The 142,447-nt window shown below is 45.0% G+C and overlaps 4 protein-coding genes and 1 long non-coding RNA gene across 11 annotated transcripts in view; 3 read left to right on the forward strand and 2 right to left on the reverse strand.

The window, feature by feature from the left end:
- The first annotated feature begins 803 nt into the window (after positions 1-803).
- TCF7 (transcription factor 7) lies at positions 804-75,427 on the forward strand. Of its 5 annotated transcripts, none has more exons than XM_066329021.1 (11): positions 804-1,517; positions 1,623-1,689; positions 2,075-2,181; positions 53,042-53,174; positions 56,241-56,331; positions 62,591-62,701; positions 62,894-63,056; positions 63,265-63,372; positions 65,911-65,959; positions 67,482-67,554; positions 71,396-75,427. In XM_066329021.1, the coding sequence occupies exons 1-11, from the start codon at positions 1,320-1,322 to the stop codon at positions 71,694-71,696; spliced, it is 1,401 nt and encodes a 466-aa protein (XP_066185118.1). In that variant the 5' UTR covers positions 804-1,319; the 3' UTR covers positions 71,697-75,427. The 5 variants fall into 5 exon arrangements, with proteins under 5 accessions (XP_066185118.1, XP_066185114.1, XP_066185115.1 ...); XM_066329017.1 differs by lacking the exon at positions 67,482-67,554 and adding an exon at positions 60,829-60,915 and having other exon boundaries at positions 806-1,517; positions 2,072-2,181; positions 71,396-71,612; XM_066329018.1 differs by lacking the exon at positions 67,482-67,554 and adding an exon at positions 60,829-60,915 and having other exon boundaries at positions 806-1,517; positions 71,396-71,612.
- A 1,337-nt stretch (positions 75,428-76,764) lies between these two features.
- SKP1 (S-phase kinase associated protein 1) lies at positions 76,765-89,170 on the reverse strand. 2 transcript variants are annotated; one of them, XM_066329022.1, is made up of 6 exons: positions 89,034-89,170; positions 83,281-83,377; positions 80,952-81,025; positions 79,600-79,743; positions 78,794-78,934; positions 76,765-78,036 (listed from the first exon to the last, which is right to left on the reverse strand). In XM_066329022.1, exons 2-6 carry the CDS (start codon positions 83,375-83,377, stop codon positions 78,001-78,003), a joined length of 492 nt encoding a protein of 163 aa, XP_066185119.1. In that variant the 5' UTR covers positions 89,034-89,170; the 3' UTR covers positions 76,765-78,000. The 2 variants fall into 2 exon arrangements, with proteins under 2 accessions (XP_066185119.1, XP_066185120.1); XM_066329023.1 differs by lacking the exon at positions 89,034-89,170 and adding an exon at positions 86,008-86,167.
- On the forward strand, positions 86,935-88,642 carry LOC136367429 (uncharacterized). The gene is made up of 2 exons (XR_010744692.1): positions 86,935-87,068; positions 88,352-88,642. It is a non-coding gene; the product is annotated as an uncharacterized lncRNA (long non-coding RNA).
- A 7,307-nt stretch (positions 89,171-96,477) lies between the features above and the next one.
- On the reverse strand, positions 96,478-111,686 carry PPP2CA (protein phosphatase 2 catalytic subunit alpha). The gene is made up of 7 exons (XM_066329024.1): positions 111,371-111,686; positions 100,227-100,436; positions 99,558-99,731; positions 99,294-99,383; positions 98,845-99,006; positions 97,977-98,095; positions 96,478-97,229 (listed from the first exon to the last, which is right to left on the reverse strand). The coding sequence occupies exons 1-7, from the start codon at positions 111,470-111,472 to the stop codon at positions 97,157-97,159; spliced, it is 930 nt and encodes a 309-aa protein (XP_066185121.1). The 5' UTR covers positions 111,473-111,686; the 3' UTR covers positions 96,478-97,156.
- A 23,720-nt stretch (positions 111,687-135,406) lies between these two features.
- The window catches only part of UBE2B (ubiquitin conjugating enzyme E2 B), a 7,815-nt gene continuing 774 nt past the window's right edge, over positions 135,407-142,447 (forward strand). Inside the window, exons 1-5 of one of the 2 annotated variants that reach the window (XM_066329027.1) lie at positions 135,407-135,552; positions 138,610-138,690; positions 139,418-139,443; positions 140,443-140,532; positions 141,725-141,813. In XM_066329027.1, the coding sequence (XP_066185124.1) occupies positions 135,509-135,552; positions 138,610-138,690; positions 139,418-139,443; positions 140,443-140,532; positions 141,725-141,813 (330 nt within the window). In that variant the 5' untranslated portion in view covers positions 135,407-135,508. Of the gene's footprint in view, positions 135,553-136,227; positions 136,313-138,609; positions 138,691-139,417; positions 139,444-140,442; positions 140,533-141,724; positions 141,814-142,447 lie in introns of those variants that run through there. The other variant, XM_066329028.1, reaches the window with a different exon arrangement.

Below are 142,447 nucleotides of genomic sequence, written 5' to 3' on the forward strand. Positions count from 1 at the left end.
CTTTTGTGCTGATGTTATCTGGGGCTGTGTGTGGATCCCACTGCCGTGTGCTCCTGTGTGAGCGCCAGATGTGCAGATGTGCATGCTGTCTGTGTATGCAGGTGTGTGTAGCTGTACACACACACGCCTGTAGAGACGTGTGCGGGGCCGTGCAGACCCTGACACTTGCTGATGTGTGCACACACACGTGTGTGTGGATGCGTGTGAGATGTGCGTGTGGCACATATGAGCAAGCACCGAGGTGTGCAGGTGCGTGCTCGGCTGTGAGCAGTGCGTGCAGGTGAGCTTGTGCCAAGGTGCGTGTGCAGGTGTGCGTGCACAGGAGTGTGGATGGGCACAGATGTGCACGGGGCGTGAGCGTGTGTGCTCAGATGTGTGTGCAGGCACGTCCGTGTGTGCAGGCACGTGTGCACAAAGGCAGGCACAGGTGTGTGTGCGGGTGCGCGGACAGAGATGCGTGTGCACACCGGTGTGTGTCACAGACGCGCACACACACCGGGGACCGCGCCGAGCCCCCGGTGCTGCCCACCGCGGCAGCCGGGCCGGGAGAGGGTCACCCCGCCGTGGCGCGGTGTGGGCACGGCGTCGGCCCGGCTGCGCTGGTAACGCCGGGACGCGGCGTGTCCGCGCGTGTCCGCGCGTGTCTCCGTGCGCCCGTACGCGTGTGCGCGCCCCTGCCCGTGCCCGTGTGTCGCTGTGTGTGTGTCCCCGCGTGTGCCCGCCCCCGGCCCCGCCCCGGCGCTGCCAATCACCCGGCGGCCGCTTTGATGTCGCAGCGCTCGCCCGCCGCGCCGTCGCGCTCGCAGTCGGACCGGGCGCTCCGTGCTCCGCCAGCCGCCGGCGCCCGCTGCTCCAGCCAAACTTCCCGGGGCTCGGAGGGCGGGGGGGCGGCGGCGGCACGGGGGGGCCCCTGGAGCCCGGCATCCCGCGACGCCTGCCCGCCCGCAGCCTGCCGAGCCCCCCGCGAGCCGCGGGAGCGGGGAGGGGAGAAGGAGAAGGGGGGGTAAAGAAAAGAGTGACGAGGGAGAAGCGATTCTGATTCGTTTTTTTTCTCTTAAAGGAAGGATTTAAAGGGAATTTGGAAAGGGGGAACAAAATTAAAGGGGAAAAAAAAAGTTTAAAAGTTAAAAGGAAAGGAGGAAAAAAACTTTAAAAAAAATTGAAGAGGGAGCTATTTTTTATTTTTAATTTTTCTCAAGAGAAGGAGAAAAAAATAATTGAGGGAGAGAAAAAAAAAATAATTACGAAGGGCTTGATCCGGGAGAACAATACTCGCCGGGAAAGTTGCTGCGCGGCGGGGAGGGAGCGGCGGGAGGAAAATGCCGCAGCTGGGCAGCGGCGGCGGGGACGACCTGGGCGCCACGGACGAGATGCTGGCCTTCAAGGACGAGGGCGAGCAGGAGGAGAAGATCCCCGAGAACGCCTTCACCGAGCGCGACCTGGCCGATCTCAAGTCCTCGCTGGTGAACGAGTCGGAAGGCAGCGGCAGCCCGGCCGCCGCCGCCGCCGATTCCGAGGTGAGCCGGGCCGGAGCGGCCCCGCACGGCGGCCCCGCGCCCCCCGCCCCGCCGCCGCCCCCGCCCCACGCCCCCGCGCTGCCCCTCTCTCTCCTCCCCGTGCAGGCCCTCCGGCGAGTGCAGGATCCGCAGAGGGTGTACCAGGAGAAGCTCCCGGACCACATGGATGATGGTTAGTCGCAGCAACCTCCGCGTGTCTCTGTGTGTCCCCCTGTCTCCATTCCCAGTTCACGCTGGGCTTCCCCAGTGCGCCTCGTCTAGTGCGCGAACCCCCGGTTGCCCGGCCCGTGGCCCTGACACCCCTGGGAGTGAGGGATGCCGGCCTGGTCACCGCAGCCCCCAGGGGGAAAGTTACTCCTGACAGCACCGAGGCTTCCCGGTGTCCCCATTGTGGGAGTCCACACCCATGGGGGACCCTGGCGCTCCCAGCGCCTTCTCTGAGGAGTGTGGGACAAAAAGACTCCCACAACATGCTGTAACCTCTTTGAGGACCCCCAAGAGGCAGAGGAGTCACCTGTAATAAGATGGATTTTGACAGGAAACATTGATTTCAGCAGGTATGAAACATCAGGACTCAGGGATGTATAAAGGATCTGCCTATTCTGGTTACCCTTTCCTGATGCTCTCAGATCCGTATCTGCCCAATGGATCTATGTCACCTCTGGTAAGTTTCTCATCTCCTTATGGAGAAGTTTTGCGGCCTCTCTCACTGCTGAAGTATGTGGCAGGTATTGTGCAGGCACCTACACATGCTTTTTTCCTAACAAATTGGAGCCCAGTTTCTGAAATACCTGGACGCTGTTCTGTCGAAGCCAAAAGGAAAAGCAGTGGGAAGGGGAAGAGATGCTCGGCAAGAAGTGCCTGCTTCACTCTGAATTTGCTGGAGGAGCTGCTTTTCCAGGCTCCTCATCCTCTAGGTTTGGCTTTATTCTTCCAGCAGTCATATCCTGATATCTCATGGAAGAATGTCCCTTCCTTTTTCAGGGTCATGGGCTTTGGAAGGAGCAGCTCCTGGTTTTTGTGTTTGTGTTTAGGGATATGTTCCGCAGCCGAGCTTGAACCTGCCTGTAAAACAGCCAGGTGCTGGCGTGCTGTGTGTTGGGGCTGTGTTGTGGATAATGGCCCAGGAAATGGATCTTGTGCTTCTGAAATGGCAATAGAGGATTTTAGGAAAAGGCTTCGTGCTGCTGGAGTGCTATTCCCGTCTTCTTCCTGTAAACTTTTTCCCTCTCAGTTTAAAGCAGCTTTAGTAATTCTGTATGTTCTGGTGTTTCTAGGCTTTGTTATCTGAATGATTAAACTGAACTCTTCTTTACAAAAGCTGTCTTTTCCCGTCACCATCTCGATCAGAACTTCAGAAAATAATGTCCTGACATTGCTGCAGACAGTCGATGCTGGTGTCGCTCCTGGGAGCCAGCGCTGCTGCATTTGTTGCAGACATTATTCTGCATTGGCTGTCAGCAAGTGAGGACAGAATGTAATTTGGTTATTTCAGATTCAGGTTTTAACCTTTAGAGTGATAAAGTTTGAAAGAATATATAAACCCATCCTTAATTCCAGTCACTTGTTCACAAGAGCAGTAGGATGTAAAATCAGTGTTACGAAAAATTGATGGATTGTGGAGTATGAAACTCAGAATTATTTGTGGAAATCAGTGCCGTACCCTCACACCTGACCCAGCTGGCCTGGGTAGTAGGAGACAGGTCCCTGCAAGAGCCTGCCTGTATCCCACACAGCTTCTCCTAGGGAATTCAGTTTTTCTGGCTGTAGACTGATGGCATTTTGCTAAGTTTACAGATATAGAGGATTTATCCCTAAGTTTTTAAGTCATCCTTCAGTTTACAGCAAGAAAAGATGTGTTTGCAGGACAGGGCCAACTTACATTGTTGCAACCCAAATGAGCATTTCTTCTGGTGCTTCCCACCTTATTCTGGTACCAGGTATCCCCCTCACTGCACAAAATATTAAGCTGTTCTCTTCCTGATAAACTTGAAATGCTTTTAAATTTGTCTTATGTAAACACACTTAATTTGCTCCCTGAGACAGAATCCGAGTAAGTTTGGAGTTACATTAGTCCAGGCTCTTTTTGCTATGGTGAAATATTTATTTTAATCTGAAACTTCTCCTAAATGGGCAGCAAAGTGCAATAGCCTATTTATTAGCAGCTAAGCTATAAAGTAGACTGTGGTTTAGGAATCACCTTTTCCCTTGATAACAGAATAAAATCCAAGTGGTTGCTGTCAGAGCAGCAGACAAGAGCAAATAGAATGTGCAGAACTCGAGGGGGAGAAGACAAGTAGCAGAGAAGAAATGATCGCATCCCCTTGAGGGCCACCAAAATCACCCAGTGCCTCAGACAGCTTCCTTTAGGCCTGTTTGGATCCTGCTGTGGTTTATGAAGAGCTGATTTGATGTTTTCAGTTAAAATCTGTTACCTAGCAGACAGGGGAAGATTTCCTCAGATGAAGGCTGGTCTTGCGGTTTTTCAACTTACTCCAATAGCTATTACAGTGTATTATTCTGGGCAATTCTGTCTTGATATATCTATTGACTGTGCAAAGGTTATCATGGTAAATTATGGATTGCTCTCATATGGATTTACTGCTGCTGTGTACATTATATAAAGTGTGGGCTATAATCTGGTGGCTGCTTCCAATAATTGAGGAGGTCAGATCTGTGACTGAAGATTGCAGATACTTAACCATCCATAAAAGTGTGTTTAATTAACACTTTAGTACAAGTAAAGTCGGGGAGGAGGGTTGTGTGAGTGAATAGGATTACGTATCACAGTCATGCGTGCACTTGATAGTAGAGATTGTATTTTGGTTAATGAGGCTTCCTGGAAACAGTTGTTTGCAAGTAGGATTAATTTTAGAATCTTAAAAAAAAAAACAATTAAAAAATTAAACCAGGCGTATTTTGGCGAACTGTCAGGGCCTTACGTTGAAAACAGTAATTGACCTGATTGAAAATAGAGTAAAACTCCCTGAAAGATACTGAGCAGCCGGCACTGAGGCTGGGGCTGAACCCCTGCCCTGCAGTGCTCTGTGAAACCACATTTTTTTCGGTGGGCTCCCCGTGAACCTTGTGAGAGAGCTGCAAGTGGCTCTGGACTGGCTCCAGCGCCTGCCTGGCTGGGTGTGTTGCTACCAGCAGTACTGGGGTGCTGCTTTCCTATTTTCTTTCTGATTTTGTCAGCAGCACCACTTTTGCTTTGTTTCCCCTCAAGGTGTTTGTAGCCACTAACTGTTATGCTGCTCACCCGAGCATCCTGCTCAGGTCCCCACATCTCCCAGCCAAAATTGCCTCTTTTTACCAGAACACGCCCAGCCGTGTTATTTACATGCTCTGCTGCTGCTCCAGAGTGATGCTCTGAAGATGGCTGGGTTCCTGCCGTCAGCAGCCAGGCCAAACCTGGCTGATGGTCCCTGCAGGGCCAGCAGCAGAGGGAGTGGCAGGAGCTCCAGCAGCAGGGTGGCCCTCCTTGGCTGAAGGTGGCAAATGCCAGTGTGGGATGATTCAGCTGGAGTGCTGCTGGTTTGGGCAGGCACAGGTTTCCTGGACTGGCAGTAGAGCTGGGGGCATGGGCAGGGTGAAGGTGCTTTGGAGCTGAGGACAAGGCAGAGGGCTGAGCCCAGGTGTCCTTGTTCTGGGAGCTGGGAGCCCCACCGGCTGCCAGGCTGGGGAGGGCACACTCAACCAAAGGTGTTTAAGAGCCCCTTGGCATAGCCTGTGTGTGCCTCTGAAATCCTGACACTCTGCAAGGCCCCAGGAGACCATCTCTCACCTGGCTCTCAGGTGTCGTGTGTGGGGTCATTTAAGGCTCCACTTTATCCCATCTTATGCAAAGTCCAGCTTTTTTCCAGAGTGAAGTATATAGGATTTAGGGGTTAAAAATCTGCGAGAAACTTCCAAAGAATATGAACAAGTTGAGGAACTGTTTTTCTAAATTAAATATAAAATCATAAAACTATATCCTTTTTTAAATAGTACAAATGACTTTAAATCAAATTAAGGTACATCCTTAGTAAGAACAGCAGCCTTTTAGGTGGTTACAAACATTAGAGGTCAGACATGGTCAAACATGTTAACACTTTGATCAGATTAAAATATTTTTCTTGCTACAGTTGTATAATTGAGTTTAGACCTGAGGGGGTTTTCTGAACATTGTTATATCTTGTACTATGTGGTAGTTAAATGGTAAAAGGAGCTCTTATAAGTTCCTTTAAGTTCTTTTCGTAAATAGCTTTATAAAATAGGGGAATGAGCCATGCTGCTCTGTATATAGGGCATGAGGTCTCCCTGCTCCCATTGATGGGAGAGGTCTGAGAGGAGCTCCTCACACCTTCTGTGTGCACTTCAGATGTGTTTGGTGAGTGTGTGAGGAGTGCAAAGGCAGGATTAAAATGTTCTGTACGTAAAGCTGAGGCACTGGACTTCCTGTCTGTGTGAGAAATAGAAGTGCAAGAGCCTCTTTTTCTTTGGAAAAGAGACACTACCTCATTTTCTTAATTACTGAGTTGTCAAACCAGAGCTTACATGGGAGCAGAAGGGTGGGTGTACCTCCCCAAGCCCTGCACAGCTGAAGTCCCCCAATAAGACAGCAGGACTCACAAATAATGTTGCATTTCAGAGCCCGGTCCCTGTGGTCTGCAGGGCTCCTTGAGCTTGTTCAGAGGGTATGAAATGTCCCCTTGGGCTGGGAAGATGAAAGAGCAGTTACCGCTGGCCTGGGGCCACAGGGCCCCGGTGTCTAACACGAGGTCAGAAAGCATGGGGCTGCAGTCTAGGGCTGCTCTTCACTGGACAGCAGCTGAAGCAGCAGCAGCTGAGCCCCAGGAGATGGCTGCTTCTGCTGCATCCCCTTTCCCAAGGCTGCCCCATCCCTCTGCAGGAGGAGACTGTGGCCCCCACAGCAGCTGGCAGAAGGAAATCTGCAGCTCAGCTGCTTCTCTGCCTTTCTGTCCTGACTTGCACTGTCAGTTTGGTATTGCTTTTTCCTGTGTTGAGTTCTGATCTTGTTGAAACCAGTGGGAAAACTCCCCGGAGTCACTGTGTGATGGGGATTTGTTGCTGTGAGAGGACTGCTGCATCCCCTCTCCAGATGCTGTGTGTGGAGGGAGGAAGGAGGGCAGCTGGAAGCCAGCAGTAGCTCTGTGTGTTGCCAGCAGTGCCTGCTGCTGAGGGAGAGCAGCATCCCAGCCAGGTTCCCTGGCAGCAGGGCTTGTACTGCGGGACCTCGCGGGGATGGTTCCCTGCCTCTGTGAATTGTTACATTCCCAGTGTAACATTGGGAATTGTATTTCCAATGGCAAAAAACGTCAGGAGTGTGGTGGCTGTTGATGGACCTCCTGGCAGACAGACAGATGAGTAACTTGTTCCTGACCAAAGCAAATCCACTTCTTTCAGCTCTTCTACCTAGCTTGAAATAAGATAATGATGAAAATAATGTTTTATGTTAAAGCACAGTTTTGGATACTTGGATGTACCAAGGCACAGGGCTTACGAGGTCATTTATTGCATGTCTGATTCAGTCTTGGTTCCCCCAAGGAAAATTCTTCTGTTAATTTCTGAGTTCGTATCACACCCTCAATTTTGAAGCAGAACTTCCCTTTGAAATAAATTAGAGTTCTGCTTAAGAAGCAGCGACATGATACAGCACTGGATGTGTGTGGTCTAATATAACCTTATTTTTAAAATTGTTTGGAATGAAAAAAGAGAAGGCAAAATGTCACAAGGAAACAAAAGCAAGTTTTATGTAAATCTGTGCATGTGAATAAGTATGTACAGTGATTCAGACAGTTCAACAATATCTGGTCTCCCACTGGGATTCCTTCACAGGCTACCCTGGAACTGGCTTTCCAGGCATGGGATGCTTTGTTGATGGGGAGTTCCTATGAGATATGTATGGTAAAGGCACTGTTCCTGTAAATTTCCAACCATTGCTGTTTGTGAAATTTTATGGGCTTGAACAGTTGAGAATCTGGAGAGAAAAGCAAAAACTTAACATCAACTCAAGTTCCCAAAGCTCATCCATCTTAGTGGTTAATGGTTTTGAAATTTTGACTGTGAAGAATAAAGTGATTTGGGTTTGAGTGGCACATGGCACATCCAAGATGAAAAGGGCAGAGCTGGTCTGGTATCCAAAGCTGTGACTGAGACAAGGGGGAGCAGGAGGGGCTCTGCAATGTGCTCACTCGTGTGTCGCCTCACAGCTTGTGGTTCCTCTCACGCCGTGGCTCTGTTGGCACCATTAAATTCCTGCATTGGGCTGAAAACCCTGGCTGATCCAGCCGGTGGAGTGTGCTGGCATTTGTTCTGCCAGGGTACCCGGTCCAGCAGCACCGCGTGTGTTCTGTGACTAAACAGACATTGCTGGCTCCCAGGGATGACTCTCTTGCCTGCTGTCAGAGAGCTTCTGCACAGGCCCAGATCCTAATCACAGGCTGAACCCTCTCTATCTGTAGCGTGATCTGCAAGGGAAGCAGGATATTGGGATATGGGTTGGTGTGAGCTGCACACCTAAGATGGCAATCTGGTGTGGACTGTGTGTGTCTGTGTGTACATGGCATGGTGGTTACGGGCAGAGCAGAGCCTGGTGCTCAGAAACATCAACAGTTTTGAGGAAACATCTACAGCTTGCCATTAATTTCACGTCTGCAGTTCTTTATCTGCCTTTTGGCCATGATTCATCAAGACCAAATTTAGTCTTTGTTTCCTATGAATTGGCCTTTGAGCCCCCTTGGCAATTCACCACAGAGGAGGTGAGAAAGGATCTGAGCACTTTTGACCACTGTTACTCTCACAGGGGGGCTGTGCTGGGCAGAGTGGGTTTGGGTGAACAGTAGTCAGGCACGTGCTGCTCTGCATGTGCTGCTCTTCCCTTACTAAAATCTCCTGCACCATGTGTGGGTTACAGTTTCCCAAACAAATCCTCAAGGATTATCTTCCCCTGTGTGTTCCATTAATGTGAAGAGGGACTAGGTGCCAGAATTGTCTCCTAGAAGGCATGGCCACTGTGGGAGCTTCTCTTCAGCCTTCCAAGGCTTTGGCCACGGCTGCTGCAGCTCCTTCTCTTGTTTGCTGCTCATTTCATAGAAACACAGAATGGTTTGAGTTGCAAGGGACCTTACAGATCATCAATTTCCAACCCCCTGCCATGGGCAGGGATACCAGCCACCAGACCAGGTTGCTCAGGGCCCTTGGTTTCCCATGCCTTTGCCATTCCACCTCACTGCCTGGGGAGCTGGGAGATGGCTTATGTCAGCATCTCTGCCAGCCTGATGTACACATGCTCTTACCTCATTATTTACCAGTGGTGGGTGGAGGGCACAGCAATAGGAGAGTAGGTACAAGTTGCTTCCTGAACTCTTTGCAGAGCCACTGCGGCAGGGAAAGCTTCTCAGTCTGATCAAATCCCAGCCTGGTGCCAAACAGGGACGTGTGAGTCCCCCCTCTAGGCTCTTTCATGTGCTGTTCTTTGAATCTTTCTTTAAAAAAATAGGCTCTAACAAGATACTTGCTCATTAGTCTCTGTGTCTGGAGGATGAAACAAAGGTTTGGTAGGCGAACGGGTGACTCAGAGGGTTGGATGCAGGATACAGAGCTGTTCACTTCCTAGTTTCCAGTTTTAATACAGCTGAATCAGTAAAGACCAGGTGCCTGTTCTTTCTGCTGGCTTGTCCAGTGGTCTGTCTGAGGGGGCACAGCTCCCTCCAGGCCCCAGGCAGTGCGAGTGTTTCATGGGGAGAATGTCCAAAGAACCTGCAAAGTCTGGACCAAACCCTCTGTGAACATCAACCAAGGTCGTCTTCTCATCATGGGACTGCCAATTGAGCACATGCTGGGGGTTCACAAGCCCACTGACTTCATTTCATAAAGGAAGGGTTTGCAACAGCATGTGCCTCTAAGGCTTGATTACAGTAGGATCTTTTTCTTGGTCACTTACCTGGGAAGAAGAGCTCTTACCTTCAGCTCCTTACAGAGCAACTTAGCACTGCTCTGTCACTGGTTTTTTTTGCCTTTGAGTCTTTATAATTTAGGATCATAAAGTCATTTATGCTGGAAAAGTCCTGTAAGATCATTGAGTCCAATCTTTAACCCAGCACTGACAAGGCTACTGCTAAAACGTCCCCAAGTGCCACATCTACACATCTAAATCACTTTAGGAAGAGTGACTCCACCACTTCCCTGAACAGCCTGTGCCAGGACTTGTCAGTTTCTTCAGTGAAGAAATTTTTCTACCATCCAAGCTCAATGTCCCCCTGGTGCACCTTGAGGCCATTGCCTCATCCTGTTGCCTTGTACTTGGGAGAAAAGACTGAAGCCCCCCACACCTGGCTCTACCCTCCTTTTAGGTAGTTTTAGACAGCAAGGAGGTCCCCCTTGAGCATCCTTTACTCCTGGCTGAGCCCCCCCATCTCCCTCCGCTGCTCCTCATCAGACTTCTGCTCCAGACCCTTCATCAGCTCCATTGCTTTTCTCTGGACATGCCATTTATGACCATTCCCAATGAAGGACTCTTCCACCACCACCCCCTCTGTGAAGTGGCTTTATGGAGAAAGGACATTTGGTCAGTAAAGGGGTTAGCAAAAGCTGATGAAATCAGCTTTTTTCATCCAGAGCATTCAGCTACTGGAGGTGCTGGGCAGGAGGTTACCAAAGTGGCCTTAAACCACTGCTCCTCTCCCATTCCCCACCTCTGTGCTAAACACAGCTCAGCTGCCACGAAAAGAATCTGCTTCATTGTGTTTCACAGGGGCCCGAAATTAGTATTTTGTGAAAGAAAACAATAAACTCCACAATGCTGTGGTAAGTTTTTGAAACCAAAGTAAAACTGGATACTAGAATCTAGAGCACTTTTCCCCTCCGGTTATAACAACTTTGCATTTGATTAAATGATAGGCAAAAAAATGTCTCAACAGTATCTCCTTTGTTCCATTGAAAAATCTGGAACTGTAATATACAAAGTACACGTCTGCCTTGAAGAGGTACATGGTAATCACAGACTGACCAAAAAAAGACTCTTTTTTTTAATTTATTTTTTTTATTTTTTTAAGTGATTCAGCTTGTCTGCTCTATGTCGAATTTGTTTTCTGCTGTGGTTTGCTCTGAGGAGTAGAGTACATGAGCGTAAACTGAGGTTCTGCTCTGATGGGACCCACAGAAAAGTGAAATGTGAAAGCCCAAGGTCATGAAGCGTGTTGGACTGGGAGCAAGGGGGCTGTGATTATAAAGGCACTTGGGAAAAGACTCTTTTTGAGTTGCTGGGAAGAGACTCTTTGTAGCAAAACGCTCAGAAAGGATCAGAAATGTGGAATTTTTATTCTGACGCTGAGGATATGGCAGTGCAGAGGTTGCTTTCATGTTTAGGAAATAAACCACTGTAAGATCTACCACATGAAAATTTGTTGTTCTTAGCATGGAGAGGCTGATGAGGTGATTCTCGTTATGTGCTGCTGCCCTGGAATTACTGGTATGGGAGTCAGGGTAGTCAGGAGGAGTTGTTGTAAGTGGGAGACACAGGACAACCCCTGACACCACCAAACCCCAGGTCAAAAATCGGCCTTTGAGCTTTGGCTTCCTGCTATAACTTACAGACTGTGGCATTGCCAGATTTGGAATCTCACCATCCAAAAAAATAGACGGCTTTAAAGAAATCCAAGTGATGTTTTGCAAGATTCATCGTGCTGTGCTGAATATTCCTTGGAGTGCTTATATAAATTAAATAAATGGATAAATTGATTATGCATATTAACCCAAAATTGAAACCAAAAGCAGTAACATAAAATAAGAAATAAAATTTAAAAAAAAAAATTAAATATACATCTAAACCTTTTTGTTTGATTTCTCTGATACAAAGCAATTTCTCCAGGGCTGTACACCATATGAAACACATTATAAATGCTCTTGTAAAATCCACATCATTATACCACATGAAAGTCCAGGTCCTAAAAATAGCCATTCAGAGAGGATGCAGGCTAGTAGCAATTTCGGTGATCATGAAATAGTTGTGTTGACATCTCTATGCATGCACACCCACAGAAAGATTTGACTTTTGAATATTAGCAACTTTTGTGCTTTATGGAATTTTACATATCATCCCATGGACAGTCCTTTACGCAGGGGCATTCGTTTCTGATCTTAGTCTCATTTTTCTAACCCTGATTTTATTGAGAAAATGAGTACATTACTTTTTTTGTTTCTTTTTTTCCCCCCAATTTTACGTGAAACTCTTTCCTTGCTATCGGTTTGACAGTGGTTGGCAATATCAGTTGTACTTCCCTGTCTCCCAGCGGGGAAATATATGTTTTTTTCCTTCAACAGACACACACATCCCCGGTATTTTGCAGAACTAACTGTTAAAATGTAAACCTGGAGCATTAGATAATAACACAAGAAGCTGCCACATCTGTGCAGCCTTTCTATGTGGTGTAGTATTCAAAAGAAAGTAAATGAAATCTGCAGTAATTACACAGTAATGTATCCACAACAAAAAAAATTTCTTCCTTGTCCCAGCGATCAGAACTTGGCTTTTGTTTTGGAATATGAAAGGCTGCAGCCTCCTGCCTTCGGTGTGCTCGCAGCAAAGCCCTGGCTGGGATCAACTGCCGTAGCTCTGGGATAGACAACAGAGTCCTGCCAGCTGATATCACTGGAGATCTTTTTGAAGAGCTCATCAGATTTGGTTTTATTGCTGTTGTGTTTCGGTTTTCGCTTGTTATTTGTTTGAAAGCATTACTATGGGGATGGTTTTCTGGAAAACGTTGGAATCTTCAGCGCTGATCTCTTGTTTGCATTTTTCTTTTATAAGTAATGTGACGGTGCTAGAGATGCACACCTTCACTTGAGGGTGGCTGAAGTCTGTGGTTTAAGGCTGTCCTGGATTTTAAGTGTGTGGCCCTTCTAAAAACCACATGGAAACAGTCTATATCCTCAAAATAAGTTTGCTTCTGGAACGGGAGCAAAATCTGTGGAGATGGTGAGTGAAATAACAGAGTGTTGAAGAAAATGACATTGCTTCTGAAATAGCTGGCATGAAAATCATAAAGTCTGAAGTTTCATTCAAATCAGATGTCGCTCTGGTTGCTGTGGGGCAGGACGGAAACTCACCCAGCAATGCAGCTCCAAGGGATTTACAGGGAGAAGTACAGTTGTTCCAGGTTGTTTTAACTGCAGGGCAACTCTTGTCCCTTGTCTGAGGTGGGGGTCCTGTTCCCTGTTCCGAGGCAAACAGGCTCTCCAGTTATTACCTTGGTCAGTTGATTTCTTGCAGGCTGTTAACAATTCTGAAGAATCAAATGCTGTAAAATGACACCAGAGAAGTGGGTTTGCTGTTGTTCATGCAGCTCTTTAAAACAGCTGGACTAGAGGACGTGGGAACACTTTGACAAGGCAATAGTTTTATAGTGTAAATGCATTAATTTCTACATCAAGTCATCAGTAATTGAAGGGTCTCTTTTCAACCAAGTGCTGAGAAATTTTGGCTCCTTTTGGCATCCTGCTCTTTATTAGGCAACAGGCAGTGGTGTTCAGAAAAAGCTAAAAAGTTGTAATGCTTCTGACTTGAAGCTGGCATCATGCTTAAGCCCTTTTCTCTTTTCCATAATTAACTGGCTGGCTGAAAATGGGGTTATAGCTGGCAATATCAGTTTTTTAGTATTTTGGTGAGCTCAGATTTTTCTGCTAGGAGCAGAACTCAGGTAAAAGCACCAAATGTTCCTGACTGGGACTTCTTACAGCACTTGAATACAAGAGCTGTTGAAGAGAAAATTTAATTTCTTGACTCGAGAGTACAGAAAATTACCTGATATGTTAGTGCCAGTTGTTTGGCTAGTGACATTGGCTGTAACTGGTATATAACTACATGCATGTATTCGAACTTTGCAGAATAGAATGTTTTCCAAATTACAGTACACCATTTGTGCAGATCTAGCACACGGATCTGCTTATTAAATGCATACTGATGGCTGAGGCAGGCTGCAGTGAATCCCTGAAAGATCAGCTCCCATATCCAAAAGCATCACTCTTCAAGCAGATTTCCTGCTGAGACCCCAGTGGTGAGTGCCTGACTGTGGGGTGGGCGCGTTGCTGTTTCCGTGGGCAGGAGCTGCCTCTCTCCTGCCTGCGCCCCGGGAGCTCGTTTGATATGGGATCCTCTTACCAGAGAGCACCAGGTGCTGTGGCAGACGGTGTAAATAGCCAAATAAACAGACATGAGTAGCGCCAGTTGTTTATGTGTTAACACAGGATGTTCTCAAAATCAGGTAAGAAGTGAGGCATGTTACCGAGTTTTATAGCAGAGGAACCGGATAGTCTTGTAACTGCCATGCATGGCCACGGCAGAGGAAGCGTGGTTTTATCCCGGCTTCACCTCCCAGTCCCACAGGAGCTTGTTTTTCTGTGACTCAGTTTCCCCCAGGATCATTGTGGAGCTTTATCGTTCCATGTGTAAGCAATGTTTGGAGAGCGTGGCAATGTCAATACTGAAACAAAACACAAAATCCCACACAGGCTGCTGCAGGAGATGATGTTTCAGAAATGATCAGAGAAGGGCTAGCCTTAAAGAGTAAGCTGTGCTGCTTATTAGACCACTTACTTCAAGATACTAAACAAATTGCAGTTTCATAATCTTCTAGGAAGTTGCAGGTGGCTCTAAGACCTCAACTCCTTCAAGGCAGCTGGCATGTTGCTTTAAAAACAAATCACCTTCTCAGCCTAAATGATAATTTCATAGAGTGGCATTAGCTGGATGGTAACAATGATGGCACGGTCCAGCACGTTGTCTGAAATACATGTTACGCACAAATCCTTGTTATTAAACCAGGAACAAATGTCATTTGTTTATCCACTTGTAATATGGTGATGAGAACAACCTCCAGGATCACACAGCGTAGCTTTTGGACACATCTACCAAACCTCTGGATGCATAATTCAAATTCTTTGTCATGAAGAATCAGTCTATTTATCTTGGAACCTTTTTTACTTAAACAGTAATCTCTAGGAAATCATTTAACAGTACTTCGCTGCCAGTTTGTCAGTTAATGGCTTGAGGCAAAGTCTGAAGTGGATGAAAACTTTTCTAGGGAGATGCTGCTGTCACACAAGGTGCAGAAAGGTTTATGGCAGAAAGCAAGAGAGGAGGCGGTCAGATGAGTTCAGTCCAACTTTTAGAATCACGAGGCAGCTCGACACAAGAGGGCAAAGATGGCTTTTGCAAGCATATTATGTATAGAACGTGAAAGCCATCAGATGTGCCTGTGTCAGCTTCTAAGCCTAAATTTTCCTTACTGGAGGCTCCAGGTGTGAGTGTGGGGAGGCCAAAACCACATGTGTTTGTGGTGGCTGGGGCTCTGCCTCGCTCCCTTGCTTCTTTGCATCCCTAGACATTTCTGCATCTCTGTATCCCGGGTATCTGTGTCTCTGCATACTGGGCATCTCTGAATATGTGTCCTGGTCATCTTTGCATCCTGTGCATCTCTGCATCTCACCATCCTGGGCATCTGCATCCCAGCATCTCCCCATCGCAGGTGTGGAGGCAGCCGGGCGGGAGAGCCGGGGCTCAGCCCCCCCTGCTCAGCTGGGGCTCTGCAGGGTGTCTGCCAGGGCAGCAGAGTCCTCCAGCTCTCCGATGTTATCGCTTCTCTCTAAGAGTCTAGCAGCGAGTTTCAGTTAGGTAATGAGTTATCTGATTTCCCTTTAATCTGGGCAGCATCACTCCAGCGCGATAACCTCGAATCGCTATTTATCTCGCGCTCAATGCTGCAGGAAGAAAATTGGCAAAAATGGATGAAAATTCACTGGAAAAGGAACTAAGAAAAAGTGTCCTGGTTTACACCAAATCCCTCCTTTTTGCAGCAAGTGCCGGTGAGAAATAACTGCCCCGAGTTGAAACTCTCCTGAGAGGCCACAAAATCCAGCTGAAGCAAATGCCACTTCCCTGCAGCATTATCTCCCACTCGGTGCTGTCTGCCCACAGAGGATGGTAGGGTGTAGGAGCTGGCAGGGGATTAATGGCAGCCTGGTTCATAAAAAACTCCGCTGCCAGAAGGACGTGGGACCCAGACAGAAGTAAAGAGGGGCTGATTCTCTCTGCAGATGCCCCCAAGTGCTATTTGTCTGAGAGCAGATTTTCCCACAGATCTTTGGCCTTCATATTATTTGAAGAACCCCCTCTGCAGCTGCAATCCTTCCCTCCCCCGAGGGAAAAACAGGGTGGTAACTTTGTGAACTGAATGGTGTGGAGGTTTAGGAGTACTGCCATGGGAGGGGAAGATTTGGCTCATTAGTGTGGAACATTGTGTTGCCAGGAACAGAGTTTTGGGGCAGAACTAATAACATGGAAGCAGATGCAGTCAGCTTTTATTAAACTGGTTTGTAGATGACTTTAAATAGGCAACAGTTGTATCTGGGGCTTTCCTTGCAAGAGGCAGAATGGCAGACCCCAGCAGAAGCAGAGCCTGGCTTAAATGCTGGATAAAAAGTACAGAGGAGCTAAGCAAATTTCTCGATGTTAGGAAACATTTCTCCCAAATACATTTTTAAAACAAGGAAAAAAAAAAAAAAGAACAGCTGAAGACTTTGTGTTATAATCTTTAAACTTTTGGAGTCCTCACATTTCACTTTGAGGAAGGAGCAGCTGTAGAGCCACAGTGTTCATAGTTGGAAGGACCCAATGTGATCTCACCTCTGCTTCATCCTGATGCACCATCTCCTCTAGGCCATGGACTCCCAAGTTGCACTTAGTTACCCCCACATCTGAACATACATTAACTGCTTGACAGTGCGTTAGAGGTAGGCATGGATAAATTAATTTCCGAGCCAAGTTTTGAAGCACTTCCCCCTTGAACCACCCTTTCCGTAGCACCAATTAACTCCATAGTGCTAATCAGCATTAGTGATGGGTGAATGCCATTTCCTGACACATGGCATTCCATGGCCACCAGTAACCATGGGTTGAACTCTTTCTGTAATTGCCTTACCCGAGTACACAGGTTGGAATGACCATCAGCCAAATATGAAGTGCTATTCCCAGCCAGCTTCCAAATCTGAGTGGGACTGTTGATGCCTCTGAGGGGTCACCACAAAGACCATCCATCCTCAGCCAGACCCAGCAATGACTGTTTCTCTGTGTCCATACGGTGTCCTCCTGGTCCTTCACCACCTCTGTGCAGCCTGGATTAACTGCCTGGCCTTCATGAAGGTGCCGGGAATGGTCTGTCCCTATCAGTGCAGCCGACCCTGCAAATCTCTGTAGAGGTGCATGTTGGATTTCTGACATCTCCACAGATGTCTGTCAGCTTCTTCTATGCCAACTCCACCCACCATTTCATAGAGCAAAGAGAACCATCCAGAAATCCTTTCTCTGCTCCATGCATCCAAGAGCAGCCTGGCATACCCTCCGTGTCTTCCTCGCTGTGCTCCATGCAGCCTCATCATCCCAGTCTGGTTGAATAAGACAAGAAGAATCCATTTGGATGCTGTACTCCATCCTGTCTTGGTTGTGCAATGCTTTTTTTCTCGAGCAGTTTCTAATCTAGAGATTTTCTGGGATCTCCATGGCATTAAGGGAAGTCTCCTCATCACCTCAGGTTCTGTCTTTCAGTACCAACTGTTTAAGACATAATTCCAGGCGTCCAGGGCTTGCTTTCTCTTTATGTCTCCTTTGCTGTTGCTTTCATTTGCTAACATGTTGAACTTCAAAGTCTATTCTTTCTCATTCCTAATTTTTATGGAAAAAATGGTCTGAACCCCATTTGCATTTCCTCCCTGAGGATACTGGCAGTTCTTAATCCTATATATTAAAGAATCTCAGTTTTCCCAGCAGCCCTTTATTCTGGGACTACTCTTCCACTCTGTTTTCTCCTTGAAATGCTCTCCTGTGGTTCAAAATTGCTCTTCACGGTGCCCCTGACCACTGTCACTTGCTGTTATATGCTATTTGCAAGGATGTTTGGTCACTTTTTAAGCCCTTTTCCCTTCCCATCCTGTCCCTTGCAGGTAATTTGTGAAGGTTTCATGCCCATGGCAGTACATGCCTGTTTGCTCTCAGAGGTTGCATCATGGGCTGTGTGCTTTGCAACCGGCAATATCCAGGACCTGCTGGAATAACTATTTATGAAGGCAAGAGATAGCAGGCTGAAAGTGAATAGGGTACTATTTTATTCAGGCTGATTTTAATGTCACACTGATGGTCTCCATATTCTGGTTGAGTCCCGGTGACCACTGGCATTTACCTGCTCGAGAGGCAATTGCCATCTGTGCTTTCCCTGCTGTGATGCAGAAGGTGCAGGGACCTTCTGTCTCTCAGTCCCTTGTCCCTCCTCCTGCTTCCACACAGGGACCACGGCAATTCCCTGTGTTCCCCAGCTCCTGGGAGCTGAGGGAAGTAGGCAGAGCACCAACTGCACCGGCTGTGCAGATCCAGGGATTTAGCTCACACAAACCCAGTGTTCTCTCCTACAAGCCATTCTCAGCGATGTGCTTGGGTAATTAGCATGTTCATAAACACTTCGTAATCTTGTGATCATGGCTTGCAGATTAGCTCTTTTGCCAGCTTTGCGATTTCTTTGCCAGTTTTAGTTTTAATTGCAAATCCATTACTGCCAGCTCCCTTGCATATTGTAGCAATAGGCAAATTAAAAAACTTGGACACAGTTGGGCGGGTTTCAGTTAAGAAATTAATTGTTACTGCCAACCAGTGCTTTTTAATGTGAGGGTGGCATTTGAGTTTGTTTTTGAGGGCATAATCTCCAAGACTTTCTTTTTTCCCTTCTCCTCCCCCTTCCCCAGACTGCGTTGCCCTGTCGAGCAGCTCCCCAGATGGCACGAAGCAAATGCTTGCCTCTTTGATCTCCTAGTCAAGAAATTTGGAAGTCGTTCTGAATTTATGAGAATCCTGTCTGAAATAAATCTGTCTGTGCACAGGGCCACACTAAGGCAACCCGGAGCTGCAGGCACAGCTCACCTGAACCTCCCAGGGAAGCAGAGGATTACAGCCCACAAGAGCATCGTGTGATGCTGTAGCGATAAAGAGAAACTTCATGCATATTGTTGAACATGAAAAAGTCTAGACAATCTACAATTTACCAGTCGGGGTAATTGGCTAAAGGCTTAATCCGCCCTGATAATCCAGTAATGGTATTGTTGGCAGGACATTGATGTAAATATCACTCAGCAGTGCTGGCAGCCACTGTCTCCTGTGATTGCTGCTGTTCCCAATTCCTTTTCCACGGTCATTAGGGCTGATGGGGAATTTTCAGAGTTCTGCAAACTTCTTGTCTTTTTCAAAAACTGTCTGGGCTATGTGGTTGTTTTTTATTCTGTTTCTTGAATAAGTAACATTTTTCACCAGGTTGGAATTTTCGCAGTCCCATTCCTCAAGAATATCTTTATTCCCTCATGTACTTTTTTTCCCTCGTATATTTCTCCCATAGCTCTCTCCAGCCTCCTGATGCTGCTGTCGCGTAGTTTGCCATGCCTTTTAAATCCAAACAACATCTGGTCCTGCAGTGGACCTGTGCCAGCACTGCAAGCCACCTCCCACCTGTGTGTCACCACCAAACCTGGTGGCACTCACTGAGACTTTGGTGGCATCACTCTGCACAAGCCCTGACATGCCACGAGCACGGCTGGGGCTGCAAACGCTGGTGGGGCACTGTGGAAGTCAATGAGCTGGGCAGGGTTCTAAAAATCCATCACCCTCCCCATTTTACAGGGGTGTTTTTAATGCATTTCTGTGTGCCCTGTGGGGTCAGAGAAGGGGATTGTAGCACCACAGATGCAGGGAAGGATGGACAGACTTAGTCCAGCCTCCAAACGTGAGTCTCGCACCACTGCAGTGCTTGTCCCCACATGCTGCTTTCCATGGCCTGTTGATGGGTTAGAGCATGGCTGGGCTTAATCTTTGTTTAATTGTGCATGAAGACTGTGTCTGAAAACTCCCATTCTTGTTACTGTATTCTCTTTAACTCCCTCCATTTGCCTTGGTAAATGTGGTTATTTTCAGCTGCCTTTACAGCTGAAGGTCTCTACTCCTGTAAGCCTGCACAGTACCAAGCACAAATGGATCCTGCCTGACTGGAGTCACAGAATCCCAGAACTGCAGAATGGACTTAAAGACCTTCTCATTCCATCCTCCCTGCCATGGGGAGGGTTGCCACCAAAGAGATGAAGTTGCTCAGGGCCCCATCCAACTGCTCTGTACAGCCCCTCTGCCTTCAGAGAGACTGGGGTTGTGTAATGGAGTGGAGCTCAGCAGAGGATTCCTTGATGACCAAAGCAGAACCACCCTGGGAATTCCTCTTCTGCAGCAAAATTGACTCCATGCTGCCAGCTGAAGTATTAAAAACCCTATATGTAATAATACATAAACTTAATTTGATCACTGACCCCGCTGAGATGGCTGTGAAACCTTGACAGCATTCTTAAGGTAGCCTGTAATGGTTTTTTGAACATGGCTTTTTTTTTTCCTTTTTTTTTTTTTTTCTTTTTTTTTTTTCCTGCTCAGAAAACAATAGAAGCAGCACAGTTCCGCTGCAAACAAAACCTGAACATGCTCTAACTTATGTGTGAAATATCAAAGAGTGCTTATTCAGTACACATCACCACCCTTCTGTTTCACAGCAAACACCTTGTCACAGCACAGAGACCTTGGGAAAACTATATATAGTGTATTTGGGCAAATGTCACCCTGGTAATTATCCCATAGCTCTGGCTCCACAATGTTGTGGCTACCAAATCCAACTTTAATTGTTCATGATATCTATCGGAGCAGACACCGGCTTTGAGTTCAGTCGGTACAGAGTCAGGAGGAATAAACACAAACCTACAGTAAGATCAAAGCAGCAGAGAGGTGCACATGTACTAATAATAATAGCTTATGAAAGCTTATATTTTTCCTTCAACAACATCCTGTCATTTATGTATCAGCTTTGAAAAGGGTAAAAAAAAAAAAATTCAGTGTAATTTACTTCAGAAAAAAAAATAGGTAAGGCAGGTATTTGATTGCAGCAGCTCGTGTGTGGTTTGCTGCGAGGATTGTACATGCATCGTGTCCTCCAGTGCATGTGTGAAAGGAAGGTGCAGAGGCTGAGCTGGCTGTGACCAAAGTACCATCATTATCTGATTTTTACATACAGCTGGTGACAATGTAATGCAGAAGGGAGGATGAGGTAAACAGTCTCAAAGTCGGTAACCGCATCCACACCTGGTGCACCTCGATAAAATGTCTGTAAACAGTCTGCACAGAGCGAGGTTACAGCGAGCCCGAGGACAGCTAACGGCTCCAGAAGATGCAGGGAGAGGCACACCGAGGTTTGGGGATGGTGTTTTGGTTGGGGTGGAATTGCCCAGGGGATTGAAATGGGGATTTTGCCCTTCCATGGCCACAGGCAGCTTTGCAGGGTGGCTTTCCCGGCAGAGCGTGGCCGGGGTGGCTGTACCCAGGAGGCTCTCGCTGAGCGGGGGCAGGCAGCCATGGTTTCACCTCACATAATGTGACCTACTTAGGAAGGTCAGCCCTCAAATATGGGCACAATGCTGACCATTTCCTCTGTCGTCTTACATCAGATTTTTGCTATCAGCTTTTTTAATCTAGCACAGTGGTTTAAGCTTCCGTCGGGGGGTTGTCCTGCCTGGCACTGAGATGCCTGGTGGGCTGTGGGGGCCTGGGACACAAGGAACTGCAGGAGCAGAGCCATGGCAGGGGATGTGCCTGTCAGGAAGGAGTCCTGGTGTGTTGTGGGTCTGTCTTTCACGTTGCATGCTGTGGTTGTTGACGTTTGGTTATGCCTGTGGTTCTCTCTGCAAGCAAGAAAGGGTTTGGGGTATTGGTGAAGGGAGGAAGGCTGACAGCAAAAGGTGTCAAAATGTCCCACTGAGTACTGAAGATGGGCTGGCTGGGGAAGAAGAAGGTTGTTTAGAAAGAGAACCAAGGAGAAGAGCACAAACAGGAGTGGGTAGAGGAGCAGTCACGCTTTTTGCTCTTCTTGCACAGGCTCCTTGGGCAGAGTGTGACGATGGCCATGGGGTGACAGTAGCAGGGAGCAATCCTTGCACTGGGAAGGTATTTCTCAGGGCTGTGAGGCTGAGCTGGAGTCTACTCAGAGTCTGCAGCGGCTGAATCGCAGCAAACAGGGACTCGTTAAGAAACTAGAGCAAATAATAATGATCCATATGTTTAATGCAGCTGAAAGGCGTACTTCAAAGATACTGTTATCCTAGAAAAGCCCGAGTATAGAGAGGAATATACTTGATCACAGCTTCCAAGTTTTGATGGTAGCGTTGTAAGTAGGTCAGCAAACGGTAATATTTAAATTAACTCCTCTTTCTGGCAACTAGATGGGAATGTAGGTCTAGAAATGGGTAAATGTAGATTTCCTTCCCACCTCTGCCACTTTGACAAGTCACTTCATCTCCTCGTGCCTAAGGGAAAAATACACCTTTGGGTTCTGCCCAGTAATCATCAGCCAAATGCTTCCCCACCTATCTAAAGGGTTTTAGAATATGTGATTGAAAAGTGCAAAGTGTTATTAACATTGAATTAATGTCTGCCATTACAATATGTAATGGAGTATTTCTGCACACACCCCATTTCCTCCTGCTCGAATGTTTTGTCAGACAAGTCCAAGTGTTTACCAGCTTTATAGCTGGCCTAAAAAGAGCCTGCAAGAGCTGGAGCTGCTGCTTGCTAGTGGAGCTGCTGGGCTTGTTTGATGGCCGGATAGCTGGGGTGCAGAAACTGGCAGCAGAGCTATCAGCACACAGCCATGGACCCAGTTTGTGGCAGCAGGGTTGGGGTGGCCCCTCAGCAGCCAACCCAGAGCTGTAGACACATCTCCTGTGACACGTGCACACTGTGGCACTGTACCAGGAGGCCGGGTTCCCTCTGCACAAGGTGCATGGTGGGGTGCAGATGTACACTTCCTGCCAGGGATGGAGAGGGCCAGGCCAGTCTGAAATTGGGGAATGTGCTACTGGACCACCTTACTTCTATTCTCTGAGAGCTGAGAGCCACAGCCCTCCCACTGCCTACACCTGATCAACTGGTGGCAGCATTTGCACTTACTTGGGCAGCACTGATTGCTTTAATTTCTACCTCCTCTAAATGTATTGATTTTCTCTGTGCAAATAACAGCTGCATGTTTATTGACCCACAGCTGTATTTAAGGATTCCCACCCCTGGAAGTGTTCAGGGTCAGGTTGAATGGAGCTTGGAGCTTGGAGCAGTCTCGTCTTGCGGAAGGGTCCCTGCCCATGGCAGGAGGGTTTAAACAACAAGAGTTTTAAGGTCCCTTCTAACCCAAACCGTTGTATGACTCCATGATATCAACTGAAAGATCAACAGATCTTTCAGAGCAGCACTGATCTTTTTTGGTCATCTTCTCATCCCATCAGAGAGATCTTCCCTGCCTGCCTTGGGTTTGCCCACCACCATGCACAGCCCTGCCTTCTTTCTCATTACCATGCCCTGCACAAACACTTCCCTTCTTTTCTAAAATATCGCAGCACATGGTGTGGACTGTCTAGACTGCATCACTTGAAGCAAATGTATTCACTAATATGATATATTATTAGAGCTCACTAAGAGTATCAAACAAAGTACATTTCTTTGTTCACTCTTTAATTGTTTGTTCATTAGCTCGCTTGCTGATTCATAAAATATGAAAAGCTCCAATAGGGTATCTAGTCACTAGTGCAAATTAGCTAGTTTCTAATGTACATAAATAAATTATACCCCTGCATTAACTATTTGCCTTTACTATAAGAGCTGTGCAGAAATGCTTTATCTCTGCACACAAAATGACAAGTAAAGGCAGAAGCTGGGAGTGCTGTATCCTACACTTGCAGAACACGCTAGTAGCAAAAATTATCTCTTTGCTGGTGGGTAATTTGTTTTCTTTAGCTCTGAAGGTGGAATATGACAATGTTGGGTAGCTACCTTTCTAGCTAGGGCTGGATGTTCAGCTGGTGAGTTGGCAGGGCCATGCTCTGTGTACTATCAGCAGCTGGGAAAGCCCTGAAGCTTTTGTTATCCTGAGGCTCTGCGTTTTCCTCCCATTTGTCTGATCCACTGTTGCTCTCTCTCCAGCAGCAGGTCTTCCTACATTATGGCTATTCTTGGTGCTTAAGAATTATTCCCAAAAAACAGCCATGTCCTCAGATTTCTAGGAAACTTCCAGGCATTGTGTGCCCATGTGCAAGATTCCCAGAGGGAATCTTAGGGTGCTTTTTTATATGGATTTCTGTGGTATGGAGCGTAATTCTCTGTTAGAGATCAGAGATAGAATTCTTCACTTCTTTCTAGACCATGATCAACATTCTCATGACTAGATGAATTATTCTCTAAAAGTTGTGTAGGTTTCTAGATAAAATTTTGCAGGCAGCTGTTTAATGTTCACATATTACATTGGTTTAATCCCTTCTCAGTTCTGTAATTCTCTTAAATAAGGAATCCAGGCTATCCGAGTCCAAAGGAGAGAGTACCAAAGTCACAGAATCACAGAATGGTCTGGGTTGGAAGAGACCTTAAAGAACATCTTGTTCCATACCTCTGCTGTGGGCAGGGTCACCTTCCACTATCCCAGGCTGCTCCAAGCCCTGTCCAACCTGGCCTGGAACACTTCCAGGGATGGGGTATCCACAGTTTCTCTGGACAACCTGTGCCAGGGCCAAACAGCACAGCAAAAACTTGTGTCTCGTCTGATTTGTATGGATACCAAAGATTTACGGCCATAAATGCCTTGTTTTGCTAAATTCATGGTTACTGCCTCTCCATAGGCAGTGTTCCCCAAGTCTTTGCTGGGTGTTAGGCTTGGACCTGCAGATGCTCACGTAGGGAAATGATTTCACATATAGGGATGGTCTTGTCAAAACCAGCCTAACAATTGGTGTATAAAATTATTTGTATATATTTGTATTTGCAAGTGTTGGATTTATACATGCAAGATCAAGGACTGAATTTGTAAATTTTTTTTTTGTTTTGCTACATGAAAGCTTTGCTGGCTGTGTACCCAGAGGTCTCTGCTGCATAAATCCTGTTGAATTTCAATAAAAACCACTTGTACGCCTTTCTTGAGCAGACCTAGGTACTTACAAAATTTTCAAATTTCAAATATCCTTCAAACTGAAGGATATTTCATCAGGTCAGCTCACTGTAGGATGCCATATTTCCAGTATGTTAGCAGCAGTCAAGGCTCAAAAATGTCTAGTTTTGATAGAATGAAATACACATTTTTTTTTCTCAGCCTCTTTCAATGGCATTGATTAAACAGAGATTAGGATGATGTGGGGTTTGTATCTTCAGTTATTTTACCTCAGTATATACCATTGCTTTAACTGACTTTACCACAAAGCCTCTCAAACTTCCTTTTCTTTGCTAAATTAGCTCATGAATTCTCCGCTTCCTCACATGTTCAACACCTCCAACTCTGACAGATGTGGAAATAGCCTTTTATGATTACATGTCCAAAATGTTCCCAGGCAGTGACCCTGGTGCACGGACACGATTTTCCAGACATTGCAGACTGGCTCTTGGGAGGGGACCTCGTCCACAGACAGAGTGGTGAAAGCTAAATCCCAGTCCCAAAGACATTTTAGGACCTTTGTGGTATCAAAAGGGAGCATTTTTCTTGCATGTTTTGAATTTGAGAATCCTAAGGCATGATTCATGTGGTCTGGGAGCTGGCAGGGTTTGTGGTGCATTCTCCAGATGCACCAGGAGCCTGGAATCTGCTGTGCTCCAAGTGTGGGCAGTTTGGTCATCACACCAAGTGAAATCTTGCTTTGGAAAGTTGGGGCACCTTTGTCCCCCAGTTTGACTCCGTCTGCATTTCACACGAGGCTTTTCTTGCTTATCACTCATGGATTTCTGTCATTTTGTCAGTATTGAGCTTCAACTATAAAAGCAAATTAGTTCTGCTTAATCAACTCATAAATCTATAATCTTCACATTACGAAGGAAATATACAGAAGGGGTAAAATCTCCTGCCCTGCTCTTGGAGCCAGCCAGGCTGCTGTGAAGGTCTGCAAGCAACTCTCGACAGCATTGTTCAGAAAGTCTTGCATCTTCATCTCATTCTACTTGAATTTCTTCATTTACTTGTTGGAATCATTGGCTGCACTTGGCTTCCTACATTTTCGTTTTGCCATGTTTGTAATGCTAGCCATGTCTCTTTGCAGATGACCAGATTAGGTAAAAGAAAATGAGTTATGCTTATTTCTGTGCTTTAGGTGTTTTTTCATGAGCACTGCCCTATGCAAAACAAGCAGTATGATTCTTTAATGTTTTTCTTTAATCCTGACTCTAATCCAGTCTCCCTAGTTCCACCTGAGTTCCTTGTGAACGTAGCTTTCTTCAGCGTACATTATTTTCTTCATTGTTGAAGGAAGAGTTTCTTGCTGAAGGGGTAGACAGTTCTAGATCAGCATCTCCTTTTTTAGGTTGCTCACTCTACACTTTCTGGATCCAGGCCAGCCCTGGTGATGAGGACCTCAGCCCCAGCGACAGGCTGCCATTTGGATTAGGGTTACAGTTCAGAGAGCTGAGCCCACAACTCCAGGGCCACTGGCACTCTAAAAAGCATTGCAAAGGCATCACAGCAGGGTACTGTCATTGCCAGCTCCACACTTCTTTATTCTGTGCCATTTATGACAATGAGGATTTCTGGGCCAGTGCCAAGCTGCCATTAGGTTTAGGGTTAGGGTTGAGAGAATCAAAGAGCCTAATCTCCGGGAACAGTGGGGCTGGAAAAGGCCTGCCAGGGCAATCCTGGCAGGGCCCCGACATTGCTGCTCCTACGTCTTTCTGATCTGGAAAACCCATAGTATTTGGTTTGGGCAAGGGCCGGGGTTAGGGTTAGGATTAGGGTTAGTGTTAGGGTTGGGGTTGAGAGAGTCAAAGAGCCTACACAGCTCCAGGGACAATGGGGCTGGAAAAGGCCTGCCAGGGAGGTCACAGCAGGGCACAACACTGCTGCTCCTACACCAGCCATGGTGGTGGGCACCTCAGCCCCAGTGGCAAGCCGCCTTTGGACCTAGAGTTAGGGTTGAGAGAGGGAAATAACTGAGAGCTCCTTGGACATTTGGCCTGGAAAAGTCATGCCAAGAGGATCTTAGCAGAGCCCCAGCACTGCTGCCTGCACACTGTTCAGATTAGGGCCATGCATGGGGATGGGCATCTCAGCCAGAGCCCTAAGCTTGCTGCAAGTTTGGTGTGAAGAAAACTCTGAAATGAAAACAATTAAATGGAATGGAGTAAAATGAAATGAAGTGCAGTGAAATGAGCCAAAGCTTAATGAAATGATTTTCATTGAAATTGTAAGATTTCATCTCCTTTCATTAAATGAAAAAATTTTATTTCATGAAAAGAAATTAAATGAGAAATTGAGGAACTAAGTGAAATGAAAAGTCAGGAAAGGAAATGCAGTGAAATGCATTTTCTATCTATTCAGTTCTCTGTCTTCCCCTTGGTGTTAGGGGCAGCAGTGGAGCTGAGATTCTCTGAGATCTCTGAGATCCTCTGGCCAGTTCTGGCCATTAGAACTTGACTCTGAAGGCCACCACACAATTCCTTGAAGAAGACAACTTCCATTCTCTGCTGGTCCTATCTGATTTCAGGGCAACAGCTGTAAGGCAAAACACTTTACTGCAGATACCAAGAGTTTTAAAGTCATGAAACAAGCTTGCATTTAAAAGGAAGAGTTGCTAAATTCAACACATTTAATTGACATATAATTTGAAGTAATAGCTTTGCAGGAGTGTCTGCATAGAATCTGACCTATATATTCCTTAGAATTGGTGACCATGTGGAGGAAGGAGAGAGGTTGACCCAGCTTGACATTCAGATCCCAGAGAAAGGTTGCATGACTAACACTGAAAAAACAGCCATATAATTTCAGTCTCGGAGTTGCATCATGAACTCACAGGCTGACAACCATGGAACCCAATATGGGCATTTTCCAGAGTCACTTCCTGATGCTCGTCCACCTGAATTAAGACAAAAGAGTTAATTACTTTTTTTTTTTAAAGCAACTCTCCTTTTAAGCACTTTGCCATGTTAAGAGCACCCTTTCTGCAGCTGAGGAGGATTCAGATGTACCTTTGACTCACACTTGCCAGGTGGTGGTGATCCAGCCTTTTCAAAATGCCTCTACATAAAATTATCCCAATCCCACAAACCACTCAGTATTATTTCATTGATGTTGAGGCAAAGAGGCCTCTAAGGCTTTAGAGACTTGAATGAAGGCAGGTGCCTTTTTATCCTCCAGCCTTCCCAGAAAATCTAGAGATGCTGTGGGATTTTCCCAGTCCTCAAAGGAATTCCCTCCTTGGGGGAAGATAGAGGTTAGAGTGGCAGTGTGGGTATTTGATTCTTCCTGGGGCAGAGGACTGTGTCTCTAGTGCATCCTTCTCCTGCATCCCTGTGCCACCTGGATACTGAGTCCTCAATCCCCAGGAACATCTCTGGGCCCCTCTGTCCTCTCCATTTTCCCATTCCTGGCTCACTGACAGCACACAGATCACACATGGAGGGAGGAGGTGCAGCAGAACAGTGAGTGCCTGTGAAACAGGGAATTAATCCAGTGACCCCAGTGTCCTGGGTCCCAAACTCCCAGGGGAGCCCCTGGGGTCGATGCCTCAGGACAGCAGCATCCTTGGGTACCACACTGGGGTTCTGTTATTCCCACAGCACTGCCTGTTGCCCTGCCTTACAGCTCAGCATATTCTTGATCAGCTTTAGGGAAAGGACTGTTCCATATCAACTGTGTCCATCTCTGTTTCACACATGTGGAAATGTCGTGGCTTCCCTGTGCAGCACAAGTGGCTGTTGGGTTCATCACTTCAGCTGTAGCATGTAGGCTGCTCTTTAGGGTGACTCACTGGGGTGCACTGCTCTGCCCCTTGGGGCATTTGGTTAAGACATAACACACTCCGGGAACACTGGATCAGGAGAGAACAGGAAAGGAGCAACGTGTTGCTACTCTGACACGTTTTTTAAAACTCAGCTTTTTAAATGGTGAGCAGAGCATGCCAGGAGCTGCTGGGTGTTGATCTCTGCTTTCCTGCTCCCTTAGCAGGCTCACAGAGATTTGGATTTTCCCTTGCGACCAGGATGGGTGGAATGAGCTGAAATCAGGAGGGAGAATCATCAGGCTCTGCTGCCTGATGGAGAGAGCATGGGAGAAGTGTTGTTCTTCAGTGCTGAGGCCACCAGCAGCAATGGAGATCCAAGCAGCTGCTGGGTCACCCAAAAACATGCCCAGAGAGAGGGAGGGGAGAAGGTTGAGCTGCTGTAATCACAGGTAGGAGTGGAAATGTCTGGAACTCATCCATCAGTGAGCAGTGGGGCATTCCTTGGAAATGCTGGGAATGACTCGTGTCCCCTCACAGCACATGTGTGCTGATCTGGTCTTGGACAGTACTTTCTTTTTCAGTCTGGCTAATATACTCAGTAACATGTGTAGAAAGAAATGTATATAAAAATCTCTCTTCATGTTTCATTTCCAAGCCACCACACATGGATTTACTTGTGAATAATGGATGAGTCAGCAGGGTATAATGCTCATTACTCACAGTGAGTACACAGGGAGGTACTTGGAGCAGTGGCGAGGGCTGGGTGAATCCCAAATTCATCTTGTCCCTGGATGCTGGGCATTGTTGCCTGGAGCTGCCACACTGCTGATGCTGCAGAAGCTGAGATGAGGAATTCAGCTCATTTTCTCCTCATTTTTTAGTTCATTTCTGTTGAGGTAAACTAAGCCTGTGACATGTCATGGAGTATGAGCCAATGATAAAGTCTTAATTTCTGCATCTTCTGCCTTCCCCTGCTGTTTGTGGAAGGGAGGTAACAAGTGACGTTGGACAGCCACAAACTTTTAAATGAGGATTACATTACCTACAAAGAATGTAGGCAAACAAGGTTCAGTGGTGCAACTTTCTGAAGAAGAAAAGCCTGTCAGCCAGTGCTAATGAGGGTATCTGGTCATTCACAACTGGATTAATCTTCTTTTCCCCAGTGAAATGTTTCTGTTTAAAGTACCTGCTAAAAAGGGAGCCATATAATGAAGTGTCTGGGTGGTAAAAAGTCTTCTTACAGCCCTGTGTTTGCTTCCCATTCTTCAGGTAATGTATAGAGCAAAGAAAAGGCTCCCATAACATGGGAAACCAGGAACAGGAATAAGGAATTAGGATCTGGAGAGCCTGAAAAACCCAGCCTGCAAAATCTCATGCTGCTGGTTGCATGGAAAAGAAGAGCGATAATTGAAGCACAGAGACTGAATTTAGGAACAGAGCAGAATAAATGAATGTGTGGCCCTGGAGGGTGATTATCCCCACTCCTGTGCCTGAGAACACCTGGACTTGTCCTGTATCACAGGGAGGCACAGGGGGAGGGTGGTGAAGCATTAGCTTCTCCTTCTGCTCAGAGTACAGTTTAGACCAACCCTAGCCAGACCAGAAAGACAACATGGCATGGAAATCAAAACACAGGCTCCTGTTTCTCTAATGGTGTACACAGGATACAGTGGGGCCAATGTGAGGTTTTCTTGTTTGTGGTCGAGAATTTAACTTTCATTTTTCTAACAGACACTTTGAGGCTGAGGGTTTCAAATGAAACAGAATTCGGCTCATGCAGAAGTTGCATGTTTGCAAATACAGCCCTGTGAGTTTAAACCCTGTGTGGTTTACCATGGAAAATACAGTCATGATGTTTTTCACCTGAACTTGGCTACACACAGACCAAAGACAGAGGAGACCGTGGTAGCTAAAGCAGTGAAGAATTTTAGACCTGAAACTAAAACTAACTTCGTTGTTGTGCACGCAAATACAGATAAACACACCCACCCGCCCAGGCTGCTGTAGGGTGATGTCCTCGTGCCATTTTGGCTTGCAGGGCAGTCAGGCTGTAGTGAGCAGCTCTGTCTGTGTCAGCAGAGACTGAGCAGGGCTCCAGCCCACTGAGCCACGGAAGGAAGATTCTGTGCTGGGAAGAACACTGTGCTGGGAGGGAGTCAACACTCATGGACATGACTTCGGCAATATTCCATCCATAGCTGGACACACATGTAGCCTCTGTTTAGCCCTGAGGATGCAGACTGGCACAGGATGTCCAGAGAAGCTGTGGAAGCCCCATCCCTGGAAGTGTTCAAGGCCAGGTTGGATGGGACTTGTAGTAACCTGGTCTGGGGGAAGCTGTTGGGACTGGTTGAGCTTTAAGGCCTTTTCCAACCCAAACCTTTCTAGGATTCCACAAATCTTTGTAAGCAAGTTCAAATCTTTCTTTCATTTGTAATTGCATGAAAATCTTCCTTGCTTTTGCTCATACAAGAACCATATGCTTCAGCATCTCATATGGATGACACATCTTTCCAGCTTGGAGTTGGCAGGATATGGCCCTTCCATGGAGCTGAGGGAAATGGGAAGAATTACTTGTGCCCAGAACTAAATTAGGCTGCCCCTGCCCTGCTTCCAAGCAGGCTGAGGATTAAGATGCAGGTAGCAACACCCAAAAATACAAGGAGGCTCAGGAGTCCTTTCATGCCTTGTTTTTTCACAGCAGTTAAAGCTGCTGCCCGTTTTCCAGTGACTGTGAAAGGAAAGCCAGGTTTTATCTGTTTGGTTTTATTTGTTTGCTACTCAAAAAGTCAAGGGGTCAAGTATGATATACCATATTTGTAATGCATCTTCTGAAACGGATTGTTTCTACCTTTGGACTGGGAAGTAAAAGAGACCTCCCAGTACAGATCTATGCGAAGGACACTTGTATGTGTTTGTCATCATGCATTAATGGGGTGGATGAGGGCCTTCCACATCCATGATTCCTTTTACTTTTGATTTCTCCAGCAGCACTGAGGGTTTACAGTCTGTAACAAAAAAAAAAAAAAAAAAAAAAAAAAAAAAAAAAAAAGTGAGTTTCAAGGTCAGTCAGCCTGCCCTGGAGGAAACAGATTTTGGGTGTAGTTTCTCATTCTCATTTCCTCCTCATATTCTTCATTAGCACTAAGGGCTGGCTGCAGAGCACCTGCTGGAAGGGAAAGCCAAGATGTGGTCATCTTTCACATGGTGACAATTCTGTGAGGATTTGGCCTGAATGTACAGTTTAGCAAACAAATCAAATCTGGTTTTTGAGTTAGAGTAAGATATGTATCAGGTTGAAGGTTTGGGCTGGTGGAGATCTAAAGCTGGAAGTGAGCCTGGGAACGAGGACAGAGCAATGACCTGCATGGGGGCTAGAACTCTTGGGAGACACTGGATAGGAGGGGAGAATTTTAGGACCAAGATTTGTGTCAGAAAAGCCCTGAGACAGTGTAGCTGCTTGTGGACCTATGACCTGGACATGGTACGTTGTTCAATTGGTGCTTACCAACTGAGCTTTCCTTGCTGCCTTGGGCCTTGGCCATCAGTGCCTTGCTGGCTGTGGTTGGAAGCATGGCCCAGGGGCACTCAGCAGTTCTCATGTTCTTCTAGTGATGCCTGTAGTACAGTCTCAGTGGTTATCCTGGTTCAAGCCCTAAACCTACATTCAATGTCAGCCGAGCCCTAGAAACCTCTCCCAGTGCGCAGATTAAATGAGGTGGCTGCAGATGTGGCAGCGGAGTCCACCATATCATCTGCTGGATCCAGACCCTAACCCTGGCCTCAACCTCAGCCTATTCATTGCTCCTGGTGACTCCTGGTGACCCCAGATTTCAAAGGAATCACAAATTCATTCACCATGAGCTTTTCATTTTGGTGCTGTCTCCCCCAAATCCCTTTATTTCCCTAGCCCATCAGTGTCTTTTGGACTTTCCAAAGTCAGGCAGCCTGCACCAATTCCAGAAGAAAACTATCTCAAAGAGCTCCATGTCCTCTCCCCATACTTTGCTCATCTGCCTCCACTGAATCTCTTCATGACCCAAATTTATCTGTTCTTCCTGAGATGACTTATGATCCTAACACCCACTTCAGCCTCAGTGCCATTGTTTTTCCCTTGCCTAATACTAATCCTAGCCAAAACTCTCACCCAAGTCATAAAAAATGGAAGCTGTATACAACCTGCCTTAAATCCAGGTGGATCTGCTTGAGCACTTTTTTTGGGTAGAAACTACACTGACATCCAGAGTCCCGTGAATTGGGGCTAAGTATTGTTCCCCCATATTGTTCCCCCAAATGAACTTTAGGATTTAGTTTAGGCTCATGTTTCACAGGAGCCATGAGCTAGGAAAAAATGGGAAAGTGATGACACTGGCATGTCTCCAGTCACTAGTGCTGCTTTCACAAGCAAGTAGGTGAGGAGTGTCCTGTCCCAGATTTCCCTGCTGGCTCTCACATGGATAAAACAAATACTGGTACTGTAGGTGCATGGTCTGACAAAAGTCTTCCTTGGAAAAAACAGACTTCAAGGAAGAGTATCTGATGTCATCACTGGGAGAGGACGAGGCTGGAACAGTTTCCTTAATTGACCTGTAAATGAAATGTTTGATGGGCTGCTACTCAACAGTGCAAGGATCTATTTCTGAGGAAGTTCTTCTGAATTCCAGAAGAGATCAAGACACTTTGACTGAGAAGGGGCTGTATCCAATAATAACTCTCAAGTTCACAAATAAGTCTTTGATCTCTCCTGTTTCATGACTCCACACTGCTTTTGAAAGACAGCTGAAACTTCAACCCCCACAGTAAAATTCAGCTTTTCTGTTGTTTTATCCTCTTGACAACAAATACAGGCAGGTGGCAGGTCCTGGTGGTGTGATGAGTGTGAGGGAATGACCTTTCCTTCACTGCAGCTCAGTGACAAATGAAAGAGAGAGGAATAGAATAGAATAGAATAGAATAGAATAGAATAGAATAGAATAGAATAGAATAGAATAGAATAGAATAGAATAGAAATTTCAGCTGGAAGGAGTATGACAGCTACTCCTGTTTCACATATAACAAGAGGGCTTGGGATTTATGTGATCAACAGTTCAAAAGCTATCAGAAGAAGAGAAGCTCCAGGCTGTTTGCATGCTTGCTCACAACTGAATGCAAAGCAACTTGAGGCCAAAGTCCATCCCAAATGCATCCCCCTGTGTTGCAGACCACCCCTGTCAAAGCCATGTGGGGATGAGCTGCTCCATTCCAGCCCCGTGCTGAGTGACAGTAACCCGGTGGCACGGGGACAGCTGGCCATCTGTGCACCTCTCCGGGGAGGAGCACACAGCTGTGAGCACATCCTCTTTCATTTGATGCATCACATGTGAAAGGACAAGGCTGGAATTCCAAGCTGGCCCCACTGTGCCCGTGGCCACAGGGGAGCAAGGCCACATACCGGAAAGTTAGTTCAATGAGGCAGTCACAGGTTTTTCTGTTGATTTCCATTCAGATTTCCAGAGGTGCTTTTTCTTTTCTCTCTGTTCTCTGAAGCACAGCATACACCTACTTTCAGCTATAAATAAGAAATAATCGTGTGCATTTAACACTTATTAAAATTCTTTTTAAATTTATATGCAAACGAGGAGCAGCCACAGGCTCCTGGCAGGTTGCCGATAAAAGCCCTTTGTTCTGCAAAGATTCTACACCACTGATGAGGCAGATAAATTTGTCTTCAGTGCCATAGTCTTGTCTTTGCTCTGAATCTTTTTTATACCTACTGGAAGGTGTAGGTTGAGAAATGCTGGTTTGATTAGCTGGGCTTGTGGTTGGTCCCTTTTCATGCCAAAATCATTTAAGTGTTCCAGACATGGCATACACCCATGGAATCTACAAATATATCTCTCCCCAGTGCGTCATAATTCCTGGGGTAGTAAGTGATGAATCATCAGGATCTAATGTGAAGATAACCTAATTAGCATTAATCAGAGCTCCTGCCCGAGGTGGGAAAATGCTAGGTGAGCAGTCTGTTAGCTGCCATCTGACTTATTTAATTATTTTATTTTCATTTATTTCGATATTACAAATCAAGACTCTTCAAAGCTTCCAAGCTCACAGACTGGTACTCTTTGGTGACATGAAAAATTTACCAGCCTTTTCATGTCCCTCAGTCTCCATCCTGCCCTGATCTCACCATTATCTTACTTCTTGCATTGCCTGGAAGCCCACAGCCTGTGGCTGGGTTGTGCTGTGGCGTGGGATGACTGCTGGGCTTAGAGGTTTCTCCCTGCAAGGAATCTGCCTGTAGCCCTCTCCTGCTAAAATCATGAAGTGACTGCCTCCAGAGTTTAAATTAACTCTTACCTTGTTTCAATACGACAGAATAGAGATCCCATCAGGTGTAGTAAGTGGTGATGAGAAGTATTCCCTTATGTAGAGTAGTTGTGGTATCAGGCTATGTTCCCTTCTTTCTACTTGGGGTAATATCTTTTTCTTTGAAATCTTGAAAATTATTTTGCAGCAGTTTTCTTCTAGTAATGTAGCTTCTAACAGAAAATCCCAAGCAGCAGGGATGATCTTAATACTTCTCAACTTGTCCTTAACCTGGTTGGGGCAGGGCTGTTGCAATCAGAGTTCAAGTCTGTGGTGCAGGAACACGAGGAATTCAGTCTCAGCAGAAAGATGCCATCAAACACCACCCATGAGTGCTGGCCCATTTGTTTATGGATTACTTATGGCAAATTCTTTTACCTATTGGCATCTGCAGCGTGCCTCTGGATTTTGAAATGCATTGGCTTTGGTGGTGTGTCTCCTCACACCTCTAGTTGGGTAGTGGGAATCCCAGTACAAAGGGAACCAGGATTCTGAATTATTCATTAGCATGGATTATTTTAAAGATGCTTATTATTTTAAAGGGCACCCAGTGCAGCATGGCACCTCAGGGAGCCTGGGACTGTCCTGCAGCCCCACAGCCCTGGCGGCCCACAGGCCGTCTTGGTCACAGAACACAAAATTTGGGTAGGAAAGGACTTTAAAGGTCCCAACATAAAGGTTTGGGTAGGAAAGGACCTTAAAAACCGTCTTGTTCCAGCCCTCCTGCCACAGGCAAAAACACCTTCTACTAGACCAGGCTGCTCCAAACCCCATCCCACCTGGCTCTGACATCCACCTGACGTGGCACAGCCTCTCCTGCATGGAACAGCTTGTGGGCTCCATGGGAAGCAGCCCCCAGCACAGTGGCAGCCCTGCTGGGACATGGGGAATGCGTATCAGCCAACCCCCAGGGCAAGAAAAACGGAAACATTTGCCAGTCTGTGGGCTCAGAGTCCTCCAGTCGTGTGGTCCTTTGCTGTGGTGGCCAGTGCATTTCTTTGCCACCCAGACAGAACTGAGGCTATCTTTCCTTGAAACTGCTGGAGATCTGCCATGGGAAATGCCTTTCTTTGATCTGGATTTTGCCATGATTCTGTAACTTGTAATTACACTAACTCATCCATTCCAGTGAAACCCACCCCTTCCTTTTTTACCCATGGCACACGGGATTTTTAGAGAAACCACTGAGACTTGTCAGAGCAGCATTGTGCTCCATGGGCTGCTGGGGTGGGTTTTACCTCTTGGGTTTTGCTCAGACATAGCAGAATTACTCCTTTTTACCTAAAAACTGTTCCAGAACTCTGTACTGAGCTGGATGAAAAAATTCTGTAACAAAACCAAAAGTGCAGGAGCACGCAGCTGCTTCTTTTATTATGGTGAATAAAGTCACCCAGGCCAGCTGAGAAGGTTTGTAGCCACCAGCAGATGTCATTGCAGCCAGCACAGCTTGGTATACGTCAGGTGAGAACAGAGGCACTGCAGGTATTCAGATAATACCCAATGGAGAATGAAAGTAAAAAAAATCATGTAATTGCTGATTGCCAGGTAGCTCATTCTTAGATCACTGGTAGCTCATTTGTAGTAGATAGAATAGACATGAGGGATTAAATCCCACACTACAATTTGTTTTCTGCTGAATAATTTAAGATTTATTAGTCCCAAGCACAAATTATAGTAATTTAAAATACTAATACTTTTTTTTTTTTTAAGTGGAACATGCAGGTGGATTTTGTTTAGTGAGGGTAGTTGGGTCCTGGTAACCTAATGAGCCTGAGGATTAATGAGGAAGGCTGGTGAGGGGCTGACCCACCCCATGCCCCAGTGCTGCCTCCCATGCTGGGCCCTCTGAGGAAGGTGGAGCTCAGCAGCCCCTGGGGCTGGGGGCTGTGCCAGGGGAGGTGATTGCAGCAGTGACTCTGTGGTTATCTTGGCTTCCCTCCTTTGTTTTCTCTGCCGTGTCTCCAGCACCTGGTTCTTTGTGCATGTCTCTGTTACAGTGCTCTAGTGGAAAGTGTCCCTGCCCACGGCAGGGAGGTTGAAACTGGGTGAGCTTTGAGGTCCCTTCCCACCCAAACCATCCCAAGATCCTGTGATTCTGTGACTCCTTGGTGCAGGAGGAGAGCCTTGGCATTTGTGTTTGTGCATGTGTTTGCCTGGATGTTCGTGTATGTGCACATATTTATGCCCTCACCAGCTTAAATTTTTATTGCTCACAGATTTCTATGTTAGTGGCTACAAAGTGGTAGACAATACTCCTCTTGAAATGAGTGCCGAATTTTGCTGTCATAAAGACAAAATAATGAAAAATGCTCATTAGCTCCTGTTCCTGAGTAATTTCCCCACTCCCTTCTCTGGGGTCAGCCAGCAAACAGACAGAGAAAATCCCTGGGCAAGACCTTGGTCAGTCACTGATAGTTATTATTATGCCATTGCATCAAATGTATAGAAATATTTTATATAAAATCTCCTGTCACAAGGAATATTTACTGTTTGCTTGGTGAAGACCACAACCAGAACTGAGTCTGCTGAGCTCCATCTTTTTCAGATTCAGGAGATAACAAGTCTCCACCCTAAAATACACTTTACAGTTAAGAAATGCAATTTCTGTTAAACTACTTAGCCAAATATAGCCTTGTGCACATACAAGGCAGTCAAGCCAAGGCAGATGGATGTGATGATGAGAGAGACTAAAGGCAGAATTTCATGGCCAGTCTCCTCACAGCACAGCAAGCTATTTATCTTATGGGGAACTCTGACTCTTCCTACTTCTACAGTCACTGATGAGGCTGCACCTCAAATTCTGTTTTATGTTGAGTTTTGGGCCACTCACTCCAAGACAAACATCAAGATGCTGGAGAGTTTGCAGAGAAGGGCAGTGGAGCTGGGGAAGGGTCTGGAGCACAAGTGTGATGAGGAGAGGGGCCAGAGGGGCTCATCATGGACCAAAGGAGGCACCTTCTTGCTCTCTGCAACTCTCTGACAGATAGGGATCCATCTCTTCTCCCAATTAACAAGTGATAGGACAAGAGGAAGCAGCCTCAAGTTACAGCAGGGAAGATTTAGATTTAATATTGGGGAAAAAATATCCACCAAAATGGTCGTCAAGCCTTGGAAGAGGCTGCCCAACGCACTCAGGGTGAAGTCACCACCCCTGGGGGGCTTTAACAAACATGTAAGTGTAGCACTTGGAGACATGGTTTAGTGGTGGCCTTGGCAGTCCTGGGTTAACATTTGGACTCGATGATCTTGGAAGGCTTTTCCAGCCTAAACGATTCTGTAATTCAAGACCCGAATGAACACCTGCCAGCACTGGAGATAATGTCGTGTTCTTGGCCTTAGATGAGATAAATCAGTGGGAAAACTTCATTGACTTTGGCACGGGTTGTATCTTATTTTCAATTCCATGAATCTAAATTGTTAATCTTTTGCTAAGAGTGTTTGGAGATGCCCCAAACACTTCAGCTGGGGACATACAGAGTCACCTGTTCAGATGGTGTTTTCTTATGAATCGCATCAGCTGGGGCTGGCTCGGCTTGGGGGTTTATTTATTCAGAAATAAAGTTGCTTTATGTTCTGAAATAGAAGAGAGACCCAGCCAAAGAATTGAAGGGAAGATGTTATGTTAAGCATGTGTTTTAAGAAGAAAATGCATTATCTGTGTAGCACCTCACTTAAAACCAAGAGGTATAAAAAAGTGTAATTCTCTGTAATCAATAGGATTTTTACCTTTCTCATTCTAAGGAGCTTAGATGATGGGAAGAAGATAGATGGGCTTATTTTTTAATTGCAGACTTTGCTGAGAAGAATATAAATCCTAACCCAATGGCTATAATGTTTTAATTTGGTTTCTTTCAGCAAATGTACAATCCATGGGTAGTGAAGAGAACTTTTACTATAAAAAACGCAATACTAATATAGGATTTAATCAGGTGACAGTGTCCTGAAGCAAAGACTTTTTGCCTGTGTATCATTGTCCTGGTGGCAAGATAAGTTTTTTCATTCCCAGATTCTCTCAAAAGCAGATGTGGGACACATGGACTTCAGCTCAAGCCCTAAAGAATACCTAGGCTTAAAAATGTCACTATAGGCATGTGGAGGTTGTGTGCATACAGGTGTGGTAGATGTTGTGGGCTTTTTAGTATAATCAATGTTCTCTGTAACCTCAGTTCCATCGGTCAGCAAATACAGCTGTCAGTTACTGTAATAGATCAGAGACCATGGCAAGGAAGTTAAAAAATAGTCTGTATTACAAAATGACCTGCAGTTAAATAGCTGATCTCTGGTGCTGGGTTGAGTTAGTTAATGATCTGGTTGGGAAAAATTCTGTGCCAGAAGCTTCACATAATCGTCCATTCTTCCTTCTTCTTGATTATTTTTTTTTCTTCTTTTTATCTAAATGTAAATGCTGGGGCAGTAGTGGTTCTGTTTGCACTTCATGGAAGCAGCTGGCATTTTGGTGGCACTGTGGTGGCATCACTGGGGGCTCCTGGTGCAGGCAGACCTGGCAGACAAACCTGTGCACCAGTGACATACTGGGATGTGCTGGAACACAGCGGCTGCTTGCACATCAGCCACCCTGGTCCCTGCCTCCCGTGGGACTGACTCTGCACACACCCTTCTGTTTGCTCAGTTCTGCTTTGTTTAACTTTTCTGGAAAACCTTTTCCATGGAGCGCCGTGTCGCGGCTGACCGCAGGGCAGGGCGAGCTCCCAGGGCAGGCTGTGTTGGAAAACAAGTCTGACCTCAGCCAGAAAAGTTGGTACTTTAACATTTGTGCTCTTCACCACCTCCATGAAATGGTGATGCCTCACACTGGGATGATGGGAACAGACTCTTCCCTGGAGCTGCTTTCCCTAGTCAGGGTCAGGCCACCAGGACCCTCTCCGTGGTCAGCCTGGGGCACAGCCCAGCAGAAAATTGCTCTTACAAATGTCACCAGAGATGAGAATCAGAGCATGAAAATACAAAGAAAGGTTTGGGATGAACGTGGCTTATATCTGGGTCTTCTGCCTGCTGGGAAGGTGAGTGCATCAACCAGGACTTTGTCGTGCACTTAAACTTCTCTCAGCAAAACTATGGGGAAGTTTGGTGCACCCTATGAAGAGCTGTGGATTTTCTGAGAAAGGCAAATAATGTGGCTTAAAACTCCTGGCCCCGTGCAGTCCTGGACCAGATAAGCTCCCCACTAAGAACTTCATCATTAGAATGATACTAAGCCCTCAAAGGTTTGTGATTATTGCTTCTTGTATTCCCATGAACCCCAAACTCAAAGCAAAACCAAGTTGAAAGAGAAAAGTTCCATCAATTATTTTTCTCATCAAAACCATGTGAAATTTTGACTTTCTTATTTTTTCAGTTTGAAGCCTTTGATCAGTCCTGCCTTGTGAATGTGTGATTAGCCAAGGTTAAAATGAAATCCAAGACTGGGAACGTTTTGTGTTGCCACTGGTTTCGAAGTGACAATTTTTCACATCTGACCTAACCAGGTTATCCCTGGGCCATTGCTGACAGTCACTTTCATAAAGCCATAGCCAAAAACTGATGGGAGTTCTTGGTAAAAATATGCTGAGGAGCCAGCCCAGTCATAGCAGGATTCATTTATTATTTTTATTTTAGCATAAAAAATAAAGTTTGCTGCATTTATTAATAGGCCACATCATAATCTCCCATTATGGCACCTCCTGGCAGTGTATTTGGCTGTATTTGGAAAATGAGACTTTCATCCAGGCCCTGAAGTTTGGAAACCAGCTCTCTCCAAGCTGCTTTCCATACTGAGACACAAAGATGAAAATAATCTCATGACCATCCACTTCTGTAGTAAAATCTTGTGCAATTAAATCTATGAATCTCAATACCTGAAAAACAGGACTTGATGACACATGACAAGAGCTGAGTTAAAATATGTATGACTTAGTACTGGCACGGTGGGTAATCTTTATCATCACGAGTGTGGAGAATATAAAATCGAGGCATGGAGTGGAGATGCACAGCACCAGAGTTAGCTCATGTATTCTCACCCCTTACCTGAACTTCGGTTCTGAAAATGAGCCCCAGAAGTATTTCTGAAGAGATGGTATGTTTTTTTTAAATGGGAAAAGATCTGTAAAGATGCTTTTTATGGAGTCAGGGGTTGCTGTGGTGCTTAGTGCATCCATCTCTCTTTGTTTACTGATTACCTAGTTTGTTGTGAGGAATTAGGAGATTGAGGCAGCAAAGCTGCGTGTTCCCCTTCAATCTGAGTCCAGCTCACAGGATCAGACTTCTCCATCCTAAATTTCATCCAGGAGCCTCTGTCTTATGCTGCTGAGGCTGCCAGGATTAGCTGTCAAGCATTTGAACTGCTCCTTGTTTTACATCTCATAGGAGGTAACATTTAAGGAACTTCTAGAAGTCAAGTGGCAGGACAAGATTAATTAGGATTCCTTTCTAATCCTAATTACAATGATATTTGCTTCCCACGATAGGAGTTGTTCATTATCATATGTATAAGTTTGTTTCGTTAGCCTGTCTGCTTCCCTCCCCCCACCCCCAACAAAAAAAGGTTAAATAATATTTAATACGTTTTTGCAGTCATTAAAAAAAATCAACTCTTTTTAATCTGGTAAAAACATCAGATGGGCAGAGGAGAAACCCATTCAATTCCCTATTAATTTCCCCTGCTCTCTAATTATATGCAAATCCACCAAGCCCAGGTTTTAATTCAGCTGCTCGCATTAAGAGATCAGAGGAAGATTCAAAATGGGAAAGCAGAGTTTGACGTGTCATCGGGGGCTCATACGAATTTGACTGGAAGATAAATTCCACATTTTAATTAAAATGTTTATTCCGCTCTGCACAATAATGCTTGCTTGCTTTCAGAGGAAAAAAAAGGTATTAAGCATTAAAGGAACTAATTCCTCCTATCGAGAAAATTAGGATTTCTCTCAGGCAGACACAGGGTATCATCCAGGATTAGCGGCTGTAGCATTCTTTGTAAACATGTCACCCTTGAAAGTGAACAACAAGGAAAGCTGCTATCGCCTTACTGCTGCAGGGTGTCCACAGAGCATCCCTTTGGCTCCAGAGGGGATTATCTTCCCTCCATGGCCCCCACAGAGCCGTTTATCATGGAAACTGGGAACTAAAAGTGAGTCAGATTAGGATATTGTGGGGGTGGCAGCGGGCAGCTCGCCTCTCCCCATGCCGGGATCACCAGGGGGATTTGGGGGTCCCTGTGGAGGGGGATGTCCCTCACCCAGCCCTCACCACAGCTCACCCATCGGCTCCACTGGCTGGCAGAGGCAGTGCTGGGGAGGAGTGATGATGTGTGTCCCCTCACTGGGCTGGAATTGTGCTCTGGAGGGGTCTGGGAGACACCCTGAGGAAGGCTCAGAGCAGCCATGGTTCATTTATTCCTGGCCATCCATGTTGGAAATGTGCTTGGCATTGGTATAAATTTGAAGGGATTTCACCATGAGGATGATGATATTACATATTATCATCCCTGGTTGTTTTTACTTGTCTTTTTCTAGATTGTGGCATGGGCTTGGACCCTTGACATGGTAAAACACCTTCTCTTGGTGTCATCTGACATTGTGCAAGTGTGTGGCCTTGGCCATCGGATGCCATGGGAGAAAGCTCCCTCTGGGCAAGTCAGTCACATTACTGTACCATTTTTATTTTTTGTTATTATTCCTGTTATTACTATTCTTTTTCCCAGCAACGTCAGTGAGTTGAAGATTTCAGATGGGGAGAGGAGAGGAGAGGAGAGGAGAGGAGAGGAGAGGAGAGGAGAGGAGAGGAGAGGAGAGGAGAGGAGAGGAGAGGAGAGGAGAGGAGAGGAGAGGAGAGGAGAGGAGAGGAGAGGAGAGGAGAGGAGAGGAGAGGAGAGGAGAGGAGAGGAGAGGAGAGGAGAGGAGAGGAGAGGAGAGGAGAGGAGAGGAGAGGAGAGGAGAGGAGAGGAGAGGAGAGGAGAGGAGAGGAGAGGAGAGGAGAGGAGAGGAGAGGAGAGGAAAAAGGTGAAAAGAAAATAGGGACTGTAGTGCTTGCCACAAGGGGCTGATGACTGTCCCTTCCCAAGCATATAGAAAAGGGGCAAACATCCTGTGATAGGTCTGCTGTCCAGGTCCTGGTGTGACAGGTCCCTCTGTGACCAGCTGGATGGTGTCACCCATGGTGGCCTTGCACCCTGGCACTGCTGTGATGTGGAGGGGCAGGTTTCACCCCTTTCATGTTTGGTTAATCAAAACGTCTTAAATCACACCAGTCTTTTTGAGGGGCTGTGTTTTGTAAACTCCCCCACACTCTTTCAAGTACGTGGGCTGGTTTTGTATCTGTTATAAATGGAAAGAAAAAACACAGCCAGCAGCCAGGACCCCTCTCCTCATGCCTAGGGATTCTGTAAGCAAACATTTGCCCCCAGAAAACTGCACAGCACTGGCACCTGGAGGGTTCTTGTTGCTGGCAGATGGCTCCAGAAATCTTGCAGGTCTTTCCATCTGCTGCTGCAAGCACATCCCTGGAAATGAGGGGTCTTAGAATCACAGAATAGTTTTGGCTGGAAGTGGCCTTAAAGACCATCTTGTTCCACCTCCACTGCTATGGGCGGGCACACCATCCACTAGACCAAGTTGCTGCAAGCCCCATCTAACCTGGCCTGGAGCATTTCTGGGGTATGGGCAGCCACCGTTTCTCTGGGGGAACCAATGCCAGTGCCTCACCACACTCAGAGGGTATACTACTCCCCAATATCTAGGGATGTGACAACCAGATGCCAAAGCCATCTCGGTTTAGATCCAGCATGCAGCTGAGGCTGGGGTTTGCAAACAGCTTCTCAAAGCAGGTGAAACTCCTTGAAACTAGCAGCAACAGGGATCAGGACATGGCTCTCACAGTGCAGACCCTCAGTGTTTCACCAAACCTTTGCACCTGAGGTTTGGCTGGACCTGCTGCCAGGCACATGGAGGGTGACATCCCTGCTCCTTTGGGAAATGATGTCTCAAGCCTGGCCACAGGGCAAGCCTTGCCTCTGTGACATACTTTTGTTTTGCTCTCCTCCCTTACCCTCTTGGACATTTTCCTGATTAATTCTGGGTACTGGACTGACAGCTTGCCTTAGAGAAGTGGGGTGAAGTAAAGGAGGTCAGATGCTATCAGCCTCCAGAGGTCAGATGGGAGCCTTCACACTCACAGCCTCGGCGTTACCGGTAACTCCAGGGTTCACAGGTCTTTTTTCAAATTCTCAGAACCATGGGGCGTGATGGGGACAGGGATTTTTTTTTTTCTCTGTAGCCCAGAACATTAGAGAGCCAATAACCAGGGATGGATGTTGCAGAATGAGCTGGGGGTTGATGCAGCCCCAGAATTAAATTGCCCTGTTTTCTACGAGAGACTAGCAGGGGGTTGGTGCTGCAGTGTAGCCCTGGGCTATATGGCCCCAGCATTTTGGTTCCATGAAGCCAAATGTCACCACTGCCTTTTGTAGCAGTGGCACATTGGGACTGGAAGGGGGTTGCTGAGCAGATGTTTTGAGGGTCACAGCAGGAGCATTTCCCAGGCAAGGCAAGCATTGTGTGAGGGCACTTCCTGCAGGTTTGAGGAGGCATCTGGAGTGAGGTGACTCTTCTGCTGAGTGGAACTGTAAACATTGGGTGGTGATGCTTAAATTTCATTTTCTGGAGGTTCCACCTCTCTGGTTTGTGGTGTAGCTGCCTCCACACTTGCCCTCTGTCACCCTAAGAGAGCAGCCTCTGGGGAGGGACTTTTCATCTTTATTTTTCCAAGGCTTTTTTTTTTTTTTTTTGTAATTTTCAGGAAGAACCACCTACTTCTTTCTCTTAGAAGATAAATACTTGAGAAGTGAAACAGCTCTTCCTGTGCCCGTAAATGGTGAAAAACTCTGCTTATTTCCCCTGCAGAGTTTGACTGAAAAGTAATAACCATTATTGCTTAAAACCAGAAACCAGCAGCAGCACAGAAGGTCGCTGAGAAATTTTGGAAGGTTTTTTAAGTTCTTTGCCTGTATTTCCCCCATCTCTGTAAGTGTTCAAGGCCAGGTTGGATGGGGCCCTGAGCAACATGGTCTAGTGAGTGTTACATATCTGCCCGTGGCAGGGAGTTCCAGCTGTGTTATCTTTAAGGTCCCTTCCTGCCCACACTGTTCTGTGATCCTGTGATTTGTCCCCATCAGGTCTGGATCTTGGTCACACCTCTGAGTGCTGGGACACAGAAGGGGTGAAATGCCAGGGAACTTGTTCTCTGATGTGCATCCCAATCACAGGGGAAATCAGGATCAGGGAGGGGAGCTGAGTTTGGCCACTAAGGCAAGCACATCCCCTGGAATGTGCAAAGAAGAACAGGGCTACCCAGGTGCTTCATCAGCATTTTCAAAGCAGAGCTGGGTTTTAAAGAAGCTGAAAGAAATCAGGGGGAAAGGGAGGAGTTGAGGAAATTAATACTCCGTCAACTACAAAATATAGAATGCAGGAATAAAAAAACAGAGTGAGGGCAACGTTTGGATAAAAACCTGAGCAAAGACAATATTTGCCTGTATGTATGATATGTCTCTTAAACCAATCAGCTCCTTGTTGCAATTCATATGCAGAATTAATGCAAGAATTAATAACTGCAAATAACTCCTTTCCTCTCCATCTGGCTGCTGCTCATAAGCATGTCAGGGCCAGCCAGAGGTGGGGTGCATGGGGCAGTGGGACTCTTCTGATCTTGGCAATGAGGTCTCTGCAGTAACCCTTGGTGATGCTGAGGGTAAGAATCAGATCCAGCTCCCTGTGCCACAGCCACGCTGGTTGACCTGAGCAGTGGCCAGGAAGATGCTGCTGCTGCTGCTGCTGCTGCTGCTGCAGCCAAAATTTGGCTCTGCTGGAGGGGTGCAGGGCTGGGTGAGGGCAGGGCCTGAGCATGAGTGGCTTTAACTTTCCCTGTTTCTTTTCCTCTGCGGCAGCGGGCTGGGGCGCTGGGACTGCAGCAAAAGTGAGAAAAGAGAAAAAAGTGTGCTGAGATGAGAAATGAGTCAGTGCTGCCTCTGCTCGTGGGCTGCCGAGGGCTCTGGCCCTGGCATGCAGTCAGTGCCAGAAACAGTCTGCAGTGGGCACTTGGGGTGATCTGTTGGCACAGCATCTCCTGGTGTAACACCACAGGGAAATGAGGGGCAAAGGGGTCTGCTGACACGGGCTGGGGCCCTGAGCTGAGAGGTGTTACCAGAAGCTGGAGTGTGCAGAGCTGGCTTTGAGTCATGGGCCCTGGGTGCCTGGTGCCCCAAGTGACAGCATTCCCCTGGGAGTGCTCCTGGAGGCTCTCCTGGCATCTGATACTGTGGGATGTGCCTAATAATGTCCTTAATCAATACCATAGAATCACAGGATAGTTTGGGTTGGAAGGAACCTTAGGGATCATCCCAGCCTAACCCACCTGCCATGGGCAGAGACACTTTCCACTAGACCAGGTTGCCCAGGGCTTATCCAAGCTGGACTAGTGTCCCCAGTACATCCCTAATCATTTGCTAATTTTGATTGATCAGTGGATAAAGAGCAAGGAGCACAGTGCCCCCAGTCACAGGTAGCTTCACCAGCAGCAGCGCATGCTTGGTACAGCCTGACCTTCTACCTTTCTTTCTGTGGCACAGTGACTAATTCTGCAGTGAAGAGGAATGAATTCCTCATTGAATCAGCAACAGCAGGCCTTGGTAGGTTTTGTTTTTCACAGCCGACACGTCGACTCATCTCACTCTCTCTGAGAAGTGACGTCAAGGCAAACACATATGGGGCAACTCGGGGCTGGACTGCAGCCTGCAGCTCCTGTGCTGCACCAGGCACCCACGCAGGGCACAGGAGCACGGAGACCTGCTCGGGGCTCAGCCCAGCATCTGAGCTGAGAACAGCCTTGGGGAATGCTCCCAGCAGGCAGACACACGGCACAGCCAGTGACACGGGGCTCTGGCACTGCCAAAACCCCCTCTGCCATGGTGGGGATGGCCACCAGCACGGCACAGCTGCCAGCCCCAGTTCCCTTCCCTTGGCCAGGCCCCTCGCTACACACAGGCCACTGCTGGGCTGGCCCACGGCTCTTCATGCTCTGTCTTTGGGGCTGGCAATGTGGGAAGATTTGAAAGTGATGTGAGTAATTTCACCTGACTGTGGCTTCGGCTCCCTGGCGAGGCTGGAAACCACAGCACTTGCCCTGGCCACCAACCCCTGCACCCCAGCACTGAGTGCTGTGGGAGATGGATCCTGCTCCCTCCGGGGTGCTGCCAGCCTTCCCTCACCACAGGCAGGGTCGTGGGTGCACCTGGCTGCAGGGGTCATGGACGGGTTATGGGACTTTCCTCTCCTGCAGGCTCCTGTGCATCTATGGGCAGACAGTGGCTCCCACAGTGCAGGGTTTTCCGGCAGTTTTGGCTCTCGGGATGTTGGCTGATGTTCTGGGAGCTGTGGTTTGTGCAAGGCAGGCAGCACCTTTCATCATTCATGGGGAGCACAGCACCCCTTGAAGTCACATCCCCAAAGAAAATTTAACAACGTGACATTTAACATGTTTCACTATTGGAAGGGGCAGTTAACTACTTTATTTTAGTTCTGAATTGTCTTCTACCAAGAAATGAATTAAAGTCATTCCCATCTGTAAAAGCAGTGGTGGAGCCCAGCACTGGTGGGATATTGGGATTCTCAGCAGTGTGGTGTGACCACTGCTGCTTTTAGTAGCTGTGTTCAGTTGTAGCAGGGAACAATTTTCACAGGTTACAAAACATCTTCTTATTTTTTTCATTTGTTTCTTTTCCTAAACTGATCCAAGGAGATCTTTTTCCTATAATATTTCAATATTTTCAGAGTTAAAAACTCGCGAGATTTTTACCGGCCATTTTTAGTTTGATCATTTCACTCAAATTTTGGCTTTTGGCCTTCTGAGCTACATTTTTCTAAGGTTAGCTTTAAAGTTTGACAGAAAAATCCTCCATCAAACCAGCAACGTAAAACTGCTCTTTTTTAGCATGTCATGACTAACTAGATAAACCTTTAAAAATTAATTAAAATACTTCCTAACACGAGGTGCTTTCCAGAAAAAGTTTGATTGTAATCTTGCACCATTCTCTGGTGAAAACCCCACGTTTTGATTAAAACCACCTCATTTATAGTTCTGATCAACCAGCATCATCCCAGCAGCTTGTATAACCCCACTGCTACCTGTGGCCAGAGCGTGTGTGATGGAGAATGGGAGCAAAGGCAAAGCATGCTGAGCCTGATCAGGCACCCTGGAGCCAAAAGACACTGCAGCTGCAGTGGTGAGGGTGATCCTCGTATGCAAGACCCACTGGGTTTGCATGTGCTCAGAGGAAAGAGAGTTTTCTGTCTGGCCTTGAGATCCTATCACAATCACACACCCAGACATGAGTGGGGAGATCTAATTTTGCCTTGCCAACAATTAATCTTTCTTAATAATTAATGCTACTGTCTTTTCTCTTTGCTCCTCCAATTACCTCTGATTATTAAAGTCACATCTTGGTTTCAAGGAGGGATCTTCTTCCCTCAGTAGCGTTGGGTTTTTCAGTCATTTTCTGGGAGGTTGGTGCTGAGAGGGGGATGCACTGCAGCATCAGTGCCTGGCCCAGCACACAGGGGAGGAGGGGGCAGCGCTCACATGGGAGCTGGGCACTCAGCAGAGCTGCAATTTAACAAATCTGAGGTGGGGGGAAAGCCCTCCAGGCTTGCAAACCTCATCCTGCTGCTCCATCCCCTGTGGAAATACCATTCTGCAGTTGCTGTAAATGTGTCTCTTCATTTCTGTACGAGGTTGTGGCTGCACAGCTCATTCCCTGACCTGTCCTCAGAGGGCTGTGTAGAGGTGAGGAAAAGCTGTCCTTGGAGCCCCTTCACATCCCCCCATGGCTGCTGAAGGACACAAGGTGATAAAGTTGTGCTGAGGCCATGATGTTTGGCCCCAGCAGCGTTATTTTTGGTGGGTGGGTAGTGAGCAGCTCTGTCACTGCAGCTGTGTGCTGTGTTAAAACCCAGGAGATAAAATAAGATGCTTTACCAAACCACAGCACGTCCCCTGTGATGTCCTGACCAGCAGTGTCCTCCCAGGGGACCTTCTGGGAGAACACCAAACCGCTGCCCTCGTGTCAATTCAATCCTCTTCACATCAGGTTAATTTTATGGCATAAAACATTGTCAGCTGCTAAGTCCTGGCTTTGGCTTTGAAAAGCCTCCTCAAGGCTCATGTGCTGCAGCTGCTTTGCAGGAACATAATCCAGACCTTGTGAAAAACGGGGAACTGATCCTGTTTCTCTGGCATATGGATTTCTGTAAGCCAGGTGTGGATTCATGGTGCAGCTGGGGAAGACCAGGAGCTGCAGTCATGGCCATGGGCCCAACCATTGGCAGCTGAAGTCTTTTAACCAGGATCAGCATGGATTTTTCTCTATTTCTCCATGGTTTTGTGCAGCATTTCCTTCTTCCCTTAGTTTTGGGGGATAGGTTCCTGTAACAAACTCCCTAATGGAGGAAGTGGAAAGGGGGTTAAATAGCCCCTTGCAGAATTTTTTTCTTGTCTCCTTGCTGGTCATCCTTCCCCACCAGATCTTTATGGCTTTAGTGAGTAGGAGGTTTTTTGAGTGAGGCAAGGGCAAATGTAGAAGGGTCATGGGGAAGGCAGCTCTTCTTACTGGTGCAGCATGTTGTTTTCCATCTGAACCGGTGGAAAAACTGAGTAATTGAGCTGCAAGTCTTGTACTGCCAGGTCACTACTGAACCATTGAATCTCAGAATGGTTTGGGTTGGAAGGCACCTTGAAAATCATCTCCTTCCAATCCCCTGCAATGGGCAGGGACATCTTCCACTAGCTCTAAGCCTGGTCCAACCTGGCCTTGAACTTCCATGTTCTGCTTTGGTGGGAAGGAGGGCAGCTCATGCTTTACTCTAACCACATATACTCCCTGAGGTATCCTGGAGATCAGCATCAGAACAGCTCATCTGCCTTTGGAGTGATCCGTGCCTTCTGTCACTGCTCTGAAAGCTGTTCACAGTCATCAGGAGCGAGGCTGGCTGCTGGATGGTGCTGTGCTTTGGATCAGGCATGAAGCAAATGAGAAAGAAAGATCAGCCCTGCTTTGAACAGAAGAAATGCTTGAGTTGAAGATTTCAGAACAGCTCAGCATTGAGCTTGTTCTGCTCCAGTGTCATGTTAGAATGTACACGTAGAACTGCATGTCCCTCGTTTAGGCTTTGTGGCTCTTAAATAAGCTAAACCATAGCTAATTTTAGAAATATCACTGAAAAGCTCTTCTTCATCTCTTTTCATGGCTAAGAATAGAAAGAGCTCAGACCTCCAAACATGTGTTTAACTAACCAGGAACCAGCCCAGTGCTGCTCTCAATGGGAAAACCACATAACCCATGGCCCTGTTGCAGGACAGGATTGCCTGTACCACACCAGTTTGTGCTGGAAGGGGGATTACATTCCCAGTACCCCATTGCATGCACTAAACCGCCACCTGTTAAGCATCAGGAATTAGGGTTTTCGTTCATTCTCAAATGCAAACCTGCGTGCCTCTTGGTTTTTATTTGCATGAGCAAACCTTTGTGGGAAAGGCAGATGTAAAGCAGCGTCTCCATGAGTCTGTTTTACTTTCCGCTTCATGGGTTTCCTCCTCAGAGCAGGGATGCAAAACACAGGACTTGCCCAGGGTTCCCAGTTCACTTGGAGTGGCTGGGATAGGTCCAGGACAGGTTGATCAGAGCCACTGTCTGTGTCTGTGCCTCCTTCACCAAAGCCAGACAGAGCTTCATGCTCGTTCTGCATGAGCAAAATCATTACAAAAGTGAAAGGCACCAGTGAATTGAGTCCAGGGATCCTAAATGACTTGTGAAAAGTCACACAGCAAATGTTCTGTAGACATCCCAGTGAGACTGATAAAAACTGGCTGGCATGCCCAGCCCCTATCCCCTAGAGAGCTGTCTGACCTGCGCTGTTCCCAAATTTACTCTGTTTTGGATTGCTGTTAGTCATGTGTGTGTTTCTTTTTGCGGATTTATCTGGGACAAATCCTAGCATTCCACCACCAAGATGAAGTCAGTTTGGATTTAAAGGCAACCATGGGCGAAACTGGGCATGTAGGAAACAGCACCAGACGCTCGAGGCGAGGAGGCTGCATAGATGGCAACGTGTGTGTGTGTCTGTGTCTGTCTCTGTGTGTGTCTGTGTGTCTGTGTGACTCTGTGTGTGTGTGTGTCTGTGTGTGTGCCTGTGTGTGTGTGTGTGTCTGTGTGACTCTGTGTGTGTGTGTCTGTCTGTGCCTCTGTGTGTGTGTGTGTGTCTGTGTGTGTGTGTGTATGTGTATGTGTCTGTGTGCCTCTGTGTGTGTGTGTGTCTGTGTCTGTGTGTGTGTGTCTGTGTGTATATGTGTGTGTGTGTCTGTGTGTCTGTGTGTGTGTGTCTGTGTCTGTGTCTGTGTGTGTCTGTGTGTGTGTGTGTGTCTGTGTGTGTCTGTGTGTGTCTGTGTGTGTGTGTCTGTGTGTCTGTGTGTGTGTGTGTGTCTGTGTGTGTCTGTGTGTGTCTGTGTGTGTGTGTCTGTGTGTCTGTGTGTGTGTGTGTGTCTGTGTGTGTCTGTGTGTGTCTGTGTGTGTCTGTGTGTGTGTGTGTGTGTCTGTGTGTGTCTGTGTGTGTCTGTGTGTGTGTGTCTGTGTCTGTGTGTGTCTGTGTATGTCTGTGTGTCTGTCTGTGTGCCTCTGTGTGTGTGTGTGTCTGTCTGTGTGTCTGTTTGTCTGTGTCTGTGTGTGTGTGTGTCTTTGTGTTCCTTACAGCTGTGCAGCTCTTCCAAACAGGTTCCTGTCTCTCTGCTCCAACACACAGGAGGAATTCTCGTTGTGTTCACCAAAAAGGGCTTTTTCCAAGGTGTTGGGCTCCGACAGCCGTGCTGTGTGTAACCAGGAGTAGCTACAAGAGGAGGAATATTTTTCTTTGCTTACTTTTCCTGGATTTTTTGCATTTCCAGCATTACCTCAGCTCCCTCTGGTCCTTCTCCAGCACTGGAGCTCAGTCCAACAGGGATTTCAGCCCAAGGGCTAACTGGTGACCACGTCCTGTTTTCAAAGGCATTGCCCTCAGCATTTTTTGGTGGCCTTGGCAGTGCTGGACTGCCAAGGTTGGACTTGATGATCTCTATAAAGTCTTTTCCAGGCTAAATGATTCTGTGATCCTGTGTCTGTCTTGGCATGACAGCCCTGATTAATTGTTGGAGTCCAGGACATTCCCTTGGATGACCTGGGACCCGAGGAAGGGAATTTGAGCCCTGGACAGGGGGGTGTGGAGCCAGTCCAGGGGGCTCAGAGACCTTGGCACAGAGCCCAGGAAAACACCAGGTTTGATTTTAGTCCATGGGAGAGGCTTCCGACACAGAGAGAGGAATTGCAAACCACCGGGATGTGAAAACATTAGTTTAGCACAGTAGAAGATACAAAATTCAGTAGTTTTAGTGTTCATAGAATAGAGGTAAATGGGGACAAGATGGTGGAATTTGGGTGGTACCTCATGTACTTCTCCTTTTTCCTCGTCCTCCATCTTTTGGTGATGGCACAAAGTAGTCAGAGTGGATTGGGCCAAAGTAGAAATGACACTTTTAGTGTGGGCACTAGACACTGGTACAAAATAGTAAATAACCAACACTTGTTACCTGTATAAATGTAAGGGAACTTCCCGTCGGTGGGCAGTCGTCTCGTGTCCCAGCTGCTGTCTGGACCTCAGCTGGGAGCAGAGAAAATTTTGAGATACCAAATAATAAACAACACAAGAAACTTGAAAACTAAACTCCTCTTTTGTATACCAATGCGACTCAGGGCTTTTAGAGGGCCAAGGTCTTTAAACAATCTAAATCTCGGGTGAGGAAACCCTCCCCAAGAATTAATAAAGCCCAAACGTAACTTTCACAGTGAATATGAAGGATTCACTGTGAAGGTCCAGATTTAGACCCTGTGGTAGTCCAGGACAGAGAACAAGAGCTTTGTATTGGGTAGCACACTTGGAGCATTCATCCTGGAATAAAAGATACTGGAAATGAATAGGAAAAAAGTTCTGAACTTTGAAAACTTCATGCTGGTTTGATCTGTTTTCCACTTATCCAAAAAATCATCTCCAACTGTTTTCTCTGCTTGACTTATGGATTTTTATTTTTTTTTGGTAGGATGCTGCAGTGTTTGTTTAGTAATTTGTTCAGTGTTTGTGTAGTGTTTTTAGTCATTCCCAGCCTTGCTGGCAGCAGCAGAACTGCAGAGGGCACTGGCCCTCCTTGCTGGTGGGTCCTGATGACTTCTGAGTGCTCTCCTTGGTTGTGTCTTGCAGTCCAACAAAGTCCCCGTGGTGCAGCCGTCGCACGGAGTGCACCCGCTCACCCCGCTCATCCCCTACAGCAACGACCACTTCAGCCACGGCTCCCACTCACCCCACCTGCCCGCTGACATCAACCAGAAACAAGGTAATGGTAACAGCCCTGGGACCTGTGTGCTGCCAGGGGGACAGAGCTGGAGGCCACTGGCACCTTCCTGCTCCCAAATCAATGAGTAAAATCCAGACCGTTGGTCAGCTGGGACATTTCTTAGCAGTAGGAAGTTATTCAGCTAATTGGCAATGCTTTGTGATCTGGCTGTGAGCAGTTTGATACCAGAAGTGCCAGCCCTGCTGATAGAGTGTGCTCAGGTCTCGGTACAAGCTGTCCTGTACCTTGAGACCAGACCAGAGCCTGCACGATAACGCGCAGGAGTCAACCAGAAAATGGAAAGTAATCTTTCCTTTGACTCATACCCAAACTGTTGTCAGCTTGTCATTTTGAGAAAATAAATGCTTGAAACAGGAAATATTTTGACTAAACAGGATTGATGTCTGCAAATTGACTGGATTGTGACATGTGTGTCTCCGTAGCCACATGTTATGTGGTTGTCACCTGGTTTAGCTTTTTGTGCTCCTGTGTAAGCCCAGGCTGTGTCAATTGGCTATTGAGGCTATGGAGGAAAGTACAGTATTTTGAGATTAAACCCTCTAAAATTAACTGTAAATAGAGGTATGTGTTGAGGAATTCACCCCAGACCATAATTTCGTCATTCTTCATGGGTTCCTGGCAAAATGAGTGTAAGATCAAACTTCTCAACCTTACATGCGGAACATCTGTTCAGATTACCCAGGCTTTTACACAAACCTGGGCTTGATTTCATGGGAAAGCAAGCAAACTGACAGTTTTGTGTCTAACTGCATTCAGGAAGGAGGTCAGTGTCCATCAGAGCCCAGAAACCAGTGCCAGAAGAGGGGCACAAAAACAGCTGTTGTGATTTGGGCAAAGGCCTCCAGCCAGGAGTGATCCAAACTGTCCCAGAGGCATCAGCTTCACCAAGTTAACATCATTGCTAAAGCAATGGGTTATTGAGGATGCTCTTGGCTAGAGGACCCACTGAATAATTTCTGGTCTGAACCTGGAGGCCACACTCTGGACTCACCAGGGATGCTGATGGTAGGGTTTAGGTCTGGAGGTCACATTGTGGACTCATTAGGGATGCTGATGGGTATGATTTAGGTCTGGTGTAAGAGATACCCAGGCACATCCTGGTTGCCTTCCAGGCATCACACTGCTTGTCAGCCATCAGAGCATCATAAACTCAACAGAAGTATAGGAAGAGTTAGCAAAATAAACCTGCTGAAAGCTCAGATAATGGCTGAGTTTTTGTCTGAGAGAAAGTGTGCAGGAGGGCAACATGACATACCTTCCCCACACTGCCCCTGCTGTACCTGGCAGAGCTCTGCCCCTCCAGGAGACACTTGCTGTGAGCTGGGACTCACTGTCAGCCTGGGAAACCTTCAGTGATGCAAGACCAACTCACCCAAGGGCAGAGCTGGTTCTCTCTCTGTGGAGGCTACAACTGGCACTGGAGCAGTCCCTGAGCATTCACCTCTGTGGTGGGTCAGTCATTCTAGGACACGGTCCTTGGGCTGCCTTCAGTGCAGGCACTGTCCAGTCTCCCCTTCCCATTTAGTCTGTACTTCTACAGACACAGGGAGTCTGTCTGTCCCACAGACCCCACATGTGCTGCTCAAGGGAAGGTTCAGCCCATCATCCTCAGCTGGGTCTAGCCTTTGTGGTGCAGCTGTGATCATACATGCCCCATCCCTACACTAATGGGGAGAGAGTTTTCTTCCATGTTCATCCTCTGTTTTCATCACTGAAATGCTCCCATTTTCACACAGGTGTAAGCGCTTGAGAGTCACTCTCATTCTCCCAGCATCCCTTTAAAGTTTCTCACAGTAGCTCAAGGACACACAGACAAGGAAATACAAGCAGGAATTCTGAGTCAGTGGCTGCTGCCCCAACCACTGGGCCAGCAAGAATAACTTGTGCTCTGACTTACGCAACTCGTGTTGTTGGGGGTGCAAATCTGAGGATGTTCCATCAGCTGCCTTGTGCAGGGCTGGTTTTGTGTGACCTGCCATGGGCCACTGGGTCCCACCTGAAGCAAATCTCATACTAGGTTATATATTCCTGTCAGGTCAGTTATATATTTATTTTAGCTGACTCCTGATAAAATGCTTAGAATCTGTTGGTGTCATTCCTAATTAATAAGGTATCATTCATACACCTAGGAGAAAAATCCAGTTGCAACTGCTTGCAACTTATCACCAGTTAAATCCACATATTTATCTAGGACAGCCACTTGACAATCCGTGTTCCCAGTTTTTGTCTGAGGCTTCACAGCATCCATCACTGCACCACGCTGTTCCAGAGCTCAGCCCCAGCACCCTCCACTGTCCCAGTCCAGGGGTCGGCTGGAGGCTGTTTTTGCCAGCAGCACAGTGGTTGTCTGAGGCCCACCCACAGCCCCAGGCAGCACAGGATGTTTTCCAGCCCAGACAGGAACAGAGCACTGCTGTGGCTGTGTCCCCTGGCCATGCTGCCCATGCCAGCGGCTTTGAAGATCACACAGGGATTCCCCATGCAAAGGGTGAATTCCCAGCTGGCACCGTACCCACCTCCACGGTTCCTTGGCACCCACAGAGCCGCAGAACAGTTGTTTTGAACTCAAATTGCTCAAAATGAAGTTGGAAGTGATGCCTGCTGGAGCATCCCTGCTGTCTGCTCACGGGGGGTCCTGCGGATGGGTGATGGAAAGGGAGCATAGAAATGGCTTTGACCATCCACTGAGCACCTGAGTGGGCTCTCTGGGAAAGGCAGAGGGATGCCTGGAGTCAGCCAAATCCTCACCAAAGCGTGGTGCTGCTTGGCCTCAGGGTGGCATGGAGCAGCTGTGATGCTTGTGAAGGGCGAGATGCCTCCTGCACCCCCCACCTCTGTTTGTGTGTTGGCAGCAACTGGATGACCCACCACATCCCCACAGAGAGAACCACAGGAAACACCATCCTGCCACTTGCAGATACCTATTCCGTGTAGGTGTCCACAAGTGTTCACAGAGAGATGAAGCAGCCAGGGGGTTGGGAACAATCCGGGTCAGCCAGAGAGTGCAGTGCCAGGTTCAACTCCTCTCCTTCTCCCTTCTTCCAGGAGTGCACCGTCCTTCCCAGACCTCAGACATCCCTGGTTTCTACCCGCTGCCCCCCGGTGGAGTGGGCCAGATCACGCCGTCGATGGGATGGTGAGTGAGGAGGGCTGGGCACAGCCCTGCCCGCGGGGCGGGTCACTGAGCCCACTGAGCAGCCACTCTGTCACCTCCACGGTGCTTCCCCGGCTTCTCCCCTCCTGTGTGCTCTCTGCAGAGGGAGGAGAGTCGAGCCCTGTCTTGGAGGTGGGAGCAGACCCGTGGAGAGGCTGAAGGCTTCATCCTGGCTGAGGCATCCCTGGAGAGGGGTTACAGCCTGCCCAGTTCAGAACTGCCTCCTGCTTTACATCTGTCTGTGTGGATTAGGGAACCCAGAGAGAGCTTCCTACCCACCCCTCCTAGTCACAGCAAAAGTCTCTGTTTTGAGTAGGACTTTTTGGCACAAACAGTGCTTTCCCTGAGTGTGCCACCAGCATGGAGTAATCCCGTGGGATGCTCCATCTGCCAGGCCATGGTGTTTCTTGGGATCTGACACACAGGGAAGAAGTACATCATGGCAGAGACCTGCCAGGAAGCAAGCCCGGTGCCAACAGCCTGGCCACAGCTCAGCCAGTTGGTAACCACTGCCCCAGCAGGAATGGGAAAGGAGAGACCATGAGCTGGAGCACTCCCAAAATGTACCCCCTGCGTGGACCAGCCCTGCAGAGCATCCTGCAAAGCACAGCCTGTTGGTAAACTTGCCCTGGGGACACAAGTTGAAAATACACCAGTATGTTCTCTGTGGTCATTGCCACTGGCTTTTGTCCCTGTGACCATGAGCACACTGAGAGAGCGGGTCTGGCAGGTGCTGCCATGTGGGCATCATCACTCCTCTGATGAATATTTAATCCCCAGTGATGATGCAGGGACATGGCAGAGGCTGACAGGGAGACTGGTGGCTGCAGGTGGCAGTTCAGGGTTGCTGGGATGAGGAGAGAGTGCAGGGCAGGTGATCACAGGGACAGTGGCCAGATTCTCCCAGTGCCAGCGTATAAAACCCTGGCAAAGCCTGGCAGAGAGCTTCAGGTACAAGAATCTGTTGCAGAGTGGGAAAGGGGAAGCTTCTTAAAGCACAGAGTAAAATATTAGCTTTGCTTCTTTTGTTTATCAGTTTAATGTTCCAGATATTTAACCACAAGGAAACAGAGGATGAGGCCTTTGATACAGAGTCTGACTTCCAAGAGATTACATTTTGCCTTCTGTGCTAGATCTGCTACTTTTGTGTGATGATTTAACTCCTCATATGATGTGATTCATCCTCAGAAAAAAACAAGGACTGGGATGACTGTGCTGTAACATGAAAGAAGTAGTTGGAGCGGGGAGAAAGGAGCCTGTTTGTCAAATGGAAGGTCCACTCCTGGGTTAGGATAATGCTGTGCAGACAGCCCTGGGCTCATGAATGGAGAGCAGTCTGGTTTTTCATGGAGATTTTGTGGGGCAGTTGGTGATGGAGAGAGCTTTCATGGCTGAGAGCTGCTCCAGCATCCGTGGGGTTTGGCATCCTCCTGCAGCCACATCAGATGCCTTCATTAATGGCTAATAGAGCAGATATGGTGAAGCAACAAACAGCCTGACATGCAGAGAGCAGCACCTTGGGGCACATGTGTCTAATAGAGCTTTTGCTCTTTCTTTTCCTTGCCTGAAATGTGTGGAAAGAACCCCAAACCCACTTTGTGGAGTGCCTGATCCTCAGCTGAGGCTCAGCACACCACTGTGGGTGGGTGCAGAAGCACTGAAGCCTGGCAGGTTGATGGCAGCATCCCCCATGCCAGCAGCAGGGGCTGTGTGCCAGGGATGGGTGTGCTGGGGGTGGTCATGCCAAGGATGCATCCCAGAGAAGCTGTGGCTGCCCCATCCCTGGAAGTGTTCAAGGCCAGGTTGGATGGGATCTTGAGCAACCTGGTCTCGAGGAAGGTGTCCCTGCCACGACAGGGGATTGGAATAGGATATCTTTAAGGTTCCTCCCAACCCAAACCATTACAGGATTCGATGGTTGTGGTGGTGCCACCAAGTCAGCTGCCAGGCCAGGGCAGCCACACATGGGAAACAACTTTCCTCCACAAGCTGGCAGGCAGGAGCTGGGCAGAAACTGGCTTTGTTCTCACTGAGTGCTTCAGGAGGAGGAGCTGCAATCACTGTCTCTGTAATTAAGCTGGGATGACAGTCAGATAAAAGCTTCCAAGAGTCCAGTCAAGTGAGTTTTGCTTGTGAGAGCCTGGCAGTTAACATTAGCCAGGAACCTGCAAATCGTGTCACTCACCTGTGCCCGGGGCCCAGCACACTGGTGCCATGGCAGCCTCTTCTCCACCAGCCCACAGCCTTTTTTCTGAGCCACCCTCCCATCACCAGGTGATCCTCTGGAAACGTGCTGAGAGGGCTGGAGTTCTTCAGCCTGGAGAAGTTTCCAGGGGGGCCTCAGAGCCCCTTCCCATACCTAAAAGGAGCTTATAAAAAAGAGAGAGAGACTTTTTATATGGGCAAATAGGGGTAGGACAAGGGGAAACAGTTTTGAACTAAAATAAGAGAGTGAGATCAGATGTTAGGAAGAAATTCTTTACACAGAGGGTGGCGAAGCCCTGGCACAGGTTGCCCAAAGACATTGCAGCTGCCCCATCCCTGGAGATCTTCATGGTCAGGTTGGACAGGGCTTGGAGCAGCTGGATCTAGTGAAAGGTGTCCCTGCTCATGGCAAGAGCTTGGAATGAGATGGACTTTAAGGTCCCTTCCAACCCAAACCAGTAATTCCATGATATGGGCTCTAATCGTGCACTCTCATCACTGCAGTTGCTTTAATTTGTGTGTCAGAGGGACTTCAGATGAAGCTGCAAGCGCCCATCTCCAATCCTATCCCAATATCCCGGCCTCTGGAGTAGCACAGGTCGCTTCTGGATTATCTCCAAGTGTTTTCTCGGCCCTGGGGCAGCCGCCTCCAACTTCAAAGGCTGTTTGAGTTTCCCGGCGCAGCAGCACTTGGCTGTTTGTTGGTGTGTTTATACCCGCCAACATCTGAGGGGTCGGAGAGGGCTTCTGCCTGCCAGGGTGTAAACAGCCCCAGCTGCCTTTCCTGCAGACAGCTCCCACAGATTTCAGTCAAGCCAATACACAGTGGCAGGAACAGGAGCCTCCTTCCTGCCCAGTGCAGCTCAGAGGTCTGACTGCTGCCCCACTGTCACTATTCCTCTTCAGGGCACAAACTTATCTTCAGCCCCAAAACATCCCAGGCATCCAGGAGCTTGGGTCTTCCACATGCACCACACATGATGATAATGGACTTTTTGTGGATTTTTTCATCATTAGAGCTGAAAATAGCGGGTCCTGGGTTTAGGTTACAGCTCTGTGCAGCCTGGCCAGAGGAGCCTGAGTGCCAGCACTGTTGTAAACACCTCACTGTGCTCCATCCCTGGAAGTGTTCAAGGCCAGGTGGGGTGGGACTTGGGGCAGCCTGGTCTAGTGGAAGATGTCCTTGCTCATGGCAGGGTGGGTTGGAATGAGATGAGCTTTAAGATCCCTGCCAACCCAAACCATTCTGTGATTTTAATGTCCCTTCCAAGCTAAACCATGCTGTAATTCTATGATCTCAGTTTCTATGTGCAGTTTTAGGCTAGAAGCATCTTTTGGCAGGTTTGCAGAACAAGCCAAGGTATTTTTGAGCTATTTACATATGAAAATGTGGGGGTTCCCTTGCTGGGAACAACAAGGAACTTCCTGCATAGTTATTTTACTATCTCAAATATAATTTCCAGCCCCAGGTCTGATACATGCCTCGTCCCCAGTAGGAAACAACTTTCAAGAAGAATGCAGGACTGAGCTTTTGGCCTCTTTAAAACTGATGGGTGTCCTTAAAAGGAAGTGCTGGGGAAATCAGAGCATTCCTGAAGCACAAAGGCAGGGCAGGTACCTTCTCCCCAGACTCCAGGAGTCTTTGTGCTCGGGGCATCACAGCATCACAGACTAGATGCAGTCGTAAGTGACCACAATGGGTCATCTGGTCCAGCCTCCCTGCTCAAGCAGAGTTGTTCCAGAGTACATGGCACAGGACTGCATTCAGACAACAATCCTGGGATATCTCCAGTCAGGGCGGCTCGACACCCTCTCTAGGCAGCCTGATCCAGTGCTTGGTCACTGCACAGTAAGGAAGTTTTCCTCATATTTATACTCCTGGTGCAGCTTCTTGTGCATCACACAGAGAATCCAAGCAGGCTTTAATATTTTTTGGTCACACTGTGCTCTTTTAAGCAATTTCTTCTGTGCAATAGCAACATCTCCTGATTTTTCAGCACGCCTCTGCACTTTGCATTGTTACCAGGTAAACTCAGAGCTGCAGCATTGGTCAGTACCAAGGGCAGAAGGGGTCAGATTGGATCCAACCTTTGTAGGAAGGCCCAGGTTGTCTCAAAATAACATCGAAAGCCCACACTGCCCCTCAAGCCTAAGGGACACTGAGTGTCCACCCAACCAGGGGCATCAGTGCTCTGAGTCCTGTTAGCAAAGGGTATCTTTAGGAAACACCACGTGGCTGTGGATACTTTATAGACTCTTTCTTCCTGATCCCAGGCAGAGCCAGTCTGTCTATCCGCTCCCGTCATGTGGATTTAGACAGCCGTATTCGTCAGCGCTTTCTGCTGGGGCTTCTTTCTCCAGGTGAGTATGAGCTGTGTGAGACAGGGCAGCTCAGCTGGTCGTGCAGCTTGCAGTTTGTGCAGCAGGAGCTTGCAGCAGACCACAGCCACCCAGGGACAGCCACGCACCCCACCCGGGGCAGCCGTGGGGAGAGAAGGCGCTTTCAGGCAGTGTCTGGTCCGAGGGGTGCTCAGGGGAGTATTGAGGATGAAGGGTTCACAACACTTGGGTTTTATTCAGCAGAACTATAAAGAGAGTCAAAAAGTCCAGCCTTCAGCTCAGCCTTGGGAAAATGGGATAGAATCCATTGCTCAGGATTTTGCTCCGTGTCACTAACCCTAATCCTGAATGTGTCCCTGCTGCCACCACCGCTTTGCTCTGCAGGGATGGATCTTGTTTACTTCGGTCTCAGCTTTGAATGCAGGACAGGAGGGGCAGTGTTTTGTTGCCCTCTCATTGGCACAAGTCAGTTCTGTGATATATAAATACAGCTTCTTCCTTTGGGTGAGCAAAATGCATCCCCTGTGGATGGGAATCGGAGAGCCCAGCTCTTCCAGGCATGCTGCTGGGCCAAGCTCTCATGGCTCCATAGGGATGTCAGGGCCACACCAGCTTTTACTTCTGCTTCGTGTCCTGAAGAGCTGTTAGTGGAGATTCCCCACTGGAAAACCATGCAAACCCTTGCTCAACGTGAGCCCTTAGCCACACAGAAACCTGGATCCATGCAACCCTCGATCCATACAACACTTGATCCGTGCATCCCTCGATCCACGGAGCCCCTTAGCCCTGCAGAAAGGGGGAGGGAGTGCTGCCAGCCCTCCTTTCTCACAAGGTCTCACCCATGCACAGCCTCAGAAGTGAAGGCAAGCAGAGTTAACGGTTTCCTGTGGAGCCCCAGCAGCCTCCCTGAGCTCCTGCCTGAGGATTTTGGGGTGGATTTTTGCAGCACTGCTGCAGCTGAGAAAGTACACCTGGTCAGATAAGGATCAGACTGTGCTGGTGGATTAAATTAAACAGCTTTTCTTTTCGTGCCAGCATATCTAATGAACAGTTCACCTCCCATGGGCAATTCTGCCATCTCAAGCTGCAGTCATAAAGTGGCAAGCTTGGCAAAGCTGACTTTGCTGGCTTTATCCTCCAAGACTCCGGAGAGAGCTGATGAAGCCCGAGAGCTAATGAGACCTCTCGTGATCTCAGCCCGTGTTGTGGAGAGCATTGCTTAGGCAAGGTGCACCTCCTAGAGTTGCAGTTGGGTTCATGTTGAGACTTAGTCTATTTCTGTTAAAAGAAAGGTGCGGGGTGGTCCTAATCTCTCCCATCCAAACTCCAGGTTGAGTTTGTTGTTCCTTTCTGCAGCGCTAATGAGATACTGCAACAACAGAGATTTGAGAAGCTGAAACTGCTGGGTGAAAGCACCCTTGATGTCGGCCAGGCTGGCTCCTGCTGCAGGCGGGTTCCCTCGCTGTGGCACCAGAGCCTTTCCATCCACGTGCCCACGGCTTGACCAGCCACAAGAGAGACCCAGGGGTGGTGGGCAGTGCCTGCCCCCTGCCAGCCTGGCAGCGCCTGCATGCTTTCCATGTCCTCGCTTCCCGTCTGCTTCTGCCACGTCGGAGTGCTCTCCGAGGGACGCCGCCCCGGCCCCGCCGTGTCCCTGGGCAGCCTCCCGGCACAGCTCACCCCCTCTCTGTTGCAGGTTCACTCACCCGCTGATGCTGGGCTCTGGCATGCACACCACCGGCATCCCACACCCCGCCATCGTGCCCCACTCCGGCAAGCAAGAGATGGAGCACTACGACCGAAACATGTGAGTGGGAAGGGCTGGCTCAGAGCATCAGCCCCTCAACACCCATCTCATTTATCACTCCTAAGGGTGGATAAACACTGAGCTGTGCATCTGAGGAGCAAAGCTCAGGCCCTGCTCGTGCCGTTGGGTTGTTTTGGGGTGGAATCTTCTGGTGGCTCTGATGCTGACAGCCCCTCCCTTTGTCCCACCAAGGAAACCTCAGCCAGAACCAAAGAGAGAGAAGGAAGCCAAGAAGCCCACTATTAAGAAGCCCCTGAATGCTTTCATGTTGTATATGAAAGAAATGCGGGCAAAAGTCATCGCTGAGTGCACCCTGAAAGAGAGTGCTGCCATCAACCAGATCTTGGGAAGGAGGGTAAGAGCTCACAGGGCCCCGTGTCACCACCTAGTGCCACACCCCTGTCCCTTGCAGCTTCTCTTAAATACATAACAAGCATCTGCTTCAAATCCGAGTGCTCTTATCCCATCATCACGGGGCCAGGTGTGCCCTGGTGGGGTGGCCACGGTGGGCTGGGCTGGGAGGGGACAGCAGGGCCATGCTCAGCTGCTCTTTGTCCTTGCAGTGGCACGCGCTCTCCCGAGAGGAACAAGCCAAGTACTACGAACTGGCTCGCAAGGAACGGCAGCTCCACATGCAGCTCTACCCCGGCTGGTCTGCCAGGGACAACTATGTGAGTGCTCAGAGCCCCACCCTGGGGCATGGCCCAGAATGGCCTGGGGGGCTGCTCTCCAAACACCTGCTCCTGGCAGTGCCATTCCTGGCAGCACAGGAGCCATAGAAATTCACATTTCGGGTGTATTTTGAGCACCTCTTGGCTTATTGCCTGTCTAAAGGATGAATGATACAGCCCCCAGGAACCACAAGCGTTTATTTGCTTATTGTCCAAGCAAATACAAATAGAAAAGAAGGGAAGCTTTTAAGTGCTGTGGATATATCTTTGGAAATACAGTTTTATGGAAGCAAGCTGCTCTGTGCATCTTGGACAGCAGCTGAGATATCTGTGAGGGTGGTGAGGCCCTGGCACAGGTTGTCCAGAGAAGTTGTGGATGCCCCATTCCTGGAAGTGTTCAGGGTCAAGTTGGACAGGACTTAGAGTAACTGGGCCCAGTGGAAAGTGTCCCTGCTCGTGTCAGGGGGTTGGAACAGGATATCTGTGAGGTTCCTTTCAACGCAAACAATTCTATGATTCTTTGATTTAAAATAGTGGCCCTTTTTGTTGGGGGTCTTTTCTTTTTGTAGTTGTGACTTTCACGACTGTTTTGATATTACATGCCTAACAAGCTCATTAGTGAACTGAAGCAAAGCACTCATAAGTCTTCAGATGTCTGTCCATCCACACATCTCCATCATTTCCCTCACAGATACTCACAGATACCCCTGGGAACTGCACAGTGAGTGCCCTTCCTTCCCACACTGACTCCAGCCCTCCTTCCAGAATGACAAAACTCCACCAAGGGCAAGAAAACACCTGTAAACAGACCCAAACCACCCCCAACACCCCCCAAAAACAAAGGGCAGAGATGATGCAGAAAAAGCAGAGGTGATGGGAAGCCCCCAGCCCACATTTTGATGGGTACACGTCTGGAGGGCATCAGCACTGCTGACAGCATGGCAACATCTTCCTCCAAGACCAAGCACATCCTCCATGGAAATCCCAGTCCTGTATCATTTTCATCCAGTTCCTTGGGGAACCAAGGGCTGGTTCCTTTCTCCAGAAGATAGATGGTGGGCTCAAAAAATGCATATTGCTCCTCCCAGCACTGTAAACCAGCTGGTTTGGGTGTTGTGGTTGTTGCAAGAGATGCTTTTCTCTCCAAAGTTGAGCAGGAAAGAAGAGGAGGAGGAGGAATGTAGGTCACTTGTGCAGCACGTGATGCGGATATCAGGCAGGAAATACAGTTGCTCCCCCACTGAAGAAAAAGCTTACCACAGCTCAGAGCTTTCCACCTTCACTCAAACCACAAGAAGTCATATAAGAAGTCATGGGTCAAAGGCAGCCCTGGGAGCTGCCTGCATCACACAGCCAGATTTGCTTCCGTGCTGCTCTGCCCTCATTAATCAGCTCATGAGGGGAGGTGCTGCACCTTGTGAATCAGAGAGGCAGTTTGGGGATAAAATGGGACGTTTTTACTAGTGAAAGAAGAAGGAGACATGGATCCAGACCTGCAGAAGCACTGAAATAGATTAGTATTATTTTAAAATAAATTTCTGGGGATTTCCTAAAACTTCCTTTTCCATTTGGAATCAGGGAATATCAAGAACCAGTTTGAGTTTGGGTATAAGGCACCACATTAAAGCCCACTTTGGAAATAGGGAAGGTTCTAAAATGGACCTAGTGCTTTTTAGAAACAGGAGAAGGAATGACAGGAGCATCAGCTGTTGATCATACTGTCTCCGCTGCATGCAGCAAATCTTGTTTAATTCTATTAATCTCATTTAACTTATTAATTAAATTATCAATTCATTCATTAAAACAATATTGGGTGGGATCCCCAGATGAGATGCATCAGAGTGGGCTGAGGAGTTGTGGCTGAGCAGCGCAGGCACAGGCACTGGCTTTATTACAGCTGGTTTACATCCACTGACATTCCCCTCGCACTTTCTGACACAGCCTGCAGCATAACTCTGGGCCTTAGCTGTGTTTGCAGCATGGACCTGGGCTCACAAACCAGAGCATGGAGCAGTGGGGTGAGAAGATGGAGCAGACTTGGGGGTAGGAGTGGGGACATGGCTGCCATTGCCTCTTGAGCTTATTTCAGTTTCTAAATACACACAGATCTCATGCAAAGTGCTGAGCCAAAATGCCTGTGGTGCTGGCCTGGGGGCTGTTGGAAACGAGGGTTAACCCCTGAGAAAAGGCACAAGCCCACAATGAAGTTGTGCTGTGCAGAAGCCCTTGCAAGTGCGCAAAAATGCATTTGGGTTTCACTTTGAAAGTTTATCCCTGATTTATTCTTAGGAGCGTGGGAATGGGAAGAGGGGAAAGGAAGGGGCACCCTCACAGATGAACCTGAGTGGTCCCTTTGCAGCCTTTTCCAGTTCATCTGCTGCTGGAATGGGCTGAGCCAGCAGCACCACAGCTCTTACTGGCTCTTTCCTGGGAGGCAGCAGCCATCCCCAGCACCCAGTCCAGCCCCAAAAACCCTGCACAGCACCCTCGGTTCTCTGGAGCACAGGTAACAGTTTTATTTCCCCTTTGATTTCCTAGGGGAAAAAGAAGAGACGAACACGGGAAAAGCAGCAAGATTCCAACTCAGGTAAGTGTGTGTAGCCTGGCAGCTGTTCCTGCTTTCCTGCTCAGATGGGAGAATCCAAAGCAGTTGTTGCCTTTTACTGTGTTTTATTTTATTCTCCTGAGCTTAACTAGAGAAATACACATCCATTATTTTTTTAAGCCGTGGTAAATTAACATTTCTGTGACTTTTAAGTAGACATATTGGATTTTGAATGTGGGTAGTGCATGAAAACCGAAAAGATAGGATTTTGGCAAGTGTATAACAACTTCATATAAACTATCACTAAACTTTATCTATTGAAAACATCCAAGGTGAATGTCCCCATCAGACCTACAGATACTATTAACTAAAGAAAACGCCTCTCAAATGCTTCCATATTGTGTGTGGCATGAAATGTAGTGGTAGGACTGAAGCTTATTCAGTGGGACTGCTCCAAGTTTGGTTGTCATTTCAAAATAATGTAGCATTGAAGCAAAATCATACTAAGCCCCACCTCCCTGTACCATCCTGCCAATTAGAAAAGGTCATTTCTACAGATTTCAGCTGGTCACAGACACATTCCCATCATCCCAGGCTATTCATCTGCTGATTTCTGAAGTATTTCTGCCCTATTATCTGTACCAATAAATATTCATTAAATCATTATCAAGAGATGTGTCCCAGTAATACCTTCAGTTTAATTAACACTGTTGATCTCATTCAGTTCCGAGTCTGATGAAAGGAATACAAAGCTTTTAGGCATTTATGTAGAGTGCACTGTATTTTTTTATATATCCATATATATGTCTTGTCTGTGTGATACAAAAATGATACTTTTGCCTGTTACAGATTGAAAAACAACTACTGATTGTACACAAGACATTGATGGTGGTTGAGAGAGAGAGGCTGAATCCAGCACAGAAATGTGCTGTTCCAGTCTCATTTACAACACCAGAGCAAAACATGATGTGCCTGAAAGCAAGCAGGGCTTCACCCTAATGAGTCCCGTAATTATACAGTAATCCAGCAGTGCTTTAGGAAAGGCCATGGAGAACAGCTTTTCCATTAAAACTGGAAGGGGTGTGATGGGGGGCAGAGTGGAATGCCTGGGCCTGGGTCTCCTTGGTGCTAACTCTGCTTTCAGCCTGCTTCTGCAACATTTCCTCCTCTTCTCCCCTGCGCAGCCCCAGCTCGCTGGGTAGGTCACTGCTGAAAGGCAGGTCAGGATGCGGATACAGGAGTCAGGCATCGATTCTGGGATTTGGCAGCTTCTCCAGACTTAAGAAATTCGAAGAGCTGTGAATTTCCCTGCAATTGCCCACGTCTCTCAAAGCTGTTTCCCAAACCACCCCTAGCTGCCGGCAGTGATCACTGATATTTGCCTAACGATCACTTTTTTCCAGGTGGTGCCGGCGCCATTCTGTAGCAGCAAATGATGGGATTGTAGTCTGTTAGTCGTGTGTTAAAGTGGCTAAAATGATGTTGCCTCTTTTCTTCCTCGTGCTCCTCCTCCTCTTTGTGCCTCTGCCTTGCCCACTCTCGCCGCGCATGCTTCTGTCTTCAGATCCTGCCTCTCCTAAGAAATGCAGAGCTCGCTTTGGCCTCAACCAACAAACGGACTGGTGCGGCCCGTGCAGGTGTGTATCGGCATCTCCTCGCTGCTCGGTGTTCCTGGGGCGTGGGTTCAGCTCCAGGTGTCCTTCTGCAGCCAGCCCAGCGCCGCCGGGGGCTGCTCCATCCAGGCAGGGATGGGCTGTGCTCTGGGCATCCCCAGGAGTTTCCTGAGCTGTAAGGGACTGTACTCTGGGGTTTTTATCCCTTCCGGGGCAGTGTTGGTTTAGTACTGTACATGTTCCTCAGCTGATAGATTTCCCTGGTCTTAAAAGCTTATTTCCAGGATGGAGACCTCTGATGCTGACGTGAGGTTTTTTTCCCACCATTAGTGGTCTCCAATCACATTTAGGGCCTAGGGCCAGCAGTGAGGATTTAATGGGTTTCTTTTTTGTATTTATACGGAGCTAACCATGTATTTCAAGATCTAGCTCTTCCTGAGCCTTAAATTTTGCAGTATCCACCATGGGAGGGGTGGGACAGCCTCAAACAGCAGAACAAAGCAGTGCTGTGCTCCTCAGGCTCCCAGAGATGGACTTGGCCAGGCAGTAGTAAAGTTTGCATCAAGCAAGTGCTGCTTGGCTCCGAGGGGCTGCAAAGGCTGCCAGGCAGAGAAAGCTCCCGGGAGATTCTGGGTCTGGGTGCTGGAGCACAGAGACACTCCAGCTTGGCCAGAGGTCTGCAATTTGCAGACAAATTTTAAACAAATGCATTGAGGAAAAAGGTGGAAGTAAAGTACTGCTTGATATGGTCACTTCAGCTTGAAGTGACTAAAATAATTCAGTCGACCCAAATCTGGCCCAGACCTTACTGCAGCCCAAGCTCCAGTCCCTGTGGCTGACCCCAGGTGAGCTCCCCTCAGTGTACCACAACAGCAGGGCTCCTTTACCTTTTATTCCCTGGGTAGTGTCATCAAGCACCATTTTTTAATTGATTAAGAATCCAGACAGAGGTCCCTTAGTGTCTCATTAATACCTGACTGTGCAGAGGGGCTGCTGGAGCGCCCCATGCCCCCTGTGCCACCAGGCTGAGTGCCCCCTTCTTCCGCCTTCCCTCTGCCTCCACTCCAGCTCTGAACTCAGCTTCTCCTCTGCACGGCTTCCCAATTAACTCAGGCTGCTGGAGTGCCCAGACACCTTGGCATGCTCTCCTTTTTTACCGTGTGTAACCCAGCCCTGGTCAGCCAGAGCTGCTCTGCAATTCCCCTACTAACACACTGCTGCCACTCGGGGGCTACTGTCCAACGTGCTCTGCTCAGCTGTGGAGAGCAGCTTCCCCAGAGGATTCCCACTCCACGGGAGAGGTTAACTGGTTAGGACTGGGTGTTCCTGCTCAAGAGCTTTCACACTCCTCCCCCATACCCAGGACAAACATTCCAGGGTGCTGTAGTTTCCAAACGGAGAGGGATAAGTTTCCTTAAAGAGAGCGGGATAAACCCCTTCAGCTGTGTAACACCCACCTCAGCATAACCCATGGACTGGGCCATTATCAGCAGTGTTACTTCAAATCCAGTGAATCAACGGGCACTTTCCTGTAATCCTAAACAGGTCATTGAAACTCTATCCTGCAGCTACTCCCAAGATGCCTGTGGGAAACACAGCTCCTCCTCAGGCTTTTCTCTGGGGAATTACATGGAAAATACCCTCGAGTTAAAATACTCAGTTCAGCTGAGCTGTCGTGCTTCCTATCACATTAATTGGGTCAGCACAGCTAACGATGGCACTGACAGCAGTAACAGCATTGCTCTTGTTCACATCAGTGCAAGTCATGTTTAATACTGGACTAGTTAATACACATTCTCACACGGTCTGGTTTTTCATTAGGAAGATCAAAGAAAGGTGTGTGCCCACGTCAGTGAATTCTCCATTCGATCCGTTTTCCTCAAATGAGACAGCCAGGCAAGGGGCTGGGTGGGAGATGTTCTTTCACCTGTTTCAGCTATAAAGGCTCCAGCCGAGGAATTGTCCCTTCAATACTATTAAGGTGACATCTTGAGAGCTCTTTTGTTTGAGGATCTGTACTGGGGTGCCCAAGGACCCAAGGCAGGTGACATGAGGGATCTGTCACATGGAGAGAATGAAAACCAGCTCAACAAAGAGCGAACACAAGATAGTGTAAGGGACTGACTCTGGACAACCAGGGGTAGTTAAAACAATCTGGATGTACAAGGTGAGACCTGGAACTCGGGATAAATACTGAACAGAATTGTCACAGGATGTGAAGGAATCATGGTCAAACCCAGCTACAGCAAGAATGATGTATGACTTATATTTTTGATACCCCCAAATCATAACATGCAAACAAGTGGAGAACCTGAGTGTTTCTTCCAGGAGGGATGAAGGGAGGCTGGTCCCTGCACCCTAAGACAGGTGCTGCTGCCTTAGGGACCTTCCCAGTCTCAGCAGATTTTATGCTAGAAGAGCAGGGCTGGGGGAGGAGAGCTGTCTCCAGTGTGTACTGTCCTGTAAAACCCCTTTGGGTCAGTAAAGCCATCCCCAGATGATGAACTCTGTCACACTCCACAGAATGGAAGCATGGAACTGAGTCTGAAGGACCATTGCAGGACCATTCATACCCTTCTGCCAAATCTTTCTCTGTAGTGTCTGCCCACATTGCATTTTGTAGCTATACTTCACTTCCCAAGGGAGAGGTCACATCCCAAGGGGAGGTCACAGCAAACATTTCCTCTCCAGGAACCACACGGGCTGAAGTGGGGTTGGTAGCTCTGTCAGGGCTGATTTTCTCTTAGCTCAGTGAGCAGTGATCTGCCCTCCAAGGAGCAGTAAATCCTCTGAAGGCCTCTGGACTGTTCCAGCTTTCAAATCAGGACCTCAGACATCCTCAGACCATCTCACTCCAGCCAGTCCCTGGCCATTTCCTTCCCTTTTCCTGAATGGTTGCTGAGCACATTTCTGCTCAGCGGTATCACTGAGTTGTCCTTGAAGGTGAGGATGAATGGGAAGTACACTCAGATGGAGAGAGAACTCAGAGCAGAAAAGAAGAGCTGAGAGCTAAGGCCAGGTTGGATGGTACTTGGAGCAACCTCTGGTCTAGTGGGAGATGTCCCTGCCCATGATAGAGGAGGTTGGAATGGGATGAACTTGAAGGTCCCTTCTGAGCCAAACCAGTCCATGGTGCTAAGTAGATGATACTACACACAAGCCTGGGAAAGTGCTGGGAAATGGGCTCTTGAAACCTTCATATCTTGGGATGAGAAAAGCCAAGACTGGTGTGAAGGGCAGTGTCCCAGCAGAGCACAGCCTGTGCCAAGCACGGTGTGACGTGCCCTGTGACACCTGAGACTGTCCCGTGGGCCCTGTGGGGGCTCTGCAGCAGGTGGGGAGGACACCCATGGGGGGAATGCTTTAGTCCTGAGCTCATGAGAACCAGGCACCCACACAGAATTTGAGCATTTGGGCTGATGGCTGGTGAGGAATGACCTCACATGTTGGTTTTTTTATTATTATTTTGACTTTTCTTTTTAATTGTTTGAGGTGTTGTATTGTTATTTATAATATTTTAAAATTTCGTTGATTTCCCTTTTTTATTATTATTTAATTTCATGGCTTTGATACTTATTTTTTGGAGGGGGAGTTTTGTTTTTTTTTTTTTCTTTTTTTGCTGTTTTCATTTTTTTTTAATACATGTTGATTTTTACTGCTGTTTCGTGCCCCCCTCCTCCTCCTCCTCCTCCTCCTCCTCCTCCTCCTCCTCCTCCTCCTCCTGTCCGCTGCGGCCGGGCCCGCTCCCGGCCCGCGGGCGCCGCCTGGCGGTGTCCCCGCAGCGCTGCAGCGCCGCCGCCATCCCGGCCCCGCGGGGACAACGGCGGATCCCGTTGCTCACTGAGCCCTCTCTCCGCTGTTCCAGGAGGAAAAAGAAGTGCATTCGGTACCTACAAGGAGAAGGACGCTGTGCCAGCCCAGTTTCTTCCGATGGAAGTGCTATAGACTCCCCTCCATCCCCACCGGACGCACTCCGATGCATCCCCTCCGCCTTCCCGTCAGAGCAGCTCGCAGCCCCCGCCGACCCCGCGCACCGCGACCAGCCCGACCCCTGCCCCGTGTCCGCGCACCTCCCGCCCGCCTCCGGCCCCTCCAGACTCGGCGCCCGGCGCTCCTCGGCGCCCGCCGCGCCCCCCGCCTACAGCCGCGCCTCCTCGGGGACATAGTCCCCCGCCAGCCGCTGGCCACCGCGGGCGCTCCGCTCGCCCGCCTGGTTCCGCTGCCCCTGGACGAGGACCAGAGCCCAGCCAAATCCCCGTCTCGCTGTAAAACACGCAAAGTTTGGCGACAGGATGACTTAAGTATGATAGAGAACTCACTCGGTTGGGGGTTTTTTTTTGGAGGGGAGAGGTGATAAAGATAGAAAAGCAATTTAAAAAAAAAAAAAAAAAAGGTTAAAAATAAGTACTTGCCAAAACTTAAAGTGCTGATGAGTAAACAAGCCTTTTGTCCCTGCCCTGTGATGCTTTTTTTGTTTGTTTGTTTGGGGGTTTGTTTTGGTTTCTTTTTTACTGCATTATCTCCAAGTGTGGCAGAGAGCAGAGCCACGTCCCCAGCTTGCTGCTGTAGGTGGTAGGCGCTGTCAGTCTCACCCCGGCTTCCAGTCCCTGCCCTCCGAGCTGCTTCCAAGTGTAATCACTCACAGATCTCTCATAGCCGTTACACCACGGAGCTGGAAAAGCTGGAATAAGAGCATTTTTTAAAAGCCCGTATGTCTGAAAAGGAAAGGTAGCAATGCCAGCGTTCTGATCTGACCGGGTAAAAGAGAAATTAAATATTTAAACCAACGAGGTGAATTTTTTAACTTCTTGTTTGAGAACAGGAGGATGTTGTTTGCAGGTAACAGGTCTCTGTGCAGACACGCCCCATTCCGGGGCTGTACAGCAGGGCAGAGGAAAAGGGAGCCCCAGCAAAGGAGCACGGACCGGCTGCTGGGCGGGCTGATGGTTGCTCAGGGCATCGGTCAGGTGGAGCGCCTGCCCTGCTGTTAGTTGTCCTCTGCAGATGGGGATGGTCAGCAATCCAGACAGACCGAACCGAACCTCGGCAGTCTGTTGGTTTTGCAGGCTCTGATGGAGGCCTGCACTCACAGCAGTGAGCAGGGAGGGTACATGGGGAGCCAGCAGCCCCGGCAGGCCGGCCCGCAGCCCGGGAACACAGCAGCCCGGGAACACAGCAGCCCGGGCTGGGGAGCAGGCTGGTCCCCTCTCTGAGCACAGGGGAAGGGAGGTGTGAGCTCCCTGTGCTCTGCGCTGTGGCAGCAGAGCAGCACTCACTGCCCTGCTCTGGGCTGCAGGAATCTGTCTGTACGTACCCTCGGCAAGATAAGAACCCTCTTTTTCATGACTCAGTGTAGAACTTTTTTAAAAAAACTTACTCTAGCTTTTTCTAAAAGATTCTCCCTCCACCCAATGACAATGCCAAACGTTAATGTATTCTCTCCAGCTTTAAAATGTTTACCAGTTTCCAGTATTGTATTTATATTTTTGAGTTTGATAAACAAAAAACACTGTGGATGGATTATGATCTCCATGAACCGATGTAAATCCCACATAATTCCAAGTTCTGGATTTACTTCAGGTTTACAGTCTTCTCTGAGATCACAATCTAGTCCAGTGCAGACCTTTTTTCCTGTTCAAAAGAAATATATTCCAGACTGCTGCAGAGAAAGATGACACCACACAAAGGTAGAGGGGGCACTATTTTTTTCGTACATAATAGATGGGTTTTGGAGTACTGAATACAAATTATGTAGTAATATTATTATAGAACTGCAGGAAATTTAAGATGACCTTTATAATGTACAAACTATTTTTATATTTTTTTCTTAATGCAAAAACACAAACCATAATTTTTTACATTGGATTAAACACAACTTTTTAACGAAGTTTATGCCTCAAAGATTTAAAATTAAAAAAAAAAAAAAAAAAAAAGCCAAACCTAACTAGTCTGTAGAGCAGCTTTGGGTTTAGTCCCTTTATTTAGTTTTGCTTATAGCAGTGTAGTAGATTTTTTATTTCTGATTTTAGTTTTAGAAGATCTAAACCTATTTCTTCATTCCTCTCCTGTGCAAATGTAACTTCAGAAGCACTGACAGAAAGCTATGTGCACAAACCTGACAAGTTTGCAAAGAGTCATTTTGAAGTTTGAATCGTTTTAACCCTTGGAAAAGTAGCATTACCTGATCCAGTGCCAACTGTACACTTGTGTACTGGCTGCACTCAGAGGGTTAATTACACAGCACTAGATCAATATGCAATCTGCTCTTTTTAAATTATTTTAGCAAGCTTAGCCAACAGCATGTTCCAGTGCTGAACAGAGGAACTCAGTAGACTTGCCAGACCTGGGATGGTCTCTTTAATAATTGGATTTTCAAACAAACAAAAAAAACCAGCTTTAAAAAATGACTGTGTCTCAGCTCACCATTTGGCACTCTGAGACCCTCTGCTGTAAGGTGCTGCAAAAGTGTCACCTACTGGAAACACCACAGATGACAGACCAGCCACCACAGCCTGGTGTAATGCTGGTGTAACTCAACACCCAACTGGTATTGCATGGCTGGATGACAGATGTAACTCGGCAGCAAAGCAAAGGCAGGTAGAAAGAAAAAGCAGATGTGTCTAAACACCAGAGGAAATTTCAGGGAAAGTCCTGATCAGTATTAAACTGGCCGAGGCACCCCACCAGCCCTCATTCATTTCACACCCTGGGACTTTTCACCCACTTATTTCAAGGCTTCTCTGGCCCCTCCATGGTGTTGTGAGTCCCTGCCTCGACCAGCAGAAGGCTCATCTGCATTACAGCCTCCTCTCACCATTGGTATTTCAACTGATTCCTGCAAAAGCTCCTTAGTGACACCCAACACCCCCTCTGCAGGAGCCCTTCCCTGTGCCCTCGGGGCACGGAAGCATTTTCAGAGCCCCAGAGCTGGAGCAGTGACAGCCACAGCGTTGTTCTGCCTGTGCTCTATATACAGGGTGCTGGCCAGACCTGACCCCGTGCTTCCAGCTACTGCAGAATTAACTCAGAATATCCATATTACACTCAGTTTATACTGGAGTCACTGAAAACAAATCATTATTCCAAAACACAGAAAAGATACCTTTAGGCTGCCCCTTTCCAAGACAAAACAGCATGACTGACTTGTGGTAACCAATGCCAAAACAAGTTATTCTTATTAATACCAAAAAAAAGTGTCTTTAGAACTGCCATATGACATGTTGCTATTATGTGTTAATACTCTTTTTTAATAGAAGGAAGACTTTGCCCTGAAGTTTTTATCTCAGTAAGATTTTTTTTTCCTAGTTATTTTACAGCAGTTTTAACTCTTCCTGAAATATATATTTGAATTCCTGGAATCAGTCTGAATGTAGAAATCATGGAAGTACCACTTCGTTAAAACAAGTAAAACCACAGTATGTATGTAGCAGGGATAAATGTTTTGCAGCTGTACCTTCATTTGTCCAATGACTATCCATCATTTGTTGTAATTTTTTTACTTCACCAAGTTTGTATTTTTTGGCTTTTATGTTCAAAGTATGTTTATAGCTTTATAAATAAAGTAATTGCCAGACTGGCTGTTTAAAAGAGGCCACTGGAAATTATAATGCTATCAAACTCTCAAGTAACTATTTCTTAGCATTCATTGCTTTTGTTTTTTCCCTTCAGCGTATGTTTGAATAGTTTCTAGAATAACTGCCAATAACAATTCAATGGGTAAGACTGAAATAGTAAGCCAAGGGTACAAAGAAAATACTTTTTTTTTTTTACAATTCCTACTGACACCCAGCCTTCCCCACCCTCTCCCACACTTCATCCCTTTATCTAAGAGAAGCCTGATCCCTGATTATGCACTAACTTAAAAAAAAAAAAAAAAAAAAAAGGAAGCACCATACAACTTAAACAGCAACAGAAAGTTTAACAAAGTGGGAAATCAGTCTCTCCTGCTTTCTGGAATCTCAGAGTACACAGCCAGTGTACTGCTGTTACAGCAGCAAGGAGAAGGTTCAGCTGCAGCATGGAACACAGGCACCAGCCACGTGACAGCCCAAACTCTCAGCACCTCCCCTGTGTCCTTCCCTACAGCTGAGCACTAGTATTAAAAAAGTCTCTTCCTGCTGACATTCCTGCCAGGCAGCTACAGAATTTGAATCTGGCTGAAGTCTGAGTCAGTACTAGAGGGGAATTTCAATTAGAGAAAGTAAGTTGTATGCAATCCTAACTGCCAGTCTGCCAAAGCTGCACAATGCCTTGAGCACACAGACCTGCCCTCCCCTACACGTCCCTCCACAGGTGCCTCAGTGCCAACAGCCAAGTGTCACAACTCTGCTTCAGCAGAGGCTCAACCATTGCACATTCATCCAGCACAGCCCAGGTTCTGGGCCAGCTGCTCTCACAATTACCAAGTTTTATCCCAGGGGTGGTTATGCAGGCACAGCACAGCTGGAGCAATGAGGAAGATAAACTGTGGTTTTGTCTCTCCCTCACCCTACAGCAGCACAAGGCATCTTGCAAGGTGGTAGCTGCTGACAGATACTGACCCTGGGCTCGTGACCAGCACCCAAAGGAATTTACACAGGCTGCTGCCACCAAACACAATTACAGCAGGCTTCTCTATTAGCCACAGCACTCTGAGGGGGAACAAGTGTACTCTGGAACACTGCACACACAGATGGATTTATTTCTTGGAAGAATCCAATGTAAGCTGAATATTAACTACAAACATAGGCATAGAAATTACATCAGATTTTCCTCTAGAAGCACTTTTAAACTGAGGTGCATTGTTTGCAATAAAGGCTGCTGGAAATGCTTCAGCATGTCCAAGTGTAGCAGTGGAGTATTTTATGCCCACTGACAATGTCTAACACACCCAATATAACGCACAGCAGCATAAAGGCAGGCCCCACAAACTCCTGAGCAACCAGATGTCAGGAGCAGTTGTATCCAAAGCATGGGTTTGAGTGCTGCTTTAGAGCAAATTCTGAATGCTTTCAAAATGGCTACATCCACAATTTCAGTAATCTTAGTAAGCCATCAAAAAAATCTTTCTGGGTATTTAACCATCACCCAACTTCATTTCAAAGCTGCCCACTGTGTCAAACTAGTACCCTGCATTAGTCATTTAAAAAACCCCTTTACATCTGTTATTTCAATTAACCACTGCCTCAGTGCTATTATTTCTACACTCAGTAATAAGTGACAGTAAAATTGTCTAGTTCCAAATAACTAGAACCATTTGCAAACAAAAGTTTAAAAGCCCTTTATTAATTCAGAAGTGAAACACCAATATTTCAAGTGAGATAAGTATGTTTATTAAGGTTCATTCTACTCTAAGGTTTATACAGAGAATGGAATGCAATACAAGCTAAGAGCACACCTCAAAGATCTACCACACAACCATCCCCTACTCCCTATAAGGGAACTGTAAAAAAAAAAAAAAAAATCAGAAAACCAGTTACTGTTTAACTAGTTGCAAGTGGCTTTGTCCAAAGAAGTTAAGCTCGATATTGCATTAGCTTTGTATGCAATAATTAAGTCCCTACATGCTGAAGTATACAGAGGCATGAGATTTCCTGTGGACACATGAAACCATGTTTCCAAGAGCTACATCACAAGGGTCTTTAAAACTGCCTAAAAACCAGCCACTAATGGCATGCACAGGTCAATAATATTAACTTTGGTAATGTCAGTCATTTTTGGTCAAATCTGGATTCCATTTTAAACAGTAACATGTATAAAAACACACCCATCCTGTGCATAAAGCAACACACTTTATTTGCTATCACCTAGAGGCAGGTCTTCAAGACATGGCTGAAGTATTCAAATTTGACTCTTAGGAGCTTGTTTAGTACTAAATCACATTTTCACTAGTCTATAAGGCAAGACTAAAAGGACAAGAAAGTGGTCAAATATTTAATTTTTCTTTTAAATGCAGGACAAGAACCATCTTGAAAATTATATAGCTTTAAGTAACACTAAGCTTTTTCCACAATGTTTTTTGTAAGAAATCCAGTAACTTTTTTTTATATTCTCTAGTTCCCCAAAACACATCCTGGTCTGTTTTTCTTTCTGAAGTTATCAATACCCTGTAAATACATGTGTTTTGCTCTTCTTGAGGAAGAAGTCATAGATGTTTTTATTTACAATAGAGTCAATCCTTTGCACTACAACTGGACTTCAACAGTTTAAAAGCGTAATGAAAATGATAACCTTAAGTGCTACTTCCCATACAGAATCCACACTTACTTCAGTTTTATTCATTGCAAAGTAAAAAGACACCCAATTACACTAGTAAAAACTCAGAGATTTAGATCTGTACTCAAAAAAACACTACACATGCAAAGGGAACAACATCCTGCTAACACAACTTCATTTGCTGCTGCATTTGTCTAATATTAACAATTATGAACAGGGCAGTGCAACTAGTATTTGGAACAATCCTTACAGTGTAAGAGTGTCAGGCACAATTCTTCATTTCTCTTCACACCACTGGTTCTCTTTACGTACCTGGAAGAGCAGTTTAACTGTTAGTATGTTGCAGTGAAATTCTAAGCCTTGGCTGTAAATACCCATAAGCATTCAGGATTATTTACTGCAGGGACACAAACTTGGAGCAGCTTTAATTTTTCACACAGATTTTGCAATTATAAAGTCTGTCTGCCAAAATGGCCTATTTATCAATGTAAGCCAGGTCTTTCATGCCTAGGTTTAACCAAACCTGAAATTTTCCAACCAAGTAAAGCAAACAGACTATCTTAAAGTCTGTTTGTTTCATGACATAGCATTGAAAAATACCCAAATCTACAACTCATTTTCTTGTATTGAAACTAGACATCTTGTTCTGCTTTTTCCCAACTCTGCCATTTTGCAGTTGGTTTGCTGGTCAAGTTTTAAGATCAATGAGTTTGTTACTTAAGAGAACCCAAACTGAACCTCTCCAGTCACATGCAGCAATGCATCTTCAGCATTCCTACTACAGCCCCAAACCAGCAAACTAAGACTGCCACAAACAATCCTACATGCTTTCCTATTAGGCATTGGAGCTAGAAAAATCAGTACACTTTGTTTTGACCTTTTCACATAATGGGCTGCAAGCATGGTAGACATCAAAACGTCTTCTGCTAGTAGCACCCCAACTATGAGGGGCTGATGCATTAGTTTACATTTACTGCTAACAAGTCTGTTTCATCACAAATTGAGTTATGAAGCTGAGTAATTCAGCAAAAACAGCCACCTAAATTATAATTAAACCCAGATTAAGTACCTGTGCTTCTTCCTCTTCAGTGAAGTCATTCTTAATATTGAATGTCTTGCGAATTTCTTCTGGAGTTTTGCCCTTGATCATGTTTGCCACTGTCTTGCATGTGACATCCAGCAAACCTTTGATGTCCAAGTAATTTGCAGCCTGTAAAAGTTTTCAGATTTAAAGCCCCCATATCAATATTCTGCCTCTGTAGATGCCCTACTGAAGTTAAGTTCGCACTGAAATTTTAGAATACTGCATGCAAACAGATCGTCTCCACTTTGAGAAGCTTCTAGCTAGACTCTTCAAGGGACAGTACCCAAAACTTGCTTGCCAAACAGAAGGTAGTAATTTGTACCATGAAAAACACTCCTCCTGCTCTGCCTTTTAAAAACAGCTTTCAGAGGTCTGCAAGCATCCAAAATCTTCAGTCTTGCAGAACTGTTAACTAGCCAAGGCAGGTTATGTTAGCTCACATACAAAGTACAAATTTAACAGTTAGAGTTTCATTTTTATGCAGATCTCCAGAACTCTGTAACTAGTAATAAACCCTCAACTTGGACTTGAGAGCCACAAGAATAAAAACCAGTGCTATTTGGAAAAGTATATTGATTGATGAGTGTGTATAGATCAATGGCAGCATTAGGCTAACAAGCATTCCAACATTCTCAGTAATTTCAGCCAATATTTACCAGAACCACCTGCCGTCCCCACATGCCCCCATTCAAAGAGAAAGTAACTCAAGAAGCAGAAAGACTTTCTTTCTCAAGTGCATAGCAGAGCTTCACTTCACAGGCACAGCCTTTGCACTTCTTGAGGACACTCACCAGGATAAGTTCAAAAAGTGTTCCTTGGTCTACTTTCAGAAACTCTTGATCCCACACAGGGATGTCATCTGTTCTCTTTTCTTTGTTCTCATCATCCTCAGGAGGAGGTGGATCATCCTTGTGATGGGTGCACCACTGAATCACCTAATTATGGTTTTGATAAAAGAAGTTTTATCCAAGTGATTCTCCCATTAAACTATAACTATAACTTAATTTCATATTGGAAGAAATGTACCTTTACCTCTAGACTAATACTAAAATCCTGTATGAACATTCTCAAATCCCAGTCTTTTCATTTTAGAATAACTGATCCCCAATCCCAGAAAACAACAGCTGTCAGAAATCCCAACTGTGTTAGTAGCATGTTAATTACTTAATCTAAATACCAGCTGCTGGTGCTATAAAGTTATTAGTCTCTGTGCTAACATACACAGGCTGTACAGAGAAAACCTAAACCTCGTTTTGCTGTATTTAATCTGTTTGCAGAAACATACTTTGTATTAAGCAGACAACTACACAGGGGAAGAGGGCAGAGTGGTAATAGCTACCAGCAGGTCATGTTCACCCCCGTACAAAGTTCAGCCAGCAAGTTTGCCTTTACTCTTGGTTTGGGGTTTGTTTTGGTTTTTTTTTAGTTTGGGAACATGCAATCTCATGATCCAGACAAATAAAAGGAGCCAGGATCCTTTTTTTGCAAACAAAATTCTGTTCCATTTCATCAACCCGAAGAGATTTCACAAGTTTAAGTTGTTTATCTGTCTATTCACTAGGAAACAATTCCTAATCATATATTTACCCCAAAACAGACCCAACAGTTTGGTGCTTACTTTGGCACTACTCTATTTGAAAGAATAAAGAATCGTTGACACCACACGACTACACTTTTCTCCCTTGACCCAATGACCATGGTCTGTTAATGAGTTTAATTAATACCACAAGCGCACACAGTGTCCCTTCAGCACTGTGACTGCCACCCAGACCCAGTGACTGCCACTGCCAGTCACTCTCACCACTGCCTGTCCCTTAATTCTTTCTCCAAACATTTGCATCTCATGAACAGCCACCTCAGTTCACAGAACCCAATTAAAATTAGTGCTTTAACACTGACTGCCAGTGTGCCCAGATGCCCAGCACCACTTCCTTAGGAAGCCTGTCTGGCCCCCAGCTGCTGTTCCAGGTCACTCCTGTACATACCCTGCCATTACCTGCCAGCCTCAGCCCATATGCATCTTGATTTGGTGAAGTTTATAGCACATGGCATACTTTTTAACTAACAGTTCATAATACTCAACTCCAAGATGAATTTGACATTTCTTTAGTGTCACACAGCACAACCACTTTCATCATCTTACCTTTTTTAAGATGGCTGCATTTACATTTGGAAGAGGGACTGGGTCATCATCACCTTCATCATCCATTCCCAAATCTAAAAATGGAAAGATGACTGAGCAATTGGCAGACAAAACCATTTATGGAACTGGGATGCTTCGTCAATTCTTCACTATTTTGACAACACTGAGGCTGAATGATTGGTAGCCACGGACCCCTAAACTGTGAAGTCAGGAGCTTTTTGTAAGGCTTTGTGGAGCTATGGCTGCATTATACATCCTAGGTTGTACCAAGGTGAGGTTAAGTGGTTGATAAGGATGCCTCATCAAATGAGAGCCATCTACAAACCATCAGTTAAGCAGACACTTCCTAACTCAGTGCTCTGAATCTGAATTCAGATGCTCAACAATCTGACAAACATTTGTGTATTTTTACCACTTACACAATTTCAAACCCACAAGTTCTCACTGAGGGCTCCCATTCCATTTATGATTAAGTAAGAATTCAAATCTACTGTGGTAAATAGACACAGTGTCTTGTCCTCTGCATTAGGAGGAAATGCTGTTGCCACAGAAGTGCTGCTCTCAGGCTCTGAATCACTTGTACTGATCCTGTACCAGCTGAAGAAATTAATATGGCAAGACAGCAGCCCAAATCCTTCCATCAAAAAATGCATTTATAAAGCAAGCTTCCAACACTCCTTGTTTTAACAGCCTGTCAGCATGCTCCAAAGGGATTTGGATTTGTCCCCTTGACATGATCAAGGAATCAATGTAAAAATTTGGAGAAAAATATAACTAAAGTTTCAACTTGATACATAGAACAAATACCACATTAGCCATCTTTGATTAGAGAATGTGCTTTTTTTATTACCCAAATGCTAACAGTTGGATGACGCCCTAGCTGTCAAAGACATCTTGTAATTAGTTATGTAATTGAGTAAAGATGCAGACCTTCACTCATTACATGCAGAGATGAGCCAATTCTACATCACCAGGGAACCTATTTTTCAAGAACATATGACCATCATCACTCCTCAAATTTGTACATGACAAAAATCACGTATGTCTGTATTTAGACAAGTCCGCTACTGTTATCAGTGGGATGCTAATTAACAGCACTTTTTTGTTTGAAATGACTCCACAGATTCAGAACTGAAACACTGCCATTAAAAGATACTGAAATAATTCAAGCAATATCTGAGTTAAGTCAACTCTGCTTGACTTGTCACCATCACTTCTGAACCAGCAATTTCATCAGAAAATTGGTATTTCATTGGTGGCCCTGTGATGCTCAGGACAACCCAAACTTTCAGCTCCTCCCCTGTCAGCTGCAGCATCCAACACACAGAACATTAACTGATGCTCAGCCACCTGCACTGAAAATGCATTTCACCTGTACTAGCAGACTAGTTCTCTCCCAGGCTAGACAGATGCAAGTTTATGGTGCCCAGCTTACACACTTCCCATGAATAACTTCCCTCTCTCTCCAGCTGAGTGTCACTAAACACCAGCAGTGACACAGCTCCTGCAGGAGAAAACAGAATTGTGCACCCTAATGAATTCCATTTCCTGTTTGTGTTGCCAGCCATGTTCAACAGAATCTTATTAACAGAGCAGAAATGTTCAATGCCTGATGTAATTCAACCTTATTTTTACTATTCTTATAAGGTGTCACAACAAAACACAGATTTACACGCAAGAGCATAATATTAACTACATGTTAACAGAAATAATTGCTTTTAAGTTAATTCATGAATACATCCAAAAACCAAAAAAAACCACCAGTAAACAATGAGGATTTGCACTAGAGGGATTAGACAGTTTGCTCTGTATCCCAGCCATCTGGCAGATTTCCCCTCCCCCGCCACGAGTTCTTTTGTTTCAAATTTATGTCAGCAGGAGATCAGACCTAAGTATTTATCCCAAATAATTTAACAGCATTCACAAGCTCACAACACAGGTTTAACTTCAGCTCTTTATTGCATTGATTTGTTATCTCCCACTCCATATAAGTGATATTTACATTCAAAGACTGGTTTGTGTGATTAAATAAACTGAAGTTTTAAATATTATTAATGTTCTGTTTGCTTAACTCTCACAAAACTGAAGTAGATTGTAGGCAAGGCAGTGGGCTGCTTGGATTTGACTGACATCCCTACAATTACTCTTAACCAGGGCTTTTTACAAGAGCACAGCCACACTAAACAGTTTCAGCTACAACAGCAGGAGTTCCAGCTGTTCAGGCAGGAGGCAGCAAGCTGCTCCACAGACCTGGGAATCCTTTTTCAGCACAGCACCAGCTTGTCTCAACTCCTGTCCAAGAGGCTTCCTCAGGGTCTCACACTCTTACCTTCCAGCATAGTTTTTATAGTCACAGACTGTTTTGCAATTTCCACGTCAACTTCGAAGATTTCTCCATCTGAACTCTGCAGTTTAATTGAAGGCATCTGCAAGAGAAGGACAGTTATTTCCACACAATATTCAGCAGATGTTACAAATTCAGCTGACTTAAAGATGTGCATCACCTTTACTGCTGAAATTTTTTCTTCCCAACAGCAGATAGTCCAATGCCACTTAAGGTGCACTCAGTGGAAATTTATTCACTCCTTGAATCAACAGCCCTCAACTTATTAATTTTCATGCTTAAGAGACAAGGATTGACTGAAGTCTAACAATTTATAAGCTATTTTTTTCTGAATTTGAAAGCATAAAATACACAGATTAGTCAATAGTGCCTTTTTTTCCAGTACAACACTAGAGCTATCTTTCTCTTGAAAAAAAATCTCAACACTTCCAAAACACAGATTGCCTTCAAATCCAAATTGCTACTCGCTTTGACTGCTCAAACAATATCACATCTCAAAAGCAATTTTCAAATGATAGCCTCTGAAACAGAACATAACATTGAGGTTGGAAGGAATTCCCCTAGACAGAATCTAGTCCAGCCTCTCCTGCTTCAAACAGAGTTAAACAGACCAGGTTACTCAGAATCAAAGGCTTCCCTCCAGAAAAGTGTTTGGTTTTCTGAAGAGATTAATAAACTCCTATAAGGAAGGCCTTCAAAGCAGGAAGCAAGATCAGTACTTTGTTAGCATCTGATACAACCGTGCATTTTAACCAAGTTCCTCAAACAAACTATAGCAAGACCTACAATAAAGAGGCAACAGCCTTGAAAGATGTCATTAGCAGAAACAGAATCGAATTTTACAATAAAAAAAAGCATCATTCCAGATAAGTAACAGCTCAAACCCAGAGGTAAAGCACATGACACAGCAGCAAGGAGATTACAACTTCTGTCTGAAACAACACATGCAGACTGTGGGGGATATCACTGCACTTGAGCCAACCAAAAGCCACTATAAACACAACAGTCCAGCCACAAATATTATAAGTTTGTTCTCAACCAGCTAGTAGGATGTGTTGTAAGTTCTTTCACCACTCAAAATATTTGTTGGGAGCAAACCATTGCAACAGTTCCCTTATTTTTTGGTCCTCGAGCTACCTGCTTCAAGATCACTGAAGCGTGTGTTTGCACAGCCTGCAACTACTGTGAACCGGTGGGAACAAAGAATTTCAATTGCAATTAAGTTTCAAAGGTTCTTCCCCCATCAAACTTACAAGCTTCACACACCGGTTCCTCACAGTAGTACTTGAGCTATCAACAGTTAACTAACTGGATCACTTGCAGCAAACTTGCATTAGCTCTTTCTAGAAGCTCATCAGTGCAGTGTGGCTGAGCCTGACTGTGCAAACCCAGGCCAAGGGAGGCTCGGCCAACACGTGTTATTAAGCAGCTCACACCAGCCCCGAGCCCTCATTGCTTTAATTTCCATTTGGCAGGGAGCAGCCAGTTAATGTTTACACAGCAATGTAACCCTATATGACAGTGCTACTTCTAATTAAGATGGGTGTTCTGGAGGAACACAGTCACGATTGTTCCAAAGGTACAAGTGTGTGTATGTATATATATAGATACACACAGAGAGATGCACGAAACCAAAATCCGGATTAAAGCACAGTTCTGTGTTAGCAATTTGAATGATGTTCTGGGGAAAGTGCTGAAGGCATTTTAAATTTAATGCATCTGTTCTTGCAGTGACTGCCTGGGAGCACTCCAGAACAAACTCAGCTCCATCACCAGCCTCCCTGTGCCAGGGCTTACATAATGCTGCACAGCAGAGCCGGCCAGGAAGGGATGCTGCCTTAGCCAGGGGAGCTCCTGCAAGGATATTTCCCCCTACCACCCAAAGCCGCTTCTAACGAGACCTTTAGTTATTGATGAGAGTAAAACAGGCAGAATGAAGTTTAACTACAGCCTTATCATTGACAACACATCAGAATTTCATCCAAATTTCTTTTTATTTTTATACCACAAAACTCAGCGTCCTAGAAAACCGGGGGGAGAAGGAAAAAAAAAAAAAAAAAGTAATTTTTAGCAAGCTGCAGTACAGCTCTGGCAGGTGACAGTCCCTGGGCAGCAGCACCACTGGGTGACTAAGCAAACCAGTTCTATAAGCTTTATTCGACAACAACACAACAGGCTGGGAACCGAGCAGAAACCAAACCTGAATTACAGAGGTAATTTACATGTCTAAGCCTTAAACGCCGAGCTCAGCCACCTACAGCTGCGCCTCCCAGCGCCATTTCGGAGGGATGCCCGCCGCTTCTCCCCGGCCTCCCGCGTCAGCGCCGGTAACCAGGAGCCAGGTAACGAACCGGCACCTGAGGCGCGGCCTGTCCGGGACACGGGGGGGCACGGGGGCCGGGAGGGGCAGGCACAGCCGCCCGGGAGCCGCGGGGAGGGCAGGCCCGGTCTGCTCGGAGGCTTCGCTCACCGCCCCCGCGGGCAGCGTTCCCACACCGCCCCTGCGAGGGTTCGTTCCCGCACGGCCCGGGAGGGCTCGGCCCCAACGAACCCCGGGAGCTCCATCGCTGCACGGCCCAGGAGCGCTCGCTCGCCGCCCGCCCCGGCCCCCGCGGTCACCCCACGGCCTCCGGACGTTCGGGCCGCGGCAGGCCGGGCCCGCCGCCCCCACACAGCTCCTACTACTGCCCCCGCCCCCCGCTCGGGCCTCACCGTCAGGCGGCGGCGGCTCCGCGAACGGACCGTGAGGAGGCGGCGGCGGCGCTCGGGCCCGACTGCGGCGGCGCTCTTATAGCGAGCGGGGGCGGGGGAAGGACCCGCCTCTCGCCGCCTCGCAGCGCCCGGGCTGCCCGCCGCGAACGCCTGAGCGGAACGGCGCGCCGCGGCTCCCAGCCCGTGACGACCGGCACTCGCGCCGCCTTCCGCCGGCTGCGCGGGGGGAGCGGAGCCGAAGCGAGTTTGAGGGGAAGGCGCCGCCGCGGGAGGGTTTTTCAGGCAGCGACGGAGCCGCGCCAGGAGCCGCACAATAGACGGAGGGCAGGGCCCCGCCCCGCGGCCTGAGGCGCCGCCGCGGGCCCGGCCCGGCCGCGGTGAGGGCGGAACGGCGCTGAGGGATGCCGGCCGCCCCCTGAGGGCAGCGCGGGCTCCCGTGACGGCGGAGGGCGCCGCTGTCCCGGGGCTGGCTCGGTGCCCTCCGGCGGGCCAGGCTGGCAGGTCGTGTGGTGAAATCGGTCGTTCAGAGTAACGCGGCCTTGCCCCAGAACGCCCACGGTGCGGCTTTTCCTTCACGGGGAGAAAGGCCGAGGCCCGGGGTTAAGTGGGGTAATTCTGCGAGTATCTGTGGAGGCTTCCCGCAGGTAAACACGGTGAAACCCCATCGTCAGCGGTTGCTCCAGCGGTAGAAGACATTTTAGCCGAAAAGCAACATTGAACAACCAGCTACTTTAAAATTGTTCTAACATCAGATACCCTTCCTCAAGTGGAAATACGTGCAAGACCTTTCGTGGAGCCAGAAGTTGACTTAGCTCTGAGTGATGCTCACAGAACATTTGCTCTAGATGCCACCAGGATTTTCAGGCAGCTCTAGCTCAGCCCTTTAAAGCGCCTCCAGACACAGCTCTGCGAGGAGCCGCCAGAATGAGAGCAGAGCTTCAGAGAACCAGCCCAGGCCTGTGTGTCCACAGAGCCCACCTGAGCACTGCGCCCAGCACCGGCGACGGCTGAAAGGTCACCAGTAGGAAGTGACAGGTTCTGGGTTTTCAGGGGGAAGAGAGGTACATTGAAAGGTTTTGCTTTGTGAGGAAGGGCAGGGTATCACCCCTCACATTCTGTGAAGTGTCCAGGACACTGTGTTGTGCTGGCACAGCACACGCTCCACGCTCTGCTGCTGAGCCTGGTTTTGTGTCAGCTCTCCTTGGCTAAATAGCTTTCAAGTAGGCAAGATATTTACACAGTGACAATGCAGGATTCTGACAATTTGCTTTATTTCCAATCCTAAACAAGAACCAAAAAACGTTTTGGTTTTAAGAACCAAAAAACGTTTTCACATCACTCCGATGCAGACACAGCCAGGGTACCTGCAACAGTACCACACTGAAGAGAACCCATCATTTATAGCCTCAGGCAGCACCAGGGGAGGTCCATGCTGGACATCAGCAAGGATTTCTTCCCTGAAAGGGTTGCCAAGCATTGGCAAGTCACCATCCATGGAGGTGTTCAAGAAACAACTGAATGTAGCACTGAGCGCTCTGCTCTGGTTGACAAGGTGCTGATCAGTTGTGGATTGGACTTCGTGATCTTGGAGATGTTTTCCAACCTTAATGATTCTGTGATAAATCACAGGTTTCCCTTCCTTTGGGGTCCCAGAAAGTCGCAGGCTGTGTGCCCCACATATTAGGGAACACATGCCAGTCAGACCCAGTGGAAAATATCATCTAACATGAAGAATTTTCCCAGGATTCAGAATTTTTTAGCTGAGAATCTTGTTCTGCTCAGTTCAGTAGAAGCCAATGAAGCGTCAAGTATTCCTTAGTCCCTTCCTTCCATCTGAGAGTAGACATACAATCATAGAATGTTAGGGGTTGGAAGACACCCTAAAGCTGATGTGGTCCCACCTACCCTGCCATGGGCAGGGACACCTTCCATTAGATCAGTTTGCTCAGGACCCTGTCCAACCTGGCCTTGGGCACTTCCAGGGGTGGGGCAGCCACAGGTTCTCTGGCAACCTGTGCCAGTATCTATCTCACATAACAAGTGAGACTACAATTAGAAAAGTATTTAATATTAAATACCTTGTTGGCTGGGGCTGATTCTCTGGAGAGATGGAAGGCTCAAATGGATTCTCAGCTAGGAAGGACCTCCTAGAGCTCAGCTGATAGCCAGGCTGTTCTACACCAGAGCATATCACTTAGAAAAGGCTTTTCTATAAATTCTAAAGAACTGTTGGAGGTGACTACCTCACTTGGGAAGTTTGTTTCATGGGCTTTAGGATGCTGAGCAGCTTGTTAGTCAGAGCAGACTTAAATACAACTCTGAGCAACCTGATCTGACTTTGCAGGTGGATCCAGGTCACCTCTGTGGTTCCTTCCAGCCTGGATTACTGTGTGCTTCTGTAACGTGTGCTCCCCTGAACTCTTCCTGACAGCCAGAGGGGCCAGGTGATGGCTTGGCAGCAGACTTGGACACTAACAGAAGTTCCTCAGAGATCCTGGCATATAAGCTCTTTGTTCACCATTGAATGGGACCTAATTTTCATTTTTAATTTATATTTATCTCTCTGTATATAGAGAGTGTGAAGCCTCCAAACTACATCTAATGTGACTTTTTGATTGTACCAGCATCACATTTACCTGTTTCTTCCTCAGTCACTCCATCTCATACTCCAGTGCTGAGAACCACATTCAGTGCACTAAAAAACATGGCCTTTATTTTCCTTAAATTATTTTTTTAAATTTATATTAAAACTCCTTTGATTAGAGAATCAGGCAATAACAGAAGGTGGCCAAAGGAAAGCATTTGTACAAAAGCTAAATTCTGTTTCCCAGTGTTGCCGAAGACCGAGGTTTCTGATTTGGCTCGTGACCAGCAAGCACAAGCTCACAGACTGCAAATCAGGCTCAGCAAAGGGGGGATGGGGTTTGCTCTCAACACAAGGAAAATCTAGTGGAATCTAGGAACAGGCAGAAAGTTAAATTCCATGCTAAATTATAGTTGTGGATAAATTTAATTCAAAATTATACCTTTGATGAACTTTATACTTGGTACAGTTCTCTACAGCTTTCCAAAGGAGAAAATTCCATCTTCAGTGAACTTTGAATTCTACTAATTTATTGAATTAGAAGTCTGGGAAAGTTAAAACAGCAAAAACACCCCACACCCCAAAAAGAGGCAGATGGCTGTCACAGATAGGCTGTAATCACAGGGCAGCACCTCCCCCTGTGCCCCACATATCGCACAATGAACCTCCCCAGCCGCTCCAGATGCCTCCTGTTATCTGCTGTGAGAAGGCTGCAGCGATAGCCCAAGTCCTGTGAGTCAGTCAGTACTAATGGCACAAACCCCTGTCCCTGGCTAACGCTGCAAGGCAAAGAACAAGATTGCTCAAAAAAGGGGTGGCCCAGTTTTAATTGTTCTGCACTGCAAATAATCCTAAAACTGAGCATTGCTTCCCTGAGTGCAGAGAATCACACCATGTATCAGCCACAGGTAAATTACAGTTAAGGGCCTTTGACCACTGAGAACATGGAGGAGGAAGGGAGCAGCTCAACACCAAAGCAAATACCTGAAAAGATTGGAGCAACTGAGCTTGATTTAACACTTAATCAGATCCAGAAGAGCTCTGACCTACATACTCACAGCATCCCAGGGCTGCAGGCACAGCCAGTTGAGCAGCCACAGGGCCACAGGGGAAGAGGGTTTAACATGAGGGAGCAGCGTCCTGGACACAGCCCTGCATCTGCTCCACAGCCTCAGATTCCCTCCTTGGATGTTTTTCTCAGGCAAAAATTAATGTGCTCTCCACTCTTCAGAGCACCTTGCATTTCACTTTGACAGAGAAACAGGATTTTTTTTTAGCTGCTGGTGGTGATTTAGAGACTATGAAGGTAAGACACTGATTATTTTCAATACAAATGTGATGTGGGATTGTCAAAGAGTAATGACAATCAGGCTTGAAAGAGCTCAGCTTTGCTCCAGCGATAAGTTGGAAGAAATCCACAGAAATCCTGGATTCACTGAACCAGGGAGAGCAAGACAGGAAGAGAACCAGGTATGACCATGGAATCTGAAAAAGAACCTAATCTACATGTAGGGGAGAATGAGATTTGCTGCAAGAATCTTTTTTTTTTCCCCTCAGGAACAGAAGATGAGAAATATTTTTTTAAAACAAGCAGCTGCATCAAATTTGAAAATAATCAAACTGACTGGTTCAGTGTAAAACCAGAAAACATCAGAATTATCCATGCGAGAGAGATGGTAGAAAGACACTGCTGAGCTCAAAGGCCTGGGCCAGTATTTTTTAAAGAAGTCTTGGACCAGTGCAGCAGCAGAAGAGGAAAATTCTCAGTACAAGTCTGAAAAAGTTAATTATATAAAACAACCTAATTATTGCATTTCCACTTCATTAAAATTTGTATTAAACCAGCATCCTTGAGAAGGTGTCACTTTTCATACAAGTTGTACCCCAGCAATGCAGGATGGTGGGTGGCAGAGCCCAGCACTTGGGTGAGAGTCCAGTCAGAGAATCAGAGTCCTAGAAAGGTTTGGGTTGCCAGGGACCTTAAAGCTCATCCAGTTCCAGCCCTCTGCTGTGGACTACCCCAGGTTGCTCAAGGTCCCCTCCAGCCTGGCTGTGAACACTTCCAGGGATGGGACAGCCACAGCTTCTCTGGGCTACCTGTGCCAGGGCCTCACCATGCTCATAGGCAAGAATTTCTTCCCAACATCCAATCTGGTCCTGCTCTCTCTCAGTTTAAAGCCATTCCCCCTTGTCCTGTCACTACAGGCCCCTGTCCCAAGGCCCTCTCCAGTTCTTCTGTAGCCCCTTTAGGCACTGGAAGGGGCTCTCTGGTCTCCCCCAGAGCCTTCTCCAGGTGAACAGCCCCAGCTCTCCCAGCCTGGCTTCAGAGCAGAGGGGCTCCAGCCCTCGGAGCATGTCCATGGCTTCCTCTGGTCTTGCTCCAGCAGGTCCACATCTTTCTGGTATTGGGGATCCCAGAGCTAGACACAGCACAGCAGGTGGGGGCTCTGAGAGCACAGTAGACACCAATGGACTGACAAAACCCAACTACCAAATCCTGTCAAGCAGACACCAGTTTTCTATTTCTTCCTCTAACAGCGCCCCCATTCTCCTTACATAACAGTGGGGATCCGAGATAGTTTCAAAAACTGAAGATGAAGAAGACTGAAAATAGAAATACCTACCACAAACCTATCTGCATCACCTATTTCCTACACTCACCCTCACTCCACCTCCTCACATTTAAGCAGTGATTTTTGTAACAGTTCTGCCCTGGCATCCTCTGAAATCATCTGGATGACTCTGGAGGAGCCAAGGCCGGATCCTCTGGCTGCTGAGGTGACGGTCACCCAGCTGCAGCCACCTTAGAGGCGGTGTATGCCAGCCTTGGCGGCAGCAGAGCAGACGGGGCAGGGCCACGCGGTGGCGCCGGGGCTCGCTCCGAGGGACGGGAGCCGCCGGCGAGCTCGGCCCCGGGGAGATGCGCTCCCGGGCACTCCAAGAAAATGAAAATCGCAGACTTTCTGTAGGTGGCCTTGAGAACGACCTCCGGTGATACAGTATAAAACTGTAAATATCCTTGATATAAGCACGAGGGGAAGGGAAGTGGGTTAGCTTTACAGGACTGCCTGGCATTGGTCTCCAACGCTGGAGCTGTTCAAAGTCCAAAAAGCAGATTCTGGGCTGGTTCTGACGCCACAGATGATAATGAGCAGCTGCTTTGAGGTTTCAAAGTCCATGGGAATAAATAAAATAAATACAGTGTGTTTCAGAAGTCAGCATTTTAAAATGCATTCGAAGCACTTTAAAAAGAGATTCCAGGGGGGGAAAGGGACAGCCCAATAACATTTTGAGATGGCTGAGCTAAAGGTGGATGCTCATGACCAAACAGAACCCATCACCAGCCCTTCTCTCTCCCAGGAAGCTGTGTCACCCCCTTCCCTGGGCATTGTCGCTGCTCCAGCAGCAGCCGGCTGTGTTCTTCCCCGAGGACAAACACAGCAGTGGAAAAGGAGCAGAGCCGCCTGAAAAGTGGGTCAAGCGTGGAATGAAACACCCACCACAGGATACTCCCAGGCAGGGCTTCTCCAGCCGTGTGCCCCACCTCCCCGCATTTTTCTTGTAAGAAGGAGAATAGAGCAGACATCACTGCCAACTCCTGCACTGATGGCCACGATAAAGAAGGTTTTTAACAGCAAGGTTTAGTGTTAGGCTGGATGTGTGGGGCGGGTGTTTTCTCAAACTCCTGAAAAAATAAAGGCAGTTGGGAGCCACGCTAAAGCCTTTCAGCCCAATCGATAGTGCAATTATCAATGTAAACAGGACACTCCTCTTTTACAGTTCAGCACTTTCGGCTTTAAGTGCATAATTTGGAAAACAGCTTATAGATTTATTGAAATTAAAAACCAAACAAACTAAAGCAACAAAAACAAACCAAGAGCTCCAGAAACACAGACGTGTTTGGGGGAAATCTACTGAGAAAGATGTATACAGAAGTCAAGATAACCAAAAGCAAAGATTTAGTTTAATTTATACAACCTTGTGCAATGATAGGAGTAGCTGCAAAATGGAGAGACTTTTCTGCAAGTTCTCATGCAGGATGCTTATCCTGATCACACTGCTCCTACTCCATCACCAGTCCCAGCTGATTGGCAACTCATGTTTTATACACAACTTATAGTAGCAGCAATCATTTGAGTTTCCATCCCAAAGTTCTGTTCACCAGAGAGTAATTAAGAGATCAGTAGTTCCACCCATCTTAAAGAATAAAGCTTTTAAGCGGCAGCACAGGTTTTAAAAGGCTAAAGCATGCAACACTGCTTAATTTAAAACCAAAAGTGTTGTTTCAGCCTTTTTTTCCTGTCCATATGCCAAAGCACTTTGGTCCCTTGCTCAAGGAAGCAGCCTGCCTTTATTCCCATCCAAAAAGAGTACAGCCAAATGAATTAGCACCAAAATAACTTTTTGTAAAACCACAGAAGGCTGACTCATGAACTGCTGACTCTGCAGGGCTTTGTTGGTGTGTTCATGGGTACTGAAAGATTTCTACATAGTCCAATGTGATTTTTACTTAACGCTCTACCTGTTTCCAACGTTCTTCCAGAAGAATTTGCAGAACACCAGTATTCTGTGTTATGACTGCCGTAGCACACAAAAAGCATCCAATGCCTTCTACAATGCTTCAGAAATCAATGCTTGCAGACATTTTGCTCCAAAACTCTGAGCTCGTACAAACCATGAATACGATTGCAAAGAACATGGAACACATAAAAACCCATTTCTCAGGCAAAACTTGCTCTAACCTACATGGCAAGCCTTAAAACACATTAAGAGTTTCCAAGAGTGATTTGCATCCAGACAAAACAAGCAGCAATTAAAGCAATAAATGAGTGTGAACAGGTGCATAAGGAGGTAATGAGAGTAGAGGCACACCTTCAACTCACTGTATTTGGAGCAGCATTTAATTTGAAATTCAAAATTGTGATCACACTTGCATCTTCTTACAACTGTTTTTCCTGAAGGAACAAGAGCACTTATTCTTCAGCCCCCTCCCAAGGTAACACTCCTGCAAGAGCAGGAACTGCACTCCAATATTACTTAGGAAATGAAGAGGTGAGAGGGGAAAAAAGCATGTGTTTACTGAACTATGAAAAAAAGATCCAAATTAAACCCAGCACTATCATAGTAGGTTTGGTTTTGTCTTGTGCAGGAGGAAATCCTTTACCTTTAAGAGTCAGGATAAATTTTTTAATTTTCAGAGCAAAGACTTTGTCCCAAGACCCTTGAAACACGATTGTTTTCTAATAAGGTGCTTCCGTTTACTACTATAAAATCAAAAAAAATCCCATGGAAATGGACTGGTAGGTATTGGCATCTCTCAGCAGTTTTTTCTATTACTAGCAGAGCTTTTGACGGACTGGACCAAGACACAGGCAGGTGAAATGTCACAGCTTGCACTGGCAGGATCCATCACCACCTTTTTCACAGGGCAGAATTTGTTCTGTTACCATTGAGACATGGGGAAGGAGGTAACACCACTATCTGCACTCTCCCATGCATCCAGTATCTTGCCAGGGTACCATCAGAACACCTCAATGAGGTAACATTGCCCAAACACTTGGAGCAGGGATACTGAGTGTGTACAGAAGTGTTAGCAGTTAGAAATAATCTGAAACGAGCACAGGGTGACAGTCACACACACTGGTTACCTTGGACAAACACCCACCTACAGCAGCAGCTTGGTCAGTGATGGAGCAGCAACTGGAGCAGCAGCCAGCCCCAAGCTCCAGGGATCTGTGAAGAGGGGGCAATAAGAAGAGCAAAAAAAGCACAGGGAGGAAACAGGCAGAAGAAAGGGGTAGAAAGAGAGTGAAAGGGGAAAAAAATCTGGCAAATCCATACACCTATGTATATAACACATATTTTGTCTCTTGTTTTTGAATTAATTGACCCTTAGTTCAGGACAGGCCTGCAGCAGTTTAGGGTGCTCATTTTGATATGATATGGCCAAGGACTTACACATAATTAAATAAGGAAAGCTCAAAACCCTCTCCTTTTGTCTATCAATATTCTCCTGCCTCTATCCAAGTTCTGAGAAAGAAGAAAAAAATAGAAAGAACAGCTCATGGAAAAGTGTAATTTCATTCCCACCTGACTTCTGATAACCTAAACCCCAATGTCAGCCCTCCCCACTAAGAACTTAGTGTGACATTTCCACTTGAACACTGAACCATCACAATCTGGGATTGCCAGCTATGCCTCTATTTTGTATTTCATGGAATGCAGCAGGTGTTGTAGAGATGGAAGAATTACCAGTGATCTCCAAATCCTGCTCATTTCTCTGCTGCCACCACATTCACAGGCTCAAGTAAAGGAAATTTTGTGCAGGTGGACTAATCAATCAGCTACCAATAAATCAAACCCCGATCATCTATATCCTTGTTTCTCCTCTTCCATCTTCTAAACATGGGTTCAGCTGGTTAGTGCTCCGTCACAGGAACCAAATTTTTTCTTCACAACATGGTTTTCGCACTGGAATCTTCACACCGACCAAAGCAACATAATTATAGAGGAAAGCACAAAAACTGGAGTGACTCCAACATTGTCCATGGACTTTACTAACAACACTTGGATTTGTGTACAGAAACTGAAGCAAGGAAAAGACTGCTCCCCACCAGAGCAGATGAGTCATGCCAATTAAAGCAACAAGGAAAGCAGAAAATAGGGCAAAGTCATTCCTCTTGAAGGAATAGTGTCAATGAAAGCACAAAGTCCCATCTACACAAACACAGAGAAAGACAAGCAACAGGAATGGAACGTGAACTACTCTCAGCAAAGGATTTTTTTAATAGTGATCAAAGCAAAAGCTCCCAATATACTAAAAAAAGACACTTCAGATGCACTTATTTTTAGCATGCACTTCTTCCTGTAAGAGATCAAACTACAGCAGACTGAGCTCTCCAGAAGCCATTTGGAACCCAACCTACAGGACAAGGCTCAAATTTTGCTGAAGGAAAAGCAATCACTTGAGCCCTTTCTGAAAGGGGATGAAGTAATGCTTGATGAAATGCAGCATCTTCTTTGCAAGTTAAAGAATTAAGTGGTTCTCCAGCTTTTCAGAAAAGCAAGAAAGTACCAAAAAGCATGTCTAGGACTAAGCCTCCAGGTGAGTTGGACATTTCCAAAATTTCTGTGTGTTCCCTTAGAAACAAGCAGTGTAAAAAACAAACCTCCACGTTATACAAAATCTACATCATGCCCAAGAAACTTAGTCTCAAACAATATGAATATTAGGAGTCATTCTATTAAGTCAACAGTACATCATTTAGATGTACCCAAGAAGTTTCACACACAAGCCTTAAGAAGGCATAACACATGAATTTTGGCTTTGAACCAAATCATCAAGTTGGGATTCCAATTTTGAAGAAGTTTGTAGAAAGGAAATATTTTAACAGAAGTTAACATAAACCACATACCACTGTTTTTCAGAATGGAAGCCTGGGCAAATACATGTAGCACTAAATTTCAAGTTGTTTCCTTTAATATTTACAAAACTGGTTTTATTCTTAGTTTTTCAGAAAAATGATTTTAAGTATTAGCACCTACATTGTAAATGAGTCAAACTTAGATTTACACTTGAAATAAAGCCACACGCAATCAGTTAAGTGAACCTATATTCTTCCATTTCTGAGTATTTCAGTAGAGCACCAAGAGGGAAAGAGCAACACGTGAGTAACCAGCAAGCTGTTCTCAGCTGTGAGACACAGGCCCAGGCACCTTCCTGGGACAGGATTCAAAACGTCAGAGTTTTCCAGCACACTCCAAATCACCTCAGTTTTAGTTATTTATAAGGTGGAAATTTCTATGCAAGTTTATATAAAACCCATCCAGCTACATGTTAGTTTATTAAACCACAGTTGACCTGAGATGTAATTAGAATTTTGACATTTTTCCATACTTAGTTCACAAGTTTATTATGAAAAACACTGCAGCTTTGTCCTGCAGTAACATTGTTTTACAGAAAAAAAACAGTTCTGTTCAAAGTAATTCACTATCCTTGGACAATTACAAGGGACAATATGGTAGGGCAGAGTGGAAAAGGGAACTGAGTGCAGACAAAAAAAAAATCAATACAATTAAATTAAACAGTATTCCCTGAAAATAAAACAAACAAACAGTTTCAGAACAAATATGAGGCCTTGGTACTTATTTTAAAAATGTTCTTTAAGCTTCAATGATTGTTTGCTGCTACCCTTATCTACAGTCATGCTGAATAAAGCTATAGCTAAATGGAAAGTTAAATGTATTCACGAGGTGTTAATGTCTACATCTTATTATTTGCAGTCTCTCAGAGAAAGCAAAAGTAACTACAAATAGCGCTATGCCAGAAACTGGTTTCTTGACCAACAATGTTGCTTCAGCATGCAATGAACTGGTTCATTCTAAAGTGGTCACAGTTGTTGATGACAAGAGGCTTTGTATTGAATATGGCACGTCTTTTGGTCCATGTGAAAACAAAGTTTGAATGTTAAATATTTTCTGACACTTTGGAGTTACTGTTGCTCTTCCCATTTTCTTTAGGTCAACATATGGTTCATGGCAATACTGTACAGGTCTAAAATCTCTTTACAGGAAGTAGTCTGGGGTGCGACGAGTAACATGCGGTTCACCTCTACGCGGTGCCGGGTCAAACTGCAAACTGAGAGCACAAAACACAACAGCTCAGCTCACATTCAGCTACGTTCTACCCAAGAGTTACAGCAGCAGTGCTTTAACACTGGCAGGTCTGTGCAAGTTTTATCAATCAAATTAAGTATTCTAGAGCAGGTGTTCCAGCTCTTCCACTCCTATTAGTATGTACTTTTAACCATCACATATTTAAATTCTTACCATGAAGGTCTGGAGAGAAATTTATTTTAGCTTTAAGAATCAAACTGGTCGAACATTAGTGTCTATTACAAAGTGAAAGTCCCCAGTCATTATCAAAGAGGGCAGTTTGCACAGTGCTTTTGCCTCATTTACTAGTAAAGTTGCTGCTGCAGTAGTTAGAAATCTCATTCAAAAAGCTGACATCCCAACACCTGAAGAATTCAAAGATTCCAAAAGTCTCCTGCCCAAGACTGACAGGAAGGCATTACCTTAGATGTGACAGACTACTCCTGCTCTCAAATCACATCCCTACACAGTAAGTCATTAAAATCCAGGTAGTTATACAAAACAAAAATGAGGAGTCTCACTTCAAGCTGACAGAGGAGATCTCAACAGCAACTGTTCCAGAGGCTTTCAATGTTTAAATGTTTCAAGACTAAATGTGACTAACGCAACAATTCCACATTCACTCCACCTCCTAAAAGCTTAGAGAGGGGAAAAAAACCCATCCTTTAACACAATTCAGTGATATCTTAAAATCACAGGCAACGGAATTCTCGTTTTTAAATATACTTACAAGGAGTACTTTAGAGTATCATCAAGCTCCATAATTGCAGCCTGGTTGCCACAACGGTAACAATAGTTTGGAGCACTGAAAATTGTTACTACATTCCGATCATGGCACCAGTTGTACCCCTGGAGAGGAAGGAAAAAATAATTATGACAACCAAGTTCACGTACTCCATGTAACTGCCTGACTACAAACCAACCTTTTAACATGCACAGCCCTAAGTGGCACTTGTGGGGTTACTTGAAATAAGCTCAAGGCTGTATCTTTTTTTCTCTTCTGGAGAGAAAAAGAGTAAAAAAGGAATTTTGGCCTTCATAGGTTGCTTCCTACTAGCAAATATAAGCTAGATATTTAAAAAAAGGACAAAAAACAAGCCGCCTAGCAAGATTTCTCCATTGCATTTGCATTAAGTAGTTAAAATAGCGATTCTGAAGTACGCAATCTACTCTGAACCTTAACTGGGATCACCAAAACCAGAGTCCAAACATACATTTAAAAATCTGAACTGCTAGTAGTAACTAGAGACCAAGAACAAAAGCATACATCCAAGCTAAAAAGAAAGATTACACTTTTTTCAAGAGACACATATTTAAAAACCTTTTTATCTACACATAACTGCAATACCACATCTAGTACCATAGCCTGGTTTGGGATATTACTGTAAATTTTCATGAGAACAAGGCCAAAATAAAGGTTACTCCACTGTCAAACTCCTTTAGTCTCACATGAATACTGCCAAGGTCAAGTTTCTGGAAGACTGTTAGCTGGATCACCACCTGTCACAGCAGCATATGCACATGTCTGACACAGAGCGTGGAGTAAATGGACCAAGGACACAATCCAAAGTTTGAACACACAGGCTTGTCCTGCTCACCTCCATTACCAACTGATGAGCTCTTGAAACCAACGTAAGGCCATTAGCATGGTTAAAGGTTTCTGAAATATCCTGTCCAAATGTGTAACCTGCACCTCGAGGAGAAATCCCCCAGCCACCACGATCGTCTGGATCTGACCATAGCAAGTCACACATTGGGCCCTGTAAGAGAGGCAGATTTCAGAGGTGAAGGGCAAAGAACCAAAAGCAAACAAACCCCAAAAAAACTTGCACTCACACCACCCCTGCACAACTCTTTGAGACTTAATATGTTTCTTTCTTTAAGCAAGGACATGTCCCTCATTTTTCCTTTAAAAAATCCAGAATAGGAAGACAGGCACTCCAATATTGCTAAGTTGATTTGAATTTCGTTTTCAGCCTGTGAACTTAACCCCCCAATATATGCTGAATCACCAGTCTCATTGGCTTAGAAAATTATTTTTCAGTACCTCATGGGGAACTTCCTGCAAGCGATCAAGTGCTCGGATGTGATCCAGTGTATCTATAGATGGAGAGAGGCCACCATGTAGACAAAAAATCTGCAAAAGTTAAGAAACATGAAGTTTATTTGCATTAATCAAATAGAACAGTTTAGAATAAATGATTATGAGAAAATCTGCATGAAATTCCTTTAAAGATGAGAGCTGACAGAACACAATGTTAAGAGCTCCCTTTACAATCAAAAACATTCAACTATGTCAAATTCAACATACCTGGCCATCCACCAAGGCAGTTAGAGGCAGGTAATCGAAAAGGTCTGTGAAGTATTTCCAAACATTTGCATTTCCATATTTCCTTAAACATTCATCATAGAAACCATAAACCTGTGTGATTTGCCTGCTTTCATGGTTCCCTCGAAGAATTGTGATACGTTCACGGTAACGGACCTAAACAGAAGAGCTTGTTTTAGCACACCAATGAGCAACTCTTCCCCAGAACAGAATTTGCCTTCCTCAATCCCTGCCACACATCAATAAAGCAATTAAAACCAAACCATTCTGAAGATGCAATTATAACCTCTGAGGTAAAAAAAAGGAATAATAAATACTTTTTAATCACACAGAGATTAATTACATGTTGTATTTAGTATTACTAGTGGACTTCACTACACCTGTGCATTAAGCTGATCTCTCCAAGCAAATTCTTAAAGACTGCTACTCAGACAACTAAAAAATGAACACTCCTTTTAGATAAAGCTCAGGCTTGCACCTGAACATTTTTATAATTTTTTTTAAGATGTGACTTAGAAAACTAAGACAGCCAAGAAGTCAGTTTCAGTACCTCTAATACCAATGCAGTGAAAATCATAGCAGACGTTAAGGTTAGTCATGACAATAATGATGTACTTTATACAGAACTGTAAAGCTGAGACGAAAAGTTACCTTAAGAGCTACAAGCAATGTGACTGTTTCGACTGAATAATAGCCTCTGTCAACATAGTCCCCCATAAACAAATAGTTTGTGTCTGGTGATTTGCCTCCAATTCTGAAAAGTTCCATGAGGTCGTGAAATTGTCCATGGACATCTCCACACACTGTGACTGGACATCGCACTTCTTGTACGTTGGATTCTTTTGTCAAAATTTCTTTAGCCTATAAAACAAAAAAGCACATAAATTGTGAGTTTGTCTGTGAAGAGCTGTTTTATTCAAAGCATGCTCTACCACTTCCAACTCTGCTACCTGCTCTCTTTAGGAGCTCTTGTCCCTTCCTTCTCTGAAGCACTTCAGGTAAAAGTTTATCTTGACTTAGATGCTGTTTATCTTAAAACAACATTTCACTTTATGAAACCCCATATTAGTAATTAATAGCTACATGGCTTTTTTCCCTCCTTGAGGACAGTATCTTAAGTAAAATTTCAGATATTCTACAAAAATGGTTCTGTGACACACAGAACAATGATCATCACTACTTAAAAAGTTTGAAATATTTTGAAAAACTAAATCTAAAAATCCTGCCCATATCTCACCTCCAAAAGCCCAAACTCGGACACAAAGCATTACCAACACCCTGGCACTCACCCTGTACAAACATCTCTGACCCACCTGCAAAGGCAGGGAGTCCTGCATAAAGCAGAATGAGCACAAATATCCACTGGTACCAGCAATTACAGAGCAGATCATCACCTGCACAAGTTTTCTCAACAAGTTTTGTGATTAAATACAGACTAGTAACATCAAGTTGTGTCTTCATAATTTTTTTCCCAAAAAATTGTGTCAATAAAAGTTGCAGACAAAGGTAATTTGTATGAAGGAGCATAGGCTAAAGATAGCACCAGAAAGGTAATTTTGAAATAATGCAAGACAGTCGTTACAGTTTGTTCTCAGAACAGTCATGAGACACATGCCACAATGATTTGCTAAATCAAGAAGGTATTAGTAATATAAATAGTAACAAGTTTACTAGTTACTATCTACAACGATTTCCCTGTTTTTCAAGGCAATGCTCCTATCAAAAAAAGGATCCTTTTTTACCTCATTACCTCAATTACAAGAGAATATATAAAAACTATATTCTATTATATAACTCAAGTTGTCTGCAAAACAGTGGCTGACACTCCCACCCAAAAGTGGTGTCACTGTCCCACACATCATCCTGGCTGACCACCACGGTCACCACTTCAAAAAGAAGCAACAGCTAAGTTTAATGATGGAAATTATGAAATTCAATGTTTCACTGCAATGAAATGCAAAAATACAGCATGGGTAAGCATCCTACACAATAAAAAGCTTTAGATGTCACTCTGCAGACATATTTACATAAGAAGTCAGTCTCTCATGAGAGTTTCCACTTGTGCTGTGCCCAGTACTAAAGATAGGTCATTCCTGGCTTGTGGTCGATGCTAAAAGTGCAGATTTATTTTAAGATAGCCTGACTTGAGTTTATTTTAATGCAGTGACACTCACCGGATGTTTTGAAGGTGTTTTAACAGCCTCAGTCTCTTCTAATACTCTCTTACATTCAGAAACATTTGCCAGCTGAATTCTCCTTTTGACAGAGAATGTCACAGATGCTTACAGCACTTCGATATAAAAAAACTCTACTCTTTAATGAGAATGTCCCTACCACTGGATTTTCTTAACACACTTGAAGCACTGTACAAAGAATGCAGCATTCATTTTTCATCAAAGGTATGCAGCGTTCGTGCTGAGAATGCCAGAGTTCTCAGCAACTGAGTTGTTGCTTCCTCAGTTTCTGAAATATTAAATCACTCAGATACGCACATGACCAAACACATAGAGAAGTCAGACAGCTACTCTGATGGAAAAAGACTGTTCCAGGTCAACCTGCAGAGCAGCAACCTCTGTTTAAATCCTGCAGTGGAGGAATGCTGCTGCATGGATTCCAACATTTCCATCTTCTAAAATCAGTTTCATGCAACACTGTGTTGTGAACTGTTTAGCTCATTTAGAGTCTTATGCCTCACAGTATTAGAAGTGGCACATACTCAAGGGCTTAAACATTCTACTTGGCTCCATAAAAGAACTTCAGCAGAGCTGGAGGTAGAAAAAATAACATCCTGAAAACAAGTCACCAACAAGCAGTCAACTACATCCCAATTTTCATAATAAATTAATTCCTATAAAAAGGTAAAGTAAAAAATAAAAGGACTTTTAAGATACAAACACAAGTTGCTAAGACAACAATACATTTAAGACTACAATTTCACAATGGTAAGTGATCACTAATACTACTGCTGCAGTATCTGTGCCCCTGGCCTTGTACTGGATCACACAGCCCTGGGGAACTCCACCTAGTTCCACTCCCTGTTTTTATTGATTCTTGATGATGCTGCTTACTCACCACATCACAAAACCCCCTCCCACTACCCAACCCATCCTCCCCTCCAATAAATGCACTTCCCACCAGCAGCTCTCCTACACTTCCTCATGGAAAGGAAGCAGTAGGGCACCCTTCAGCAGAAGACAGAAAACTCTTCGACCCAACCATCTGACAAAGGAGAACTGGGAAAGACACACACACAGCACCCCCTGAACTTCACACAGCCCAGGACCTATTGCCACAAAGGGTAATAGTGCAACAATGCAGTATTTTGACATCAACGTTTTGAAACATCCAGGCTTCCCTGCCTATCATGAGGACAAACATGATATAATTCAGAAAAATATTTTCTTGAGCATCTATTAATTCTTTTGTATCTCTGCCTTTTTTCGGTTCTTAACAATTGTTACTATTAAGACAGCCCTAAACTCCTCTACACCTCCAACACTTAATAATCTTTTTTACATATAGAATATCACCACAAGTCAAACCTCAGTGGTGCAGGGTACTTAAGCAAAAACTTCTTATCAACAACCTACTATATTACAGTTGTAAAATCCTGCCTCTGAATCAGTTTAATTATTTTTTCAGCACTAAACTCTCAGATTTCAAAATAAAGTGCAAACACAAGCCTACAATGAACACATTACTTCAAGTTGATAAATGCTAATTTTACTGCCAATTACCAACGAAGTCTAAGGCAGAAAAAACACACAGCTGTGACACAGTTACACAAGAAGAATATAAGAACCACCAAGTGCAATGCTGTCATAAACACTACTGCTGAGGTGGAAAGTCAGGTATTTTACTCAGAATGATCTCAAAGTTCAAACAATAAGCACATATCAAATACATTTCAGCTTAGTCATAGTGACTGGAATTCATTCTGACTTGATATTGGCTTATTCAGTCATTTCACTGTAAAGAGAAAACTTAAACAATCCCAGAATTCAACAAGAATAAAATCAATATTAGTTTAAACACACAGAAGAACAACCACTTTTCACTTTAAAAGAGTAGCACTGCATAAAAACACAATCTACTACTTAAGAATTAAACCATTCCTGGCCTGCTGCACATCACCTAAAGGCCAGCTGAACAGCACCAAGCTGCTTCAGTGGCTCTGTTTACAAAGCATATCTCTGCAAACGCTGTTCTTAAAACAAAAAGATCAGCTTCATTGTTGTAAGACAGTACATGATCCAAGTGTATGAACTGCCATGGGTAAGAATTTTGAAAATATGACTATGAAAGTCACTACCATATGATTTTCAGATCCTCTGTTTATTTAATGAGATGCACAAGTTGTATGAATCCAGATATATATCCTACTTTTCCTGCTCCCTCCAAATATTCTTATCCTATCTATATGCCACCAGCTAAGGCTCAGAGTCGAGTGCCATAAAAGCCATAATCCATTTTACTTCCTCAATTCACTCTGTGCTGAGCATAAGCAAGTTTCCCTCCTAAGCAGTGTACATCATCAACCTTGTCTCACAGAAATAATTCCTCTGTGTTTCCAGAATACAACAGATATTTCTTAATTACTCCAACTCCTCCTTAGGCACCTACATTCTAGCATGAGCTCTGACATCTCAGCCCAATTATCTACCCTGAAAAGTAGTAGATGCTTTTCACAACAAAAAAAATATACTGGGGCACACAAAAGAAAATAACAAGACCCAAACCAAAGGGTAAACATTACTTTGTGTGTGCAGAATTGCAAATCAATGCTTGAAGCAGCACTATAAAGCAGTCATCAAAAGATTACCACCATTAACTCTGTAAAGAAAATACAACCATTATTTTAATTAGACAACACAGCCCCAAAGTCATGGGTGCAGATGGTAACCCATCATTCTTGGCTGACCAGAATTCCCACCTGCAGCCCACCACACTGTCTAGTAAAGTGTGCAATGAGAAGTATCCACTGTAACCAAGAAATAGGTATTTGTAGTTACCATAAAGGTATTCTGGTGAAATTGAAGACTTCAACCACACCCATAATTTCCTGCCACCAAGGTGCACAGGATGTGACTAAAGGCACAATGATCAGCTGATTGGCATAAATACTGGTTTTAGCTGTTCAAACATCATGACCTGGAAAAGATTCCAGTTCCAAGCAAAGTCATCCATTACAGTCAGCAATTCTTCTGCAGAGTCAATGCTTTTCAATTTAAAGGCTTCCCCTAGTCCTTACATCGGGAGGAAAGAGAGCAGGTTCAGATAAAAGATGGGCTTATTTTTTAAAGCAAAAAGTGTTTTCTTTTACTGTCTGACATTTGAAACAAAACTAGATAAATGAAGCCTCCAATAACACCCTTCTGTGAAGGAGACATGGCAGTCAGATTACACATGACACAAATGGGAAACTGATTTCTGCTGAACTTCACAATCCACTAAGGAGTTCACTGTGAATGTATAAGTAGAAACAAAATTAAAATACAAAGTTCCTCACTGACATTTAATTATTTAGTATTCCAAAATAAGTAAAACCAGGATTTCCATCCACATAGAAATACTGAGCAGCAAAATACTCTTTTGCCAGAACAAAAGATGATGCATCTGCTTTCCCTCTGGATCTGTGATTAGGACGACTTAAACCTCCATTTCTAATCTCTTCCGTTCAGGGAGAAGAGAGACCAGTTTAAATACAAGACCTTCGCCAACCAAAAGAGCAACCCCAGTGCCAGGACCGCTGTAAGATTAAAATAAGACAACCACTTTCCTTTACGACCTGTAAATTCTAGGTCTACAAGAAAGCATGCAAGCAGCCAACTTCTGCCAAATAACCCTCTCTTCCTTTGTATTACGAAAGTAAGGACTGACTCCATTCAAAACCTTGATAGTCTCCTCAACATTTCCATTTGAAAAGATCAGTAGCAGTCTTACACACTCAGAGCAACTGGTAAGTGTTCTTGCCCTCGGAGGCAAATCTGGGAGAAGGGGAAAGGTGTTTATCAATCAGTAGTTGACGAGCACTGGGGATAAGGAAGAAGGTCTTCTGAAAGAACTCAGTGTCATGATTTTGCTTAATACAAAAGGTCTTAGTATCTTTAATTTTAAATTGAAAAAAACCAACCTAGAAAAAGCTTTTTTAAAAAAACATAAGAAGCCAAATACCTCAAGAACCCTTATGCTTTCCTTGCCTCATGGGAGTTCCAAGAAACACAGCAATGTCAGCAATGCAGGAAGCTGACCACTTACAGGGATGTTTTTCAGTCCTCTCTGTAGAACAAGCTGTATTCATTTTGAAGCCTTCAAGTTGTTAAAAAAAAAAAAAATAGGCTAAACCTACTCCTGAACTAGTTGGGCCTAGTATCAACAAGTCCAGCTTCATGCAATGAACTCAAAAAGTTCTCAACTCTTTTTTTCCAGTAACTCCAACACAGCTTGACATAGTCATGCTACAGGTCAGGACACCAACTGGAGGATGGCATGTCAAAACTCAAAGACAGGTTTAGAACCAACCATCAAGCAAGCAACACCTGTACTGGAAGGCATGTTCAAAATGTTCAGCAGAAATATTACTGGCTACTGAGTAACTGAGCTCCAGTATTCATTCTTTAGTCAGAAAGAAACTTTTTCCAGATTAATATATGCTACCTGAAGAAAAAGAATTTAACAGCAGCATTACGGACTACAGGTGTAGTGTTTAAGGGTCTCTAAGCAAGATTGAAAATTCAATCCCTGCCCCTGTGAATTCCCCTCACACAGATCTGTTGCACGAGGCCTTGTGGACTCCTGCCAGACACAGCCAGACAGGTTTGGGTTTGTGCTGGGCAAGGTGATCAACAAACCCAGGTGATCAACTGAGAATGGCTCTGAAGTGATCACGGAGCAGCACCGTCACCATAGCTGAGGAGAGAACAGCCTCAGCACAGGCAGATTTGGAAGAGGACATCAGTCTTGCAATCTCATCCCCGTCTTTAGCCTCAAACTGGCAGAATTCAAAGAAGAACTTGCTCTGACTTAGGAGTGCTCCCTGTCTGTTAGCTTCAGCTATGCTCAAAACAATGCAAGTATCTTTCACTCCTACTTGACCACAACTAATGTTGCAACTAAAAAGCAAAACACCAAAACCAAACATCTCACTGCTAGCACAACTCAGTTTTTACAGAACTTATTACAATTTAAAAAAACAACCCCAAACCCAGAAAGTTGTTGATGCTACAATCACTGGCACATACAAGACTATATTTTTATATGCACATCAAGATGTTGTATGTAAATCCAGGCTAGGTGAGAAGGCTTGCAAGGTTGACACTTCAAATGCCTTCTATAGAAAGAGACAATTTCCATTTTTCATTATCAATCATAACAAAAAAAACCAAACAAAAAACCAAATCACCACCAAAAAAACCCACAACAAATCAGAACACTGGGCATGAAACAGTATTTTTTTCACGTGTTCCAGAATAATCTAAAACACAGTCATTCAAACGTTACAAAAGGCTTTGTACACTACACTTTCAACTCTTCAGAGACAGAAGGTGTAAATACACGACCCCATCAATGACTTGATCCCTGTTCAACAGGGATCATGTATGTTCAACATATGTATGATGTATGATGTATGTTCAACAAAGGAGCCCTAAACACCCTCTGGTCTCCCAGAGCCCCTGGAACAGCTCCTGAGGGGCCCTCCCACCACTGGCAGCAGAGTTCCCTGCTACAGAATCCAGTGCAGTGGCAAGGCAGAACTGCAATGCTGCACATTCCTCTTCTGCCAGGGGTAGAGGGACACACAAGCTCCCGATGCACAGCCCACCACACAGGGCACACCATACTCTCACCACCTGTGAATTCTGCTGGGGCAGGTTTCTTGGCTGATTTACAGCAAGTTCAGACAGGAATGTTAATTTTCCCAATCATGTTAGTCTGAAGAATAGTTAGTTATACAAGATGGATATGGGAATGCAAAAGCTAGCTAATGGAAAAGCCATTGCAAATGCAGCTGGAAACAGTTTAAAACATTCACTTCTGGCCAAAAATAATCAGCTAAGAAATGCAGCTCCTGAACAGCATAGGAAGCAGAAGGGAACATGTGGCTCTATCTGAAAAAACAGTTGGGCAGACAACTCACTTAAAACACAGGAGTAAGACCCACAGAACACAGAAGTTCTATGCATTAGAGGAATTGAACTTTGACTGCACAGGCTTTTTCTGACCCAAAAGAAAGCTTCATCACAAACATACTTGTCCTCTCAGAATTAAGTCACTTAACAATGAGCTAAATGAGTTTATGCAACTCACACAGCTGCAGTGGGTATAATAAGCACGTTTGGTTAGAGAACATCTAACTTGGAAGATCAGGTGTTAAAGTGAAAATTCTACAACAAGAAAAAAATTTAGAAAAATACACCATGAACAAGGTACATACCAGAGAAAAGTACGGCCCAGAAACACATTCACACTACAAAAATTAGCAATGGTGACAAATAAAAAAGCAAATGTAACCAATATGATTCTTATAGATCAAAAACTGCAGGCGTCAAACCTTGAATCAATGTTTCTTGAATGCCTTTATCAGTATCAGCCCTTAACTTAGTTTAAAATATTTTGGCTAGCAGCAATATTGATTCAAAGGTATTTTACTAGCAATTCAAGAACCCTGAACACTCTACATAGTATATATGACCAAAGAGTCTTCTCTCCCTCTCTCTAAAAACTGGAGATGCCAAACTCATATACACTAAATTATGGAGTAGTGTTTTCGAGGGAGTGGCTCAGACACCTCTGCCTCCACCTGCGCTAGATATCTCCTGCAATAACCAAAGCAAACTCTATCCAAAAATTCACTTCATTCCTTTGTGTAATTTTAGACTGTCATCCCACCTTCCTGAGCAATATACCACACCCCCAGCTCCTGTGATAAAGGGCATTTATACAGAGGAGACAAGATCACTTCCCTCCACTCTCAATGTATGGGAAAGAAACTCTAAACCAGCATCCTTTCATTCAAAATGGCCAGTGGAAAAACTCTCACCTGGCAATAAAGGACTTCCTTTCACCTCTGCCAATAAACAATTCAGCACTAACAGGACAAACACTGCTGACATGTAACAGTAACTGGACTGGGTATATTTTGACCACTTCTTTGGAACTTGCACTTCTCAAATGCTGAAGCAAAGCACATGCAGTTGGTCACTCGACTGAAGTAACATTAAACACACAGCACGTACTAAGCCTACAGTAATTTAACTGCCACTCAGAGGTTGATTATTTCAAATCATTTGTGAAAGTATAATGTATTATTCATGGTTACAAATTACTTCTAGACTTCAAACATGTTTCTGCCCAGTTCCCACCACCACCATCACCCAGGTAACCAGGCTCAGTGAAAGATGCACCAAGACAGTAACTGGGATGCACAAATGGCCACAATCATCATGTTTGTTAAAAGTTCTTATGTTCTTCAGGTATCAATACTGAAATACAAGAGAGCCCTTAGGCTTATTCTTATTAGACAAACACCAGTCTGCATACATGAAGCCCCAGCAGATCAAGAAATACTTGTCAGGGAGATCATCCAATCAAACACTCCTATCAGCAAAAAGCCCTCAATTTTTTTAATTGCTTATTTTACCTAGCCCTAGCTGCAATTCAGTGTGGTGAAGAACAACAGTTTATACTGTTTATATCTAGTAGGGTCTTTATTTGTCCTTTGGAACAATAGCTGAATCTGACACTGTCCTTAAGCTATTCATGGAAAGAGCCTTTTGATGTGATTACATCCACGAAACTAATTAAACAGTCCAAACAAAGCACAACCCAGTGAGGTTTCTGAGAGTCAGTGCTGGCAACATGGAAATACATTAAAGCAAGTGCTATCCCTCAGCAGGAAGGTGCAGAACTGAGCTCTCATCCTACTTCCATGAAAACAACAGAGACAAGAAGATGGAAAACTCAGACTCCAAGGGCGTATCTCCAATTCTTTGCATCAGCAACCATGAAGAAACTTAACTACTCTTAGCAGAAAGTCCAAGTAAATCCACCTGTAGTTATCAGCAACAAATCAACTTTCCCTAACATCACCAGCCCTGTGGCTGAACTCTGCACAGTGCTGACCACAGACCGAGAATTGTCACCCCACCCAAAGCTCACAGCCACCCAACCCAGCCAACATGAAGGCTGCTACTAAATAATACTCTGGCAGATTTCTTTTCCACATTCTCAGGGTCTCTCATCTCAACACACAGCAGTCAGACACAAAATTTTCTATTTCCCTTTACCATTATCTTGGTGATGAGCATCACACATTTATCCATAAATGCAGCTCATTTCTAGTCTTCACCGGGAAAAACCAAAAAGATCATTTTGTGCAAGACTGATGACTGGGACTACTGTATCTTCTGTAAGGAATTTCTAATGATATGCCTGTTTCTCACTGAACCAAAACACCCAGGACATCAAAAGCTTTTTATACATTATACACCCCTCATGGACCCGCAGGTTACATAGAGCCCCACAAAAAGAGGCCATAAGCACCCACTGCTGTGGGATTCAGGACTCAGTCCACATCAGTTTATAAACTACAGCAAGTGAAATACTTGCCTCTCACAGACAGCAATACAAGGAAGAAGCTGGACCGCTGTCATTGGCCACGCACATGGAAATAGCCAGGTGGTGACACTGCCACTTACTTGCAACACCCTTTAAAATACACAGCCTGAATCAAATGGAAACAATGTTGAGTTGCTGGAATACAAGTGAACTAAAATCTGTACAGGAGCAAGAGTCGGTCTGGCCAAAAGCATTGCAAGTTCTTTATTAAATTCATAGACAGTCCTCTCGAAACGATTTACTTCCAAAACAACCTAAATGTAGTATTTGAAAGCATGATACCAATGTTAAAGTATTCTAGGTACTTTCTGTAGCAAGTACATAGGCTTCTTTAGAAGCCAGTACATCCATCACTTCATGTATGCCTTAATATCCAGTTCCCAAAAAAATTCACAAATATTCCATCTTTCAGTCTAGAAATACAAGAATACATAAAATCATCTGTAATTAAAGAAAAAAAAAAAATACACCGTCAACTACTCTCAGCTATTAAGTTACATCCAAAATTAGATTCAACTGGAAAATGCCTCTGGATGCTACCAGAACAAAATTTTCCTGAATTTCCAAAACGCAATCTGTCCTGGGCGGGCTTTACAACCTTCCTAAGCTATGAATGTCTCAATCAACACATTGCTCTGTAACATTCACGTCTCAACGTTTTCAAATCATCACCATAAAAATAAGATCTCGAATGTTTATTCTGTGAATTTCGTGAAACCCAGATCCTTATTGAGGGAAACCAAAACCCCAAAGCTAATTTACCCTTCAATTAGTTATAAACGTGTCTATGCTTATTCATAACACGAAAAATACAAGAAATAAAGCAGCAGCACTTTACCGCGTGCAACTTCCAAGCGCTCACCACAGGCTTTTATTTTCACTGTAATAACTCACGCTCCTAGGGGTTAATTTAACATTTTAAGCGAGGGGGAGAGGGTCTCTCGGGGGTCTCTCCCGAGGATCCATCGCGGCCGCGGCGCCATTTTAGGAGGCGCTGAGCGGGCGGGAGGCGGAGCCGAGGCTCCAGCACAGCCGAGGGGCCGCGGCTCGCCCAGCCCCGGCCCCGGCCCCGGCTCCCGGCTCCCGGCTCCCGGCTCCCGGCCCGCCGACCCCCGGCCGCCCCAGCGCCACCGCCCCCGCCGGCAGCTCTCCCGGCCCGCCGCCTCCTCGCTCCTCACCTTCTCACAGAGGCTCTTCACCTGCCCCTCGGACAGCTGCTTGCACTCGTTAAGCTGCTCCACCCACTGGTCGAGCTCCTTGGTGAAGACCTTCTCCTCCATCCCGCTCTCCCCCTCCTCCTCCTCCTCCTCCTCCTCCTCCTCCTCACCGGCTGCTGCTGCTGCCGCACCGCCCCGCGGGCCCCTGCGATCCGCGCTCCCCACAGCGGCGGCGGCCGCGACGCGTCAGGGCGGGCGGGCGGGCGGGCGCGGGGAGAGGGCGGCCCGGGGCGCTCCGGCTGCGGCAGCGCTGCCGCTCCTCGCTCCGCACCGTGTAATGGCCGCCGCTGCTGACGTCACCGTCCCGGCCCCACCGCGGGGAGGGGGACGCCACGGGAGCCGACGGCGCGTGCGCGGCGCCCGGGCGGGGCCGCGAGTGCGCTCTGAGGGGAGGGGGCGGGGGAGGGCAGTGACCGCGCGCGCCCGCCGCGGGAGCGGATGGTGCCTGTGCTCCGTCTCGGCCCTGGTTCCCGGTGCCTGTGCTCCGTCCCGGCCCTGGTTCCCGGTGCCTGTGCTCCACCCAGTCCTTGTTCCCGGTTCTCGTCCTGGGCCCCCGTGGGGGATCCGTCTGAGGGGCGCGGCGCAGCCCCGGCCGGTCGCAGCCCTGAGGCGGGAGCCGGGGCAGTGCCGTGAGGGGTCGCCGCCATGGCGGTGCCGGCCCGTCCTGTGCCCGGCTGCTGAGCGCGGGGCACGGGCTGGGCTGGGTCCTCGCCTGCCGAGCGCCCGCTGCGGGGTCGGGAGGGGATGTTTCTGAGGGCTTGGTGCGGCTCCGCAGTGTTTGCGGTTCTCCCTGTAATTAATATATACAGGTATCTCCGAGGCGCGTGCCGAGAGGAGAGAGAGCCCTCGCCGTAAACTAAAGCACAAAAAGTTCCACCTCCGCACGAGATGGAGCTTTATGCTGTGGGTAGCAGAGCACTGGAACGGGCTGCCCAGGGAGGGCATGGAGTCTTCGTCTGTGGAGACTTTGAAAACCTCCCTGGACACGTTCCTGTCTCGTCTGCTCCAGGTGGCGGCCCTGGCCGATGGGTCGGACTGGGTGATCCCCAGAGGTCCCTTCCAACCCGAGCAGTTCTGTGATGCTGAGGTCCCGAGCCCGGTTACCGTGTCGGCCAGAGAACAGGGAAGTGGGGGGCGCTTGCTGGTCTTGGGTACTTTAAAAATAAAGCTTTTCTGTTCTAAATCATGAGCATTAAATACTATCCTAATTGTACCACCAGGTAGTGCTTAGGTTAAAAAGGCTGTGCTCCATTTCTTTAAAATAATTTATACTGAAAGAGTTCTTGGAAGTCTGGAGTTTATTATAACCTTTTTAAACAGAAGTAATGTGTGAAGTGCAGTGTAAGGGTTAAGTAAAGGAAATTAGTGGTGGACCTTTCAGGAAGGTGGTATTTTTTTCAGGAAACTAGTGGTGACCTCAGCTACCTTACTGTACTCAGACACTTGCTACCTAAGGGAAAATATGTCAGTAAGACACAGATAAGTTGCAATAAAAAAGAATGTAGGAAATATGCAGAACCGATTTCTAATGAATTATGTATTTTATTGCAATCTGCATCTTAAATTACAGAGGAAGGTTTCCCTTAACCTACAAAAGACATGAAATGATCAGTTTTAAAAAGTAATATTTTTTTACTTAAATGGGTCAAAATGTTGATAAAATATTGATTTGTTAATTTCAAAAGGGCACACAATGACTTATCGTAGTTAATTTGTGTTAATTGTCTTGGTCATCACTTGCCTAATGCAGAGTCTGACTTATTAAATTCTTTCCCTACTATTGAAGGAAATTAAGAATTCTATAATGAGCAATGGGTAAGGAATGTTTGCTTTCATGGGTCAGTCTCGGTTTCTTGGTGTCATACTCTCCTGCTAGATAGAAGTTGGTTTGAATTGCCTGACTTAGGTTTTGTTTGTCTTCCAAAATAATTTTGCTGTTCTTACACAGGGTCTCGTCTTCAGATGACCTTGTTTTTGTCCTTAAAGTTGTAGAAGGAAAAGTCCCATTCATTGAGAAATGTTAGGTTTCAAGAATTCACTCTGTTACACATCTTCCCAAAATAGTCTTGAGCAAATATATGCAAAGAGTATGAAGCAATAACAATAACTCTTGTGTAATTTGCCAAGCTAAAGTTCATTTTCTTTAATAACTGTTGACTTTCTGGCATAGTTACACGTTTGAGGATCACACTGCAAACCATCCACACTAGCTGTGCTTTCCTCACACCTACCAGATAAGACATGCAGGATTTCAGTTGCAGTTTTGTAGGCAAACAAGCCAGGTTAATAGTTTCTTACTGCTAGTGTGGCTTAGACTGGACACCTCACATATTAACAATCACTGCTGTCTTCAGAGCAATTATGGTTCCCAACCCCACTGTTGGTTCCCAGGAACATGGTGGTAAAAAAAGGAACACTTGTTTGAAAAGACTCGGTCACAACTCTTTTTCAGGCAAACTCCACCTGGGAAGGGGTGGGTGATTCAGCACTCCCTGCTTGCCACTGAAAGCTGAAGCTGAGCTGCTCACTGTAGGAGAATTCAGGATTCATTTATCTGGACACTCCCAGAGAAAGGAAAGCTTGGGTTTCCATCTCCATTCCAAGCATTAGGTCTGCATTTTATCCTCATACTCTTTTGAATTGCCTGTATGTAAATCAGAAATCAGATCTCCTTCCTCCCTCTAACTTGACAATGACAATCAATAGTTTAGAGAATCACAGTTGCTTTTCTCAGATATTTATCTGAGCCTTCAAAGGAGAATGTAATAATGAAAGGATACGTGCTGTGTTGCATAAGTCCCGTGCTTGTCAGGGCTTCAGATACACGGTAAGATTAAACTGTAACCTGTGAGATGGTAGTAATAAATTGTATTTAGTATGTGAATATATGCCAGGCGTGTGTGTGGTTTGTACCTAAGGAGTTGTCTGGGTGTAGCTGCCCTGGTGAGTCAGGGCTATGGAGGCCACATTGCTGTGCTGACACCTGAGTCAGGGACCCATGTGTCACCTGTGTGGCATTCTGGAGAGAGGTGAACTGCTCAGGCTGACTGCACTTATGTTTATACACATCCAGCTGTAGGTTAGTCGGCTGGTAGCCTATAGTGCCAACTAATTCTGTACTGAAATTAATCTCAAACTCATGGACAAGGCTGTTAGCAACTGCAATAATCTTATCAGTAACACCAGTGTTTCCATTTGTACTATGAAATGTCAGTGTTTAAATGCAGATTTAGATCACACCGTCCAATTATACAATGTATTGTCAACTTAGCATTGTAGAGTAAGGCACACGTAAATTACTTTTCTTCACACTTGGCTCTCTCTGAATATTTTAGTGATTCTAAATTATCCATCAATGCATGCCCAAAATGTCTGTTGCTATGGTGTTTTAATACTAAATGCCAAATAAAGGGCTATGCAATACAATAAAAAGACTATACCATACAGTTAAAAGCCTATACAATAATGTGACAATGAGTTGCCACCTTTAGATGTAGGGCTGCCAACTTTGATTAATATGTGGATTTCTCACGGCAAAGAATATTGACACTGGTACATTAGTGTGGAAGTCAGCTGCCTCTACAAGGAAAGGGACTTCTGATCAAATAAATTCAGAAGTACACATCATGTAATCTCTTGCCTATTTCAGATACTGGCCACTACTGGATAAACGATATGTTTTGTGTCTTAGTAGTCGCATTAAATCAGATAAGCCTGTCATCGTAAGTAGAACTATTACAAAACACCGAAAGGAAAACAGAACACGTTTACATCAGATATTTGTTACATCACCACAGACAAATACTATTTCTGTATATTTGACTAATTTCAGAGTCCAGATAGTACATGACAAAATCCATGACATCGGTAATACCACTATCAACAAAGCCTCACTCACTTCAACTGAGTGGCTTCTGTAAAAGATGGAATCTCATTATTAATCACCTTGTATGCCACAAAATATATTACTGAAATCTGCTAGTTCATGCTTGTGTTGTAGATAAAGTAGGAAGTGCAGTCTTACTGAAAGAAGAAATTACAGAGTAACCATGAAAATCACATTTTCAAATCACTATGGTTACAGGTATTACATAGTCAAGAGTCTTTTAAAAGCTTGGAATAGAGTGCTGATTCTCCAATGTTAGGGGCTTGATATTTTGCAAATATTTTACGTCCTGCTCTCTCCCTGTTAGTGTGGCACTGAACTCTCTGTGTCCAGCCTGGCTGGGTAGGAGCACTGGGGCAGTGGGTATGTCCTTGTGCCCCTGAGCACGGGGCCGTGTTCCTCCTACCCACCATCTACCAGTTTTAATCTCTAGAATCCTTGACAAACACCACCTCTGCCAGGACAAATACTATCACTTTATCGCCAGATGGACAAATACATGATTTCAGCCCGATGAGGAAACAGATACTGAAATTAACTCACTTTCCAAACATGACAGAAGCATTGAGAGTCGACAGTAGAGACCTGAGCCCAATAGATGCTTGGACCCATCCTTAAATTCCTTCCTTTTAAACAGATAACATAAGCATCTGTGAAATGTCCTGCTAGGCTCATGCTGTGAGGCTTTAGGCTTGCTGATTGCTGACGCTCTGATCAGCACAGCTTGTGTTACAAGTGCTTTCTTTGGAAAAACTCCTATTATTCAGTCCTTTCCATAAGCTATGTTTAAGAATACAACAAATTATTAATACGTACAAGCAGTTGTCATGGAGATAATGTGATCCCAAGTGTGTTTTTTGTAAGTGGCACAAACCTGGCACATTCCACATGCCTTGTATGGACAATTCCTACATAATGTTTCCTGTGTTAGATATGCGATAGATACATATCTTTGCTTTTTGTGCCAACACCCAGTGGAGAAACCACTGCTTCTGGCTTTCAGATGGCTGGCTTTAGGAGTAGGGAAAATGTAGGACTTGTACAATTCAGGGTTTTACATCTTAGCGTGGAGCTGAACCGCTCACTTCTGTGAAATTTCAACACTATGCAACATCCAAATTATGGCTAAAGCTTCCCAGGATGTATTTTCTCTCCTCATCTTGGTCCACAGAATTATGCCAAAATCTAGTAATTAATCCAAAAGAAGGCAGCTGGCTAATGTAGCTGGGGAGGCTTCAAGGCCATAATGAGGATAGTTTTCCTTAGAATGAGACAGCTATCCTATTAAATGTCTATAAATCCAGGTGACGTTTTGTTTAGGATTATTGTAACATTCCTACTCTTTAGCTGTGCCCTTGCAAAGTAGTTCACTATGCACTTCAACCATTCTTACCTTTATTCTCCGCCTCTAGTCTGGTCCTGAAGATTCTGTTACACTTCAGCTGGACAACAACTTGGAGCCATTCTGGACTTGTTTACTTGGATGAATGAAGGAGATTCTCTGCATATTATAACTGTTAATTCTTTTTTTTTTTCCCAGATATTTACTCATCAGTTAATATTACACTGCAGTTGCTGTCATAATGACCTTGAGCTGGGCCAAGCACTTAAGCTACAAGAAAGGCTGCAAAAAAGAATTACAGCAAGAAAATCTGAGTTATTGCTCCCTCACTTTCCTGCTCAGTGAATGTGTGTTTCTTTCATAGCACTGCCACTGTCTTGCAGTGAAGGAAGCATAAACTCAACTGGGGAGTACCTGTGGCTTCTCGTGCATGTTAATATGATATCCACGTTGATTTGGAGATGTTGCAGGTGTCTTGTGTGACAAAACAGGTCCACACAACCTGCTAAGGATGGCTTAGCTAAACTGTTGCCTTGCACTCCAGCTCAGCATCATTTCTCCAGCCCAGTTCCAAGCAGAGCTTGCTGCTGCTTAAATGCTTCCTCTGAAGAGAGTGCCTGGGGAGGGAAATTTTCTTCTGAAATCTCTTTGTGCGTGTACTAAAGGACAAAGACTAAAGGACTGTACAGGCACATTTAGATCCTGATTTCACTTCACTGTGGTTAACAAGTGTATTATTAGTAATAGCTAGTTACAAATAAGAACCTGACCTTATTTTTAATCTAATTCTGAATCAGATCTAATTGCAATAGGTGGGTTCACTGCTATGCTTTGTTCTTTGAATATTCTCATTCAAAATTTCAGTGCCTTCCATCTTTGGTATTAAAAATAGGTGGCAAGTTGGATAATTCTTATTGTTCCAAATCTCGTTTGCAGCCTTACATAACAGCGTTCTCACCAAAAAGTTTATTTTAAGTGTGGAGTGGAAGAACATGCTGTAGCAACCTGAAATTTTTTGCAATACTGTAGCTGGGTTATACAGGGTCTAGATAGAGCTGTCTCTTCTTTTTTTTTTTTTTTTTTTTTTTGATGATCCATTTTAATATTAATCAAAACAAAGTTATTAATTAATAGCAAAATGTGTAGACTACCTGAGCTTTGGAATTACAAAGTCCTGTCAGTCAGAAGCATCCTTAGGTAAATTGCCTAAGCAGAAACTTCTGGTCATTCCAACTCAGTGACAGTCCAAATATTTGTGAGTATAATAATAGTAAATATAAACATGCAAAATGTAATAACAATGGTAAATTACTTAGAAAGAGAATAACTCTAGGTGGATAAAACTGCACTTGATAAACCTGAGCTTCCTCAACTTGATGAACCTGAGGTTTCTCATTAGTAACATTAGTAACACTCTGTTCATTCACAAAGTACTGTCTCCATTTTTAGTAGCTAAGACCATTTATCCCTCCAGCCATGAGCTGTGTCACCTTTCTTCATCATATCCATCAAACACATGTGACATGGGAAGGATGAAAAATGTTGGGAAGAGGTGACGATCAATCCTGAGAATATTAGATACCTCCCTTCAGCTGTAACAAGCTCCCCTGCTCTCCATGTGATCACAATAACAACCCCCGCCCCCGATTTATTATATTTTAATAATAATTTTTTTTTTCATCTTCTGTTTCATTGCATGCTGTGACCTCCCTCCTTGATCAACATCCTTTTCACATCAAAGCTTGCATTTATTCTTCCTGATGACTGTTCTTCTCCTCTATCCCTTTTCTTGTCCATAACTTCCTTTCTTCCTCCTTTTCAGCCTCACTGAATTGGAGCAGCCAAATGATCTTTAATACCTCATGAGCTCTGAAAATGTAATTTTTAACTCTTTTTTCTCCCTGGAGGTCTGCATAAGATAAACATCATGAAAAATAAAAAATAACACTGTTACAAATTTGACTAATAAAACCCTCAGATTTGGTAAAAGAATGACAAATAACCATGAAGAGTGATGCATTAATCTCGCTGTTAGATGGTAATGTCAAAATTCTTGGCATTTCAGCTGGAACTGGGAACTTACTGAGGGAGCACCTGACATCCTTAGTGATATATTATAGCATCAGTGGTAACTGCTGAGCTCTTTCACTGGTAATGTAACATTCCCCATTAGCCCCATTGCCACTGTATTGAGCTGCAGGTTTGTCGTGCAGCTGCTACTCACACCTGGCTGTTGGATGCCCAAACCAACAAATCCTACAAGTTGGCAGGTTAAAAGCTGCGTTTCCCTGTTGGATCTATCTGTAACACCCCAAACCATCTAGAAAGGAAATGTTAGAAACCAAGTATATACCAAGGGCAAGAATTTCCACAATAAAGGTGTGTACATTAGCATAGCTTTGAGATAGGGCTGACTTCTTCCAAAACAAGTTCTTCTGGTTTTATAGGACTATTTAATGCACTTCTGTGTTAAAGAAAATAACTCTTCTTCTCACTCTGTACTATGAAACCAGTATAGCAGGAGGCACCATGGGCTGGTGAACAGATCAGGAGACTGGAGATGTCTCTTGTATCTGTTTAAAGATCTTCAAGGCTATTTCAACTCCCACTTTCTCTTCTGTGAAGGGCTACACCTACAATTAATTTTGCTAGTTATATGAGCAGATTTTCTAAACTGAGATACACTTTCTTCTAAGTATAAGATATATTAGAGAGAAATGTCATATTAGGAAAACAAATGCATTATTACATCTGTGAAAAAGCTCCTGGGCAGTGTCACTGAATGCAAATACTTGCATTTTGTTCATCTGTTTTAATGTTAATGCTCTCTACATATAATCCAGAGGAAATATATATACACTTATATACATTCCTTGTAGAGAGAGTAGCCTCTCTTAAAAAATACTGACAGAGAGTATGTGTAACATGGCATTTCACTTGTCTCAAGAGATTCTGCACTGTTCAATGTCTTGCAGACACAAAGGCAATTTCACTTAGTCTGAAAAGCAGCTCTGTGTAAGATGTCAGAACCACAGCACTGGACAATAAGATTTCTAGGTGAGGGAGTGACTGAATGTATCCACCTGAAACTACTAATATGTATTTTTAAAGTAGGGGTGCTACCAGCAAATTACAGCTTATTCTGAAGTAAGACCATGTATGTAGCAGATGCTGGTAGTCCCTGTGCATCCAAATCCCTTCTACTTCTCTTTTTTATCATGGGTTTGTGAATTGTGCTTTTTTGGTTTTGTAATTAAAGGGTAGAACAGATGGAGAGAACTTGAAGAGCTGCATCCATTAATTTAATGTAGAGAATGTCTCCATGTTATAATTTAATATAATGGGATTTTACTTGAGAGAAAAAAAACTCTACAGTCTAGTGCTTGGAAATGTTTACTATATGAGCAGCTTCACTGTTGAAAAGATTTCACTGAGTCATGCTATGATTCTCTGCCAAATACCAATCATCTGACCAACCCAGCTAGAAAAGGGTGTTTCTTCATGCCAGTACATTTCACATGCCACCCTACTTTGAACCTTTTTTTGGCTGTTCACCTGTGAATTTCATGTGGCAGCAAAGGGGGACAATACAGTCTGCATGTTTTTAAAAAAAGAGTAGATACCAAGAAGCACAAGCCAGCTGGTCTAGTATTAAGAATGGTGAAACAAGGGGGGTTGGGTTTGACATGATTTCAGAAGTAGATTTAAGGCAGACAATCCAAACCAAACATTGATACTGGTAAAAAGCAGTGAATATCTTGCCAGTTCCAGGAATCAAGATGCTCCCCAGGAGATAAACAATTCCAAAAGTTAAGAGAACAAACTTCCTTATTTCTGTTGAGAGAGGGGTTTTAATTTCCATAGTTAAGACAGGAAAAGAAAATCCAAAAGTAGATGAATGAGTTTTATATGCAGCAGTGGACAGAGCTAGATTTCCCTAAATCTCATAAAATATTTATACTTAACTGTAAATATTTGAGCGAAACTTGTGCTAGCTACACTTTGGGAAATTTCTCTCTTATTCCTGAAATGTTTTTTATCTCTGGAAAGCTACAGCAAATGTCTTGTGCTACTGATTCTTTACTCAGCAAGCTCCAGCTGTAGATACATAATACCCGCCTCCCACCATGGCTAGCAATCAATACATTGTCTCCTGCATACAAAGGCTACTCCTCTGATAGTCAGTCACTAGGATAGAGATGAAATCATCAGGGAAAATCGTACTAGAAAGAACACAAATGCTCACAATGGGCTCAAGTGTCTCTGCTGCAACCCTTAACTCCAACTAAAATATCCTACAGATTAACTTGCCTTGGTGACAACTGAGTAAGGAAGTTAAAGGGAAGAGCACACATAGCACAGAAAGTTTAAACTATATTTCCCACCAGTGTGATCTGTGAAATCACTGTTAGGCTGTGTGGGAATAATTGAGAGGTCACAGGGGATTATATAAGCATTTATGTTGCATTCTGGCTTAAGTGTGTTCAGCTCCAGTGTTATCAACCAAATTGTTTCCGTCTTCAGTAATGGTGCATTTGCCCCTAGGCCTTTAAAGAATAATATGTTTATTAACTGTACATATTTATCTGTCACCAAGATCTCAGGTTTTCAAATTTTCAGTATTCAACTACTTAATGTACTGAAGCTTCTCTGCCAGGTGTAAGGAAATGAAAAACAGGATGGTTAATGGTTTTAGAACAGAACACACCTCACCTCCCTCAGAACAAAGCAGAGCTTTGCTTTAAATGGCACCAGGCTTTGCCAGGGAATTTGATATGTGATGCTCAAATCTTTGCCTACCACTGGATGAGATGTATCACTCCCTTTTCCCCTCTTTCCTTTGTCTGCCCTATAATTCCCTTGTAGCTCTCAGCTGAGGAATGGCTCTTGCTCTGGCTCTTTCTCACTTCCCTCCTTTAAGTATAACCTCATCCTTCCTCCTCTTGAAAAGGTCTTCTGGTTTGGAGAAATATTCACACCATTTAAGCAAACCTATGGTTTTAGTGAGCACTCTCTCCTTTGGCATCACTTTGGTGCTCTTCACACTGCAGCAGAACACATTCCATGAGATAATTAGTGGCTGTATTCGAGGGACTCCAGGGGAGAGACGAGTTCTGAATTTTGAGAGGATGTTTGTATATCTGATGTAATTTTGTCTCATCACAGACTGCATAAGCTCCCTATGCAACAGAACAAAGGAAAGACTTAACCAATGAGTCCAAAAAACTTACACAAGGAAAATAACTATTTTCTTTCCAACAGCTGGTGGAGTTTTTCCCCATTGGATCTGTCTGTAACACCCCAAACCAACTAGAAAGGAAATGTTAGAAACCCTCTGAAATAGTGCTTGGTGCAGGTAAGTTAAGGTGCTTTTTGCCTGACACATTCGCTGAAAATCAGGTTTTCCACTTGGAAAATACACTTCTGCAGTCAAGCAACTGTGATGTTTTTCTTAAAAATTTACTCCTCCATGCACTAAAATACTTAATAATTTTATTATCAGGTCCTCTGCAGAAAATAATTAACCCCAAATTTAACTGGCAAAGAGCAGAACTCCCAGAGCTGCATGGTGGGTGTGACTGTGCTAAAGCCTCAGCCTGGGGGTGACTGTGTGATCTGGATGTGCCTTCACAGAATCACTGAGTGCAACAGATGTTTCTGTATTCAGTAATTATTTCCACCTTACTCACAAAAGAATTTTTTTTCCCCCAGTTTTCTTCCAGCGAAGAGGTTCCTGCTTGTGTTAGGATTTCCTTTTTCCATGGTGTCCTATTTGCTAACTCTGCAGAGTGGTGGGAAGCATACAGAATACAGGAAAGAATTTCTAAATTCCCAGGGCCAAAGCATGTAACATCAGAAATGAGCTGATTATCTGGTCTTCTCTGACCACCCTTCTAAAACCTGATAATTGCTTAGATCTGAACATAATGAGCACATTTCTAAAATAATTCACATACTGGTATTTTGTATGAAAAGCATCATGTTTTATTACGAACCCTAGAACAGCATTTTCCATCAGAAGTTCTCAGAGGGCTTTGTAAAATCAATACCACTTCACAGGTGAGGAATCAGTGTTCAGCAATGAGATTATTTACCCCAAACCATCTCAGCCAGCAGCACAACAAGGAAGGAACATGATCCAGACAGTTAGGCTGACATCAGATCCAGTTGGTCATTTTAAATAGAAAATATGTTATTATTTATTTTTGGAGGATTTGCTAGCTCAGCCTCCCTTCCACTCTATTTTTTTCAGCCTCATAGATACAGAGATTTTCTTTCTGGGATCTTTAAGGTATTTTCTTCATTCTTCTGAGCTGAGATCCAGGGAATGAAATCTGCTTTTCTGAGCTCTAACTCTGACCTCAAGCCCATGGAAGCTTTTTCTGGATTTGGTGACATTAAGCCCCCAGTTCCCTACTTACCCCAGGCCCTCAAAATAAATTTTTAGATAGGATTATACAGAAAAATGCATTAGCAGAGGAAGAGCATTTAAAAATAGCCTAGCATCTAAATCTGGATGTAATCTCCTCTAATTCTCCCAGTATCTGAGCACAGGGCATGGGGCTGTACTAGCCTGGTGTAAATTCAAGCCATGTGCAGGATATACACTTCACAAATAGTAACAGCTGGAAGTAAATCACAAACCAGGGAGCAAAAAGGGCAGCACTATCCTAGTGCTTAAGTTTAATCAGCAACGCAAGAATAAGGAGGAAGAAATCAAGATGCACCAAAATTGTCCTAATTTTGATGGTGTGATTTTAGTTGCCATAAAACATGCAAAACTGTTAGTATTCAAAAATTTTATATTGTAATGGCTGAATTTAAGTAATTATTGTGTTTTAAAGACACAAAAATAAAATAAATATTTGTTTTAAACTTGAATATAACAACATGGCTCTTTATTTTCTAATGCTGTTAATTTTTTTAACATTCCAGACTTTTCATAGCTTTTTGCTAGGTTCTACTATCCAGCTGAGGTTGCTTGTACTTTTATTTCCTAGCAACATCAGTGACCACCTGGAAAATGCAACAGGGGAAAGCTAATGGAAAATTTTAAATATGTGACAATAAATAGGAAATTTGATTGCAAGAGATACTGGAATTTGCATCCTAATTCCTGTGATAAACAAAGACTTCTAGACTTCACAACTCATTAACTCTTCCAGTTTCCTTATTGCATGAGCTTTGCTGCTCAGCAAGATTCTTTAAATACTTTACAGACACCTCGTGATACCAGATAATGTCATGGTCAAGCAGAAAATGCTTACCCTCAAAAATACATGATGGACAGGAGAGCCCCCACAACACATACAGTCTCAATAACACATTTTCAGTACAACCAAACTCCTTCCAGTTTCAGTTAAAACTGTGGAACAGCAGTTTAACTCATCTCCACTAAGAATTTTCCTCGTTCCAGTTTCTTTTACTGCCTCTACAGGTAACCTATGCCCAGTTACAATCTTGGATCATGCGGTGGTGACTCGGCTGTTAATGTGTAACTGCTCCTCTTGCTGCAGATCCACAATCACTCACGGCTTGTAACAGAGAGCATGGAGATAACTATAGAATACCTACTAATTTTCTGTTAGCTTTTTTGTTTGTTCACAATTTATGTGTTCCAAGTAGATCTTCCTCCTAGAAATGTATGTTTGCAAGCTTTCCCTACTCATACATTATTGTGCTGATTCCTCCTGCGTTTTCTGTGTGTACTAATCCCTGTAACATGTCATTAATTCATAGAACATTTAGTTATTTCAGGCACAGATATTGGACAAACAGACTTAAAACAAGACTTCAGTATCACAGCTATGCAATCACTTTTTGTCTTTTTTTTTTTTTTTTTTTTTTTCTTTAGATACTAAACAACCCGAAGTCACTGTTGGGGTTTCAGTTTGAAAAGCCAAGGCTGTGGTTCCATGTCCTGGCTGAAGCTGCCCCTCTTTTCACTGTGTCCCTCCCCAGGCCACAGTCTCATTGGTGCCACAGCATCTCCATGAGATTTCTTGCAGGAAAAGGATCGAAGCTCAAAATACCCATCTTTGGTCAGGGTATTTTAATCCAGATCAGGTCCTTGACCGGGTTCGCCGCACAACCCCACACGCAATTACGCCAGCACGGCTTAGGGAAAGATGTGGGACTGGAGAGAAACAACGTGACTTTGGGCTGCAGCAGGCAGAGCTGCTGCCAAGAGAAACAGTGATCAAGCTGTACCAAATATTTGTTTTGAAATAATTTTGAAATATAGTTTCAGAACACTTGCAAATGAAATGTGTTTAGTTGTTGGGACAAAAGACTACAGCCGAAGTTAAATCTGTCCCCTAATTATACAGAATAAACAGATACAAAATTAGACTACAGAGTCTAAATAGCAAATTTCACTGTTCATATTTAAATATCAGCTATTTAACAACAAAAAATTTAAATAAATATTTTTAATTACTCATGTCTGTCTCCCTGCTCACCAAACTACAGTTCATAATCAGTATTTAGGAGTGAAGAGGCTTCCTGGGCAATGCTGGACCCCTAATTCAACCATGTCCTCACCTCACTATAAACTACACCAAACCTAGCTTTTGGCTAAAATGTCCTGTGTCACTCTTTTGGATTAGCTTTATTTTTGTTAATGATGCTGAGATTGGAAAACTCCAGAAACAGACGTAGTTGAGAAACCATACCCTGTAAAAATTTGTTGTTTAAAGATTAGCATGTAAGAAAATACCTTTTGTTCAAACGATATGGAATGTTTTTCATCTGGCAACTGTTTTCCCTTTAAATAATAAAACATTAAAACCTGAACTAAAAATAATCCTGTTGACTGTTCCAGTTCAGGAAATTTCTATGAGCCAAGTTTTGTTGATTTTTTCAGTGACTGTTATTCCAAGTTAAGTCAGCTCAGCAATTGCTGACTCCACAATCACAACTGCTTTCATGCAACCTTCATTTACTTTCTTTTATTTTTGGAAACTGTGACAAAACATCAGCTAGAACACTTTCCAGTATTTTCTTAACGTATCTGGAATAAAACAGCAGAGGATCATCTGGAAGAGAAATATTCCATTACAATGTACAGCCCCCTAAAAGGTGTTTCATATCCCTACCTGGAAGGTCCTTTAACAAGCGAAGATGTTTCTTATGCTGGTGTTTAAAATCACCAGTGCGTTGTAATTACAACAACTTTATGCAGCAATAAATATTTAAAAAGGAACAGTTCTCACCTTCTCAAATCCTGCACCATTCCGACAGGCTTTAAAATCAGCATTTCTCCTCCTTCAGTAGTTCTACATCTCTGCTGTTAGTCTGTGCTTTGAAGGAGAATTTGATTTTGTCTCGTGTGAGAAGCTGGCTCTCAGGTCTGGTTAGAAGCTGATAGCAAATGGTGATGTTTTAAGTTATATTAAATAACATTTTCTCCTAAACCATATGCCAGCATCTAATGTAAATCTGCTATTAAACAACTCAGAGAGCCAAATCCCTGATGGGTAGTTGAAGGATAACGGCAATTGTGTGCATTAGAAATGGAGCTTGTTAGCGAGGGACACAACCGACAGCTCTCCTTCGCAGCAAAAATCCCGACCCTGTGTCTGTGTGAAAGACGTGGACAAACACACTGGTGTTTACAGTCCTGGGATTTCCCAGGGAGAAGGCAAACGCGCGGCTTGCTGGAATATCCTCGCTGGAAGGGAGCACAGCGATGTCATCGCTCCGCAGCGCCGGGACTGCTGAAGAAATCCCTGGGTTTCGAAAGGCTCCACAGCCACACCTGCTGGCTCGGCGGGCTCGGCACAGCACGGCTGAAACCGGGGAGTATCTACAGGAATCACTCCATGACAATGCTGAACGCCGGGTCACGCCGAGCTGCGCTCAGGGCGTCAGGAAAGTGGTCAGCAATCTAAAGTAGTGCTACACCAAGTGGTGTATGGAGGTTCTTGTAAAAATCTCTTTGTGGCCAAGCCAAGCTTTAAACAAGCGAAAAAATAGAAATTACATTTCCTGTGCTCCCTCAACCTGTTGGTGCTTTTTTATGCATTAAAAGGTGATTGCATGGTATCTGCTATTCGACTGGAGAGTTGACTTTACTCACCCTCTGTCTGGATGGCAACAAACTGGGGTTTTTTCACTGTTCACTGTGTGATTTCTTCGCTCTGCAAAGGGCCAAATCTGGTGCTTTTCCATGATACAGTTATGCCTCTTGAGGAGCAGCTCAGAAAAGTGAAGACTTGGCCACTGTCTCTGAGTCTACTCTTGTAAAATAAGGAGAAAAATAATCAATGTTTTGTGAAATATCTTACAGAACTTTAGGGAAATACAGGCTTTGGGGGATCTTTTGGGACATTCTCAGGCTCCTCTGAATCTCTCTTCTTTACTGCACACACACACACAACAAACCAAGGACAGTTTGCTCTACAGGAGCAATTTACCAATGTGTCCATAGTTATGGACTAATATCTGCTCAAATAATTAAATAATCCATAAGTTAATATCATCAGGTTATTGAGAGTCTTCTCATCTAGTGCTATTGAGTGTCTGGTCTCTACTTAATTATCTCATTTTTTTTGTCATTGCATGTACTTCAGTAACATCTGGGATGTCTGGGCCTTATTCTGTTGCTGGGTAACCTAGTTCACAGTTTTTGGCTCATCATTCTGAATTGGTACAGTGGGTGGATGGAAGGTGAGTTATTATTTTAGCTCCTAGTTCTAGGGTAGGTAAGGGCCCCAGAGTTTTATCTAAATTATACTGGAGAAATTATTCCCTCTAGGAGAACTCTGCTGGCTGAGGACTTTCCCAAAATACTCTTCTAATTTGCTAGATAGAGGTTATGAATGGACTGTCAGGGTAGCTGAGGCTGTTTCACCTCTCTTTAGCCAGTCCTTGTATCTTTATTTCCTAATTGAGTTTACATGTGCTGTGCTACCCTTTATGTTTCTGTGGACATGATTCACACTCATTAACAGAGCCTGAGGTTCTTAGAGTCATGCAGTTTTTGAGCACAGAGTAGGAAATTAGGCACAGAAGATCATCAACTTAAAACTTCTGGGCAGCCAGAAAAATGCAGCATCTCTGACTCCAGATTCTTCCTCCAACATGCAAGGTCTTCCCTGAGTGTGTCAGAAGATACAGTGGGTTTTCAGCCCAGCTCAGGTGGGCTCAGACTCCCTGCAGCAGTGTTTCCAGAGCTGATTTTACCATATCCACATCCATGTGTTCCTCTTCTGCATACCTGAGAGATATTGCCCAACTTTAATTCTGTCAGTCTAGAGCTTCTTAAACTAAAGGGCCCATGTGAGAAAGGTAGGATCCCTATCTTCCATAAACAGTTTGGAACATCTGATTAAATAGTTTAATTATTGCCTAATTTGAGTCATATGAACATTTTCTGAGAATCTCTGCTTCTCTTCCTTGGCTGTTCACATGAAAAATAGATGCTTGCAACATAAACAAATAAATCCAATGTCTGAAATGGATGGACTAATACCCCTCTAAAGCCAGAGGAAGAGGCCAGCTTCCTGGATCATGTCCTCATTCAGAAAGAACATCCTCCATCCCTCCATTTTTATTTAGCTTCCAGCTATCCCAGCTAGATGGTGGTGGTCACTTCTGAAGGGGGACACTTTATAATGTCCCTTTATGCTGTCTCTGTGGGATTCATCTTACATGGAAAAGAAAAGAAACCCAAACAGGAATACTAACAGAAAATAAAATTAATCTTCCTGAAAGCTCTCAAAATGTTTGTGAAGGATTTTGAAGGGTTATAAGGACTTCTGAGGAATCTAAGTAGCATAATGGATAAACCGCTTTCCCTTCCTTCTCTCCAAAGATTCATTTCATTTTAAGTGTTAAACTTAGTTGTTATAACTGAACACCTTCTGAAAACAAATCTGTAACACTAAGCCAATCCATCATCAACAAATTCAATGATTCTGGAAGATTTCCACATGTCCCAGTACGACTATCAGAGATTTGGAAAGACAGTATAAGAGAGAGAAGCAGTAACCCCTTCTGTAATTGAGCCATGGGAGGAAAACTTGGCCTCTGGTCTTTCCTTTTCCCTGTCCCCTAGAAATGAATGAGATCCTTCATTCCTCTGCAGCAACTGCATTTTGTATTGCAATAGAAAGAATGAGTCAGAAGAGCCTGCTGCTGGTGAAAGCTTCGCTGGGCTCTCTTCAACAGAGTGCTTCATCCTTTTTGTTTGAGTTTTTGTGGTGTTAATCATTTATTAAAAATGTCTGGTATCACCATGAGCATTCTGGATTTGTTAAAAATCTTTTTGCTTGTCATTTATTTTAAGACTTAATGAACAAGTTCTCTTTGTAGAAAAAGACATCCTAGGTATGCTCTTAACAATGAAATAGAGCAAGCTAGTAAAAAAGAAAATGCATCTCAATTAGATTATTCTTCCTCCATCTGTTCTCTCAGATCTTTTTATGGCAGGAAATTGCCTATTGGATTTTTGATTTTGCTTAATGGAAATGGCAAAACTTAAATCCATTCCCATTCCCACTGACATCAGGGGAAACAAAATTCAGTGTCTGAACAGAACACATTTTTTTTCAACCATTGGTGTCTGCAACTGCATCTCGGTGAATATAGTAATTATAACATCAGTGAATTTAAATTAACTGAAATACTTAGAAAACTGTGGACTGGCACGTACACTTCTGAATCTCTTTGGCATTTCTGAAAATCCCAACTTCTCTAATTAGCAATTTCTGATATGGCACATTCTTCCTCTGTGGAAAACCCAATTAAACCCTGTGAACTCCCCATATGACTTTGGGGCAACAGACTGTAATTGGATGGGATTTCTAACAGGAAGTGGACTTCCTAATAGGAAGTAGCATTTCCAGTACGGCAGTGAGCTGGGGAAACATCTTCCTTGCATTTTTTAGGATGTTGAATTTCAGGAAGTACCATCCCTGAAAATTCTGGGCTCTATAAAAACCTCCAAGTTTTTTTGGTGCCTTTTTGTTGTTGTTGTTGTTGTTTTGGTTTGTTTTTTTTTTAAGTATCCAGCTTCTTGACAAACAGGACATTAGGAACAGACTAAATCAGCTGGTTAAAAAAGATATAAAGATTGTATACCATATTATTTTTTCATATCCATGTGGGGATTGGTATAATACATTCCAAATCTTTCATCAAAAAGCCTACTGTCTTCGAAACTGAAATGAATCCAAATATCCAACACTGCTGTGTTCCTCCCTGTGCTTCCTCTCAGAGAAGAAGGATATGTAAAAGCAGATCCTTCCCGCTGACTCATTCTGCTCTATAAACTGAGGTTTGAGACTAAGGGAATTATCCTGGCTTGTTATTTACCTCGATGTTTATATTCAGCACTGCCAGAATAACTACTGCAGGGTACTGTTGTCATAATTATTACTATTACCTCTACTACTAATCAATATCTAAAGCATGCGTGAGAGCATGGCTTGTAATGAGTTGTTTCTCCTCTCCACAATTCCAAACCTCTACAGAATTTCGTAACAGTAGATGGACAATAACAGAATTTTACAAAATGCAGAATAAATCTTCAGTGGAAATTAAGTACACACTTAATTTCCACTGAAGTACACACTTAGTCCAAGTTACTACGTTGTTACCCATGTGTGCTATGTCTCCAAAGTTCCTCATTGTTGCTTCCTCACTTTTCCAGCATTTTGTCTTGCATTGCTCCATAGCGAGCCCTTGTCACTGATCATCCAGGGGCTCAGTGCCAGCACTGATGGACGTTTTTGATATGGACAATATGGAAAACCATCTGCAGGGCAAACAGGCACAGGTTACCTGGGAATAGCATAGACTACCATCTTCTACAGGTTTATAAAACAACTCTGCAGTTTGGTTTATATAATAACAGTGCTATTTTTAAAGATAAACTTTGCACTGCTTTGACTGAATCTTGAACCAGAACATAATGATAACTCTGACCTTAAATGTAGGCACATTACACACCACCATTTTAATATAGCTTTTATATGATTATTTTCCTTTCACTAATGTGGAACTGAACCCAGAAGTTCATGTGCAGGAAACTGCTTTTTCTATACCAGTTGAATTAGAGGTGCCATCCTCTCCCCCAAAAAAACCCACATATATTTTTCATGCATAGGGTCCTTTGAAATCAGTTCAGAAGCCCTGTACCATTGTGTAACCACATAATCTGTATAAACATCACCAGGGGCAGCTCATGTTTAAGCAAAAACTAAATCAGAAAATTTAGTAATTCCACTTTGTGTTAACAAAACCTTCCTAGATGAAATCATGGTGTTTAACAAAGGAAGGGGGAAAAATAAAAAGGAAAAAACCCAACAAAACCAAACAATACAGTTTAATAAGAAACAGATTCTGTTTGTTTTAAAAGTACTCAAGGCATGAAAGCATGGACTGAAAAAAATCCTCCTGCTACATCAGAACTTACTCTGAGGCACAGAGTGCCCTCATTTCCCAAAGTCATCAATGTCCTGATTCTACTGCAATTAGCAACTGCTAATGTAGGTGATGAGCAAAGGAGAGCAGGATTTTGGCACAGTGCAGTATGGATTTCGGCACAGTACCCAACCCATCAGCAGCAGGACAAGCCAGAAGTGATTAAAAGACAGGAGAGAGAGTGAAGGAGAAGGACAAGGTGGGAATGCAAATAATGAATACTTTTAGTTCTCCCGAATTTCAGAGAAGGGTTTGAATTCTCTGGAGTAGCACTGCTGCTACCCAAGTCCTCCTTCAATCATCCAGTCCAATGTTCCAGTTCTGCAGATAATTTCATACCAGTGGGAAGCCTTACACTACAAAACTAACCCTTCTTCTTAATTAAGAATTAACACATTTGATATCTGTATGACAAATCACAATACGGAAAAGGTGTACTCTAGAAGCAATAGCATTTAATTTATGATTAATCTTTTCATTAGTTCTTTCATAATTGTTGTGAAGGTACTCAATTGCTTGTTCTAACTGGAAAAGTTATTTTTAAGCTCTTTGATATCCAATCAATGGAAATAACACAGGCGCTCATCTAGAATTGTATGATTGATAAATTCCAATATTAAGTGTTTTCTTTCTGCTTAAATACATGAACCAGGTTAACAATATTCTTAGGATGAAATCACTGTTGGTAAAAGAAGAAAAACACTTTCTACCATGGCTTTTTATTTCAGTTCATAGAGACTTCCTCTAAAAGACTGATAACAAAAACTGTAATTTACTTAACTAAAGACTGTCATTAATTTGAAAACACGCTAAAAGCCTTTGTTTCTGTTCCTCAGCCTTCTCCCAATATTCAAACACATTTACCACATTACTTTTCATGGTGCATCTTCAGGCTCTGAACCAATTCCTGCACCAGGAATACAGCAAAGAAAGGAGAAGCTCCTTTCATCAGCTTAAAAATATCCTCTTAAATGTGTTTTATTTATGCTAATAAATCATAGATAAGAACTCTCATATTAAAAGATTCACAGTAAAAATGTACCCTTTCTCACTGAGGTCCATTTACCATTTCATTTTTACATTACTTATAATTTGAAGCAGTTCTAGGTTAACTACAAAGCTGGTTTTAACTTAGTATAAAAGTATCTGTTATTTTAATTACCTCCCTTTTTTTTTTTTTTTTTTTTTTTTTTTTTTTTAAATCGAGGGCTACACTCTCACTGGTGCCAGGTCTCCTTAGTGTCACCAAGAGCCAGGACATTAGTCTATATTTAGAGGGAACTTCAAGGGAAGCTGAGGAACCCATATAGCAAAATGTGCCATTATCCTGAATTAAAAATTGATAAGAACTATTTTTTTTAAACATCCAGTTACTGCAAAGAGTGGGAATGGGATGGCTATAAAGTATAATGCTAAGAATCCAAATAAGTAAGAATCTAAATTTATACTCTTGTAATCTGACTACAAGTTACAGAAGTGCAGTTAAATCACAGTGAGCTGGTGTGTCTGGCAAGGAGAAAATCCAACCTGACCTATGTGAACTTTTCCCAAGCAGAGGTCTGAACTCAAACTGAGCTTTTAGGGGAAACCTCCCCACTGCATCCCCCACAGTGCTGAAATATCTTTGCAAGGAAATACTTGTGGATAACCCCCGTTGTGTTTGGGGATGGCACAGAACTGGTGCAATAAATGCACTGCCCCTTCCATGGCCAATGCACCCTGATGGAGGGAACCAGAGCCAGGTGATGCAATACACTGCTGTCAAAAAGGCCCTGGGGAAGCTGGGGCAGGGCAGTGAGCTCCAAGGATAGCCCTGGAATTGCAGAACTGGGAGAAGCCTCTCAGCCAGCTCTGCTTTCCCTCTGCCATGGGGCAGAGGACAGACAGGAACTCTGCCATGGAAGCACCCACAGCTCACACACATCATCTCGTGATGGGTCAAAGTTACCTTAGTTTGGTTTGGTGAAATGCTGTACAAGAATCTAGTACTTACTCAAGATTAATATAGAGTGTGCTGTAAAATACTACCTTTAACTTAATGTAATACCCTATCAAATGGCTTTAAAAAAATAGAAATAAAAATTGAACTTGAAACAGCTTTCTGATCAGGAAGTTGTTATGTCCATCCAAGTATCATTCAAGAAGGAACACATTACTTTCTGTTTTAGACCACAGACTGTGTAAGGATTTTTTTTCCAAGTGTTTGAAGCACTGTTACAGTGGATAGCTTGAATGGTTGCACAGAAAAAAAACCATCTCCAGGCACCAAATGACAAAGTTAGTGTTGAAATTATTGTTTCCACTCATCTCTGGAAGTCAGTGGGTTACAAGTACATGATAAATTGAAAACAAATGAACTAAAATGCCCATAGTGACATTATAATGGCAGTGATGCATTTAAGTTCATTAAACAAGGAAGTACTGGGAAAAATTAACAGCAGATACAAATCTAAAGTGGATATTTAGTGCAGATTTCATTTTGAGACATATTAAACCACCTTTGCAAGGCCAGAGCCTCTCTTTTATTATTAGTTGGGACTGATTATTTTGAAAGTAGCTTGGGATATATTAATTTTAACACATATATGTGCCATGCAATCAACAGAACAGAAATTGCATCTAGCTCTTTGGAGGAAAAATAAAAGCTTTTAATTTATTATTAAAACTACCAGTTACACATGTTACTTCCAGGTAGGATTAAAATATTCTATCTGATAACATTGGTACACTGTTCTCCGGTGGTGTCAGAGGAGAAGAAATATTGTCCCTGGTGAGATATTGATGAAAAAGTTCCCAAGCAAGGTGGAAACAATATAGGGTTTCAGATTCAACTTCAGCTTGGTGCTGGTGTTTGGTTTTTGTTTATTTCCCTGCACAGGCTGAGTGTGGCTTGGGCTTCAAAGGGCAGAAAGCTACCCTGGGGACCGGGGATGCCCTGTCTGCGCTCTGAAGCAGCACCTGTTAATACAGAATTAATTAAGGTTGTTAAGCGTCCTTCATTTTGTGTACAAGTCCAAGCTTGCATTTTACAGGTCGCTTTCTCCCTTCCGAGTTAACAGGAGCTCAACATAAGCTGGATAAAGGTAGAGGAGCAGGAGCAGAATGAAAAATGGAAACGTGTGTGATAGGAGGAGGAGGAGGAAAGTCCAGAGGAGGGGATTTCTTGCCAGGAACCCTCCTCACTAGCACGGGGAATAATGTTTAAGTGGCTGGGATATTTCAGTTTCCTATTGCCAAGCCTTTTGGAAAAGCTTGCTCCCCTGCAGTACCAGGCTTTGTGTGAATCCCTCACTTTTGGCACCTATTTTCATTAAGGTGGGACATTGGACTAAAGTATTCTGAGTAAATCTTCGCAGAGTAAAATCCCATCCTGTGTGAAATACAAACTCCTCTTCTAAATAACCCAGTCAGTGTGCTGCTGCAGCAGGGCCTGGCACTGACTCGGTGGAAAAGCAATACTGAGCTTGGTGCTGCTAAACCCTGGGCTGATGCTGTTCCACCACCTGGATGGCTGGAGGCGAAGGGAACGGGCAGGGGATGCAGACAGTGTTTATTTCTGTCATTTCATTATGAGTCCCGTGATGTTTTGACCTCCTTAAAATCATCTGAAAGAAAAGCAGGGAGGCACATGTAACCACACAAATCCAGGATCAGGGATAACTTCCAAGACTCCGTGTAAGAAGTGGGTCACGACTTCAAAGAGACTTGTTCTGTCTGTTGGACTAATGGGATTTTTAAAAAGGGCTGAGAGCCAGGACATCAGTCTGTGTTTAGAGGGAACTTCGAGAGATGCTGAGGGACCCATAGGGCAAAACGAACCATTATCCCTAATTAAAATTTGATAAGAACTAAATTTTTAAAACATCCAGCTATTGCAAAGAGTGGGAGCGGACTAAATACACACAGGATAGAAGAATCTACACGTCTAACGCTGTAATCTGACCAGGAGTAATTACTTCTGTACTCAGCAGCAAAGATCAGTTAAATCACAGTGAGCTGGTGCGTCCGGCGGGGAGAAAATCCCACCTGACCCACGAGCAGACTGAAACGCCCCGAGAGCGTGAGGGAGCGCTGCTGCCGGCCCGGCCGGGCCCGGTCCTCTGCCGGTCCTTTTCCTGCCGGGCCGGGCCCGGGCTGCGGCAGGGCCGGGGTACGGCACTCCCGGGCTCTCTCCCGGTCCTTCTCCCGCCCGGCTCGGCCCGGGGTACGGCAGTCCCGGGTCCCTCCCGGTCCTTTCCCCGCCGCCTCATCCCAGACTCGGCCAAGAGCGCTCCCCCCCCCGCCCGCGCGGCGCGATGGTGCGCTCCGCCCCGCCCCGTCTCCCCCCTTGGCGCGATGGTGCGTGCGGCGCCGGCCCCGCCCCGCGCCCGGAGCCGCCATTGCGGGTTGTTTGTGCGGGCGCGCAGCGAGCGCGGGCGGGAGGCGGCGCCGCGGCTCCGCCATGTCCACCCCGGCGCGCCGCCGCCTGATGCGCGACTTCAAGAGGTGAGCGGGGCCCGGACCCGGCGCTGCCCAGCGCCTTTGTGCCGGGCCCGGGGCTGGCACCGAGCCCCCCCACCCCGGGGCAGGGGCGCGCCCCGCGGGGAGCGGCAGTGCCGGGGGGAGCGGGGGCGCCGCCGGGGGAGCGGGGTCCCGCCGGGCAGCGCCGGCTTTGTTCGAGCCGCCTCGCCCGGGCGCCGACGGCTGGGGGCGTCTGAGGATAGGTGCCGGAGCGGCGGGCCGGCGGTGCCCGCGGGGTCACGGGGCGCCCGAGGTCGGGGGGGATGCGGGCGCTGCCGGGGGCCGTGAGGCCCGGCCCGGCCCTCAGCGCTCCGGGACCCGCTCCATCCGCCTCGGGAACAGCTCCGGCGGCGTTCACAACTGCCCCGGCCTTGGTGGGTACGAGGGTTGCCCTGAAAATAAGTTTTTTGTGATAGCCGCCTGGAAAGGAAGCGCGTAGAATTAGCGAACGCTCCGTTTTTGTGTGCTAAGAACCAAAATGCCCTTTAATGTTTTTATGCGCGTGATGCTGTGTTGAAAGTTTGTAGTCGTGAGGAATCTTGTGTAATATATGCGAGCTGCTAAAGGAGCAGGTATTAGTTGCACTCTTTTATATGTTAATATCTGAACCACTGACTCTGGAATAAATTATTTCCAGTCTGGCACGTAAACACCCCTAGAGCTGAGTGTGGAAAAGGGTGGGGGGCTCCCTTGTAAGATTTACAGTAAGAGTTCTCCAGACCCGGTCGCTCAGGAGTAGTTGGAGGTGAGTCAGCTTTTATAGTGTCTCTTTTTTTAGCAGAGCTATGTTATACCAGCCCCTGAAAACACATCAGTAAACACTTGACGTCTATTGTAGTTGCTTAACGTGGCTGCACGTAAAGCAGCAGCGACAAAAGCCTGATTCGTGAATCTGGAGGCAGTAGGAGGTTTTTGGGAAGTGGAGCCCTCCCCTGCTCTTGTGTGAGTGTTGGTGTTTGTTAAGTGGGTGTTGCTTGATTCTTGGTCAAATCAAAACAGGATATTCAGACTTTTTATTGTATTTGGTTACACAGATGAACCAGTCATTCGTTTTCAGGCTGACTAATTAATTTTTCAAGATTGCAGTCAGATGTGGGGTTTATGCCTTTATATTCCTACAAGAACCGGTTTAATAATTTTGAACTTAAGGCTGGAGAAAAGACTCTAACGTTGTGGAAAACTATAACCAAGCAGACAAAGTAAATCAGATATCTTTGTCATATATTTTGCAACTTTGATATTCCAAAGCTTATGTAACTTTTTCATGTCAGTTTTTGTTTCACTTTGCTATTTTGTGCTGCAAGTTATAGATTTGTTTTTTACATGACTTGTACTTCATACTGAAGTAATAGACAGTGTGCTGTGAACTCTGATTCACTTCATTAAATATAAATTGCTTTTGCATACTGTGATTGTTAGCAGTGAAGAGAGAGCAGTTCAGCAGATTTCTTATGTCTTCTAATTTGTTTGAACAAACCAAAAGAAAAAAAAAAAAAGGATTATTTATTTATTTTGCTGATAAAAAGGGAATGCTAGCACCACGGTTTCCCTGCTGTTTAGGACTTTCAGGATTAGTCCTATTTGCAGTCCTTGCCAGATCCTTTCTGTAGTTAGAGCCTGTGACAAGTAGGGTGCACATGTGCTTTGAAGTTGATCTAAAACCCAGAGTCATCTCCCAGATGCCTTTGTCAGGCTAATGCTCCGGCACGGCTGCTGGCCTGCAGCCTGGCTGTCACGTAGGAAGAAGCCCTGTTCCTGCTTTCCCTGACCAAAATAGTAGGTGGTTTATGCTGTTGATACTCAGCTGTCTGGGCTGTGTGTGCTTGAAGGGCAGGGATGTAAACACGGAGTTCAAAGGGGCTCTGAGCAGCTTCTGGGCTGCTCTGTAGGGCACTGCTCAGCATCCTTGGACAGCACACGGTGTTACCCCAGGCTGAGGCAGTGCAAGTGCAGGGAGGATTGCCTGCCTGGGCTGCTGACAGCTCTCAGTAAATCTGCATTTGCACGTGGCATTTAGTTAGAATTTATCCCTTGGGCTGCAGAGCTTTTTGTAGTCACTTGTTCATAAGTGTGCCGTGATACTATCAAACCTTATGGTAACACTCAAGAGTTGTTTGTGAGACAAGGGCAGTCACTGCATTTTCCTTATTCTTGCATGACTCTGGAGGCAGAAGAGGTGAGGGGAGTAGGAGCTGTCCCTGAGGGGGTTTGATCAGGTGGATTGATTTGGGCCCCCTGGTGTACATTCTTCAGTGTCTTGTGATCCTTAATACGGATCCAGCAATGGGCAGAGGGGGGCATTTGGATCCTGCCCTTTGGCTGCAGTACATATTTCTGGTTCAAGTTTGTGAAGCTTTCAGTAACTGACATGCTTTTCCCTAGTCCAAGGATTAAGGAACTAAAAATAATTTTAAATGTTCCCGTGATTGCTTTAGAGATAAACACATTTGTGGGACTGGTAAGAGGAAGGAGCAGCACACGGCTTTCCCCTTTGCTCCCTTTTGAAGCAATCAGCTTCTCAGTCAAAATAGGCTTATACCAAATTTAGCCACTTCTCACGCACGGATCTGGGTATTCAGGAAAAGCTCCACTGATGGTCACTTGCCTTGAGTCCCAGCAAGAGTGCTCTGTGTGTGTGTCACTGCCTGGATTTCTGCTCTTGGTTGTGGCTGCAGCTTGTTCTCTTCTTCACTGTGGCAGCCAGCAGCAATTGCTCTCTCACGGTTCACAGTGTAGCACCATAAATTCCAGCTATCCCTGGCGCTATAAGTTATTCTTACAGTTAATCCTTTGCTCCCTGAACACTTAATCAGACCCGTTGTGCCCTTGTGTCTCAGTGTAAAACATGAGAAAATCTTGATGTGTGTTGTCTCATAGGTCTGTCTTTCAGAGTGTTGATAATCTATCTACATATGATGCTTTGTGTATTTTCTGACTGGAATGAGAAAATATTTACAAAGTGTGGCTATTACTGGTAAATTATATCTGCAGGTGGAAGTATTTCATATTTATGACTTGTCATTCTATGTTTGTAATTCTTAGATTGCAAGAAGACCCTCCTGTGGGTGTCAGTGGTGCACCATCTGAGAATAATATAATGCAATGGAATGCAGTTATATTTGGGTAAGAGTTTTTAGTCACTATGAAATTCAGTATCAGAGTGCTAAATATAACAACTTGATGTTTGTTTTTACAGTTATTCTCTTGTTTCATGTATGTAAAGTCAGTAAACTTACAAAAATGGCCAAATGTTATGGTAAAAATCTCTTTTCACAGGTAGCTGAGAATGGTTAGGAAAGAAAAGAATTTAGATTTTAAATCTGTTCAGCTTTTTTGTTGAATGAAGCTTACATGTGGCTTAATAAATAGGTTATACTGTCTTATGAAAAAGCAGGATTCCTCTTTAAAGTACATGAGTGCCACATGTTCTCAGCCATTAAATCCAGATGTATTAGTGATTGGATTGAATCCTAGTAGGACAAGGTACAGGATCTGTCTGGGGAGTTACATCATGTATCCTGTGGAAGAGGAGATGGCTTAGTATCCTTTCATAAAACTGAAGTGTGCTTGCTAATAATCTGCTCCTTTGTTCCAGTCTGGTCACCTAAAGGCATAAGTATTGTTTGGGATGATAATAAAGTAGATATCCCAAATAGCAGAGTGTCTGTGGGAAGTGTCTTAGATTCAGCAAAGCTCTCAGAGGTTGCCTATGGATGCTTCTCTAAGCATTTAAATTACTGCTTCTACCTATATCTTGGGGAGGATGAGAAAGAATAAATACATTTATTGTACCTGTGCGGAAGTAGGTAATGATCCCTTTTAACTGGAGTTTCTTTTTAAAACCTTTCAGGCCTGAAGGGACACCCTTTGAAGATGGTAAGTTGCTGACTTTTGTATCCTTTGTCATTCTAATAAATTGTGCCAGTACTAACATTGTTCTGCTTTTGGAAAATAATAGATGCTATCTGTGTATAATTTGAAACGAACCAAGTAAGTGGAGTGAAGTTTGTTGGCTATAAAAATACATCTCTTGATCTAAGCAGTGTCTTGTCACACTGGCTCATGGTTGGTTAGAAAGCTATGAAGCAATGCTTCTATCAAGGCTTTTTAGGTTATTGGCCTGACACTGCCAGGTGTGTTTGCACATCTCTGTAGCTGAGCTCAACAAGAGCTTTTCTCATTTCATCTTTTTGGCATATTTGATTCATCACTGTTCTCCTAATGAACAGGTGAAAAACCTTCAGTGGTTCTCAATATAGAACTCAGTGAAGTTGAGGAAGTTCCAAATTTGTACATAAACATGAAAGCTAGTGTGTAATGAACCTCCCTTAGGCATATGAGGAATAATGAGTTTAATAATTATAGTATTATTGCAGTAATTGGCAGCAGATGGGTTTTTCTCTGTGTTGGGTTGGAGGAGTTACAGTAAATTATTCACTGATCCATAGCAAAGGTTTTCAGTGAATAAATTGTGAGCTCCAAAGACTGAGATTGCTGATGATGAAATTCCAGTGTTTCTTTGCTGGCACCACAATGCCTTCTTAATGAAACGCCCTAAAGTCACCCAAGTCCATGGACCCAGTACACTGGGTCATGGAAAAGTGGGATAATGTTGGATATGGCTTCCTTTGCCATGGATACAGTGAGTCTCCAAGCTCCTACCCAACCTCTGCTGCTGGCTTTATTACTCTAAGCAGTAGTTCCATACTTCCATTATCACTTGAAATACATGAAAAGCAATCAGATTCAGTGTTGTTTATGTATTAGTGAGGAGAAATACTGATCATGGAGCACATAAATGAATTTGTTGTCTCTGTTCCTGGATGTGTTCTTTTGTTGTTTGTTATCTAATTGTATTTATCTTTGTTTGGACAGGTACTTTTAAACTAGTAATAGAATTTTCCGAAGAATATCCAAATAAGCCTCCTACTGTTAGGTTTTTATCAAAAATGTTCCATCCAAATGGTGAGTAAACCATTTTTATTTAGCTGTAATACTCATTAAATATTACAGTGTGGTCATGCATTCTCTGAAGCTCCAGAATGCTTAGTCTCTCTTCCTTTCCATCCCCTAAGTAGATGTCTAGGACAGCAACTGCCTGATGAAAAATTAAGGGTTGTGATGCTATTAAGAAGCAGCTATCTGCCTCTTACTAATCAATATGTAGTCTCAGTAGCAAAGCCTGTCAGTATTTGCAGCAGCAGCTGCACTTAGGTTGGTTTAAAGAGGCAGTTCTGGCTGCAGATTCCTGCCCCTTTCCATTTAACAGCAGCCGTGTCTGTGCAGCCCCTTCATCAGGGAACTGATGGAGTCAAGTGTAACTTAGTCCTGCCAGGTGAGGTTTCACCCAAGTGCCAGCTTTTGTCTGGTGCTCTGTGCCAGCCAGGGCTAGCACAGGGAGGAGGATGAGGATGCTCCTGGAGGAGGTGTCTGACCCAAGCTCAGTGATGAGGGCAGCTGTGAGAGTGCATGGTGCTTCCTCCCCCAGCACTGATAGGTTTTGATGAGTACACTCATCCAGGAAAAACCCTGCCTGCTGCTCCTCTGTAGAAATTATGCCTCAGGTACTGTGCAGGCCAGTTTGTCTCTGCCAAGAGGTTTGTAATTTGTTGGGAACAAGCTGGAGGACAAGGGTGCAGAAGTTTGAGCAGTGAGTCTTGGGTTCATGTGAACTCCATTAGGACTGATAGGTATCCAGACAGAAGTAGGATTTTGGGCACTTTCCCATATTTTGTACTGTCTGCCTTGGTCCCTCTCATGGTGAGTGTAGGGTGTGTGAAATGGGGCAGGAGCTGCCACTGTGCAGGGTGTGATGGCTGTGAGTGGTTCCACTCCTGCAGTGAAGGCCTTGCTGCTCTCTGGGAGGCCTCTCCACTGTGACACTATGGGTCAGTCACGCTGCAGGAGCAGGACACCAAGTCCATTCTTGTGCTAATGCCATGATCTTGAGACCTTCCTTCTTTCCCTCTTAGGCGTTCTGTTAATTTCAGTAATAAATCTTCAAACTATTGTCAAGCCACAGAAGATGGTGAGACAAACTGCTGTCCTCTTTCCTAAAGCATTAATCTAAGCACAGACTGAGTTGGAACAATAACTCTGCCTTGAACAGTGCCATAAATCTGACAGTTTCTAAGTGATATCTGTGTTGTATTTACAGTGTATGCAGATGGCAGCATATGTTTAGATATTCTTCAGAATCGCTGGAGTCCAACATATGATGTTTCATCTATTTTAACTTCAATTCAGGTAACTTTGCATCTGCTTTACCAAATAATTATGTTGTTGTTGGTCTCTACTCCAGAATTCACAGCTCAGTGATGGGGATAGCCAGGTATCTGTATCAAGGGGAACTTCAAATCCTTATGAGCTAAGCAGTACTTCTTAGATCAAATAAAGGCAAAGATGCTACATAATTACTAATTCTGAGCTACAAAACTGCCATTATATATTTTTGCACAGGAAAGCAGTTACTGGTTTGTATTCATTTTTAACTGTTTTTACTCAAGATAGGATATCAGATGCAGAAATTTACCTCAAGTTCGAGACATTTAACTTTGCTGTGAATCCCTCAAAGGGACAATATTGCTGCAACACACTACCTGGAATAAGTAAAAATGGCCTGGCACAGTGGAAAAGCACAATTCCTTTGCTCCTATGCCATTGTTCTAATAGGAGTGTTTCATAGGAGACATTTTAAGCCCTGCTTTAGTCCTGAATGGCAGTAGTAATGTAATTACCAAATAGTCAGTTAGCTCCATTAGTACTGAGTAGCACAGTCTCTTTGGTTTGTGAAGCTACAAGTGAAGGCAGGGGGTAGTTTGAAGTTCAGTAATATAATTAGGAGTGCCTAACCATGAGTTTAGTTTTTTTTCAACTGGGC

The sequence above is a fragment of the Sylvia atricapilla genome, chromosome 14 (genome assembly GCF_009819655.1).
Source record: "Sylvia atricapilla isolate bSylAtr1 chromosome 14, bSylAtr1.pri, whole genome shotgun sequence".
Classification (NCBI taxonomy): domain Eukaryota; kingdom Metazoa; phylum Chordata; class Aves; order Passeriformes; family Sylviidae; genus Sylvia; species Sylvia atricapilla.

Excerpts from the sequence above, each read along its gene's own strand:
- TCF7 (XM_066329021.1), top strand. The coding sequence starts at position 1,320 with ATGCCGCAGCTGGGCAGCGGCGGCGGGGACGACCTGGGCGCCACGGAC. Across the intron at positions 63,057-63,264 it reads ACCAGATCTTGGGAAGGAGG|TGGCACGCGCTCTCCCGAGA; the intron begins GTAAGAGCTCAC and ends TTGTCCTTGCAG. Across the intron at positions 65,960-67,481 it reads GCAGCAAGATTCCAACTCAG|ATCCTGCCTCTCCTAAGAAA; the intron begins GTAAGTGTGTGT and ends TTCTGTCTTCAG.
- PPP2CA (XM_066329024.1), bottom strand. The coding sequence starts at position 111,472 with ATGGAGGAGAAGGTCTTCACCAAGGAGCTCGACCAGTGGGTGGAGCAG. Across the intron at positions 99,732-100,226 it reads CATTGCTTGTAGCTCTTAAG|GTCCGTTACCGTGAACGTAT; the intron begins GTAACTTTTCGT and ends TCTTCTGTTTAG. Across the intron at positions 98,096-98,844 it reads CTCATCAGTTGGTAATGGAG|GGGTACAACTGGTGCCATGA; the intron begins GTGAGCAGGACA and ends CTTCCTCTCCAG.
- SKP1 (XM_066329022.1), bottom strand. The coding sequence starts at position 83,377 with ATGCCTTCAATTAAACTGCAGAGTTCAGATGGAGAAATCTTCGAAGTT. Across the intron at positions 81,026-83,280 it reads TATAAAAACTATGCTGGAAG|ATTTGGGAATGGATGATGAA; the intron begins GTAAGAGTGTGA and ends TTCCATTTTTAG. Across the intron at positions 78,037-78,793 it reads CTGAAGAGGAAGAAGCACAG|GTACGTAAAGAGAACCAGTG; the intron begins GTACTTAATCTG and ends CTGCTCTTCCAG.